Raw genomic sequence first — 119,563 nt, forward strand, 5'->3', positions numbered from 1 at the left:
ACCCTCTGAGTCCATACTGTTATTGTCTTATGTATAGATAAAGAAACTGAAACATGGGGAGTTTAAGTAACATACCCAAGATAACCCAGCTAGGAAGTTGCTAGGATTCTTTTTTAAATTTACATCCAAGTTAGTTGGCATATAGTGCAATGATTTCAGGAGTAGTTTCCAGGGATTCATCCCCTATGTATAACACCCAGTGCTCATCCCAACAAGTGCCTTGCTTAATGCCCCTGGCCCAGTTAGCCCATCCCCCCACCAACAACCCTTCCAGCAACCCTCAGTTTGTTCCCCATATTTAGGGAGCTAGGATTCTAACCCAGGCTGCCCGAGTCTGTGTTCAACATATCACAGTGCTTCCAACAGGCAAATGTCTCCTGAAGACTAGAAAGGAAATTGTAAAAATCAAGGCAAGGAAATACAGCATTCTGGTGAGAATTCTCTTGTCTCCTACTGGCCACAGTCATCCTTGAGCTGATCACTCTGAGGTCATAGGTGAAACGAAGGTCAGGAGACATGAGTGGAAGTCCCTTATAATGGTTTTGCTGCTCTCAGGACTGGGCAGGTGAGTGGGGCGGGGAGGGCGTGTTTTGTGCAGTTTTACAAACCAGCAAGAATAAGCTGGCCGGGATCCTGAGTCTTCTCTATTGCTCTTCTCTTTAATTTCTACCCCCGCTCTTCCCAGACGCAGCAAAGCTTCCCTGAAGTTACAAAAAACAGACTGGAATGTGTGTATATTTCTCCCCAAATCTGAGATACTTTTAAAGAAATATTCCATTGTAGAGACGCTTGGGTGGCTCAGTCAGTTAAGTGTCTGACTTTGGCTCAGGTCATGATCTCACAGTTCGTGAGTTCGAACCCCACGTCGGGCTTTGTGCTGACACCTCGGAGCCTGGAGCCTGCTTCGGATTCTGTATCTCCCTCTCTCTGTGCTCCTCCCCTGTTCGCACTCTGTCTCTCTCTCCCTCAAAAATAACCAAACACTAGGGGGGCCTGGGTGGCTCAGTCGGTTAGGTGTCTGACTTCAGCTCAGGTCACGATCTCACAGTCTGTGAGTTCGAGCCCCGCGTCGGGCTCTGTGCTGACAGCTCAGAGCCTGAAGCCTGCTTCCGATTCTGTGTCTCCCTCTCTCTCTGCCCTTCCCCTGTTCATGCTCTGTCTCTCTCTGTCTCAAAAATAAATAAAAACATTAAAAAAAATTTTTTTAAAAATAACCAAACACTAAAACAATTTTAAGAAATATTTCATTGTACTCGATACAACAAAGGTAATATAGAAAAGAGTAAGGTTCTGTGAGGCTGATTAGTTTTATTTCTTAGACTTTCATGAACATTAGCATGAGAGGCTTTAAGCAAGTTCAGTGGGGAAAATGATGCCAGGCCTGGTTCGGGCTCTTCCTCTGCCTTCACCTACACCACTGACCTTGTCAGAAGAACTGAGTCTCTCACTTCCTCTCAATCTCATCACACCCAGTTGTTATCTCTAAGAGATGAGTGGCTTCATCATAAAGTACACACATTTTTTTAAATAGATATTGCCAAATTACTGTGCAAAGATTGCCACCCACACAGGAGACTGGTCATTTCCTCAACTATGTCAACATTTTGAATGATAAAACTTCAAAATGTTGCCAATTTCTTGAGGAAAAGTCTATGTCTTCGTTGGTGTACTTTCAATCTCCTTGATTTCTAGTGAGAGGGAGAATCTTTTCCTAAGTTTATTGGCCATTCAAGTTTCCTTGGCTATGTATCTCTTATAAAAGTATGGAAAGCAAATTATGAAAATACTAATCATAAGAAAGGTGGAGTGTCTATATCAATATCAGGAAAAAAAAACAGACTTGAAAGCAAGGAGAATTACCAGAGATAAAGAAGGACATTTCAGGGGCACATGTACCCCAATGTTTATAGCAGCACTTTCAACAATAGCCAAATTATGGAAATAGCCCAAATGTCCATCGATGGATGAATGGATAAAGAAGATGTGGTTTATATATACAATGGAGTACTACTCAGTGATGAAAAAGAACGAAATCTTGCCATTTCCAACAATGTGGATGGAACCGGAGGGTATTATGCTAAATGAAATAAGTCAGTCAGAGAAAGATATCGTATGATTTCACTCATATGTGGACATTGAGAAACTTAATAGAAGAGCATGGGGGAAGGGAAAGAAAAAAACATATACAGTTACAAAGAGGGAGGCAAACCATAAGAGACTCTTAAATACAGAGGACAAACTGAGGGTTGCTGGAGGGGAGGTGGGTGGGGGGTGGGCTAAATGGGTGATGGGCATTGAGGAGGACACTTGTTGGGATGAGCACTGGGTGTTATATGTAAGTGATGAATCATGGGAATCTACTCCTGAAGCCAAGAGCACACCGTATACACTGTATGTTAGCTAACTTGACAATAAATTATGTATTTAAAACAAGGATACATCATAATGAGAAAAGGGTCGATTCATCAAGAAGATATAAATATAGATGTTGTGGAGGAATTCCTTCCTCATCCCCATTCACGGTGAAACCCTCTTCCATGATGTGTAACCCAAACCAAGCGCTAGGGGACGCTAGTGTTTCAAAATCAGGTGGATCATTCCCAAGATTTTCCAGAGGCATATTTCACATAACTTAGGGGTCTAACGAGGCCTTTATTTCTTTCCTCAAGCTTCAAACCTGGGCATTGCCCACTGGCCGTCTGCAGCATCCCAGGAGCTTCTGAACCTAACTGGGACCTAGGAATGAAAACAAAATTTTTTAAAAAAGGAGAAAAGCAGAGTTTTGCTCCAAAGCACAAAAGTAAAACCACAAAGTTGAAATCAACAAGTGTTTAAAGAAATGACTGTCAAGTGAAATGTTACATCAATTTCACTAATTGTTGGCTTCGGAATTTATAGAAGTGACAATACAGCCCCCCCCCCCCCCACACACACACACAAACCTGTACACAAATATTCACAGCAGCTATCATTTGTAATAGTGAAAAACTGGAAATGACTCAAATATCCTTCAACACATGAATGCTTGAACAAACACCGGGAAACCATACAATAGTATTCAACCCTCTGTATTAGTTATCTCGGGCTAACTGAACAAAGTACCACCGACTGGGTGGTTTAAACAACAAAAATGTATTTTCTCACAGCTCCAGAGGCCAGAGGTGTCTGTCTTCTTATGTCTTCACATAATCTTTTCTCTGTGTCTATCTTTGTGTCCAACTGTCCTCTTCTTATAAGGACATCAGTCATAGGGGATTAAGGCCCACCCTCAGAGGTCATTTTAAACTTACTAATCTCTGTAAAGACCTTATCTCCAAATGAAGTCATATTCTAAGGTACTGAGGATTAGTACACCAACATCCGAATTTGGAGTGGGGAGCACAATTCAGCCCATGACATGCCCAGTAATAAAAAAAAAAAAAAAAGGAATAAAATGTCATGATACATACAACAACTTGGTCAGATTTCCAGGGCATTACACTGAGTGCAAAAAGCCAATCACAAAAGGTTACACATTGTGTGATTCCATTTCTATGACACCCTCAAAATGACAATTTTATCCACACCTGTGATTAAATTGCATACAACTATATAGATACATTGTACTAATGTGAATTCCTTGGTTTTGATTTTGTACTACATACTTATATACAATGTAACTGCCGGGTGAAACTGAGTGGAAGGTTTGCAGAATTCTATGTACTATTTTTGAAACTTCTCGTGCATCTATAACTATTTCAAGATAAGTTTAAAAAAAAAAAAACTTTGGTAATAAAGACTCATTCTTGGGTTAAAAAAATCCAGTGGAAGTCATTTATATTTTTGCTTTTTAACTTAATGGGAAAGTCCACTAATGCTCAAAGTATCCAGCTAAAGGTTAAATAAGCAATATACTCATGGTAACAAAATGATTTCAAGCGAGAAATACCCTTTTTCTTCAAGAGATCATTTCCTCCTCTTCTTTTTTCTTAAAGTTTATTTATTTATTTTGAGAGACAGAGAGAGGGGAGAAAGAATCCCAAATAGGCTCTATGCTGTCAGCACAGAGCCCGATGTGGGGCTCAATCTCACAAACTGTGAGATCATGACCTGAGCTGAGATCAAGAGTCAGACGCTTAACCAACTGAGGCACTCAGGCACCCCTCCTCTTTTTCACAGAGAAAAATACACATATTTTCACAGATAAATATATTTTTAATGTATATTGTTCTTAATTTGTCTTATAGAAGGATTGCATACTTGGTAAAGTGCACGAATGGCTTGAGTTACCCAGATTTCCCTAAACCACCCTCCATGTAACAGACAAGTAACTTAAAGAACGTTCCTTGAAAATAATCTTCAGAAAAAAAATTAATTTTAACAACGCAAGCACAGTACCTATGAAAGTGACTGAGACTAGGACCCTTCACTGGGTAAAATGTGAGAAGAAAATACCGTAATCAGTGACATTGGCAGATTGCATTTTCCAAGGATGACCATACTAATATCTGCCGTCCCACATACTGTTCTTACAATGTGATGTTGATACTCTTCCATCAAAAAGTGGGGCGTAAATATCCTCCCCTTAAATCTGGGGGGGGGGGACACTGTGACTATGTCAAAGTGGCCCCAATGTGACTTCCAAAGCTGAATCATTAAAGATCATACAGTTTCCACCTGGTCCTGTTGGGATGCTCACTCTTGGAACCCAGCTGCATGTTGCAAGGAAGCCAAGGTGTAACATGGAGGCACCACCCAGAGGTGTTGCAAGCCAGTCCCAGCCGAAGTCCAGCCGACATCCAGAATACACTGTGTTCAATGATTCCCACCCTCAGCCTTCCAATGGAAGAGGTCAACTGGCCTTGCCAAGCCCGTCTCAAATTAAAATCCATAAGCAAACAAACACAGTTTTACTTCTTCCTTTCCAATTGGATGCCCTTTATTTTTTTTTCTTGCCTAATTGCTTTGGCTAGGACTTCTAGTACTATATTGAATAGGAAAGGTGAGAGTGGGCATCCTTGTCTTGTTCTTGATCTTAGAGAAAAAGATTTCAACCTTTCACTGTTGAGTATGATGTTAGCTATAGGCTTGTCATATGTGGCCTTTATTATGTTGAGGTTCATTCCTTCTATATCCAATTTGTTGAAAGTTTTTATCACAAAAGGATGTTGAGTATCATCAGATGCTTCTTCTGCATCTAATGATATGATCATATGATTTTTACCTTTCATTCTGTTAGTGTTCCATATCACATTTACTTACTGTATATGTTGAACCTTCCTTACATTTCCGAGATAAATCCCATTTGATCATGATGTGTGATTCTTTTTTTAAAATTTTTTTTAACATTTATTTATTTTTTGAGAGACAGAGAGAGATAGAGTATGAGTAGGGGAGGTGCAGAGAGAGGGAGACACAGAATTGGAAGCAGGCTCCAGGCTCTGAGCTGTCAGCACAGAGCCCGACACAGGGCTCAAACTCACAAACCATGAGATCATGACCTGGGCTGAAGTTGGTCGCCTGACTGAGCCACTCAGGCGCGCCATGATGTATGATTCTTTTAATGTGCTATTGAATTTGGTTTGCTGATATTTTGTTGAGGAATTTTGCATTCATGTTCCTCAGAGATATTGTCTTGTATTTCAAAAAGATATCTGGATGTTGAAGTTCACTGCAGCATTTTTCACAATAGCTGAGATACAGAAACAACCTAAGTGTCCATCATCAGATAAATGGATAAAGGAATGTGATATACAGATGGAGATTTATCGATATAAATAAGAGGGAAATAATGCCGTTCGTGACAACATAGACGAACCTGGAGGACATTATGCTAAGTGAAATAAGCCAGGCAGAGAAAGACAAATACTGTATAATTTCACTTATCTGCCGCATCTGGGAGGGGGAAAAAAATCAAACTTATAGAAACAGAGCAGAATGGTGGTTGCCAGGATTGGAAGGGAGAGAAATGGGGAGGTGTTGGTCAAAAGGTACAAACTTTATAAGTTATAAGATGAACAAGTTCTGAGGATCTAATGCACAGCGTGGCTACTATAGTTAATCCTTCTGTATCATACACTTGAAATTTGCTAAGAGAGTGGGTCTTAAGTGTTCTCATCACACAAAGAACTTTGGTAACTGCAAGAGATTATTGATGTGTTAACTCGATTGTGGTCATCATTTCACCATGTATACACATACCAAATCATCACATTGTGTGCCCTAAATATATACTGAATTATAATTCAATAAACCTGGGGGGGGGGAGAGATTCAATCTAAAAACAAATGAAAACAAAACAAAGATATTCATAAGCAAAATAAATGTTCTTATTGATGTTGTTTAAATCCACTAACTTTGGGGGTTATGTGTTGTAAAGCAATTGATAAATGCAATAGCAGGAATAGAAGTCAGCCTCCTGGCAAAAAATGTGAAAGTATCAAGAAGACTGTCTTATATACACATGTGTAAGCATTAATATTAACCATTATATGTGCCTGGACGTGTAAGCTAAGAATAATATGAAGCTGCTGTAATTATAAATCTACTTAAATAGGGTTCATTTTCTTCTTGCTTTTTGTAAGTTAGCATTTACAGGATGTGGTTCATAAAATACTGTATATTCTATCTGTAGCAGATGTATCTATTTATAAATAAGCATGAATATATGTTTACATGCTTTTTTTCCTATAAAAAGCTGTGTGAAAAAAAAGAAGTGTGGAGGTCCTGCTTAAGGATGGGAGCCATGGTAGGATTTTGAGCAGGAGAAGAGCACCTTGGGTTTGTCACAGGACGCAAGGGTGCCAGGGAAGTTCTGCCACTTCCAGAGCCCTGGAAGAAAGTTCTCTCCAAGAAAAATGTCTCAGAGATCAGGGCCTCTACAGAAGTGGAGGAAAAGGAAAAGGAAAGAAATGATGAGAGTTACTCACTTTCCCCAAGAGGCCACATCTAGTGGTGGTTCTATACACGGCAGACGATTATTTGGCTTCTGGATCCCTAACAAGGCACTCAGGGGCTCACCCCCAAGGCAATGGGCTATGAGCACTGAAACTCCTTCCTGGGGGACCACAGACCTACCTCCCCATCACTCAAAGCCCCAGACCCCATTCTCCACGCAACCCAACTCACCACTTACCAGATACCTTCAGATCCAGAAGACAGAAGTGTATGGACCACCGTGGGCTTAGTGCCTGACATCATAGCTCACGTGCCAGGTGAGTGGGAAGAGAGGTAGAACAGGTGGGAGCAGAAAGAAAGAGCAGGAGTTCTGGAGATAGCCAGACCCGCTGTGTGACCTTGGACAGGTGACTTTGCCTCTCTGAGTCTTGACTAGTTAGTCTTCATATTGTACGAATGGGACTAGAAAGTCTTCATGTGTGTAAGCCGTGCTAACTCCTGGGCTGGGATGTTTTATACGAACGGGCTTTGGAAGCAAATAGACCTGAGTCATCTGACCTCCTTGCACCTCAAAGTCTTCTAGGGAATGGGAGTAATAGTTGCTACCTTGGAGAATCAGATACACAGAATCACTCACATAGTGAACCCTCAGTACAGGTGACCTCTTGGTAGGAAAAGCTATTGCAGGGTTGCTGGCAGGGAGGCATGTGAGGTTGCAAACAGGAGAAACTTAGCACGTCTGACTCCATATTCCTCCTATTTTCCTTGCTGCTATGATCCGTAGCTTAGAAACTTCTGATGAGCCCTGCGGGGAGACATGTTAATCATCAAAGGAATTTTGCTTACAGCTGAGATTTGCAAAAACTGCTTTTTTTAACCTGAAACCTACCTCACTTGAGATGAGAAAGGATGTACAGAAATGACTGCGCTAAGTTCAAGATTTTCAGGAACGATGTGAGCAGATTTCTGTATGTAAGGATCAGCTGACCAAGAACCAAGAAGTTTCACGACCTTCCTGGGATGTCGGTCACTTTTTGACTCCAACTTCCTCCTGTTTCCCCCTTTTGCTAACACAAAAGAAGCTCAAATTTCATGCCCAGGGAGATGGCTCTTTGGGACAGAGCCAGCCATCCTTGGCTCCCTACCCCAAACAAAGTCACTTTCCTATCCCAACATCATGCCTCTTGATTTATGGGCTTGTCGTGCAAGGAGTTTGGACTTAGTTACAAGGTTACTTTGGGGATTGTCCAGGGGACAAGAGAGAAAGGGGAGATAATAGAGCGACCAGTGAGGGCATAGAATGGTTGTCCAGGAGAGAGATGAGAGGCAGGGGGCTGGAAAGGAGAGTAGGGGACAGGAAGGAGGGATATTTTAGGAGGTAAGAGAAGCAGGGAGTGGTGACCTATTGGCCATGGAGGTGAGGCAGCACAGATAGGGGTGACAACACCCAGGCTCTGGTTTGGGGGTTCAAGGAATATCAGGGAGGCTGGGAAGTCCTGGAGGATGTCCACCAGTGGATGCCCAGGAGGGCGACATCAGCCCGAGCATTGTGGTCAGAACCCAGATACGGGCCAGTGGGCCCAGTCTACTTGTTGCTGTTCCCACTTTTTTCTTTGAGAATGGAAGACAGGAACCAAGAACTTCATCAAATGTGTGTGAGAGAGACAGACAGTCAGACAGAGACAGAGAGACACAGACACAGAGGCATAGAGAGAGAGAGAGATAGAGAGAGACAGAGAGAAACAGAGGCACAGAGAGAGACAGGGAAAGGAACAGAGACAGACAGACACAGAGACTTAGACCGAAACAGAAATACAGAAAGAGACACAGAGACAGTGAGAGACAGAGACAGAGAGAAACAGAGACATACACACGCACAGAGAGAAACAAAAAAAGAAGCCTTTGGATTTCAGGCATTCAAAAAAATGTTCAATATCTTTCTTGTGGCCGGTTTCACAGGCCAAATGTATGCCATTCATCGCTCGTAAGGCACACGTCAAAAAAATAGTAACAAAAATCAAAAGGAAAAAAATTTAAAGTATAGTTTACAATAAACAAACATTAACCCTCCTCACAGGGGGGTGTCACAGATGCAACTGAGACCTCGTGAGTCCCTTCCCCTGTCCCATCGTTTCCCTCCTCCAAGGTAACCACTGTTCTAAATACGGCCTTTGTCATGCCCCTAGGGGTTTTACAATCTTTATATAAATACGGTCACTCTACACATCCTTCTGAAGCTTGCTGTGTTTTGCTTAGAACCATGTTTTTAAGATTTATATCAGTCAGCACACGTGGCTCTGGTTCATTTGCTTCCGGGGTGACAGTATTCTACCATGGGAATACACCCTCATGGATTTCTCCATCTTTCTGCTGAGGGTCATCTAGCTATTTTGTAATCTTCCACCATTATGAGCAGTGTTGCCAATGGTTTGCTTTCCAAATTTTTTCTTGTGGCTAAAATACACATGATGTAAAATTTACCATCTTAAGCATTTTTAAGTGTCCAGTTCAGTGGCACTAAGTACTTTCACACCACTGCGCGGCCCTCCCCACCATCTGTCTCTGGAACACTTTTCGTCTTGTAAAACTGCAGCTCTGTCCCCGTGAAACACTGACTCCCCATCCCCTCCCCCAGCCCCTGGCTTCCCCCATCTACTTCCTGCCTCTGTGACTGTGACTCCTCTAGGGAGCTCACAGAAGTGGAATCGACCTGTATTTGTCCTTTTGTGACTGGCTTACTTCACTCAGCATGATGTCCTCAAGTTTCATCCATGTTGTAGCCTGGGTCAGAACATCCTTCCTTTTTAGGGCTGTGTAGTACTCCATTACATGGATATACCACATTTTGCTAATGTATATTCCTTTGTTTTTAACGTTTGTATTTATTTTTGAGAGACAGAACATGAGTGGGGGTGGAGCAGAGAGAGAGGGAGACACAGAATCCAAAACAGGCTCCAGGCTCTGAGCTGTCAGCACAGAGCCCGATGCAGGGCTCAAACTCACAAACCTCGAGATCATGACCTGAACCCAAGTCGGATGCTTAACGGACTGAGCCACCCAGGTGCCCCATGCTGACGTACATTCCTGATCACAACCTCTCATGTGCTCACATGGAAACATATACCCCACGCTTCCCACAGGACACATCTCTATGTCCTATATCTCGGTAGGGTATAAAGCTAAGAATTACTAATCATAGAATAGTGCATTCTCAGCCTTTCCAGATACAGTCACGTTATTCTCCAAAGTGATCTTGTCCATTTGCTCTCCCTCCAGCAGTGGATAAGGGTTTCCTTGTCCCAAAGCCTCAGAAAACCTTGTTGTTGTTGCCAGACTTTTTCATCCACCTTGGGTAATGAGTGTGACACAGCATCTCGTAGTGGCTTCCCGCCCCCATTACTGATGAGGTTGATCATCCTTGTGTTTTTTCATGTGGCGTCTGGGTTCCCCTGTCTGTGATATTGTTTCTTTATGTCTCTGCTGTGGGTAAGGGTGGGATCTTACACTGGTCATCTGAGTGTCTGGTCATAGGTTTAGGAGTACCCCCAAATGAGATGCTCAATAAGGGTTTGATGAATGAATGAGGAAGTGGAGGCTGTTACAGACCCACCGGGAAGGGGAGAGAGACAGGCGGCAAGCAGAGGGGCTCGTGGGGACCAGAGAGGGTTTCTTCAAAGTCTGGACCAGAGAGGGTTTCTTCCTCCTCAAACGAAGGAGTTCTGCCACCGCGGCTGCCAGAGCCTCAGCCACCTGCTGATGCTACCAGGAGAGCTTCCGGCATTATGACAGCCACCTGTCTCCCTCTGATCTGACTTTCCTCTAACCTTCTGGGCCTTCATGAGACACTCCTAGTGGCAGAAACTCATTGGAAGCAAGCTGGAAAGTGAGAAGCACTGACTCAGAGAAACAGAGAGGAAAATATGAGCACTGAACCAGAATATGTCCCTCCTCACACCCTGGGAAACACTGCATCCTCTCTGGCCCCCGTACGTAGCAGCCCCTCACACCCTCTGCCCACAGAAGCACTTGCCCAAGCAGCCTTTGCTGGCTCTTCCTCAGGACACTCCTTCCCTTGGTCTCCCCAGAAACATCCGCACATGAGATCTCCAGGTGCCCATAGAAGGAGAAAGAAATAGCATTGCGTGCTTCCTGAAACCATGAACCAGGGAGGATGCAACATGTCTGTGGTTCCTGCCAAACTATAACCTTGAATCTAATCATGATCAAATGTCCGATAAACCCACACTGAGAGACATTCCACATTAAAATCCACCAGAGGGTGCCTGGGTGACTCAGTCGGTTTCACTCAGGCTGTGATCTCACAGTTGGTGGGACACAGCCTGGTTGATGGGCTCAAGCCACGTGTTGGGCTCTGCCCTGACAGCGTAGAACCTGCTTGGGATTCTCTCCTCTCTTGGCCTCTCTCGCTCAGTGTAAATAAATAAACTTAAACAAAAATCCACCTGTTTTCTTCAAATATGTCAATGTCGAAACTTTGAGAACCTTTGAACCAGGGTGGCAGGCATATCAGAATTCATTGTAATCAGGGAGCCTGGGTGGCTCAGTTGGTTAAGCGTTCGACTTCAGCTCAGGTCATGATCTCGCGGTTTGTGAGTTCAAGCCCCGCGTCGGGCTCTGTGCTGACAGCTCGGAGCCTGGACCTGCTTTGGGTTGTGTGTCTCCCTCTCTCTCCACCCCTGCCCTGCTCATACTCTGTCTCTCTGTCAAAAATAAAGAAACATTTAAAAAATTAAAAATAAATAAAGAATTCATTATAAAACTCTTTCAATGTTTTTATCCTGTAGGAAAATTTATAATAAAAAATCAAGTATAGTTTTACATGTTTGATGTTATGAAAGAGCAAGAAAAGCTGAGAGGCTGGTCTTTATGAAAGGAGTCAAAAGAACCATAATAACTAGAAATGGATGCTTGATCCTGGACTGGATCTACATGCACCTGATCCTGCTTGTACCTTCTGGATCTTGGATCACAGAAGAAAACCACTATAGATTGTAGCCATGTGGGGACAATTGGAGACATTGGAATCCAGACTAGCTATTAGATAATAAAATGTGTCCGTGATGAATTTCTTGAATTTCATAAATTTTCTATGGTCACATAAGAGAATACCCTTCTTCTTAGGAAATTCACATAAAGTAGGGGTAGAGGGGCATTATGTCTGCAAGTGGTTCAGAAAAACCCTCAAGTGGTTCAGAAAAAAAAAAATGTATATATACAGAGTTGGAACTATAACACAAATGTGGGGGAAAAAAAGGTTAACAATTGGTCAAAGTAGGAGAAGGACTTGGAAGAATTCTTTGTAATATTCTCGCAATTATTTCATCAATTTGAATTTATTTTAATTTTATGTTATTTGTATTTTATATATTTAAAATTAGTATTATAAATCATTATATATTTAAAATTAGTATTATAAATCATTATAATTTTAAAAGCATGCATGTACACACCCATCAGAAGTTATCAAATTGCACACTCTAAATGTGGAGCCTAGGTGGCTCAGTTGGTTAAGCTTCCCACTTTGGTTCAGGTCAGCCCCCCATCAGGCTCTGCGCTGACAGCTCAAAGCCTAGAGCCTGCTTCGGATTCTGTGTCTCCCTCTCTCTCTCTGCCCCTCCCCTGTCATGCTCTGTCTCTCTCTTTCAAAAATAAATAAACATTAAAAGTAATAATAATAAATACATAAATATGTGCCGTTTTCTGTGTAGCCATGATACCTCAATCTAGTTTGGAAATAAAAAAAAATAAGTAAAAGAATAGAGAGGGAACTTCCTTTGCAAAGACAGAGAGGCGTAATAGGAATCTTGTGCTGTGGAGACACTTCCTTCTAGTTGCAATTTGGGTTTCACCGGGCGGGGACAACAATGACAGCGGGTGGGGCGAGCTGGGTTGCAGGTTGACTTTTCACAGCCCCAGGCCGACCAAGACCCTACATCTTTGCAGGGTGCGTTTCCCAGTATGGGCGCTGGGGGGCGCCAGTATGCCGACCCGCCAGGATATTTTTCTGGGAGTCTGAAAATGTTCAAACCTGGAAGAAAAAACTAAAAACTACACTCTCTGACGTTTGAAAACATAAAAGCAAGGCTGCACAATCAAAATCAATAAACGCTTGGAGGAAATGTCTCCTTCCACTAGCATGATGTCAACACCTTTCATTGTGAACGGTAGCATTCCCCCAAAAAGTGGTTACATTTGGAAAGTTACCTGTGGGTTAGATGTTCTCTGTTTGCAAGAATCCCTGTAGAATCACAGCAAGCAGGTGGTGCAGTAATTTTCATGGCCCCTAAATAATTTCAAAAGCAAAACTATAACAATCTTTTCTACTTTTTATTTAAGTTCATTTATTAATTTTGAGAGAGAGAGAGAGCACAAGACGGGGAGAGAGAATCCCAAGCAGGCTCCGTGCTGCCAACACAGGGCCAGAGGTGAGGCTCGAACCCACAAACCGCAAGATCAAGACCTGAGCCCAAATCAAGAGTCAGACACTTAACTGAGTCACCCAGGCACCCCTACGATTTTTTTTTAACAGAGGAAGAAATGCATTTACTGCGAGTGGCTTGCTAAGATGTGTGTTATGAGGCAGGACAGGATCTTTGAGAGTGCAGGTGCCCCGGGGATGTCCTGCCTCCTGCCTTCACACCTGCTGTTCCTTTGGCCTGAATCACTCTTCCCTCTCTACTTCGGCCAACTCCACTCCCTTTCATTCTTCCCATCTCAGTTCAAGGCCACCTCCTCAGGGAAGCCTTCTCTGACCCCAACTGAGGCCCCCATTACCTTTGCTCTTAGCATCACATGGTTTATAGCCCCTGTCACTTTGTAACCATATATTTATTATTTGTGCAAATATCGGGTTTCTGCCTGCCTTCTCCATTCAAATGTGAACTGGACGAGGGACAAAGATGCTGTCTTTCCTCCCTTGGCCCAGGGTTTGGCACATACAGGTGCTCAATAACAATCGAATGAATGAATGAGTGAGTGAAGGAAGGCCGTCAGGAAGGTCCAAACAGGGGCATGAGAATGATAAAGCTGTTCCTGTAGGCTCTTCCCACCCAACTCAAAATTCATATGATTTCATTGCAAAACTCTGAATATTAGCTGTCAAAATCTTCTTCAAACTCGTGCTTAGGGACACCTGGGTGATTCAGTTGGTTAAGGGTCTGCCTCTTGATTTCAGCTCAGGTCTTGATCTCATGGTTCTGGAATCCAACCCCATGTTGGACTCTGCTCTGACAGCATGGAGCCTGCTTGGGATTCTCTCTCTCTCTCTCTCTCTCTCTCTGTCTCTCTCTCAATAAATAAACTTAAAAAAAATAAACCCATGCTTATTATTTCAACAACAGGCCACTCTTCTGCTGGCTCTCTTTGCTCAGTCTTGTGCTGAATACTGTTGGTGTGGCAGAGAAAGCTCAGTTCCAGACTTTGCCCTTGAGAAGTTCCAGTCTGGAGACACAGACCACGCCCCCCCCCCCCCCAACCAGCACAAATGTTTAGGGATGGGTCAGAGTGAGGGTACTGGGGGTTGATCAACAGTGAAGGGAAAATGTCCTAGAAATGAGGCTTGAACTTGGCATGGAGAACATAGTATAAAGAATCATTAGTCTGTAGAGATGGTGGCTTTCCCACATGTGCAAAGGCCCTGGGGCTTGAGAAAGCATGATTTTAGGATAGAGTGGAGATAGGAACTGGCTGTATAGGAGACTGGCAAGGTCCACTGGAGCTAGGTTGTAAGGAATCCTATTCCCAAGCAGGTGAGGGACAACATCCCACCACAAGAGAATAGATCAGCGTCCGCTGTTGTCAACCTGGGGCAGGCAAGATGCTCCAGTGAGAAACAGACAGGGCTGGCAGGAACAATGGAGTGGGGTGTGTGCACTGCACTAACCTCATGGGGGCGCCATTCACACAGACAGCAATGAGAATGGTTCACACACCCACACCCACACACACACACACCCTCCACACTGGGGAGTTCTGCTGTATAGTGGCCCTGCATGTAAGGAGAAAACAGAATAACTTTCAAGTACATTCATTTTCTCTTCCAAAAACTTTTCAAATAACAGTAATCAGAGAGGTGCTTGGGTGGCTCAGTTGGTTGGGTGTCCAACTTCGGCTCAGGTCATGATCTTGTGGTCCGTGAGTTCAAGCCCCGCATCGGGCTCTGTGCTGACAGCTCAGAGCCTGGAGCCTGCTTCGGATTCTGTGCCTCCCTCTCTCTCTGCCCCTCCCCCGTTCATGCTCTGTCTCTCTCTCTTTCAAAAATAAATAAACATTTAAAAATTAAAATTACAGTAATTAGAGAAAGGACAGAAGACTTGCACACACGAACACTTCACCAAAGAGGATGTACAGATGACAAAGACATGAAGAGACGTTCAACAGCACTAGCCATCAGGGAAATGCAAATTAAAGCCAAGAATGACATCAGAACACAACTATCAGAATGGCTAAAATAAAAACTCTGACAATACCAAGTGCCAACAACCAGGACTTTCACACATTTCTGCTGGGAATGCAAAATAGAATGGCCATTCTGGAAAAGGATTTGACCGTTTCTTATAAAGTTAAATTTACACTTACCACATCATCCAACAATCTCACTCCTGGGTAAAAACCCTTGAGACATGAAGACTTCTGTACACGAATATTCATAGCAATTTTATTTGCAAAAACCCAAAGCTGGAAACAGCCTAACTGTCCAGTGGTCCATCCATGCAATGGAATACTAATCAGCAGTGAAAAGGAGCAGACTATTGATACAAGTGACAAACTGGATGGTTCTCAACCTGGATGCTGAGTAGGTCACATACTGCCTGATATTATTTACAACTTTCTTGAAATGTTAGGATTATGGGGGTTATAGTGACCAGATAATGATTGCCAAGGGTTAGGGAAGGGGGGAGTATATTGACTGCAAAGGGGAGGCATGGGGGAGTTTCTTTGGGGTGATGAAATGGTTCTGTGCCCTGACTGTGGTGGTGATGGCATAACTCCATGCAACTGACAAAATTTCATAAAGCGTTTCAAACCAATTGAGGGCATATAAAAAGTGATGCATTCCAAAAAAAGGTATTTAGTTCATAGTATTGTGCCACTGTCAATGTCCTGGTTTTTATAATTGTACCATAATTATATACTATTAAATATACAGAATATAAATCTATAATTATATATACATATATGTTATACAATATATAATTATAACTTTAATACGCTTTTCATATATAATTATATAATTATAAGAATGTTTCTGTTGGGGAAAGCTGAGTGAAAGATACACGGAATCACTTCATCTATGTTTGTGACTTTTATGTGAGTCTAAAATTATTTCCAAATAAAAAGGGCTTAAAAAGTAACAGGGAAGTGTACTTTGCTAACATTTTCTATTTCACTAGATTGACTCTAGCTCTCAGCCTATTTTAAGGGGCATTAATGCGATTTCTGTGTGCCAGGATGAATTGATTTACGGGTTGTATTAACCATTTTTATATTAACTCATCGTCAAAAATGAACCCCTGTCATGAAAGACAGCATATTGGGACAATGTCAACCAGAAAATGCTGGTGGCATCATTTCTACCCTTAAAATAAACTCTGTGTCAGCCCCATTGTGACAGGGAAAGGCAGTGGCAAAGAAATTAGTTGTGATTGGAAAGGGTCTAATATTTTTCAGTTGTCAAAAAGCCCTTGTGATAAGGGTTTCTATCCACAACCTTAGCCATGAACTTGGTCCCAGGGTACCTTGAAGCATTAACCATTGTCAGGGTTAATCAGGGTGATCGGAAGTGACCAAGAGTTTATGTCATCCTCAGAGCTTCTCTTTTTTTTTTTTTTTTAAAGTTTTTTAATGTTTGTTTGTTTTTGAGAGAGAGAGAGAGAGAGAGAGAGAGATAGAGCATGAGCAGGGGAGGGGCAGAGAGAGAGGGAGACACAGAATCCGAAGCAGGCTCCAGGCTCTGAGCTGTTAGCACAGAGCCCGACGCACGACTCGAACTCACGAGCTGTGAGATCATGACCTGAGCCGAAGTTGGACGCTTAACCAACCGAGCCACCCGGGTGACCCTCTTTTTAACTTCAATTTGGGAGGAGTGTTTTATAATGCTCACAATAGTACTTTGTTTTTCAATAAATATACATGTAGCAGGGGTATGTGCCCAAATAGATTTTACCAGTAGCTATGCAAGCTCCGAAGTATTTGGAACATGAAAAGATGCACAACTGGATCATTCATGGAAGGAAATGCAAGTCAAAACCACAGCGAGGTAACACTTCACACCCCTTAGCAGCTATAGTAAAAAAAGACGGACAATAACAAGTGTTGGTGAGGATGTGGAGGAGATGGAACTCGTATACGTTGCTGGGGGGAACATAAAGTGGGAGAGCCACTGTGGAAAACAGTTTGGCAGAGTTCCCCAAAAAAGCTGAACACAGAATTGCCACATGACTCAACAATTTTGCACGTAGGGATGTACCCAAAAGAACTGAATGCAGAGACCCGAAGAGATATCAGTACATAGGTGTTCACAGTGGCCCTATGCACAATAGCCAAAAGGCGGAAATAACCCAATGTCCATGGTGAATGGATAAACAAAATGTGGCTCATTCATACGATGGAATATTACTCGGCCGTGAAAAGGAATGAGGCACTGACATACACTACAATGTGGATGAGCCTAGAAGCTGTCGTGCTGAGTGAAAGAAGCCAGACACGAAAGCCCACATGCATCATTCCATTTATATAAAACGAGCAAATCCATAGGGATGGAAAGCGATTGGTGCTTGCCAGGGTCTGGGGGAGAGGGACGGTCAGTGAGTACAGAAGGGGGACAGCGTGTCCTTCTGGGGAGATAGAAATGTTCTGGAACTAGATAGAGGTGGTGGTCCCACAACATTGGGAATATGCTACATGCCATTGAAGTGGTCACTTCTGAATGGCTAATTCTGTCATGTGAATTTCACCTTAATTAAGAAATAAATGTCAGTAGGCTGTTGCTTCCAGCAAAGGGGAGCCACGGACATAGCCCAGAGGTGAGGCAGCTCCAGGCAGAGCTGAGGGGGTGGGCGGGGGGAGTCTGCTGGGCTCAGGCCCCACAGGGAAGGTCCCCCGAAGAGGCCCAGAGCCCCTGCCACCTGCAGCTCAGGAGTAGAGGGAAAGGCCCAGGGCAAGCTGCAGTCGCCCTCCTCCCCAAAGAGACAGGCCAGTAGGACAGAGTGTGGAGCGGACAATTAGCACGTGCCCCAACAAGACACTCGAGAACTCGGGGACTGGGCTCGAGGAATGGGATGGAGGGATAAATCTGACTCTGTCAGGTCCTTGAGCAACCTCTTGTGAGTCCAATGACTTGCCTCTACATCACGTGTGGCCCACAATGCTCTCCCAGCAAAAGCTGGCTCACCTTTGGAGACACATCTCTGTGGCTAGAGGTGACACCTTCCGTAGGTGAGTGGGGAGAAAGGGAGTCAGACAGGGTAAACCACAGGCAGGGGACTGTGGAGTCTCCAGCCAGGCTTGCTGTGTGCCTCAGGGGAGTGACTTTGCCTCTCTGGGCTTCAGTTATTTGTCTGTATAATGAAAACAAAATAAAATAGGAAGTGTCCTGTGCTAAGAGGTCCTCACCGGAGAGCTTGAGGAGGTTTGGAGCAAAAGAAACTGCAAGGTGGGTGGTTGATTGTCCTTTCCAGGCTTGCTGATCCTAGAAATGGAGGTAAGAGTGCCCATCTTAGAGGGCAAAGTAAGACGAAGCATGTTGAACTCCTTGCCGTGGCATGCACAGGAGGCATGTAAGAAAGGTTAACTGTTAGCAGCAGGGCAATGGGGAGCCAGTGCAGGGTTCTAAGCAAGGGAGAGGCATGTTATTTCACTGTGGTGGTGGCCGTTATGGAGGCTCATCCAGAAGAGGAAATCTGGAACCAAAGAGTCCAGAGAAGGAGCAGGGTTGAAGTTGAAGAATGACAAGACAGGAACCCAGTAGGGTACTGGGAGGAGAAGAAGAAGAGAGGAAGCTCAGGTAGAACCTTCAGGATGCAGTGAGTGGGGCGGAAGGAGACCAGGCTACCACCCGCATCTCTGACCCAGGTGCCGTGGGGGGTCAGTGAGGGCAGCGCTAAGCCTGGGCACAGAGGTAGAATAGGATTGGGGGTAGACGCTGAGCTGGGCTTGACACAGGGCCTGTGGGAGCCAGGGCAAGTTCAGCAAAGGTGGGGCACCCAAGATATGTGTCTGGAGCCTTGGGATGGGAGCTCAAGGGACGCAGTGACCTTGACCTGAGAGTGAGGTGGAATCTATCATTTACTTACCCACCCATCTCTCCTGGTGAGTTCCTTCAAGGTATGTGGGGACCAGTGTGTGTGTGTGTGTGTGTGTGTGTGTGTGTGTGTGTGTGTGTGATATTGCATAGATCATGCTTCAGGCTGAAACATAGTTTGTATTCATCCTTCAAATGAAGAAGTAAAACATCCATGTACATCCCCCCCCCACCATTCCCATATTCCCATACTGCCCACGTCGCTGCCCTCCCTACCCCTCTCTCTGACACACCCAACATCTACAGCTAGTGTCGATCACTCCCATACACATTTTGCACCTTCACTACAAGGGACATATCCATGAACAATCCACAGAATCATTTTGCGTGTTTTTGAACTTTACTTAAGCAACATTCTTCTTTATTTTATTTTATTTTATTTTATTTTTATTTTATTTTATTTTATTTTATTTTATTTCATTTCATTTCATTTCATTTCATTTTAAGTTAACTTATTTATTTTGAGAGAGGCAGAGACAGTGCAAGTGGGGGAGGGGCAGAGAGCAAGGGAGAGAGAGAATCCCAAGCAGGCTCTGAGCTGTCAGCACAGAGCCCAATGTGGGGCTTGAACCCACAAACTGTGAGATCATGACCTGAGCCGAAACCAAGAGTTGGATGCTCAAATGATCGAGCCACCCAGGTGCCCCTTTTCTTTATTTTTTTAAATTTTATTTAAATCCAAGGAAGTTAACATATAGTGTACCACCAGTTTCAGAAGTAGGATTTCATGATTCATCACTTACGTATAACACCCAGTGCTCATCCCAACAAGTGTCCTCCTCAATGCCCATCACCCATTTAGCCCACCCCCCACCCACCTCCCCTCCAGCAACCCTCAGTTTGTCCTCAATATTTAAGAGTCTCGTATGGTTTGCCTCCCTCTCTGTTTTCATCTTATTTTTCCTTCACTTCCTCTATGTTCATCTGTTTTGTTTCTTTAATTCCACATATGAGTGAAATCATACAACCTTCTTCTTTTTTAAAATGTTTATTTATTTATTTTGAAAGAGAGCACAAGAGTGTGAGTTGGGGAGAGGCAGGGAGAGAGGGAGAGAGAGAGAGAATCCCAAGCAGGCTCCGAGGTATCAGTGCAGGGCTTGGGGCTCAATCCCATGAACCGAGAGATCATGACCTGAGCCCAGATCAAGAGTCGGATGCTTAACCTATTGAGCCACCCAGGCACCCCATATACCACATTTTCTTGACCATCCACTGACAGATTCTTGGGTTGTTTTCCATATCTTGGCTATTGTGAATAATGCAGCAATGAACTTGGGATTGCAGATAGCTCTCAGCTATTCTGTTTTCATTTTCTTTTTAATTTTTTGAGGAACCTCCATATAGTTTTCCATAGTGGTTGCACCAGGATTCGGAATTGTACTCTACATATTACGGGGAGGGGGAATGGAATGCTACACAAAGGACAAGATTTAGTTTACTTCTGTAAAAGCTCCTCCTGCCTGCTTAACGAAGATGTTATTTTAGGGGCCAGAAGTGGAAAACAGAGCCATGTGGATATCTGGGGGAAAAGAATGTTTAAGCAGAGGGAACAGAAAGTGCAAAGGCCCTGAGGCAGAAGCATGTCTGGCTTGTTCCAGGAACATCAGTGATACCAGAAATGAGTGCAGTGGAGAGTAGGAGGTGAGATCATAAATGAGAAGGGAAAGATGGAAGGAGGTACGGTTCAAGGTGATTGTCATTAGGTCACTTGTAGCTTCAAAAAGTCAAGATTTCCTCTTAACATCAATACCAATGTTCAAGGTGCTGAGTCCTTTCTCACCTTTTTTTTTTTTTAATTTTTTTAACGTTTATTTATTTTTGAGACAGAGAGAGACAGAGCATGAACGGGGGAGGGTCAGAGAGAGGGAGACACAGAATCGGAAACAGGCTCCAGGCTCCGAGCTGTCAGCACAGAGCCCGACGCGGGGCTCGAACTCACAGACCGCGAGATCGTGACCTGAGCCGAAGTCGGCCGCTCAACCGACTGAGCCACCCAGGCGCCCCCTTTCTCACCTTCTACTGAACAAACAATTCAAATTGAAAGCCAAGTCCTAGCTCTTGTAATCCTGTCTGAGATTTTTATTATTCAATACCTCTTCACGTGATTAAGCTCTAGCAATGGTTTAATTGTCCTATTTATTTGAAGAGCTTGATTGCATTAACATTTGTTCCACAGAGCTGCGCGGATATACTTTGATCAACTCTTAGGATTCCATAAATGGATTTGTTTTTACTCGTGTCATCAAACAACAAATTCATTTTCATAAAATCTAGTCATGGACCTCCAAATAGTCTCCCATTCCCCGCACCTGGGGATTGATGTTTATTTTGTTGGTTTTCAGATAGCATCGCACATTTCTTCATTCTTGTAATATCTTTCACTTCTGTCTCGGTGGGGTTTTTTTTCAATTATTTTTATGTGTTCAGTTCTTTTTATACATCAAATTACCATCAGCTTTAATAACCCAACCAAACCTTTTTTTGTAAAACCAGAGTATTGATGTCCCTCTTAGAAATGTATTTATTAAAGCCAAATCTTAAACACTAAACACAAACCGAAAAACACACACCTTTCTTTTCTTTTTTTAATTTTTTTTTAACGTTTATTTATTTTTGAGACAGAGAGAGACAGAGCATGAACGGGGGAGGGCCAGAGAGAGGGAAACACAGAATCTGAAACAGGCTCCAGGCTCTGAGCTGTCAGCACAGAGCCCGACGCCGGGCTCAAACTCACGGACCGCGAGATCATGACCTGAGCCGAAGTCGGCCGCTTAAGCGGTTGACTGAGCCACCCAGGCGCCCCACACCTTTATTTTCTAAAGGCTGACTCCTTTCCCACAATTTTATTGAGAAAAGGATTTACAAGACCTGACCTGATTTCCAGTCTGTTCTTTGCAGCTTTGGCTCCTCTCAGATTGTCCATTTGCGTCCAAATACGCCTCCAATTTTCACTATTTCCGTCTCCAGTTCTTCAGATACATTGGTTTATTCTCTGCATTTCCTGGATGCGTGGTGGCATATGTAAAGTTTTAAGAGAAATATTTAAAGTATTCCATTTTAGTTATATCTTTTTTGACTCATTCAGCAACAACTAAACAGAAAGACTTGAATGATACCAAATTAAAACATCCAGAATGTTTTGCACACTTTGCCCAAAACTCTGGACTTACATTATATCTCTACAAACTCCCAGAAAGTCTTCACATACATATTTTCCGTGGAGATGACATTTCTAAAATACCACCAAACTGTCACAAGCATCATGTGACCACCTTTTCAGATCCAATAAATTTGACTCTATTTTTTACTTATGTCAGATTTAGTTCAAATGTTGTTCTGAAATAAATCACACAGCCTCGTGCAATCAACCACAAACCTAAAACTGCTTTCAAGGTCTTGAATTTCGCTTTTAAAATAAATTACAGAAACAATTCTAGTGACACTGATCATGGTTGAGGTTTTAGTTACTTGAGGTAATTTTTCACAAAGCTGTTTTTTCTTTTCAGTAAATGGGTTTCGCCACGCACAGATCCACAAGTCTGAATGGTACTGTCATGCCCATATGGGTATTATAGTTTTTGAGGTTTTATTAATTATTTTGTTTCTTAAAAGTCTCAGTTACTTTTAACCATACATCGGAGTATTTTAAAAAGTCATATTGGGGCGCCTGGGTGGCTCAGTCGGCTAAGCGTCCAACTTCAGCTCAGGTCACGATCTCGCAGTTCGTGGGTTCGAGCCCCGCGTCGGGCTCTGTGCGGACAGCTCAGAGCCTGGAGCCTGTTTCAGATTCTGTGGCTCCCTCTCTCTCTGACCCTCCCCCGTTCATGCTCTATCTCTCTCTGTCTCAAAAATAAAGAAACGTTAAAAAAAAAATTTAAAAAGTCATATTACTTTTGGGGCACCAGGGTGGCTCAGTCAGTTAAGCGTCCGACTTTGGCTCAGGTCATGATCTCATGGTTCATGAGTTCATCGGGCTCTGTGCTGACAGCTCAAAGCCCAGAGCCTGCTTCCAATTCTGTGTCTCCCTCTCTCTCTCTCTGCCCCTCTCCTATTTGCACTCTGTCTCTCCCTCTCAAAAATGAATAAACATTAAAAAAATTTTTTTACGGGATGCCTGGGTGGCTCAGTCGGTTGGGCGTCTGATTTCAGCTCAGGTCATGATCTCACGGTTCGTGAGTTCAAGCCCCACATCGGGCTCTGTGCTGACAGCTCAGAGCTTGGAGCCTGCTTCGGATTCTGTGTCTCCCTTTCTCTGCTCCTCCCTCACTCACGTTCTGTCTCTGTTTCTCCAAAATGAATAAACTTGAGTGAACAGCTTGTGAGCAGTATTTGGATATAATACCTCTTTCACCTGTTACTTCCTATAAACTGTCTATATTTTTATGGCTAAATAATTATTTGCCAAAAATATAAATTAGTTGTCATGTTTTACAGTGAGTCTTACATCGAAGCAAAACTGTTTCAGGATGCTCTGACTTCTGCTATCATCAGATGTTGCAGGGGTACAGTTCACAGTGAATAGCATTCCTCCTCTCCTCTCCCACAAATTCAGAGTACTGTTCATATTTACTAGGAACATGAAAAAGCTTATTGAAACCTTGTTGCCTTTTCATCCTGAATCCCTTTTTAAAAATTTTCTTAAATGCGTATTTATTCTTGAGAGAGAGAGGCAGAGCACGAGTGGGGGGCAGGCAGAGAGAGAGGGAGACGCGGAATCCCAAGAAGGCTCCAGGCTCTGAGTTGTCAGCACAGAGCCTGACGAGGGGCTTGAACCCATGAACTGTGAGTCCCTGACCTGAGCCAATGCCGGATGCTTAACCTACTGAGCCACCCAGGCGGCCCCTGGATCTTTTCTTTTTAATGTTTTATTGTAAACTTGATTTGATCATTATCCAAGCATCGCACACTTAATCACTTACGCAAAAGTGACAATGCACAAATGGTAAACGCCGAAGTAAATCTTACCTAAGACCAAAGCCCACCTCGGATTTGAGGATACTGACACACTGGTACCTCTCCTACAGTGCAGAGCATTTCGTGAGCACATGACCATGCCGCTCGCAGTGACAATAGCCAAACTGGCAAAAGGTTTGGCAAATATTTCTCAGATGTTGCCAATGTATCAGAGCTCATTGCAACCTTCAACAGCAATGAATTGAAGTATTGAGCTTATGTTATGATTTGTATTGTTGATTAATTTTACTATTCTTTGGAAGGACTATAAGCGTATGCTCTAGCCTGTGCCAAACATTTCCGGATTTTATCAATGGACACTTGTGCCGGCACATGCTGGCTGTCTTGGAGGGGCGGTGGGGGGTCATGGCTCCTCTTGACGTGTAAGAACAGGCAATGTTTTTGAAAAGTATGGCAGTCCAGGGAAGCAGGGAAAGGGAGCAGTAGCTGGAGAGCTATTTGGGACAAAGAAGGGATTCTCTCAAAGATGGAAGAAATTCTGGAATCCTTGAGTCTTCCTTTGGATTCTCCCCACAGCAGGTTCTGAGTCAAGGACTTGAGTGCAAATAGTTTCGTTAGGAGGTAGTCCCAGGAGAGCCAATGAACGTTTGGGAAAGGGAGGCATGGATGAGTAGATTCCCACTTCGGGGCAGCTGAAGGGTGATGTTCCTAGGGATCCCAGAGAAAGCACACCTCAGCACTGCATCGCTCAGGAGTGATGCAGCCAGGGGAGCCGCCCAAAAAGCCCTGTCCTTTGCGGGCTATAAGTCACTCCAGGGAATGTTAATGCCCACATCCCCATATGTGCAGGCTGAGCTCGTGACTGTACCCAGATGAAGCCCTGGGGCATAGAGGTATAGGGGGTGAAGGTGAGAAATGGGCCCGGTGCTTGGCAGCAGTCCACCCATCTGCAGGTGGATGATGGGGAATGAACGGTGTATTCACTGATGGAAATCATGCAGCAAAGAAGGTGGGTGGGCGGGGGTCCTGTTGCGGGAGAGCATGGGAAGAATGGATGAACGCCTGGAACTAGCCAGAGGGCATGAGATCCAGGGCTCGGTGCAAGGGCTGGCCCAGTCAGGACCCTGGACAACTCCTGGGTTTCCTTTCTGATTGCTCCAAGATGGCGGTGGAAGGGGCAACTCTCACCGGGGTCTCTCAGTTCCTGATCCTGGGCCTCTCAGGGAACCGCAAGCAACAGCAGCTGCTCCTCATACTCTTCCTGAGCATGTCCTGGTCATGGGACTGGGGAACCTGCTCATAGTCCTGGCCATCGCCACCGACTCCCAACTCCACACGCCCACGTATTTCTTCCTGGCTAAGCTGGCCTTTGTGGACATTTGCTTCACCTCCACCACCATTCCCAAGATGCTGGCCAACCTCGCGTCAGGACACAAAGGGATCCCTTAACGCAGGCTGCCTGACCCAGATCTTCTTCTTCATCTGGTTTGCTGGCATCGATAGCTCCCTTCTGATGGTCATGGCCTATGGCTGCTATGCGGCCATCTGTCACCCTCTGCACTACGCCGTGTCTGTGACGCCACACCTCTGTAGCCTCCTGGTGGCTGCATCCTGGACTGCAGCCTTCGGGAACGCCCTGACCCACACAGTATTACTGACTCGCCTCTTGTTCTGCACCCACAACCGGGTTCCCCATCTCTTTTGTGACCTCAGCCCTCTGCTGAAGCTGGCCTGCTCTGACACCTTTCTCAATAATGCAATGTTGTACACCAGGGGCACCCTACCCATCATCACCCCCTTTGTGGGTATCTTGGTCTCCTACACATGCATCTTTGCCTCCGTGCTGAGGATCCCATCCACGAGAGGCAAGCAGAAGGCTTTCTCCACCTGTGGCTCTCACCTCTCTGTGGTGTCCCTGTCCTACGGGACACTCTTCGGGGTTTATTTCAGCCCTACATCCTCCCACACGGCCCAGAAGGACACGGCGGCTGCAGTGATGTACGTGGTGGTCACTCCCATGCTGAACCCCTTCATGTACAGCCTACACAACAGTGACAGGACGGGCGCCTTGGGGGCCCTCATTGGTAGGAAGCCAGTGTTTATTCAGTGACCGTAACATTGGGATGTTTCAGTGTCCAAATCCGGGGCCCATCTGTACTAAATGGCCCTGTATAGTTCCAATCTTAGATATTTCTTTCACTTCACTCTTGGTTCTGTTTATTACATCATCCTTCCAACAGCTATTTATTGGACATCTATTACATTGCAGACACTCTTTGAAGGGCTGAGGGTCCAGCAGGGAACAAACAAAACCCCTGACCATGTGGTGCTCACACTGCAGTCTGAAGAACACATCACAGCTAAAAGAGAGTGCTCTCTGGGGCATCTGGGTGGCTCAGTCCATTGAGTGTCCGACTCTTGATTTCGGTTCAGGTCATGATCCCAGGGTCGTGGAATCGAGCCTCGCATCCAGCTCTGCGTTGACTGTAGAGTCTGCTTAAATTCTCTCTCTGTCTCTCTCTCTCTCTCTCTTTCTCTCTCTCTGTCTCTCAGGGTGCCTGGGTGGCTCAGTTGGTTAAGCATCTGACTTCGGCTTTAGTCATGACTGCACAGTTCATGAGTTTGAGCCCCACATCAGGCTCTCTACTGTCAGCACAGAGCCTGCTTCAGATCTTCTGTCTCTCTCTCCCTCTGCCCCTCTCCCCTGAGCTCACTCTCTCTCTCTCTCTCAAATAAAAATTTTCAAAAAAGGAAGTGCCTAAAAAAAGGAAGTGCTCTGCTGATGAGAGAGACCAGAACACAAGCCCCACTTTGGTTAAGATTCAGGTTAAGCAACTATAATAAAAAGACCTGATTGCAAAGGCTCAAGAGTTATAAGATTTTGCAGACTGCACTCTTTGTTTCTTTAACAACGTAGTTCCTTCAAAAAGCTTAGAGTAGACATCTGGTCTTGTTGTTTCCAGTGAGTTCCATTGCTAGGCACCAGATCCGATGGGCTTTTCTAGCCAGAGCTCTTGTGTTTATTTAATTTGCAATATTTGCTTCCTTGAACTACCTACACCTTTGTCACTCCCTGTTAATGGTCACCCGAAACAATAGCCTTAGGTGGGAGGCAAGATCCTTATGTACACGGTTTTGAAGGAACAGGAAGCTGTTGGCTCTTCTAACCTTGTGATGTTTCTGACTTTGAAACGTGGCCAATTCTCCTCCAAGATCATCTCTTTCTTGTGATTCCTTGCTGCAAGCGGCAAGCAGCAGCCAACTCACAGTGACATTCTAGCTCTTTCCAATCCTGCAAACACAGGCTCAGGAGACATATGATCTACCTGTCAGGTTGTCACCCATGGCGGTATTTCTGGACGAGGTTCTTTGGCATAACAAGGGTTACCAGCTTTCCCAGCCTGCAAAATTTGTGTCCTTAACCACCGGACCAGGCAGCTCATTCAACTGGTTCTTCATTTGTGGGATGGCAACATCTCACTTCTGGTACCAGTTTCTATATTGGTCAGGATGAACAGCGTATGGGCTGTATTAGTTTCCTGGGGATTCTGTAAAAACAAACAAACAAATAAAAAGACCAAAACCAACCAACCAAACAACCACAAATGAGGTGGCTTACACAGAAATTTGTTCTCCCACCGTTCTGGAGGCCTAAAGTCCAAAATCAAGGTGTTGGCCGATTGGCTCCTGCTGAGGCTGTGAGGGAAAATCTGTCCCGAGCCTCTCTTCTAGCTGGGGAGAAGCTGGTGCTTTGCTGGCCATCTTTGGTGTCCCCTAACTTGTAGATCATGTCTTCGTCATTACATGGCATCCTCCTGGTGTGCATGGCTGTCTCCAAACACCCCCTTTTTATAAAGGCACCAGTTCTCTTGGAGTAGGAACCCACCCTACTCCAGAATGACATCATCTTAACTATTATATCTGCAACAATCCTATTTTTTTTTTAAATTTTTTTTTCAACGTTTTTTATTTATTTTTGGGACAGAGAAAGACAGAGCATGAACGGGGGAGGGGCAGAGAGAGAGGGAGACACAGAATCGGAAACAGGCTCCAGGCTCCGAGCCATCAGCCCAGAGCCTGACGCGGGGCTCGAACTCACGGACCGCGAGATCGTGACCTGGCTGAAGTCGGACGCTTAACCGACTGCGCCACCCAGGCGCCCCTGAAACAATCCTATTTTTAAGATACGAATTTGGGGAGGAGACATGAGGCAACCCATAACATTTTTTTAATGTTTATTTATTTTGAGAGAGAGAGAGAGAGGCAGAGAGAGAGAGGGAGAGAGAGAATCTCAGGCAGGCTCCACGCTGTCAGTGCAGAGCCCAGCTCGGGGCTTGATCTCACGAACCATGAGATCGTGACCTGAGCTGAGATCAACTGAGATCAAGGAGATACCCTTCTGAGGAACTCTGCAGCTGTCATAGATTTTGATTCCTCTGATGCAAATTAGTGCCAAAAGGCACAGGCGGGGGCCCTTGATTTCGAAGGAACTCTCTAGAACTCTTAGTAGGCTATTTGCTTTGAGTCAGTAACCACGCCCAAAGTTCTTTCCCAGACAGAATGTTTGCATTCCTTGATGTGCTCACGTCTCTCTAGCACATTAACGGTGGCTACTTGAGGTCATTTGAAAACAAAGGTCTTGGCAGACCTGTGTGCTGGTCTCAGCCCACTGTTGGTGATGCTCTGGCTAGGAATGCCTAAGGCACTCACCTGAGCCTGTGCTATTTGTGAGGGTGGCCACAGACATTTCCCCCTCGAAAGGAGTCAGTGTTGTGGTGGAACAGCCCTCATGGTTCTTGCTACAATTACAAGGTACACCTTAGCAACAACTATTGAGGAACTTTGAAACAAATAAGACTCTTCTGCATATTTCTGGAGGGTACACAGCACACCTGGGGGCCACGCAGCAAGGTTATAGGGAGACAGAGAACATAGACTTCAGGCTCTGTGTTTACTAGGGTCCATGGATGAGGTGCCTTGGGTTTGGGGGGCTCACTCTCTATTGGCTAATTTAGAATTTTTTTTTTTTACATTTATTTATCTTTGAGAGACAGAGACAGAGTGCGAGTGGGGGAGGGGCAGAGCGAGAGGGAGACACAGAATCCGAAGCAGGCTCCAGGCTCTGGGCTGTCAGCATGGAGCCCGATGTGGGGCTCAAATCCGTGAACCGTGAGATCATGACCTGAGCTGAAGTTGGACGCTTAACCCACTGAGTCACCCAGGTGCCCCTGTATTGGCTAATTTAAAGCATAAGAGCAAGAATTAGGGAGTTGGAAGGGGAAAGTGGGGTCACTCAAGCGGTCCATTATTTAGATTATCCAGAGGTTTCTAAAAGGGGAACTTCATGCTGAGGGTTCCCTAATTCCTTATCTGGTGGGTCCATTAGTAACTGTGTCACGTTTATTCAAGATGGGTGACTTATTTGGTCATGAAAAAGAAGGAAATTCTACCCCAGGGCAGCCTGGGTGGCTCAGTTGGTTAAGCGTCTGACTCTTGATTTTGGCTCAGGTCATAATCCCAGGGTTGTGGGATCGAGCCCCGCGTCAGGCTCTGCGCTGAGTGTGGAGCCTGCTTGAGATTCTCTCTCCCCCTCTACCTCTCCCCACCTCTTAAAAAAAAAAAAAAGGAAAACCTGCTGTTTGCACCAAGATGGATGACTCCAGGGCATTGTGCTAATTGCAATAAGTCAGAGAAAGACAAATACTGTTTGGTCTCACTTATATGAGGAACCTAAAACAAAACAAACAAAAAAAAAAAAAAAGAAAAAAAATTCCTAGATCCAGAGAACTGATGGATGCTTGCCAGAGGCTGAAGGGTGAGTGATAGGGAAAATGGGTACAAGTGGTCAAAAGGTACACACTTCCAGTTATAAAATAAATAAGTCATCGAGTGCAATGTCCAGCCTGGTGACTGTGGTTAATGATACTCTACCATATATGAAAGTTGCTAAGGGAGTGGATCTTAAAATTTCTCTTCACAAGAAGAAAGGAGAGTATAACCATGTGTGGTGATGACATTAACGAGAGGTACCGTGGTCTTTCACAATATATACAAATATCGAATCATTAGGTTGTACACCTGAAACTAAAAACAAACAAGTAAGCAAACAAACAAAACAATCTGAGTCAGGACAAGAGTCAGCGAACTATAGCCTATGGGCCAAATCTGGCCCACCACCTGTTTGGGTAAATAAAATTGGATGGAAACACATTTTTGAAAAAAATGGACATCTTGGGGTACTTGGGTAGCTCAGTCGGTTGAGCATCCAACTCTTGATTTCAGCTCATGATCGCAGGGTCGTGGGATCGAGCCCCGAGTCTGGCTCTGCACTGAGCATGGAGCCTGCTTAAGATTTTCTCTCTCTCTCTCTCTGTCTTTCTCTCTCCCCCCTATCCCTCTCCCTCTCTCCCCTGCTCATGCTCTCACTCACTCTCTCTCTCAATCTCAAAAATAAGATAAAATCAAATAAAATGGACATTTTTTGAAATGGATGCCTCTTACCCTGCAGAAGGCAATGCCCTGCTTAACCACGGGTTCCAAAATCAGGATCATGGGGTTTCTCCAACCCTTTGAGGACTCTCATCTGTGGACTTTTCTATCTCTATGCACCAACTCTTGTCCCTTGAGTCCACATCTTTCTTGTAATACTTTGCAAAACTCAGCAAGGAGCAGCCAATTCACAATGATATTCTTGCTCCTTCTTTTTTAAATTTTTTTAATGTTTATTTATTTTTGAGAGAGACAGAGACAGAATGCGAGTGGGTTAGGGGCAGAGGGGGAGGGAGACACAGAATCCGAAGCAGGCTCCAGGCTCCGAGCTATCAGCACAGAGCCCGATGCGGGGCTTGAACTCACGGACTGCGAGATCATGACCCGAGCCGAAGTCGGATGCTTAACCGACTGAGCCACCCAGGTGACCCTGTTCTTGCTCCTTCTAATCCCTCCATCTAGAGATGCAGGCTTCGTAACCACCTGAACGATCTTCCAGGTTCTCAACGATTATAGTTTCACCTTGGCTGTGACCTGAAGAGGATGCCCAGCTCTAGCCTGGGGTACCATGTCCTCACAACCCAGCCTCTAAGCTAATGCCACCTACTGCCATGGCAGCACCCCACTTCCAGGACCGGCTACTCTATTTGTTAGGACAAAAGTCTAAAGCTCCAGCAAAAAGGGAGAATCCCAAAATGCAGTATTTCAACCAAGACAGAAGATGATTTTTCTGAGTCCCGGGTCGGCAGGAAGCTCTCTTCATGCAGCCGTTTTAGGTACCAATTTCCATCAATCCCTAAGACACTGGGGTTGTTTGCAAGCTGGGTCATAGGCATGTCCAAATTCCAGCTTGCAAACAAGGGGCCAAAGAGCATGAGGGAGGGAGGTCTTCTGTCCTCAGGCTTTAGCCCAGAGGGCACACACATAACTTACATTCCCATCTCAGCAGTGAGGACTTAGCCACCAATGTGGCTTAACCACAAGGCAGACTGGAAAAGATACTGCAACTACAAGGTCACAATTCCATGTTATAGAGGAGGGGAGAATGGAAGCCAGCTTTTTCCTTCCCACGTAGCCTTGGGCCAGCCTGAGTTTTCTCTTATGTAAGATAAAGGTATTAACCCGTAAAGCACAGGGATGTGAGCAGGGTGACACAAGATAAGGTGTGGCATCCATGACGGGCAAGATCCTCGTTTTGGGGTCTACTTTTAGGGAAACCCAAAGTAAGACATGCACAGGAAGGTAGAGGTGATATAGGAATGACTGAAGTTTGTAAATGCTGAGACATTGCATCTAAAACACTCAGTGCCTGGCACATAGTAAGTGTTCAACAAATGCTATTGTTACTTCTAAAAAATGTGGTAAGGGGCACCTGGGTGGCTCAGTGGGTTGAGCGTCTGACTCTTGATTTCAGCTCAGGTCATGATCCCAGTGTCGTGGGATTGAACTCCAAGTTGGGCTCCACCCTGAGCGTGGAGCCTGCTTGAGATTCTCCCTCTGCCCCTTCTCCCCTGCTCATGTTTTCTCTCTCTTTCTCAAAAAAAAAAAAAAAAAAAAAAAAAAAAAAAAAAAAAATAATTAATTAATTAAATTTAAAAAATTAAAATTAAAAAATAAAAACAAATAAAAAATAAATAAAAGACCACTCACCTGTGGTCTTTATATATGCAACACCTGTTTCTACCACCCCACCTCTCAGTCGTCCTTTAGACCTCACTTCAATGCCACCTCCTTGGGGAAGGCCTCCCTGACTTCCAGCCAAGGCTAATTAAGTCCCCATGTTGCATATTCCATGGTAAAATACACATAACACATAACATGAAATTTTCCATCTTCACCGTTTTTCAGTGTTCACTTCAGTGGCATTAAGTACATTCTCGTGGTTGTGCAACCGTCACCACCGTCCATCCCCACAACTCTTATCATCTTGAAAAACCGGAACTCTGTCCCCATTGAAACACTAACTCGCCATCCCCCTCCCCCAGCCCCTGGCACCCACCATCCTACTTCCTGTCTCTATGAATTTGACTCCTCTAGGGACCTCCTATAGGTGGCATCAGACAGTATTTATGCCTTCGTGACTTGCTTCTTTCACTCCGCATGACATAGTCAAGGTTCAACAATGTTACAGTGTGTGTCAGAATTTCCTTTCTTTGGAAGGTTGAGTAATCCATTGTATAGATATGACACATTTATCTTTATCCATTCATCCATCAGTGGATACACGGGGTGCTTCCAGCTGTAGGCTATTGTGACTAATGCTGCTATGAACATGGGTGCACAATGTTGTTACTTTTTATCATTAATCCATTCTTTCAAAGTCTCAGGAATTCTGATATGCCAGTGTTCAAACTGAGGGCATTTCAGGAATCATTTCCATATAAATGTGGGAGTAGAAAGATGGTGATCCTTCCTAGAAGGAGTGATTCTCAAGAACAATTTAGCTTGCCCCCCCCCCCCCACTCCCAGGGGACAGTTGGCAATGTATGGAAACATTTTGGGGTTGTCATGACTGGGGGTGGGGTGCTCATGGCATCTAATGGGTAGAGGCCAGGGATGCTGCTCCACAGTATCCACTGCACAGGACGGCCTTGAACCATCACAGAACCATCTGGCCTGAAACATCAGTAGCACCAAAGGTGAGAGATAAACCTTAAAAGGATTGCATGCTTTAACTCTTCACCACTCCATTCTGCACCAGCTCAGAAAGGCAACAGCAGAGGTGAGAGGATAAAATCCAGGATCCCATGAGAGACACCCTGGTGACACGTGGCATCAGAGAGAGCAAATAAGTATCAAGAACTATGAAGGGTCTGGGTTGTCACCCTCCCTGCAAGCTGACAATTTAACCTGATACAGTTTTGGATGCTGGCAGAAGACACCAGACTCCAGGGTCAGAGACAAAAGACTTTATTACTTGCAGTGCAGGTGGCATGAACTTCCTGTTTGTGCCAGTTCTTCCCAAGTCCCACAGGGACCATTCAGGTGATCCCAGGTAGGTAATGGACACAAAATGTCTTTGAACCACAGCCGGGGAGCTCTATGCTGAGAAATCCCAGACTTTTCTAGTAGATTACACACAAACCTGCTCCACCTTTATCTCAGAAGGAGGCATTATCGTTATCATAGGGACAGCAAAAAAACCTGCTCTCTGCTCTGCAGGAAGAAACTATCTTCCATGGCTGTTTGCTATACAAACATCCTTGAAAAGACAACCAAAAAAACCTTGCCCATGCCACTGTTTGCAAGTTGTACAGAAATGCCAAACACTCACAAAGATTGTTTCCCAATAGTGGTGGCACTGACACCCAATGGGTGGTGGCTACAGTTTGTAAGGGTAATTGGGGCTGAAGGTCAAGCACAAAAGTCTGCTCAGGGTATAGTGTAGTGGTTCAATGAGTAGACTCTAGAGTCAGACCACCTGGGTTCAAATCCTTATTCTGTTACTTTTTAGCTGTGTCACCTTGAGCAAGTCACTTGACTTCTCTGTGCTCCAGTTTATCCTGCTATATGATGGAAATAGTAATAGCCTCTATCTCAAAGGGTTAGGTGAAAATTAATATATGAGCTTATGTATGCAAGGCACTTAGAAGAGCATGAGCTGATTGAGAGCCATGTCAGTGTTAACTATAATTATCATTAATTATCATGATGGTGCCACAGAGCTCGTGGTCATGCCTGCTTTTCGGTATTTGTGGCCAAGCTCTGTAACCCACACAGTTCCCCTGGAGTCTGTCTCCGAGATTTCTAGGAGGACACAGGGCCCTTTGCTTCCTCCACCCGACACTGGCTTAGTAAACAGGGCAGTGGGGCTGGAGCGGTGGTGGTCTCGGGTCCCAGGGTATCAGACAGACTCAGGTTCAAATCCTGGCTTTGGCACATGCCAGCTGGGTGACCTTGGTGAGCATTTCCCTTGTGGGCGTGCGGGGGTGGGGGGCTCCAAGTTCTTACTGAACAAGGGTCTGGGTGAAGGGTCAGCGAAACTCCCCTCACACAAATACTACACACGCAGCATGTGACCCACCAAGAAGATAATCTGGATCATCCTTAGCCAATGCCACTTTGATGACCATTGTTGTCATGTTATTCAATCAGCAAGACTTCACAGGATGCCAGAGGAGAAGATCTTTGCTCTTGTCCACCAACAGTAAGTTCACTCTGGCTCCCTTGGTCTCTCTGGTGCCTCCAACTCCAGGAGACACATCGAGGCCCCCCCCCCCCCATACTCTCCTCTGTCATCTGACCCTAGCGTCCTCATTTCCCACCTACCACACTCTTTCTGCCCATCTCTCCACAGTCAAGGCATGCTCACCTCCTCTAGGACTCTCTCACCTGTAGTCTTCATATATGCAACACCTGTTTCTAGTCCCCCCCCCACCCCCACCCCACCCTCGGTCCTCTTTCAGACCGACTTCAATTGTCACCTCCTCCGGGAAGGCTTCCCTGACTTCCACCCAAGACCGATCATGTCCCCACGTTGCATATTAACATTAAGTGTTAAAATTAACATTTCACCGACATGCTCAGTGCCTACCCAGGTGCCCTCAGCTCCCACTGCTCCCCCTGGCACAAAGGGTTTCCTTCTTCCAGCACCTGAATGGGGTGGTAGATTGGGGAAGGTAAGGGTGCCCCACGCAAGGGCAGGCCAGAAGTGCTGGCCAATCAACACCCCCCGTATACACAAGCATCCTTCAACCAAGGAGGATGGGGATTGGTGCATAAATACCCCAGCCTACCACGCCCTCAGCCCCTACAACTCCGAGGAGCGTGTTCTCTGCTGCGCCCCCAGAGGCCCCCAGTGGGACTGCGCCTCAGTTGTCCAGAGAGGTAACTGGCTTCATCCAGGCAGGCTTTTACCGGCCTCCTTCCCTTCTCTGCCCCACCTCCCCACCTGCTACCCATGTCTCTTCGGGTTGCCTCCCAAATAAATCACTTGCCCTTGAATTCTTGTCTCAGGGTCTCCTTCTCGGGGAGCCCAACCTAAGACAGCAGTTTAGCCTACTATGAAGAATTCCCTAACTGTAGTTACGGTCACCTCTCTCCCTGGGCTGAGTCGTGTCCACCACCATGTCTTCAAGGCCCACACAGTGCCTGCCATGTAGTAGATGCTCAATAAATGACCCCAAGTGTCATGGCTGTGAGGTGGCCAGGGTGGCGATGGGTCCCTCTGTGCTCACCACCATCCTCAGAAACCAGTGTTGGGAGGCGGGGGTTCATACCTCCGGAGGGATAAATGGTAGTTTCCACCGCCTCATGCCCCACAGCCTGGACAGCTGGGCCAGGGCCCCCAGGAACGCTGGCCGACACTTCCAGCCCTGGTCAGCACTCCTCGGGCATCCCTGGGGCAGGTACACAGACAGGGCACAAGTCCCAAGGCTACAGGGCAGGGGGCAGAGCAGAGCTTTAATGCCTTTCCTAGCCTCCTTCTCCTCTCCCCAGCATCAGATTCCACTCTGGGAGCTCCCTGAACAAGAGGACATTCCAGTGACAAGGGTCTACCCTACAAGGCCACCGAGCTAGCTAGCCAGCTAACCCGCAGCTCCTGGGGGAGGGATCCCTTTCCTGAGCTGGTGGTGTCAGGCCTGGAATTAGCCTCACCACCTGTGGAGAGGCTGGTCCCAGGGACTCCCAGGAGGCAGGGGTGGGGCAGGGGGAGGGAGTGGAGGGAGCTGACCTCTGATGACTTAGTCTGAGACCATCAGAGGACAGGAGAAGGGGCCCAGAGAGACATGGTGGGGGTCTCAGGACCTCTCTCCAGCTCTGTTCTAGAGGGAGCTGGGTCAGGTTTCTGCTCTGCCATTTACAAGCAGGGTGACCCTCGGGAGGCGACTTGGAGCCTCAGCTTCCTCCTCTGTAAATGGAAATAAATACAGTTTTCCACCTCTTAAGGTTCGGGGAGGCTGAAATGAGGTGCTCTGAGTGCAGTGCTCAGCATGGCTCCTGGCACCAGACTCCACTCTTTTGATCACTGACATTCGTAGAGAGGCAATTATGATGATTTGCTTAGATCATAAGAGGAAGGGGGGTCTGCATAACCAGGATGTGGGAAGGGGTGAGATAAGGGAGAGTGATGGGGAATGGAGTTGAGGAGGGATCTGGGCGGAGTCCTCTTGATTCCTGAACATGGGAAGAAGCCAGTGGCTTCTCCCCAGTGTCCTTGGGGCATGAGAAAGCTTCCAGAATGTTCAGTTTGCTACCGTTTGGGCCCCCATGCTGATGGGGGGTGGGGGATGGGAGTTCTCCACATGACAAAGAAAAGGAAGCTGGCTTGGGGTGGGGGGTGGTAGAGGGAAGCAATGACTCTATATCTGAGCCTGACACCCATGCTCCCCAGTGGTGTTGGCCACTGCCCAGTCTCCCTTTATCCCATCCTACTGTGGTCTTGGGCAGGAAACACAGAAGCCTCACTCCTTCTACTTCATCCCACACAGAAGCTTTGATGCTGGGCTGGAGGCCCCGGGGCTCTCTGTCTAGGAGTCCAGGAGGGCTTTCTGGAGGAGGAGCCATCTGATCTGGACTTTAAAGGATGAATACAAGCTTTCTAGTCCTAGAAGAATGTGTGTGTGTGCGTGTGTGTGTGTGTGTGTGTGTGTGTGTGTGTGTGTGTGGAGGGGGGTATAAGTGTGTGGGAGGGAGTGTGTGAATGTATAGGGGGTTAGTTGTTCACTTTAATTAACAAGGATTTTCTGATCTTCTGGAGGCCGGGTACTCAGGAGGCCACAGATGATGCTTTGGAGCAGCTCACAGTTCCAACCTGATGATCAAATAATAACAATAATAATAATAGCCCCCATATTCTGTGCTTATGCTGCTGGGGCTCAGCGTGGGCAAGGCCCTCTGTGTTCATCATGTGAATGAATGAATGAATGAATGAATACACCTTTCTGAAGGCAGGAAATCTTACCCCAGGTTGCTGGAGGACAGAAGGGACAAGCATGGCAGGGGGTTGGGGGATGCCCACACATGCCAAGGCCTGAAGGTGGGGAAATGGCAGCCCTCCCGGGAAGCAGTGTTGGGGACAGCTGGGGAGCAGAGGGCAGGAGTCTTGAGTGACAAGCTGAGAAGCTAAGGCCACCTCCTTTCCAGTGGTGCTGAGCGGAGCAGGGAGGGCATCAGGGCCTGGTCTGGGCCTGCCTTGGCTTCCAAGAATTCCCAAGAGATGACCCAGGTCATTCTTGCCCTGGTGATGCCGGCCCACAGGGGCAGAGGAGCTGACAGAGAGAGACACAAGAGGAGGGAGAGATAGAAAGAAGGGCAGAGAAACCCTAAAGAGAGAGAGAGAGAGAGAGAGAGAGAGAGACAAAGAGATCCAGAGGGAGTCTGAGAGAACAAGACCAAAAGAGATGGGGAGACAGACACAGAGATAGAGAGAGACACTCATTGGAAAAGAGACAGAGGGAGAAGATGACGTGTCAGAGACTCACCAGAAAGCGGGGGTGACCCAGGGAGCCCCTGGGGCAGAGCGGGAAGTGGGTTGGAGTCCTGACCCCATACCTGGAGGCTGGACCAGAGGGGAGGAGAAGGGAGGATGGGCACCGCCCCACCCCACCTGGCCCCTACCCTGCACCCACGCACAAGCCTTCTTCTATGCTCCCCAAGCACAGATGGGGAAGGTGAGGCCGGCCCGGCAGGCCAGGCCGCCAGGATCCTCCTGAGCCAATGCTGTGCCCGCACACCCACAAGGGACCTGTGTCAGCAGGTTAAAAACGGAAACGGGTCGGGCTCTTTCTTTTTTTTTTTTTTTTCCTTTGAGAAAATCCTAGGCCCAAATAAGGCGAGGGCTGCGGGGAGGCTGGTGAGCTGGCCAAGTCCTCCTGAGCAAGCGAGTGGCGGCCGGCCCGGCGCCCTGGGCTTGGGCCTCCTCCAGGACTCGCCCGGCAGCGGCAGCGGGGCGGTGCGCCCGGAGCCTATAAGGGCCTCGCCCCCGCCGGGCCGCTCAGTCCTGACCCGCAGCGTAGCCCCCACCCCGCAGAGTCCTCTGTGCCCGCACCCGCCACCCAGCCATGGAGGCCATCAAGAAGAAGATGCAGATGCTTAAGCTGGACAAGGAGAACGCCATCGACCGCGCCGAGCAGGCCGAGTCGGACAAGAAAGCCGCCGAGGAGAAGTGCAAGCAGGTGAGGCCCCAAACGCTGGGCCGCGTCCGGCCGCCCACTGCCGTCTCTGGGCTGCTCCCAGCCTGGAGGCCAGGTGCTGGGCCGGGGTGGGGGGTGGGGGGGACTCTCAGAAGCCTTGGTCGCGGAGTCAGGAGGGGGACAGGGGGCGATGCTCTGGCTGGGAACGAGGGGGACCACTGTCTTTCCAGGGTCCCTGAGCTGGGAGAGAGAGGTGGCCCCAGCAGGGCCAGTGTGAGCAAAGTGAGAGAGAGAGACAGACGGAGACAGAGACAGGGAGACAGAGAGAGGGCGAGCGTGAGCACGAGCGCAGGGAAGGGGTCTTTGCGCCAGACGCGTGTGCAAGCTGGTGTGCGTAAGTGTGTTGGGACGAGGGTGTGAGTGTGGAAGTGTGCGCTAGGAGGGGGTGTGGCCGACACCGTACGTGAGGGTGTGTTTGTGAGTGTGCCAGCGTGTTGGTGGTGGTGTCACCGCGGGCTCGTGTGTGCGGGCGAGAGGCCGTGCGCTTGTGCCAAAGTTGACATGACAGCAATGGAATGTGTGTGTGTCGGGGAGAGCGTGTGTGTGTTCAGGTGACTGTATTTGTGTTGGCGTGTGTGTGCATGTTGGGGTGATTGTTTCTATCGGTGTGTGTATGTGCGTGTGTCAGGGTGTGGAGCTGTGCGTGAGTGTGGGTGACCCTGGCCCCGTGTCAGCGCATACCCAGGTATGTGTGGACCGTGGGTCCACACTGGTGACCGCCCAGGAAGGGTGGCCGAGTGTGGGTGCATCGTGGGGCCAGCTGTGTCCAGCTGCTGGGGGAAGCGGGTGAGAGTCCGGGGACTGGGCTAGTTGGAGACTTGAGGGTGAACCTGAGAATCTCCATGTATCTCTGTGTATCTCAGGTGCCCCTGACGTTGCTGCTGTGAACCCAGAAGGGAAAGGTGGGGCGACAGTGACAGGCAGTGGCCTTGGACTCAGAGCTCCGGAGATGAGCTTTCCAGGAGGCTCTGGCAGTAGGGGTGCATCAGGGAGCTAATGTGGCCAGTGGGCAGGGGTCTGGGCTGGGCAGTCCCAAGGCCAGGGCTTGAGCAGAAGTCATTTGTCTGGGTCTGGGCGGCCAGATCAGCCAGAGGGAGGAGGGAAGGGGGTGCTGCTCCCTCCATAGCACCCTGCCCCCCACAGGGCTCATCCACTGCCCCAGGGTCAACCGTCCAGCCCTCAGGGACATCAGGGTCTCAGATAAGTCCCGGGAGCCACCCAGGACAGTGACACTACACTCCTAGCCCTGCCCAGCCCATATGCCAGGCCAGCTTGGCAGGGAAAAGGGCAGGCTGTGAGCTCAGGCTGGCCCTGTTTCACAGCTCGGTCACGGGGCGCCCTGGAGCGAAGGCCTTCTGTGCCTCAGTGGCCCCACGTTTGAGACAGGAAAGTGACCGTGGTGCTTCCCTCATGACCATGGGAGGATGAGATGACTGCAGGTGGAGCCCTTGTCCCGGTGCCCCGCACAGAGTAAGCACTCAATAAATGCAGGATTATTTCCTGCTCCACCCTACTTCCCCTTTGGGCCTCCCCATCCCCCAGTCTCCCCGGGCTTCCCTAAGAGCCTGTGACACATTGGGAGAGGCCAGCCCCGCCCCAGCGCTCCCTGCCACACTCCCTTCCTCCCTCCTGGTTCCCCTCCCTGGCAGATACAGCCGCCCCTCTTGTGCTGGCCCTGAGCTGCCTGCTTCCATCCATCATTTAGCCCTTGCCATGAGATGCTTAGCTGGGGATTCAGAGAAAAGCGAGTTTATGGCTCTAATTTTCACTAAGGTGTGGGTGACTGATACAGCATAATCTCCCCAGGCAGACACAAATTCAAAAGGAAAGGCTTCTCAGAGCCTTCTGCCAGCTGTATGGCCCCAAAGCAGGGACAGGTTCTCTCACCTTCAGCTGGATTTTTATTCTGTTCTTGTTTCTCCACGAAGTCACCCACTGGGGTGGGCTCGTGCTTGAATCCAGGCTGGATCTTCTTCTAACTTTGACTCAGGACACATTGCTGCCCCTCTCTGCACCCTCAGTGTTCTTATCTGTGAAATGGGGCACAGGCTACCTTCTGATGGCCAGGCATGGAACCCAAGATTCCAGAGGCCCAAAGCAGAAGCCACATTCCCATGGGGCGGATGGCCTGTCCTGCCTGGGAACAGAGGCAGGAAGCAATGAGGGACTCAACTTACCTGGAGAGCCTTATGCTTCAGGAGGCCAAAGAGCGTGGGCCGTGGGGCCTGCCTGACCCTTGGGGACCCTGCAGCAAAATCCCAATTCTAGGCCCTGTTTGTCCAGTGTGGGAACAGGACCAGGAGGCCCAGCCCCCCCTGCTTCCTGCCCGATCCCCTCCCAGGGCAGTGACATCCGCCACAACTGGCCTTTGACCCCACATCCTGCCTCAGCCCTGCCCTAAGGCCACATTTACACAGACTAAGGTGTGCAGTCTATGACCTTCCCAGCTGTTTTACAGGCAGGGAAACTGAGGCCCAGAGAAGGAAGTGACTTGTCAGAGACCTCCCAGAGCCAGGCCAAGGCCACACCCCGCGCCCCCCCCCCCCCCCCCCGACCCCAGCAAGGTGCATACACTAATACACACTCTGTGCTTAGAAACCGGACAGACGGAAAGAAACCCGGTTTGTCAGTCTTATTTATTTTTCATACCTGGCTCCAACCGCTGAAGGGTTTGGGGTTGTGTCATTGATTCATTCCGCGCACTTCCCCTGGGGTTCCGTGGGGAGCCCTGGGCCCCCTGCCATGCTGAGTGATACTGGGGCTCAGAGGGACCTCAGCCCGAGGCAACTCCAGGGGAGCCCAGGCTGGGAGAGACAGAGCCAGACATGGAGGGACGCTCCCTGCCTCAACAGTCAAGCGTGGGCCAGAGGGAGGGACAGGGGCTGGGAGGGTCCAAGGTGGGTGGTAAGGCTCTGCCCAGGGCAGCAGGGCAGGCTGCTCGGGGGAGGGGGCATCGGTGCTGGATGTGGAAGGTAGGCAGGAAGAGGGTGCACTGGGCAGGGGGCATGGGTAGCCTCCAAGTCAAGCGAAGCAGCTGTGGAATCAGTCAGCCCCTATCTGTACGGCCCGGGGACAAGTCCCTTCCTCATTCTGGGACTCAGTTTACCCTTCTGTGACATGGAGCTTTAGTGAAACAGTACTTGTTGTGTGCCTGGCACATTCTATGAGAGAACGCATGAGGGAGGGGCAGAAAGAAAGGGAGAGAGAGAACCTCAAGCAGGCTCCGCACTGTCAGCACAGAGCCCAACGTGGGGTTCGAGCTCTTGAACTGTGAGATCATGACCTGAGCCAAAATCAAGAGTCCGACGTTTAACCGACTGAGCCACCCAGGCGCCTCAGTGTGCCTGGCACATTCTAAATGCCTCATAGCGCCCTGCCCACATTACCCCAGTCCCCGCCCCTTGTTGTCCAAATGTTGCCGGAAAATGTTGTCAAACACTCAACCATCTCAGCACCTGGATGAACCCAATGCTGCAGAACTTGTTCTCACTCTTTCATGTTAAGAGAGCGCTCCGGTGGGCACATAGGTGGCACCTACAAAATACTGCACCCCACAGCTCCTTCCAGAAGGAAGTCAGGTGGACGCTGGGTCACGCTGACCTGTCTTTAAGGAAATTGGCTCATTTTCTCAGTCAAGGCAAAAGTTTCACAGCAGCTACTGGGGCACTCAGAGAGCACCACATCAAGGCTTCCATTTTACAGATGAGGAAACTGAGGTCAGAAAAGGGGACAGCGTATCATAGAGCTGGGATTTGGAGCCAGGCTTTTGGGCTTATTGCCTGAAGGTCCTTCCTTCCACTCCCCTCCCCACTCCCTAGCTCAGCAGCAGGACACTCAGTGGCCCTGAAGACGGGACAGGGGGCCTTTTAAGAATCTGCACAGGTGCCCCCCCCACCCAGGCAGTTCAGTCAGTTGATATCCGCTCAGGTCATGATCTCATGGTTTGTGAAACGGAGCACAGAGCCTGCTTGACATTCTCTCTCTCTGTCCCTCCCCCACTTGCGCGCACGCTATCTCTCTCTCAAAATAAATAAATGAACATTAAAAAAATAAAAATTTGCACGGGCACACACACACGCACACACGCACACACACACAAAGCATCTGGCACATTTTAGACATCACCTCGGGGGTGAGTGTGTAACCCAGATCAGATTCAGAGCTTGACCTAGAAGTCACATCAGCTTTTCTAACATACCTTCTTCGGGAAGTTAGAGAAAAGAAGGAAGTCAGAAAGGGATGCAGGAAAGCAGGCCTGGCCTAAGGGTCTGTTCAGAAGGGGATTCAAATCCTGTGCTGTGTGTTCTGGAGAAAGTCATTCTACCTCTCCGGGCTTCCTGCTGGGAAAAGGAAGCAGGAGGATGAAGTGAGGGCCTCCCGCCCACCCTGGGAGCATGGGCAGGACCGGGGACATAAGTCAGATCAAAGCACCGGCCACCCCAGACCAGAGTTAGGGGTAGGGGAGGGAGGTACAGGCTGGAGGTGATGGAGAAAGCTGACTCTTAACTGGTGTGGTGGAGGGCGATGGAGAGGGAGAGGTGAGGGGGTCTGTGGTTTGTATCTCACAGACCCGAACTTTTCACACTGGGAGTGCCCAGAGAGCAGCAAGTCTCCAAGGTAAACAAATAGAACTGAAAATTGGGGGGAAGTAGGGGACATTTTAATTAAAATGAACGTAAGCCAGATGTGCAATAATTTTAAAGGTTTAACTTCTGCCTTCGAAGAAAATGGTCTTTGTGGGGGCATCTCTCTTCTGGCCAGGACCCCCAAGTACAGGAGTGGAGCGAGTCTGAGCCCTTCAATCTTTCAGAGTATTTTGTGAGACAGTCTGAGAACCACTCTCTTGGGCAATGGGGAGCCACAGCAGTTCTCGGCAGGGGGAGGGCAAACATAAACTTTCTAAAATTTTTTCTGGCTGCCAGTGTAGGAGGCAGAACTGGGGGGGGGGGGGGGGACACAGTCCAGGCCCAGAGTATGAGAGTCCTATTTCTGCCTAACCGGGGATCACCAGCAGGCCGCACCCCTGAAACTGGGATGCAAACCTGAACCTGTGTTCCTGGGAAATGGTTTCAGGCCTTGTTTCCCAAAAGCTGTGATTGATTCCGAGAGAGCATCTGGGACCACCCCCCCCCGCCCCGCCCCAAAAGATAAGCACAGCTGGTCCCAGGAGGTGGGAAGAATGTGAAAAATCCTATTAACAGGTAGCATTAGAGTGGTGCCTAGTGTTGTTATCTCTGTTTTGCAGATGAGGCAACTGAGGCTCAGAGGGAGAGAGAGGGCTCCTGTGAATGGAGGGTGGGGGGCGCCCCTGCGCCTCGGGCACGTGGCGCCCAGGCTGACGCGTCCCCCCATCTGTCCCCAGGTGGAAGAGGAGCTGACGCACCTCCAGAAGAAGCTGAAGGGGACGGAGGATGAGTTGGACAAATACTCCGAGAACCTGAAGGACGCACAGGAGAAGCTGGAGCTGACGGAGAAGAAAGCCTCCGACGTACGTGCGCAGTAATGGGGACGCCCGCAGCTGGGCCGGGCAGGAGCCCCGGGGCCGGACGGGCTGGCGGGCGGGCAGCGCCAGGAGGAAGAGGAGGAGGAGGAGGAGGAGGAGGAGGAGGAGGAGGAGGAGGAGGAGGAGGAAGAGGAGAAGGCGGTGCCTCCCGGCGCTTTCTCCAAATAAGTCCCGAAAAGGGGCACTTTCCAGCAGCTGTGGCCAGCGGTGCCGACGTCAGGCCCTCCCCCAGCGGTGCTGACGTCGGCGGCCGGGCCGGGTGACCTCATCGCCCCGACGGCGGCAGGGCCGGGGGCGGGGAGAGGCGGGGGCGGCCCCGGCGCAGGCAAAGGCTCGGGGGGCCGGGGCGCGGCTGGTGCAGCTTTCGCCGGAGCCGGAGCCGAGCCGAGCGCCCGCCGCTGCCCGCCGCCCGCTGCGTGCGCCTCCGCGCCTCCGCGCCATGGCCGGCCTCAACTCCCTGGAGGCGGTGAAACGCAAGATCCAGGCCCTGCAGCAGCAGGCGGACGAGGCGGAGGACCGCGCGCAGGGCCTGCAGCGGGAGCTGGACGGCGAGCGCGAGCGGCGCGAGAAAGTGAGAGCCCGCGCCCCGCGGCCCAGCGCGCGCTCCTTTCTCCCCTTCTCCCCGCGCCGCCCGCTTCCCGCGCTCCCCGGTCCTCCCCCCCTCCCCCACACCAGCCCGCCTTCGCGCCCTCCGGCCTGGCCGCTCCGGGATCGCGGACCCGCACCCCCCCCCCCCTCCCCGGGCGGCCTGCTGAGACCCCCTTCCTCCGCGGTCGTCCGGCCCGGGCCTGGGCCTGGGGCGGGGGAGGGGGCGCCGCCTCCTGATCGGGCGTGGCTGGCCCGGCGAGTAATAGGGGGATGGGGCCGGGGAGGATGCGCGATCCGGGAGTGGGGAGGGGATGTAGGGGGGGGGGGGGCGCCGCGCTGCCATCTGACTCCGGGCTGGCGCCGGGGTCCCGGGTAGGGGGTGGGGTGGGGGGACCGGACCCGCTCCTGGACCCAGGAGCGGGAAGTGAGAGTGGAAACATTGAGCTTCCATTGTCTGGGGTTGGACTGGCCGACACGGACTCGGGGGAGGGGGGGTGAGGTCGCACTTTCTCCCTTCTTACGCGGCTTCCCGGCTCCAGCTGAACTTTCCCAGCTGTTCCCAGGGGCGCGGCGACGACGTGTCGGCTCCCGGCGGGGGGCGGAAGTTCAGCCCAGAGCCGCCGGCCTTTCCGTCCCCAGCTGGCCCCTGCGGGAACGGCCGCCGAGCGACGGCCGCGGGACCCCGCCTTCCCAAAGGATCCTAGGAATGTTAGCTCGGGGCCCTGGACCCGAGACGGTTTTGTGTGCCTTCGCTCCACGCTGCGGGGCCGGAGACAGATAATGGGGCAGAACGAGGAGGCGCCCTCTTCGCCCTCTCAGCTTCCTCTGACCGCCCCTCGGGGCAGGACAGATGGTGGCAACTCCTGGGGCTGGGGAGAGATCTGGATTCTAACGCCGTCAAGTACTTAACCGCTAGGAACGCGTCTCCCCATCTGTAAAGCAGCGGGGACAGTACCGACCCCCTAGGAGAGCTGGGAGGGTCCCAGGAGTACAACCTCCCTGCAGAGCATCCGGCGCCGACTAGGTGCTCAGTTCCTGGGCTTATTTTCCCCCTCCCTGTAACCTCAGAAGAGCCCACAGTCTGATGGAGGTGAGGGGTACAAACAGGGCTGGTTAGCCTACCCGAGGGGTTCAGTGTTCTGTTGTGGGAGCATCACAGGGAAGCCGCCGCTCGGTGGGGTAGGCTTCAAAATGGAAGTTGAGCATTATTCTAGAATAAGGCTTTGCTGGGAAGAGGGACTTAGGTGTGCAAAAAAGTTGGAGAGGGCCCAGGGCCCCTGAAAGCTGGAGTGTTGAGAGGAAGGGTGAGGACCCCAGAAGTGGAAAAGGTGTCATGTGTATTGTCAAGGCTGGAGGCGAGCCCCAGGCGGCTTCAGTGTTGGCCTGAGTGGAGGTGTTTAATCCTGTAAGTTGCTCTGGCGTGAAGAGGCCTCAGAAACCTGGTGCAAGCCTCAAACAGTAGCTGGTTTGGCCTCTTTCACACAAGGAACCGGCATAACCCTCCCTCTGATCTCATCCCAAGTCATCTCGCTGGAGGACGATTACTTCTGCTTAAAAATGGCCCTCAGCCTCGAGCCAAGACATAGGAGGAGGACAGTCCAGTTGGGAGGAAAGATGTTTTTGGAAAGTTGTGGACTTCGTAAAAAGTTTGCTTTTCAGAGCATGCGCCTCTTGGTCAGGATGGGGAAGTCTGAAGAAAAGTTCCTGGGCAAAGGAACTGAGCCCAGAGAAGGGAAGAAAAACCCAAAAACACACAACAAAAAACCTTTCTCGGTCTCTTGTGGAGAAAACCAAGAGCCGGCGTGTGGCAGACTTCTGGGTCTCCTCCCGACAGCTGGTTTCGTTTAGATTTTTGTGTGATTAACCGACATCTTCCTGTTCCTTTGCCACATGTATCTAGCAAGCCTCTTTTACCTTATAAGGGAAATCCTTTGTAGAGTGTAGAAGCTTTGATTGCAGGAAGGGGTGGAGCCCAAAATGACTAGCAGTGACTAGCAGTTTTTCAAAAATACATATATATGTATGGATGGATATCCTCCTATGTATCAGCGTTCTTTCCATTCCAGGCGGTTGAAAGTGTGCCAAAAGCATGGTTATCAGGACTCAGAATTCCCCACGTAAAGAAAGCCTCGCTTTTATTTTTTTGAAGACAATTCATGAGTCAAGCACCTTTGTTTGATGTTAAAAAGCAATTCCTTGATTGCTGGCGGGGATGGGGTTTCTTTTGGGGGGCGGGTGATGAGAATGTTCTGGAATTAGGTAGTGGTGCTGATGATGAGGTTTTGCTAATGTGCTAAAACACTGTTGGGGGGAAAAAAATCAATTCCTGCCCTGTTGCTGAAGGAGTTAAAGAATCATGTCATCAGAAAGAATAAAAGGCACCCACTCATTGGAAGGGGTGGGTGAGTTTCTTAAAATAGTTCATCGGTGGTTTTAACAGAGGAAGTTGTGATCAGAGACGACACCTGTGGGAGTTTTCTCTCCATCTGCTGCTAAGACTCTGGAGCTGAGAAAAGTTTCCTGATTCTCTGTGTTTTTCAGCATCTCTGGCCTCATTCTTTTACTCCATTTTTTTGCTGTATAAATTCAGGGGGCAGTGGGGGGGGGGGGGCCTGGGTGGCTCAGTCGGTTGAGCGTCCAACTTCAGCTCAGTTCCTGATCTCGCAGTTCGTGGGTTCGAGCCCCGCGTCAGGCTCTGTGCTGACAGCTCTCAGCCTGGAGCCCGCTTCGGATTCTGTCTCCCTCTCACTCTCTGCCCCTCCCCTGCTCGGGCTCTGTCTCTCTTTCAAAAATAAACAAACATTAAAAAAATTAATAATAAAACCAAATCTAGCACAAACTGGTAGAAAAATATTTTTAAAAAATTCAGAGGGAAGGCAGTGGTTTCCTGCTAATTTTTATGGCTTTCCCCATTCAGAGATTATTTGTCTTGATATGAAGAAGCCAGTGTAGCTTAACACGTCTTCCCTCAGTTGAGTCAAATCTCACCAACTCTTTAGTATTTCTTCCTGAGGGTGGCTGGCCTCGAAGCCCCAGAGGACTCGGGTTTAACAAGGGAAGATCTTGCGGGGGGCTGGGGTTCGTGAGACCATTTCTCACCAGTTCTGTGACATTGAACAGAATCACTTCACCTAACTGAACCTCTCAGTTTCCCCACCGTAAAATGCTGGAGGGTTTTTTTTTTTAAGTTATTTACTTTTGAGAGAGACAGTGAGCGAGAGTAAGGAAAGGGCAGAGAGAGAGGGAGAGAGAGAATCCCAAAGCTCTCACTGACAGCGCGGAGCCCAACGTGGGGCTGGAACCCACGAACCGTGTGATCGTGACCTGAGCAGAGATCAAGAGTCGGACACTTAACCGGCTGAGCCACCCAGGTGGCCCTATAACACTAGAGGATTAAGTGAGGTGAAATCATGGCGGTAAGAGCTGTCCTTTTGTGGGACTTCCCACTTGCCGGGTACAGTCACTGCCACACCCTTCAGTTATGGGTCTTCATGGTGCCGGGACCAGGATGGGGGTGGTTCAGAGCAGTGAAGCAACCTGCCCGATGCCACATGGCTACGCATCGGCAGAACGGGATTCTGACCTAGCACTTTCTGAGCCTGGAGTTTCTGCTTTTATGTATGCCACCATTTTCCCTTCCTTGTAGGTGAAAATACCTTGAAAAGCCAGTATCCCTGTTCAGACATCCCTCTCGTGCCTGTAACCAACTTTTCTTTCCTTCCTTCCTTAACATCTGTCTGTCCCGTCATCTCTGGACCAGACCTCATTCAAGGTGGTGTTTGGACCCTGCTGCCCTCCTCCCTCACATTGTGTGGCCAACATTTAACTGAAGCTTCCATGTGCTTGCATTTATCTTGCTGTGGAGGTGACTGGGAGCGGAGCTTTTTATTTTACTTATTTATGTATTATTTTTAAAGTTTATTTATTTGGAGAGAAAGAGCACGCATGGAAGGGGCAGAGAGGGGGAGAGAGAGCGCCCCAAGCCGGCTTCAGTGAACCAGCAGGGAGCCAGACGTGGGGCTCTAACTCACGAACCGGGAGATCATGACCTGAGCCGAAGTCGGCTACTTACTGGACTGAGCCATCCAGGTGCCCCCCCCCCCCCCGCCACCCCCCATTGCTTTTTATGTGACAGGGTGGAGCCAGGGCACCGGTGGCCTTACTGTCTAGGCATCCCAGAGAGGCCAGCACCGTCTTCTCACCTCCTGTGGTGTATACTCTTCTCTTCTGTGTTGACTTGGCTGCCCGACCCATCCTGGGATGCACACCTTTGTCACAGAGTGGTGGAAATTTCCGAACATTTTCAGGGAAGATCATACAGAAATCTCCAGATGGGAGCGTGAATCCCTTAACCACCTGCACTCCCGGGTGGGCTTTGTCAGAGGAGGCGTGGTAACTGAGGGACGAGTGCCGCGTGCACTGGGGACTCCTGGTGCCGTCTGGCCTTTTCCTTCTTAACCCGGCTGCACCTCTCATCTCCCCAGGCCGAAGGAGATGTGGCCGCTCTCAATCGACGCATCCAGCTTGTTGAGGAGGAGCTGGACAGGGCTCAGGAGCGACTGGCCACAGCCCTGCAGAAGCTGGAGGAGGCAGAAAAGGCCGCAGATGAGAGCGAGAGGTGAGGATGCTTCCAGCCTGGCGGCTTCGGCATTGGCTTCTCGGAAGCGGGGACTGTGCCGCGGGGCTGACCTCCCAGAGCCGGGGTGAGACCGAATGCGGGTGGTGTGGATGCGCGTGCACACACACAGACCATGCACGGCAGCGCCTTGTCAACTGCCACGCCGCGTAGGGGCGTTTGTCGTCCTGGTGGTTGTGAAGGAAACTCCCGCTAGAGGAAATTTAAAAAATGGGTAGATGTAAGACTTGCAAGTAGGACTGTCACCGGAGACCGGTGCGCAGAGTGCCGCTTCGTGTGTCCTCTGAAAGCCACCGTGCATCTCATCTCGCTGGTCACCTCCAGATATCAAGTTCCGGGGGGGATGGGAGGGGGGGGATGGGCCACCCTCGAAATGGGCCGCGTGCATGGATGCTGGTTAACCGTGCCACCAGGCAGCCTTCAGGCTGCTGGGCAGTGACAACTGTACGTCAGGGACGCATGCAAACCACCTCTGTGGCATGCATTCGGGGCTCTGGCGGGATGCTCTTTCCTCCGGAGCAGGATAACTCTGCACGCCTCGGCGCGGGCTCTGGAGGACTGAGGGCAGATTGTGTAATTCACAGAAGCAGCCGTCTCTGCGCGGTGGAAAATGGGTCCCTTGTGCGGTGATGGTGTGGGCCGGGCCAGTGGTCATTCTGTATCTGCCACACGATCGCAGCAGGGTTCTCGTTTGGCCGGTCCACGGTGGTTTCCTGGTATAAACCCCTCCAGAGGATTCGTTTCGGATGGTGCTGTTGTGGCCCATACACCGGAGATTAGAAACTACTTGGGGAGTCTTGGAAATTGACTCTGCCGGTTGCCCAGACGGGAACTTTGGGCACGCTCGCGGAGGCTGAGCTGCGGCCGCCAGGAAGGGTGAAGGGCCCGGCCACAAGTTGCTCGGGGCTGTGCCTGGGGCCTGGGTTAGCCGCTGCCCGCGTTCACAGTCAGACCAGCCTGGCCAGATGTCTCCCTTCCAGGAGTTGACCAAACCCACTTACTTGTGTCATGTCACCAGAGGCCTTTGGTGACCCCCTCGTTGGAGAAGGCTAGTTTTGATAGAATTCTGTACTTGGGAGCTGGAGGGTCTAGATTCCAGTCCTTCCACAGCCACGTACTAATCGTTGGGCAAGCCACTTTGATCTCTCCAGAGCTGCAAAGGTTTTCCAAGTCTGCCCGTCCACGGAGGTTAAGGCTCTGTACAGATGGGAAGGGTGTTTTGAGGAATGGGAGCGACAGCCCGAATGGAAGTATTTATTAAACAGCAAGATATGTACGGTCCTCCACTCTGGGCAGGCATGACGCACATCAATACGTCGTCCTGGGTTGGCCTCTTTCGGGGTATCTGAGCTGCCCTAGTGCACTCCGAGCAGTGCGGGCCAGAGTGAGCTCGTTTCCTGGTAAGCCAGCTGCCTTGCACATTTCCAGCTGTCCCCGGGACACTGTCCTTTCCAAATTGGACGCATCCACTTCAGATCGGGCCGTCCTCACCCCTCACCTTGTTGGTACCTGCGTCTTACCTGGTCTTCCCGTTCCTCTTTCTGGCTTCCATTCACTCCTGCTTTTGAAACGCTCCTGGGGTTTCCCTGTGTTCTCTTTTGGAAAGCCTCCCAGGACGCATACACACCTCCTCCCCCAGTGCAGCAGAACTCGTCATTCCCACAGCTGCCCTGGCCCAGACCCCTCATCCCATCGTGGTAACCGTTGGCGTGTCCGCGCTTGTTACTAGTCGGTGAGGGGCCGTAGAGGATGGGAGCTGAGGATCTGGAGCCAGATCACCAGGGTTTGAGTCCCGGCTCTGCCACTTACTAGCTACGCAGCCTTGAGCAGGTTACTTGGCCTCCCTGTGGCTCCGTTTCTTCCTCTGCAAAGTGGGGGATGAGGTTCCTGCCTCGTGGGGCAGTTGTGAAGGTGAAGGCCAAGGTGAAGTGAAGAACACCTCTGCAATCTTCTGTGCGGAGCACAGGTTCTTGGTGGGCATCAGAGAGGTGCTTGGATGAGCAGGTGTCTGGAGGTATACGAGGGTGGTAATCTGGTGGGGGGGGGGGGCGGCGGTAATGACAAAGTTGCTCCTTGCAGAGGAATGAAGGTGATAGAAAACCGGGCCATGAAAGATGAGGAAAAGATGGAAATTCAGGAGATGCAGCTCAAAGAGGCCAAGCACATTGCCGAGGAGGCCGACCGCAAGTACGAGGAGGTGAGCGGGGCAGCCCCGGGGCCACCTGAAGGAAACGCCTGGTTGGGGCAGCTGTCCTTCTGCGTCCACGTCTGTTCTTCCAGAGATGGCCACTCGGCTAGGAGACGATCTTCCGCAATGCTAGAAAGTCCCGGGGAACTCTGTGGCACTTGTCTGACTTGGTAGGGAGACCCACTGGTCAGATCACGTTTTGTCCCGCAGCCGGCTGCTTTGGCACAGTTTGGCTGACATTGGGAATCCTGTGGGTCTGGGGACCTTGAAAGTTCTGTTGCTCTCCTGCTGGCCTCCGTGGTCTGCTTCCCTTCCTGTCTGCCTCCCTCCGGGGCCAGAGTCTTCACAGATGGTCTGGGGAGGGGCCTCACCGTCTGCAAGCGGGGAGGGGGGCATCCTCCTAGACGCGGTTGTTGGGGTCCCAGTTGGTCCTTTCTGTCTGCAGGTGGCTCGTAAATTGGTCATCCTGGAGGGCGAGCTGGAGAGGGCGGAGGAGCGCGCAGAGGTGTCCGAACTGTGAGTGGCAGAGCGGGACTGAGAGGGACGGAGCGGGAGGGAGTTGGTTGCACTGGGAATTGACTCCGACTTGGTAAGGCCAGTGCTCAAGCCAAGTGGAGGGACATCTGGGACTCAGAGCTCAGCCCCTGCTCCTCGTCCCCATGGCTGACAGGGTGTCTGTTCTTAACTGCCCTGGGAAGCGCTTGTCTACGTGTTGACTCTTCCCACAAAGGTATTGGGAAATAGGAGTGAGACAGGCAGGAGCAGAGAGGCCGGGAAGTCCTATTTTCCCAGAGAGGATGATCTCAGGAAGCTGTGCCTTCTTAAGAGAACATTTGCCTCCGAAAGGCAGGCTTCCCTGTCGTGTTTCACTGCCTTGTTCCTGATGTCATTGTTTGGCTGGGACACATTCCTGGGGGAGGAAAGGTGAGAAGCTTGACCACAGTCACGCAAGCTCTGGGGGAACAAGAATGTCTCCCCTTGGTCTTCGGTGAGGAATCCAGCTCCATGGAGCATCCCGCCGCGCTGAGAGAGGGGAATCCGGCGGATCCGTTCTCGAGCCTGCCTCCCGGAGGGTCGGGTGCAAACCGATTGCTCTCTCCTCCCGTGCTCCATGGCATTGTTGCACCTTCTGGAGTCAGCCTCATAATTCACAGATTTCACAAGTCCCAGTTGCCTCACCCCTGGCGAGAGCCCAGGAGTGCTTTACAAACCTTCCAAATACTCCTCGGCCTGCTGTGCCCTTGCCAGCCACGACAGGGTTTTGATAAGTGCACAGCACTCCGGCTCAGAAAAAGCCATTAACATTTTTCCCCCGCATTCCTTCTGGGGGCCCTGGGCAGCGGGGATTCCTCCTTTTTGAAAACCTTGAGGGGAATTGCCTGCTATGAGGGTGGATAGGGCGCCAGATTCCTTTGTCTCTCTGCACAGAAAATGTGGTGACCTGGAAGAAGAACTCAAGAACGTCACGAACAATCTGAAATCACTCGAGGCTGCCTCTGAGAAGGTTGGTGGCCGGCTTGAGTTGGTGATTTGTTGGACTTTCTTTTCTTCCCCCCAAGGAACACGGGAGCATGCCCAGGGTCTCAGGGATCTGACCTGTGTTTGCTAACAGTAGCTTTGCTGCCCAGCCACAAGGTTTTTCCCTCCATAAAAAGAGATGTCCAGGGGCGCCTGGGTGGCGCAGTCGGTTAAGCGTCCGACTTCAGCCAGGTCACGATCTCGCGGTCCGTGAGTTCGAGCCCCGCGTCAGGCTCTGGGCTGATGGCTCGGAGCCTGGAGCCTGTTTCCGATTCTGTGTCTCCCTCTCTCTCTGCCCCTCCCCCGTTCATGCTCTGTCTCTCTCTGTCCCAAAAATAAATAAAAAACGTTGAAAAAAAAAAAATTAAAAAAAAAAAAAGAGATGTCCAGTGGCTAGACTCCTTCTTCGGTGGGGTCTTGGTGCCACCTTCGCCCCCACCTTCTACAAGGGTGGAGATGGAATATGAGATTGGTCCCTGGTCAGGCACTTCCTAGGGAGAGCTGAGCATAATTGTATAAATACAGAGCCTCACTCTCAAATGATTCCCCTGGATCCCCCAGAAATACACTCTAACAGGTCAAGCAGCAGATATGAGAGGTGGAATTGGGCTTTTTAGGCTGAAATAGTATCCAAAGCAGTCATTACCGGAGAGAACCGCATCAGGAATGAACACACCCCTTCGTGGCCTGACTTGTGAATTCCCCATCTTTATTTCTTCCTCACCCTACCCCCCGCCCCCCCGCGCCCCAGGGCCCTCCAGTTGCACTGAACATCTAGGTTAGGGGTTTCTTGGCTGTATAGCCCCGCCTACTTCTTTTCCTATCGTGTGGTTCATCGTGTTGGTCATAATTACTCAATTAACGATATGCCTTCCTTGCCAGACTGAAAGTTTTAAGGACAGGGAGCGTATCTGTCTTGTTTAGCGCCGTGTCATTAGTACTAACATGGATACTAAGATATTTGATGAGCAAATGTAGCTTATGTGTGGGTGCCAAACGCTGTCCTGGGCCATGGGGATAGATGTAACAGCGATGATATGGCTTCTGCTCCTCAAGGGCTCAGAGTCTCGTTGAGTTGAAGAGACTGGCCCTGTAATACAGTGCTTGAAGACTCCCAACAGAGGGACCTTGGAAAGTTGGGAAATGTGTTACAAGCAGGTGACGTGTCAAAGGGCTATAAAGCATGATGATTGCCAGGAGCTCAGATTCCAGAGTCAGGTTCCAGTCATGGCTTGGTCACTTCCTAGCCGTGTGACCCTAGACAAACTCCTTAACCTCTCTATGACTCCTTACTCATCTGTAAAATGGGATTGGGGATATCTGGCAACGGAGCAAGCAGCTATAAAGGTTAGCTAGTGCTGATCTCAGTTGAACCTGGCGAAACAAAACTAATTTCTGACATGTAGTGACGGGGAAAGGAGCATTCCGTGCTGGGGCAGGGGGCGATCTCAGGCCTGAGGCTGGGAGACTGGAGAGTGCGCAGGTTCCATCCCAGAGGGCTCCCCTACGGATGCGCTCCTCAGTTTTGTGCCCATCTCTTCTGCCCGGAAAGGTGCTGCTGTGTCCACTCGGCCTCCCAGGCGTGTTCGTGGCGCTTCAAGCACACGCTTTTCTCTGAGGAGCAGAGAACCTACATTCTTTTCTTTTTTTTTTCTGTTTCCTTTCTTTCTTTCTTTTTTGGTCCCCCCCTTTTTTAAAGTACTGCTTTGGTTTCTCCCGCAGTATTCTGAAAAGGAGGATAAATACGAAGAAGAAATTAAACTTTTGTCCGACAAACTGAAAGAGGTGAGCGTGACCGTACCCGGCTAGTTCAAGTTTCTCTTGGGGCTGGTCGCGAAGCCGTCTTAGGGACTCCTTTCTTTTCCTCCAGGCTGAGACCCGTGCTGAATTTGCAGAGAGAACGGTTGCAAAACTGGAAAAGACCATTGATGACCTGGAAGGTATGACACTGCCATGTCATTGCATTTTTTCGGCCTCCCCCTGCAGGACAATCTCCTGGCAAGTGGGAGGAGTCTGTGGAGGGGCTGAGCTGGGCTTTGTTCCTCTTAGGAAAGTGAAGTGCAGGGTGAGGGCACAGCAGGAGGTCAGAAGCACGGGACAGGACTGTGCAAGTCAAATTCAGACTTGGGTCGCCACTTGTCAAGAACTAAAAGATCTCATGCTTAATTAGCTCCACATGTGAATACGGAGGCCCAAATATGGCTGATTTTAAAAGTCTTCAGAATTTCCTTCAATTTGCTCATTCCTGAGAGACGCCTTGCATTTTTAAAATGCCTTACATTTTTACAGAAGCTCTCTCCCAGAGCGCTCAAGAGTTTATCACAGTATGAGAAAATGGAAGCATAGAGAATGTAGAGACTGAATAAAGACTCCAGTCTGCAAGTCTGGTGCCCACATATCCCAGAATTTCTTGAAGAGTTCCAACTTAAAAAAAAAAAAAAAAAAAAAAAAATTCTGTCCCGCATTCTTCATAAAATAACCAGGAAATTCCAGAATATTGGGATTCAAACATCTCCTAAAACCATCTCTCCCACCCAGAAAGGGTACAGAACTTATTCCCCAGACCGTGTGTCCAGTGTTTGGTTTGGGAGGTGAGGTTTCCATATAAGGGAAAATCCCCCCGTTCCAAAGTATATATAACCTTTGGACTGGGTGACATCACTGAAAGTCAGAAATAACCTGGGGCGGGAGGTTGGGGGTAGACGCTGTGTCCATTTCTAGTCTCCATTCTTTCAAAGGTTCGTTACAGCTAATCCCCTGCAGGGCCCCAAACCACTTGGAAACCTCTCCGTTGATCTTTTGTTTTCTCATGTGTTTGACATAGGACACAGCTTTCTTTCAGTTCATGCTTTCTTTTCTCACTTTTGTTTCCTTCCTGTCATTGTTCATCTGTGGCACTCCACTCCGACCCTCACGTTCTGTCCCCTGTACCTCTTCTTCCGAACTGTCTCCCTGGGGACCTCCGCCCTCTAGATGAGCTATATGCTCAGAAGCTCAAGTACAAAGCTATCAGCGAGGAACTGGACCATGCTCTCAACGACATGACCTCTCTCTAAGAGGGAGCTGGGGTGCCGCCCTCTGTCCTAGCAATACTGAAGTTTGCCTTCTCACTGTGGTGCCTACAGTCCCGTGGGCTTCTCGAAGCTCCAGTGGTCTGCCTCCTGGTTTGGTCTTTCAAGCCTTCCTCTGCTGTGTCTGTGACTGTGTGACTGTGTGACTGAAATAAAGACAGGCCTCCTCATGCCCAGGCCCTCTCATTTTCATGTTCTTCCCTTGCCGCTTTTGAGCCGTAGCTGTGATGCCCTGGACCGTGGCTACAACAGAAAGTGGGTGGTTGCAATGAAGAGCTCATTTCAAAAAGAAAGTTATGCCCACATGATTCTTTTCCGACGATACGAAAACAAACGCCAATTTGGCATGAGCTCTCAAATATGTTGCTAGCGAACTATATCTGCGTGCCGATAAGCAGTTTTTCCTTAAATAGAAATTGTTTTTGAATGGAGACTCATCCGACCTCTTAAGCAGCTTAATAGAGTCAGCAGAATGTGCAAAAACTGGCAGGCTCGTGTCTACAAAGAGGCTACTCTTGAGCGGGTTTTGATCTACGGATTCAAAAAGCGGCAATGGCATTTTGTGGTCTCCTTATTCTGCCTTTTCACGCGTGTTCTCTCTGTTACTCTCTTGAGAATGGTGTCTAGGGTCCCCTATATCTTCATTATTCACGGGACATGTATCCAGCCCTCCCAGTCCTGGGAGGAAGTTCACCAGGGAACCTCACCTCTATACCCCGCCCTTAGAAGACAACTATACAAGGAATTAAAGAGCATCCCATTAGCAGGGAAAGGGAGTGGAGGCTGCTGGAAAGCCAGACAAAGAGAAAGGATGCATTCCTGAGTTCCAAACAAGGTTGCCTGAGATGCTAACATCTCCTCATACTTGATTTAACAAGAACCAGGAACCTTGCCTTGGTTTGGTGAGCACTCATAAAGTTAGCCTGTGGGTATATTAAAAAAACAAAAAAATTAGCCTGTGGGTACTAAGAGGTCACACTGAAAGTGACCAAAAGCTCATACATTTTTCCATAAGAATGCACATTTCAAATATTTTTATCCACTTCTCTGTACCCACCCCCAAATTATCCCAGAAACACTGACATGTTAGTGTCAAGTCTTGTAGACTGCCCCTTGAACCTGGGAGTGGCAGGAAAATCTCCAGTTAGATCGATTTTTTTTGTCACTGTAGCTTATTCCTCAGCCTGTAATTTCTTATTCAGGTGGGTTCTTTGTATTCACCCCTCCAAAGTCCATCTCCCTTAAACGACCCACACCCTTCTACTCCCAGCCTCTTCCTGGTGTCCTATCATCCCCCCTGAATTTTTGCATAAACCACTCCCCTCAGACACGGCCATACTTACGCCCCTGGGAAAATTAGCCTATGAAGGGGTGTGGGTGTTTTGTGTTTTCTCTCTGTGTATATTTGTTCCTGGGACTTTTCCAGACCTAGGTATCCTCCGCCCTTTGAAATAACTGCAGCCCTGCTTATCCAGTCGTTCAGCTTAACTAAGCAACTAGGTGGAGCCTCATGTAGAGAGATTAGGGCTACAGAAATCTACGACTACCTGTTATGTTATCTCACACCTACCACAGAGTAGATGCCAGGGAATCTAAGCGGTGAGTTGAGGTCAGCATCTGTAGTGGGGAGACCTGGGTTTGAATCCCAGCCCTGCCATTTCAGCCGTGGGACCCTGAACGAGCTGCTTCACTTTACTGCAAAAAAAAGCGATGTCTTGGTTGGTAAACATTAGGAGAGACAATGGAGACATTGGCTCACGCCGAACCGGCGCCGTCCGTCCAGATTAGTCGGGCCCAGGTCACTCTTCCTTTCTGACACAATCCGCCCAGATCGTAGCAACTTGAGGTTCTAAGGGCCTCATCGGATGAAAGGCCCAGCGGTTGTAGTTGAAAGGTTGCCACCTTCGCAGCCTTTTTTTTTTTTCCCTTTCTGAAAATGTCCAAGCTGATCCTATCACATTTTTAGGAGGCATTTTGCTTTCCTCCAGTATTTTAATGATTCTTGGCCTAGTCCTCTTATCAGCCATCACTCATTGCAAACCGGTTCTGTCCTGAGCTCTGTCACGCATAGCTCTAAATGGCATCTCGCTGTTTTAGTTTTTAAATTTTTTATTTTATCAGCTCGGTCATTTAATAATTCACCCGTAATCTGACTTAGATTTTAGTCATGCTGCATTTCTCTGGGGTTTGACTACATTGCTGTGGACACACGGACACAAAAACACAATTATGCCTGGAATTTAAATGGCCATTCCCAGAAGCTCCAAAGGAGAAAACGGGTTTCAGGATTATAGTTTCCTACCAAAGGCCACCAAACTGGCACTAGGGGAGAAATGTCCTGTTTCCCAGATCTGATGTTTGTGTAGCACTTCAGAAGTTCTGTAGGGTGTCTCATTTATTATCTCCTTATGATAATTCCCACACCACACATTGTTGTTATCCTTGACAGACGGGGAAACGGAGATGTAGCAAGATTAAATGCCTTATTTCAGAGGGACGGCTGGGGCTTACATCCAGGTGTTCTAACTCTAGACTGCCAGATTTACCAAGTTAAAACACAGGACACCCAGTTAAATGTGAATTTCAGATAGGCAATGAATAGTTTTTTGGCCTAAGTATATTTCATGCAACATTTGGGATAGACCTGTACTATAAAATTATTTGTTGTGTACCTGAAGTTCAAATTTAGTTGAAGACTCTGTGTTTTATCTCAAAACCGTATCTGACTCCCGTATTTGATACTCAAACCCTGTTATTAGACGGTGTTCTGCTATAATTAAATGTGGAGTACTTTCTCCGCTATGACTTTCACTCTGACGGTGTGGGGTTTTAGAAGCTTTTTTTTTTTTCTCTCTTAACAAAATTTTAGATGCTTATTAATTTATTTTTCCCCCCACTCTTAATCCTCACCAGAAAAACTTGCCCAGGCCAAAGAAGAGAATGTGGGCTTACATCAGACACTGGATCAGACACTAAACGAACTTAACTGTATATAACCAAAACAGAAGAGTCTTGTTCCAACAGAAACTCCAGAGCTCTGTGTCTTTCTCTTCTCTTGTAAGAAGTTTCTTTTGCTATTGAAATCTTCGCTTTGCTGGAAATGTCAAGCAAATTATGAGTACGTGACCAAATATTTTGTATCAGAGAAGCTTTGAGCACCCCGTTAAATCTCATTCCTTCCTTTTTTCAAATGGCACCAGCTTTTTCAGCTCTATTTTTATCTTTAAGTTGCATTTATTCATAAGGTAGGCAGGGTATTTCATACTGAGCATACGCCTATAGAGACTGAGGGCGTTTGGTTCCTGGGAGAATAGACAAACTTATACTTTCAAAAACCAACTCCAGTGTCTAGTCACAGGTAAACTTAAAAGGCCGCAGAATGCATAACCTTCTGGGCCACTGTTGGTCACACGACAGGTAGCCAGGGACCATCCCATTAAAATGGGTAGGGATTTTCCATCCAGAGCATAAAAAAAGGGAGGAGGGGGAAGAGGGCTTGCCTTGTGGGAAGTCATAAACCATAGATCAACCTTATCATCCTGGCTCTTTCCCACACACCACCATGCAGAACAAACATCCTCTGGGCAGGTAGTATGAGAATGCTTGGGAAATCATCGTGATAAGTACCCAGATATTTTCTGGATAGATCCTATGTTCCTCTACAGGTTTCTTTCATTCTGAGGTTCTCTGAGGAGCAGATCTCTTATTCCAATAATGACCCATGCTTGTCTGCTCTGATCTGAGACCATCTGCTTAGCAGGAATGAATGTGGCAGAATTCAGTCTCATTCAGAGAAGTCCTATCAAAAAGACTGCGAGCCATCAATAATTGAGCAATGCTGACAACTACTGGGCAGAAGGGTCCTCTCTGACAGCAAAGTACAGATAAAGCAATGGGCCTCGCTTCCTCTCCTGTATACTTCCAGGAATAGCAAACTGAAGATTTACTTATGTAGGACTTTAATTCCTTCTTCAGGACCAAGTTAATGAAAGACCAAGAAACTCCTGATTAAACTGGATATGGAGCATTTTGTAGGCACAGCTGCATTTTGGCTTTGTTGTCTTTCTGCTTTCTGGGGTAACATCTCAGAGCTGAAACATTCCACATTCCCCAGCAGTGTGGGGGCCAACTCAAGTTTACAATTCTGACAAAATCACCCTGCTTCTAGCTTATCCAGATTCTCTGCCCCTCACTCCTATTTATTAAGCATCACACTACCCAGAAGGTACACTAGCAAATTGTGCAATTAAATAAAACGCACACCTTTCATTTAGATTCTTGCAACTGTATCATATGTAATAGTATCACTTTTTCTACATTTTGGTCAAATAAATTTTTACATAAACTATCATTTGTGTGAACTTTAGAATGTGTTTGGGGGTGGGGGGACACATAAGGTATTCTGGTTCAGCGAACGTTAGTAGGATGGAAAGATTACTGTGCCAAGATGATTAACAAAGGTTATTTGCTTTATACCGTGACTTCATGATAGGAGGATTATTACCTCTATATTCAGGTGAGAGCACTTGGCCTCAGTAATTCAAAAGCTCCTGTCCTTTGTTATACACCCAGTCCCGCCTAAGCCAGGCTGTGAAGAATAACTAGGATTTTAATAGATGAGACAGGAGCAGGGAAAATGGTCCCTGTTGCTTGAGTCAGGAAGGCACAAGGCCTGCCTGCGTAAGGCTTCTGTGTGTTGCGTATATAAGGGAAGGAAGGAGGAAAGTTGGAAGGTAAACTGGTCCATAGTGATGAGAGCCCCAAATTAATTTGGTCAGGAGTGGAGAGCCGCTGAAGACTAATCAACAAAGAAACACATTAGGAAAATCTACTTAGTCATTTTCAGGAAGGACTAGAATGGGGGGGCAGACTAGAGGCGGGGTGGCCAGTTAGGAAGTGGTTCCTGTTAATCCCAGATAGTGCTTGCCTGGGAATGAAAAGGAAGTGATCTGGAGGAAGATAACTTGAGACAGCTGACTGGCTGGCAGGTAACTCGAAGAGAGTGTCAAAGGTGACTGCAGTTTCATTACCAGAATTGCTTTGATATTGGTCTCACGATCTGATGGGATAAGGAGTCAAAGAGAATTGAAAGCCAAACATTCGTGTGTGTAGACAATTTTTTGCTCACCAAGTGCAATTAAAAACATTTCCTTCATATTCAACATTTGGCGGACGCTGTGAGCTTGTTTCGATGGCAGAAACGGAATGTCAATGAATAAAGTATCCTCCCCTTCTCTAGGTGCCCTACCATCACTAGATTGAAGTTCCTTCTCTCCCTCCTGCCCACTCCCTGGGGCTGCAGTCTAAAATGCAGATACTGTTATAGTCCATCTGGAGTCTCGCATTCAACAGAAGTATTCAGTGTTTGTTAAATTGATCTCAGGTCTCAGGGAGCTTCCCGATCCCATGAAGTGTATGCGGAACCTAGGGCATACCTAGGTATAACCTAGGTTAAGGCCAGATGGCAATGACTTGATCCCAACCGACCACCAACGGGTAGTGGGTAAGTGTTTTAGAACAAACATACCACAGAGTGAAATCTGGATTCGAGAATAATCCAGGAGACCAGTGCAGAGAAGAGCAAGATTCAACAACTACTAGAACCCGGGCTTCGGTTTCACTCGGAAGGTGATTCAGGCCACGCCAGTCTGAGTAGAAGTTGACACGTTCGGTTGTGGACCTGTCAAAGTACCTTTGCCAAATCCACAAAGCAGCTGGACACAGAAGGATGGCCGGGCTATGTGGATTCCTCCAAGAATCACCTGTGCGGAGATCTCAGCAGCCACAGTATTGAAGGAGATCACCCAGAGGGCGGAACAGACCTAGAACCGCGAGGAACTCCTAAGGGGCATGTGGAAACCCCAAAGACTGCCATGGGATCTGAGCAGCAGCATTCAGGGAAGGAAGGCGTCGCGCCGAAGAAACCAGCCAGTAGAACGGTCCAAGTCCCAGGAAGGTGGTCGGTAGCGCCCAACGTTACAGACGCCAAAGCCGACGTGGCCGGCGGCTCTGCTTGAAGCTCTCCCCTGCCCCCCGCCGCCCCCCAGCAGCCAGATCAGCGGGGCTGGCCCTAGAGGGAGGCAGGAAGGGCGGCCAGGGCCGGCTTGGGCAGGAACCTTATGTGAGTCTAGACGCCTTCCCAACGCCCACCTCTGACAAGCAGGACACCACCCGGATCTCAGGCCTCCGAGGCTGGCGTGTCCCAGCTCAAAGCCACCTTCCCACTCTGGAGCCCGGGAGGGTCCCTTAAGCTCTGGCCTCGGTTTGCTCAGCATAAAAAGGCAGAATCAGACTACTGACCCCAGTGGGTTAGGGTGGGGATTAAGGACTTTCGGTGTAGTTTTCGTACGTGCCGACAACAGGCAGGCAAAGGACAACGATGTGACTGTTCCTAGCATCCTCACGACCCTAGCTCCCCTGGCGGCTGAGGCTTGGCGGGGGTTCGGGGGGGGGGGGTGGGAACTGCAGGCAGGCAGTGGTCTGGACAGTCCCTAATTAGGTCCAAAGGCGCGTCGCGAGGAGTTCCCGCGGGTACGGCTGGTGGCAGTGAAGCCGCTCAGGCGGCGGAGTAGTCCCCCCGGCCGGCGCCGAGACCCCGGAAGACGTCCCGAAGAGGCCTCGCTTCGACGATGACGAGCGTCCCCACTCTCCTTTCCTCTTCGGTTCCCCCTGGATGGACGCAGCGCCCTCCAGACGACACCGCCACCCGCGCACTCCCTTCCCGCGCTCTTCCCGGAGCCTACGGAGGCTGCGCGGGCCGTGAGGGCGGGAACCGGAGAACCCGCCGCGCGTGCGCCCTCTGCCGGCACCCAACGGTCTCCCGGGCCGCATGCGCACGCGCCCCACTGCGGGCGCGCGGAGCCGTTGGCGACGTTCCCCGCCCTCCCACTCCCACCCGGGGGCGTGGCTGCCCCCAAGTCGGGGGCGGGCAGAAGGCGGGGACACGCGATGCCCCGCCCCCCCCCGGTCTTCATTTGAAGCCCCTGGATTCTTCACCGCTGACCAATTGCAGCCCGCCCTGTCCCTAGCGCCGACCAATGACCGGCGCGCTCGGGCCGCTTCCGGCACCGCGCCTTGCTCTCCCCTTCCCCACGTCTCCCCGCGACGGGAGGGGCGCGGGGGAGGGTGTCGGCCTGGGTGACGCGCCGCGGGCCGGGAGCCAATAGGGGGCGGGCTCGGCGCTGATGGACGGAACCAGCGGCCAGTGGCGAGGCGCTGGCCGCACTTCCCGTCGGGGAGAGAGTGTAATATGGCGAAGACCTACGATTACCTGTTCAAGCTGCTGCTGATCGGGGACTCGGGGGTGGGGAAGACCTGTGTCCTGTTCCGCTTCTCCGAGGACGCGTTCAACTCAACTTTCATCTCCACCATAGGTAGCGGGGCCGGGGAGCGGCCGGGGACGCCGGAGGCCCGGGCCGGGCGCGCCCCTGAAGGGCTGGGGCTGAGGGAGCGGCTGGGCCGGACGGATCCAGGGATTAGAGAGGGTCGAGGGGACCGGAGGGGAAAAGAGCAACCGCTTCCACCTCTTTTCGGGGGTTCCCGGGCTATGGGGAAGGGGATAGGAACCGAGGGCCCATTTTACAGATGGGGAGACTGAGGCCCCAACTCTCAGCTTGCTCGTCAGGAAGTACAGGTCTTGGGCTGGGGTTTTGGCGCCGGTCATCTCGTGCTGTCCACACAGCAGCCCTCGAAGCTGTTCTTTTGGGGTCGCCGTCTTACAGAAGTGAAACAGGCTTGGGGAGTTGGCCGTAGGAAGAGGCCTTTGACATCTGACCTTATTAAGCATGTACTGTGCGCTAGCCCCTTTATGTGCATTATTACACCCTCCAGTCCTTTGTGTTAGGTGCTGTTATGAGCCTCACTGAGGAATTTGAGGCTCGGGGAGGCATGCGACTCACCCAAGGTCACACAGTCTGCAGGTGGCAAGGATGGAATTTGAATCCTTGTGGGTCTAACGCCCAAAATCAAGACTGGACCACCGGGTGGGAGCACTCATCCCCAGGGCAAGCACGGCTGATCCATCCCAGAGCCAGCCCTCTCCTGCTCTTTCCTCTGTAATGTTCAGGGGTTAAGCCCCTCTCCCTGACCCTGTTTCCCCCATGGGTGAATTTCTTCTAGAAGGAATGGCAAGAAAGAGTCTGGAGCCTTTCTCTGCCCGACCTTCCATCCCACTAGAAGGTGATAGCAATGATGACTGACAGCTGCCTGCCCTGGGACCTGTCATCCCCAAGGAGATGCCAGATAAAAACCTGAGTGAGAAACCAAAATCAGCCGCTGCCACAGACGGTGCTGACTTCCCTATCTTGAGGCCCGGGACACCAGTTGTCACTTTGCAGAACAGCCTTTCCCGCAAAGCCAGCCCACGTTGTGGTTGAACAGAATTGGCTTGTTGCTTCTCAGTTCTGATATCCACAAAAGTGGAGCTGACTTGTCCCCATGTCACAAAAACAGCCATTGCCCGTGTGAAAACGTTTGACCTGGAGGTAACACCAATCAAATGGAGTGGCCTGTGAGCTGTGCAGCCTTGTTCCAGAATAGTCAGCAAGCCCAGGAGTTGATTCTGAATGGGGAAAGCCTAGGAACCAGGCTTTGCTTTACCCCCTGTGTAACTCGAGCCCAATAACCTTATCTCCCTGAACCCCACCATGAGCCGCTCATTCCATTCCTGCCCCTCTCCAGGAGCTGCACTTGACAATTGAGAGAATTGGACTGGAAATGGTCATTCCAGCTTTCCAGCCGCTGGGCGACCCTGAACAAGCACTTAGACTCTGAGCCCTGTTTCTTCAGTTTAGGAGTGATGCTCTCTGCCTTGACCAGTGCCCTGGATGGTTGAGGATCGTAAATGTACAACGAGTAAGAGGTTGTTATCGTGGCCGGAGGCGGCCTGGAGGAAGCAGAATTTCTGGCTCCTGCAGTGACAGCATCTCATCCCTGGACCCAGATGTTTCTGATTCCTCCCCCTCCACCACTCCAGGGTCCAACTTTGGGATAGCGTTTGCATCTCCATGAATCGGGAAGTGATGTTACGTCCTGGCAGGCTGTGGCTTGCTCTCACCCAGACCTCAGTGTCCCAGCGTCGGAAACTTCCTGTTCAGCACAAGCACTAGTGAGATCAATTTGGAGATTGGATCTTTCTGTTGGTTTCTCATTCTTGTCCAGGAAACCCAGTCTAGCTCTTTAGGGCTCCGAGGAGGCCGGCCTCCACTTCCAGACAAAGACATGGCTTGGGCAAGGTCGTCTAGGGAGGTACAGGTGGCACTTAAACCCAGAATCCTTCCCTCCCACCTCAGTATTCTGATTACATTTGTAGTTTTCCAGTAGGCCTCTGTCTTCTGAGCAAATTTAATTCATCCTGACCTTGAAGTGATGGCCTCATAATTCTTAGCCTTGTAAAGTTTAACACTTCCTAATTAAATCTGGTGTGTTAATGAAACCCAGGAAGAGGTTAGGACAGAGTGATGCTGTGGGGCTTTGCCGATTAAACAGGGCATCTTGATTTCACGTGTCCCTGTGGACCTGGGACGGGAGGTAGGGGCTGTTTTAGGAAGGAACAACACTGGGCCGCTTAGTCCTGGAATGCAACTGAATGTGTAAAGGTGATTCTCTGCTGGCACTGAGTACACCTCTGGCTTGTCTTTATGGATCAGGGATTAAGTGGCTGTTCATTTCCTGCCCAGCTTTCGTTTTGCCAGAGCCCGTTCTCAAAAGCTGCATCGATCACTGGCGGTGTGAACTTGGCCCGGCGGCCAAGTTCGGAATTGGTTCTTCACAGCCTGGCTCAGCTCCCACGGCTTCCTCGGGGCCCCATTCACTCATACCTTCAGGGAGACACATGGCAGATGTGAACGTGCTTCGTAAACCACACGGCACCCTGTGGCTTTTATTTCTTTCGCCCTGCCATCTTTCCCCAACGCCTGCTGTGTGCCAGCACGGCTGCAGGGGCTGAAGAAATGACTGGGGTGAATCAGAGGGAAACCAATGTAACAAGGCCTGTAGTCTAGGTGTGTGTGTGGGACTGGGTGATCAGTTTCTAGTAGATACATAGCTGGCCTCTGCCATGCTGAGTTACCGGAGACACAGCCATGAGTAAGACGTCTGAGTCCCTGCTCTCCTGGAGCTTCTGTCCTCGTGGGCACATTTCAGATGCAGACTGATATTCCCTGTGGTCCCCTGGACAGCTCCTGAGGTGGGCAGCGATGGAATTAACATCCCGTCATCAGTTCTGAGGGCTCAAGCCAGGGTCCCGCCTCCGGGCTTCGAGGGCAAAGATGTAGAACAAACTCGCGGAGGTAAAGGCAGGGTCGGGCTGTTTTCCATGGGCAACTTTCACCCCAAGATCCGTGGAGCAAATGCACTGTCAAGGGTGTGCACCCGAAGAAGGAAAAGAAGCGAGGGGAGAGAGAGTGAGGATGGTCAGGAAGGCTCACCTGGGGAGGTGACTTGAACAGAGGCCTGAGTGAAGGGCCGGGGGAGCCAGGAAGTCATGGAAGGAAGCGACGTTCCAAGAGAGGGAAGAGCGAGCACGAGAGCCCTGAGTCCAGACTGCGCGCGGGATATTTAGGAAACAGTCGTGGGAGCTGTTTGCCGCGTGGTGGCCAGGCGAGGCAGGACCTTGGCGCACACGCTCAACTGTTCTCACTTCATCCTGGGGCCGAGGGGGTGGCGGAAGCTTCTGGAAGGTGTTTTTGGTTGTCGCGGCGTGTGTCAGGCCTGCATTCCTTTTCACGGCCGGGTGGTAGTACGGATGGGCCACGTTCTGTTTATCTGCCCATCCGTTGGTGGACACGCTGGCAGGTCTGGAACAGAGGTTAGCTTCGTGACATGGTTGAATGTGGTCAGGAAAGCTGGGGAGGGGACTGAGGGGGTAGGAGGCTGAGAGGTCACCCTGGTCTTGGGGAAAGGGGACTACAGCCGACGAGTGGGAGAGGAGGGCAGGGTCAGGAAGGCTTCTTGGAAGGCGACCTTCCAGCAGGTCTGGTGGAGGCTCAGTGGTTGAGCGTCCGACTCTTGCTTTTGGCTCAGGTCACGAACTCATGGTTCGTGGGATCGAGCCCCACGTTGGGCTCTGTGCCGACAGCGTGGAGCCTGCTTGGGATTCTTTCCCTCTCTCTCTCTGCCCCTCCCCCACGTACGCGCACATGCACGCTCTCTCTCTCTCGCAAGCAAATAAACTTGAAAAAATGAAAGGAGAAAGTTTGTTAGGGCGACAGGTGGGCGGCATAGGGACCACCCACAGAGAAGGAACGGCATGTGCGAAGGCTGGAGGTCCGTGAGAGCAGTATTGGGGGGCATCCTGGGGCTCCATGCCCTGTGTGTTTGGGAGGGCCTGGTGCTAGGTGGTGGGAGGCGTGGGGCTCTGGCCCTCGAAAGATTCCGTGGAGGCCGACTCTGAGAGGCTGCCTGGTGGGCAGAGGGGAGAGAACAAGGCTTTGTCGCCTGAAGGACCTGGGTTTGCCCGCCAGCCTGTGCCACCTGGGGCTTCACTCTTGGCAGCTCGGTCTGCCCTCTGAGCCTCAGCTTCCCCTTCCAGGAGAGGAGAACGTTCTCTCCAGGCGCCTCCAGACTTGTTGTGGGAGCTTCCGAGATCCCAGGTGCCCCAGTACCAGGCAGGTGCTCCGTAACAGGTTGGCAGCAGCTGCCTCAGATGCAGCTTGGGCAGTGGGCTGACCGTGATGTGCCTTTTCTTTCCTTTTCTTTCAGGAATTGACTTTAAAATTAGGACCATAGAGCTCGATGGCAAGAGAATTAAGCTACAGATATGGTAAGAGGCGTTGGCGTCCTCCGCCCCTTCACCCAGGGAGTGCTTTGAGCCAGAAGCCTTGGTGCCTCTCTCTTTCCCCCTCCCTGTGACCATGGCCTCCACCTCTTTGTGCCTAGCCATACGCGTCAGGCTTTCTTCCGAAACCCAGGGACTGTGCTCTGCTGGTTACTGGGGCCTGGAGTCTGTCAGCACCTTCTGGGGACATAGCTGCCAGTCCGGGTTAGCTCAGCGTTTCGATGTGGGCACCACTGGGCCTGGGCTTCCGAGTGGCCTGCTTCCATTGGACTTGGAGCGTGCCCTCTGTGCCTGGGCGGTGGTGAAGGCTTTGGGACAACGCCATGCCCCAGCCCAGTGTTTCCTTTTGACCCTATCAGCTCGCTGAAGAAGGCCAGACATCATTTCCTCTTTTCTCCCCCACCCCCGGGGAAGCCCAAGCCTTACTTCTTTAGCACACAGACCTGAAATCCCAGAACTAAAAATAAGCTGAGGCCAGGCCCAGCGGCAAGACCCGTTTTCTATTCCGCTTACCTGGGGCTGACTTCTTCTGATACATGAAATCGGAGAGGTTGTGAGTCCCTGTCGCTGGCGCTGCCTGGGGTCTGTAGCCCCTCGGAAGTGCCAGGAAGGCTGAGCTCAGATGGTCAGATGGAAGGGGAGTCCCCGCCCTGCAGCCACATCACCCACGGGGAAGTACGGGCCTTGAGCGAAATGAAAGAGAAGTCACATGTGAGAGGGTGGCGAAATCTCCCTGCCCTAGCGAGCACCTGTGGTGGGAGGGAGTGCTGTGAGGGGGGCCACGAAGCCACCTTCCCCGCAGCCCGTCTCCCCCCCCTGGGTCTCAGAGCGTGAGCATCGCTCTGCCTGCCCAGGGCGCCCCCTCGGCTCCCGTGGTGTTTGCCTCTGGTCTGACTCCAGAGTGGAAATCTGGATGAGGCCTGACGCCTCGTCAGCTGGTAATCTGCCCGTCTCTGGTCTCTGGTCTCTGGTCCCTGGTCTCTGGCTGCGTCATAAGTTACAAGCCCTAGAAGCATCTCCATCTTTACCACGTGGCTCTCCAGCAGCCTTAGTGCCCGGAGTCCAAGGTGACACGGCGGCAGCTGGCAGAAGTTTCACTTTCCTCTTCTCCTCTCTTCCTACTTCTGCTCTCAGCAGCCTCGATGGGGTCAGTGACTCTCTTAACGCTTCTCTAGACTGAGGCCATGGCAGAGGATAGAAATGACTGTTCCTAACCACTAACGTCACCTGCCGTTGGTGTCAGAAAGCCAGCCGAGCCCCAGATTGAGGGGCCTCCGTGCAGCCCAGCCATGCAGAGCCCTCGCAGGGTCACGAAAGGAACCCCGAATCCAGAGACAAAAGACATGGGGCTTGCCCTGGCCCCGCCACCAATCAGTCAGGCCATCTTTACACCGAGCACTGAATGCCCCCTGTGCCAGGAGCTGGGCTGGGCACGATGTGTCTCACCCAGGTGTCGCCCTCCACCAACGAGGGAAGACTTGCTCCCTGGCTTCTGCCAAGACAGCAAGCAAGCATGAAGGTACACCCCTCCAGCCATGTGACCGGCCCCTTCCATGCCTGCATGGCCCTGGATTTTCACAGCTGACATCCGATCTCGGCTCTTCTGTGAGCCGGAAACTCTGGGAAGAATCCCCAGGAAACAGAGGTGCAGCAGAGGGGTCATTGGAGGGAATGACTTTACGCCCTATGGGGCAGGTCTTTGACACCCCTGAGTCACTGTTTCCTCCTCTGTAAGAGTAGAGGACAAAGGTGCTGTCCCACAGTCGGACAGTGAATTAAGAAACAACCCGCGTCCATCCCGGGTGAGTACCCGTTGTTCCCACGGTGATGACGATTGGTGTTTGCTGTCACCACTCTCCCTTCTTCTCCTCTAGGGACACAGCTGGTCAGGAACGGTTTCGGACGATCACAACGGCCTACTACAGGGGCGCAATGGTAGGGACTGGTTTTTGTTTCTTTTCTTAAAGTCCACGCGAACATCACTCTCGTGAATGCCCAAACCCGGATGCTTCTGGGGAGTCCGTGCTCGGGCTCCTCCGGGGTCCTCGGTCCCGGGTTAGTTTTAGGAAAAGGCTATGTGCCCTGCCCCCACCCCGACATACATCCTCTTCTGCTTCAGGGACAATGCAGGGTTTAAGGACGGTTAATTCTTTGGGAATGAGGGAAGACAGAGGAAGCCGGTTCTTCCAGGTGAGGTCAGTGAAATTGGAGATAGCATGCCCCGACACTTAGGAGCGCTCACGTGGCCTGTGTCAGTCTCTGTGGAATTTGCTACTGAAAACTTGAACATCATCCAGGAGTTGACTTGCTCTGGGCAGTTGGCCGTTGTACGGTCCCCCGGGCCAGAGGCAGGGTGCTATCACAGGAAGACTCGTTCCTTATCCCTCAGGTGCTTTTACGGAGCACCTTCTCTAGGCCAGGCCTGAGCTAGATGCGGAGGAGGACCCGGAATAGGCCGGGTTCCTGCCCTCCGAGTGGGTCGAGCACATGTGAGATGTGCACACAGCGGAGCGCTCAGGGTCTGGGGGGAGCGGGAGGCAGAGCCCTGGCCCCTGGCTCAGCACCCTGGGTCACCCTCTGAGCTGCATCTCCTTACTTGGAAAGTGGAACAGAGAACAGGACTCCGTTTCGGGCAGCCGCGAGGGCGGATGGCCGTCTCCCCGTTTCTGGCGCCCGGTGCACACCCCGTCATGTGACCGCATACATGCCTGTTTCCTCTGCAAGACCACAAGCTCTGTGAGGGCAGGGCCACGTCTCAGTCACTGCCGTATGCCCCGTGCCTGGGACCACGCTGGGTATGTGGTGGGTATTCGGGAAATACCGGTGGACGGCAGAAATGAACGGAGGCATTAAGTATTTAGAGTATCCCACATAGCTTTTGAAACATAACAGAAACTCAATCGTGTGCATTGCAACCTTAGCACTCCTCATTAAAATTTATTTACTAATTTTCTTCCCACCTGGCTGTGCTCTGGTGGGGCAGGGGCCTCGGGGAACCGGGGTCCTGGGGGAGCTTCTGCTGTGTGGCCTCAGGTAGGCCCCCTCCCCATCTGGGCTGAAATAGCCCCCCCGCACCGCCCCCATTCTCTGAGGCCTTTCGTGTGCCAGCTGCTGGGCCCAGGTCTTGGCCATTAACAGCGGAGCACGGGTGCCACGGTTGTCCACGTTTCACTGACAGGGGACCTAAGGCCTAGCACGGTTCCATGTCCTGCTTCAGTTCACGCAGAGGGGAAATGACTGGGCCAGTGCCGATTGGCTGTCTCCAGTGCCCACATCCTCAGCCAGCCCTTGATGACGCTGCCCTGAGCCAGGGTGTTTGTGGCTTGCAGTCCTAGATTGGATATATATAGCCTTAGAGAACCCATATATAAAGCCAGCGACCACATGTGGCTCTTTGAGCGTAAATTGACGCAAGTAAGAAATCCGGCCCCTTGGTCGCACCTTTTAGGCACTGCAGAGCCACGTGTGGCCAGGGGTGACCTTACCGGATAGCTCAGAGAACATTGCCCCCATCGCAGCCATCGCCCTCTCCCTGCATGGTACTAGACTCTTGGGTCCCAAATTTGGGGACATTGGGTGTCCGTTGTCCCGTTGGGAGCTTACAAGCTGATAGGGGCAGCCGTGCCCAGGGGGGGCTGGGAACCCGGTCGCTTGGGGCCCCGAGGAGAGTTTCCACGGAGGACCTGGAATAGGGTGATCCCGCGTTTTCTCGGCGCTTCTCGCTCCTGATAGCTCCACCCACCACCCCCACCCCTCGGGTGGTGAATATTTGGCACCTTGGAATCTGGAGCGTGGGGTGTCAGCTTGCTGGTGGTGGCCAGAGCCCTGGGCCACCCGAGGGGCCAGTCCCTGGATAAAAGGGAGGAAAGTTCTCATGACCTCGTGGCGTTTCTTGCCCCCTGACGGCCAGAGGCCTCCGCGGTGCTTGACCTAGGGAGTCTGCGCACCGGGATCTCGTACTCCAGCTGGCCTTGGCTGGGGAGTGGCCGACAGCACGGCCCCTCTACAAGCTCCTGGTTATCCTGCAGGTGGTCTCCGTTCAGTCTCCCCAAGAGACCCCTGAGAGGGGGCCCCCAGATGGCCTTCCGGAGGGGTCCTGGCCGGGGCCTCAGTTGTGGCAGGCTGCGAGGCCCCTGCGTGTCTCCTTGGGTTCACGGCAGGGCTTCGGAATTGCAGGGGCTCTCCTTTCCCGTCCCTGAGGTCTTACCACACGTCCTCGCCGCTCTCCACCCAGTGCCCGCAGCCCACGTTCTCACTCTGCAGACTCGGGCAGCCTCAGGGACGTCTTGGCCGGCACCAGCGGTCTCGGATGCAGGGCCGGGCCGTCAGGAGGGGGTGGCCTCAGCACATGGAGTAAGCCAGGCCGGCCCAGGACAGCTGGGGCCCTGTGCCTGGAAGGTGCCCCTCGGCGTTACTTGGTCCTGATGAGGGCCCAGGGAGGTTCCTAATGGGAGCTGGTGTGACCAACTTGTTCAGGGTCAGTCTTTCCTGGGCTTGAACCTTTAAGGGCGCTTTTGTGGGCCTCAGTTTGCTCTGTATCAAACAGGGACACGTGTCCTTCGCAGTGGCGGCAAGGTCACGGGCCCAGGTGGAGGTGGGTTCACTCTGCAGCTCTTTAGGGACTCCTGCGCTGTCTCCCACCTGCTCACACGTGGGTAACGGACCCTCAGGGGCCTCAGTGCCGCCCAGCCCCACGCTCCAAGCTGGCCCCGTGGGTGGACTCATTGGAACACACAAGAGTGTCAGGATCAGGCCATCCAGGGTTCAGACCCCGGTTACGCCCTTTACTCTCTCATGGGAAGGGAGGCGGCCACCCCACACCTCCCTGGCCACCCCACACCTCTGGGTCCTCGTCTGCAGAGTGGGGACAGCCGGACCCACCTGTGAGGGCTGTGAGGCTTCAACGGGACCCTACCATAGAACGCGGTGCGCAGTAGGTGCTCGGAGGGGACTCAGGCAGGGCGGGCTGAGTGAAGGGGAGCACTGTGGGCCCTGGGGCCTTGGAGCATGGGGCTGGGAGGCAGGTGGGACGCCGAGAGCTGCCAGGCCATGGGCACACGTGCCCTGCTGGTGCTGGGGAGCCCGCGAGGCTCGTCTGCAAGCACGAGTGTGGTGGGGTCTGGTCTGCAGGGTGAAGGGTCACCTTGGTGGCGGGGTGGGCAGGACTAGAGCCTGGGCGACCAGGGAGGAGCCGGTCCTGGAGTCCAGCAGAAGGAAGGGCCCCAGGGGTGGAGTGGAGGGAGTTGGCAGGAGGGGCGTTTTGCTGGGGTCTCGGCCACCCCACCTTGCTGGGGCCTCCCCCTCAGCTCGCAGCTTGTCCATAGCACACGTTTGTCTCCCTTCCCGCCCAGGGCATCATGCTGGTCTATGACATCACCAACGAGAAATCCTTTGACAACATCCGGAACTGGATTCGGAATATTGAGGAGGTAAGGCTTGCGCCCCTCACGTGCAGAGGAACTTCATGCATGTCCCCACCTCGGTCGCCACCCCAGAGCTCCTCGGATAAGAGATGAGCTCACTGAGGCACAGAGACCCCTAGAAGTCACTTGCCAAGAGCTCCATGGCCAGGGATGTACCCGGAATGGGGACCGGGACCCAGGTGGCTGACCCTGGAGACCACACATGGGCCTCGCGTCATCATGGGGTGGCCCTGAGAGCCCATTAATTTCCCCACCGGGGCTGTCAGGTTTGGGCAATGTCTCAGCCGTGAGAGAAGAGATACCTGAGCTCTTGATCACTGTGAGCATTTGGTGCTTTCTAGAAACGGGAGGTTCCGGGATAGGCATGACTCTTGCATTTAGCAGACAGGCATTTCAGATTGTACTCTGAGTTTCAGCAGAGCGGGGTGTGAGCTGGTTTGAGCCACCCGAGTTCAAGCCAGCAGCTCTTCGACTGCAGCTGGCTGGGAAAGCAGACCTTGAACCCAGGAGGGAAAAGAAGGCAGTTAGCCCCGCCTCCCCGTCCCAAAGCTGGCGTCCCCGCCTTCTGGCTTCCCAGACAGGCTCACCCCAAAGCCTTCTTGGACGACAGCACTTGTGTCTCTCGGTGACTCACCAGGTGGGGCTTCGGGTCTGAGGTGCAGCGAGAGGACTTCACCCATCCATAAAGCCGCAGCCAAAGGTCACGCCACGGCTGACATCCGTGAGCAGTGGCACCAGGCCGCCATCCTGACAGGCCCACTGTCAGACCTGATGGTCTGCTGGCCGGAGGCCGTGCCCGGGCTGAGGACAAGGAACCACTCCCATTGGTCCTTGTGGAAACTCAGTGTTTCTGGCCAGTGGGCGAGAGGGTCTTGCAGTTAACAGGAAGTTCGGGAGCAGAGCAGTGTTTCACGAGACCTGATCTGAGCTATACGATGAGGTCCCTTTCCATACCCTCGTCCTTCGGGAAGCGTGGAACCTTCCACTGGAGCCCAAGAAAGGGTTGGAGGAGGAGCCCTTTACAAGCATGAGGCAGCTGTGGGGGGCGCCAGGGGATGGGGACACCCCGGGGCTGGCTGCAGTGGGGGGCCATTGCCACCCCAGGCGCTGCCTACTTCCAGAGTCCAAACAGGGCAAACTGGAGTGGGGCGGAAGGTCCTGGGAGAGCAGCTGGGGCCTCCAGCGGAAGAGGCAGGGAGGGAGGGAGGCGAGCGGGGGTAAATATCCCAGCCTCGCTTGCCTCCGTAGGCCAGACCCTGCCAGGAGCCCAGGGATGGCCTCAGGGCCTGGGTGACACAGCCCGTAGGGAAGCTGTGTCCTCAGCAGCCAGAGAGCATGTCCTCGGTCAGAGTAGTAGCCAGAACCTGGACTCTGCTCTTGTATTGGCTGTGTGACGTGGGACAGGCCACTCAGCCTCTCTGATCTTCAGCTCGTCCCCTGTACAAGGGTGTGTCAGCAGTCTTGGCCCACCACGCGGATTTCGGGGGACAGACTGTGTGTTGGCCTCTGACCTCTCACCACCCGTCTGCCCTCCCCTTCAGCATGCTTCTGCAGATGTCGAAAAGATGATACTCGGGAACAAGTGTGACGTGAACGACAAGAGACAAGTGTCCAAGGAACGGGGAGAGAAGGTGGGCATGGCCACCGGCGTGGGCCTGGCACCTCGTGGCACAGGGACCTCAGGGTTTTAGGGTTCTCTGCATGGAGGCCTGTTCTGCCCCAGAGGGTCTCCGATTGCTCACTCGCCGAGTGGGCTTTGGGGGAGACTCTCTCACAGTCTCTACAAGCACACGATAACCGGCCAGCCTGGCTTGTACAAGACTGAGGGGGTCTGGGACTCAGGACAAAGGGAGAGTGGAAGGCACTCCCTCCGCTGGGCTTCCGTCTAAAGACTGCACACGCAGCGGCTTCTGGGATGTGCTCTGTGTGCTCCCTCACGGCATCCGGTTGGAACCTGTGGGACCCACAGGAAGCAGAGGAGAGAGCAGTGGTTTGAGCCATGCCCACTCCACCCTCCTGCCAGGGATGTTCACCACCTGCTCTCCACTGGGGACTTGAGGGAGCAGCCCAGGTGTCAGATCCATGGCCTGAGACCCCCCCCAACTCCCGCCTCTGCACTGCTCCTGGCTCAGGGTTTGTGGGGTTCAGGGGTACCTAGTGGCTAACATGCACGTGTGTATCTCCCTTCCACACAGCTCGCCCTGGACTATGGAATCAAGTTCATGGAGACCAGTGCGAAGGCCAATATCAACGTGGAGAACGTGAGTCCTGGGCCCTCTGGGCTGAGGGACAGGCTGCACCCTCTGGGGAGGCTCTACCAGGGGGACCGACCTCAGGCCCTGGGCTGCCTAAGGTCGGTCCCTCATTCGGCTGGCCACGCGGCACTTTCTAGGCGGTGTGCCAGGCCCCTTGAGGGAGTTGCCATGTTCTGACATCAGCAGGTGCAGGCCCTGGCTGGGCACCTAGGCTGTTACCTCAGTGGTTCTTGGGCAGCCCTGGGGAGCAGGCGCCGTTTTACCAATGGAGAAACGGCCTCAGAGAGTCCCAGCTGACAGGTGCCCAGGCCCAGCTCCACGTGTGTGCCCTCGGCCCTGCCACCCTCACAGACAGGCCCCGGTCAGCAAGCCCAGATGACTGAGCTTTGGCCGGGGCCACCCGCTCTTCTCCGTGGAGCTGATCTGCCGACCTCCATCCCACTGCCCCAGTGATCTTTCCAGAATTCACCTTCCATGTTGCTCCCAGCCTCAGCCCAACACTCCTGGCACAGAAGGCCCTCCCTCACCAGCCCCAGGCGGTGTGTGCCACCCACAGCTTGGGCCTTGCCCGCAACTTTCCATCCCAGGCCCCCCGTGCCACACCCTCCTTGCACCCCCTTTCCCCTCAGGGCCCAGCCCGAGTGGCCGCTCGCAGGGAGACCTTCACTGTCCCCCAGGCCCTTAGGCCCACCACTTTGGTCTTCCCTAGCACCGAAACCAGCCTTCACAACAGAATATTCCACGTCATGTGGGCGTTCGTTGAGACTCTGCCTCCCTACCAAGAGGGGCCAGCTCGAGCCTCGTCAAGCATGGGGAGGCAAGCCTTGACCTGGCACTGGCCCTCCCAGGCCTCCCTGCTGGCAGAGACCCCACGCGAAGTGTGTTTGGCTAAGAACGGCTTGTTTTTCTCTCTGCCCGGCCCTGACCTGACCGTCAGAGTTGGGGGCAAAAGTGGACAGAGCACAGGAGTCGACGGTGGAAAACTGGGCCCTCCTCCTGGATCCTTCTGGCTCTGTCAGTTAGGCACTGGGTGCCTTCAGACAAGTCACTCGACCCCTCTGAACCTCAGTTTCCTCTGTGTCCAGTCAAGGGTGACCCCATGTCCCAGGTCATTGGCTCAGGGGAGGTGGCGGTCCAGCTTGGCAGGAGTGGCCCAGTGGTGGCAGGAGATGGGGCTGGACAGGTGAGACCCCACCTGGGAAGCCACCCTGACGCTGCTCCCCTGCCCACCCCACTGTCCCGCCACTTCTACACGGGAGTGGCCCAGCACCCGCAGGCCCCTACCCGCTTCCTGCTCCCGCGGCCCTGACAACATCCTTATTCCACAGGCATTTTTCACTCTCGCCAGAGACATCAAAGCAAAAATGGACAAAAAACTGGTGAGTGTATGTGCTTTCTGAATCCTTGCATGGGTCCCTGTTGGAGCCAGCCATCCTTGGCCTCAGTGCTGTGACGCCTCCCCGGGCAGATCCTGCTCTTCGGGGCCCGGCTAGACCCAGTCGAGCATCTCTGGGAAAGGGGCAGGAGTTAGCAGGAGTGGTTTGGGCATCCACAGCAGGACACCCTGCTCTGCCCCATCCGCTGCTCTGGGGCCCGGAGCTGCTCTGTGACAGGTGCTCCCTACTAAGTTCATGGGCCAGCAGGGGACATGCGGCCCTTGCCGTCCTACCTGGGAGATGGCACGTGTGAGGAGAGAGAGCCTCCTGCAGAAAAGCCCCAGGCAGGCCCAGAGCCACAGTCCGCCACCCCCCCAGTCCATGACAAGACACCCCCTGCCCTCCCCCTCCCCACCCCCACCCCCCCCCCCCGCAGGGCTGACAGCCACCAGCTTTCCGTCTTGATGAGTCCACCCCAAGTTCTGCTGGCTGACAGTTCTGTGACCTTCAGTGGGTGCCAGGGCCCTGGGGCCTCTGAGAGGTCCCACCTGGATCCCTCCGTATCCGCCCTTTTGTCTGTTTTCTGGCCTTTTTGTTTCATGGTCCCCACTCTCTACAACTACCACTTTCTTTGGTCACATCTACACACTCGAGTTTACGTTGGGCGTGTTCAGCCCCTAAACACTGCTGGGAGTCTTGGCCCCGAGCCCTCCATTCCAGTGGCCCCCGTTTCCCGGCCAGGTGACACCCCTCGCTGTCTGATTCCAGGGCGTGAAGTGAGCTATTCGTTGGCTTGCGTTACGCCTGGTCACACGCGAGTGCGCACGTGACACAAAATGCCACTCAGGTAGGTCACGTCTGACTGAAAACATGGCTCCGGAATTCTAAGATGCTGCGAATTCAGTCACAAGGGATGGGATCCATTTAGTGGCAGCCCTTTAGCCAAAACAGGACCGTGTCCACGCAAGCAGACGTACGGCCCGACGACGGCGTGCAGTGTTCCTGTAATTTTGTTTCTCTTCAGCCAGAGTTTGATTCTAGAGGCTCCTTCTGACACTAGCCCCCCAGCGGTGACACTAAGCATCACACTCACTTTTTCCGTAGCCTGTGCTTTCGGCATCGGCCTGTCGACTGCCCCTAGAATGTGCCGTGTCCTTCCAAGGCCCAGACTGTGAAACACGGGTGTGCAGCCACAGTCCGTGCGACCTCTCTTTTTCTGAGCTGAACTGTAAATCACAGTTAAACGCCTTCTCGTTCCCTGTCACCTTTGTTCACATGCAGAGTTGCAGCCTCCACGGCTTCCTATCTGTCTTTTTAATCGAAATGCCACTGACGTTGAACGTTGCGTAAATTTGAGGCTTACAGTACGTTGGTTTTAACACGTTGGGAGCCGATACCTCTATTATCTCACATACTCGTGTACTTACCGTTTCTCTTTTGCGTTGAGAACAATTCAGATCTGGTCTCTTAAGCAACTTTGACTGTGATCGCTGTGCCGTGCATCAGATCTCCAGAACTGTCTATGTGCTAGTTGCAAGTTCGTATCTGTGTTACTCAGACGGCCAGTTCTGCCCACCCCTGCCTCCCCTCCTAGAGCATCAGGGGAAGCCAGGCCCCGCCAGCACCCTCCTCCCGGACCGCTGGTGCTCTCCCGCTCCGCTCAACCCAGCACTCCTCACCGCTGAGCACACACTGCGTCCCCACAACCCGCCCGGGCCGCTGCCACCCTCTCCACCTTGTCACCCTGCCGCTTCCCTGCCATCCACTCCAGGCCTTTTTTTGTTCCTCACATGCCCCACATTCCTTTAGACTTTCCCCTCCACCGGGGAAAGTGGCGGTCCGGCTTGGCAGGAGTGGCCCAGTGGGCGCCCCCCTCGCGCATCCGGGAATGCGTTCCCGGAACAAGCTTAGTAGCGTCAACGACACACGAGCATGACGGTTCTGGAGGTCACAAGTCTGAAACGGGTCTCACTGGACTGAGACCAAGGTGTCAGCAGGGGTGCCCTCCCCACAGGGAGGACCCGCTGCCTTGCCTTGTCCAGCTTCTAGAAGCCACCACATTCCTTGCCTTGTGAACCCTTCCTCCGTCTTCCGAGCCAGCCACCCAGCACCTCCCTGACCCTGCTTCCTGCTTCCTTCGTCTCGCTCTTCCTCGACCACGGCTGGAAAGTTTCTCTGCTTTTAAGGAGTCGCAGGGTTAGATGGGGCCCACCTGGGTGATCCAGGCCCCTCTCCCCACCCCTCCTCAATCGCGTCTGCAAAGTCTCTGCCACCACGTCACGTACCGTCTGTGCAGGTTCCAGGGACGAGGGCGTGGACATCTTGGGGGGCAGTTACTCCGCTGACCGCGGCCCCTGGACCATCCCTGGCCTCGCTTCCGAGAGGTCTGCGCTCCGACATCGCCATCGAAACGCTTCTCCACCCTTCGCCTGTTTTGTCTCATTACTCGCTGCTGTGGAAAGCGCCGCTCAGTTGTTTAGCTGTGCGATTTGTCTGCCCCCAGCGGGACCTTTTGTCCTGTCCACCCCTGCCTGCCCAGCGCCCACAAAAGTGCCTAGCACCACATAAGTGTTCGATAGTTGCCTGAATAAAACTTCAGGTTTTACCTAAGAGCACAAAGGCGAGAAGAGACTAGTCAAAAGGAGACCAAACCTCGCCAACAGTAGAATGGGAGAAAGCAGGGTCTGAGTTCCCAGGGTAGGCAGGGGCCAGCTCGCAGAGGCTTCAAGTGACGGATTTAGGCCACTCCTCAGAAACCTGGGGGAGGTGGATGGGTGTCAGTATGGACTGAGCAGACGAGATCAGAGATTAGGGCTTATGCCACCAGCTGCGGGGCAGAAGGTGGACAAGGGGAGAGGTGGGTCCAAGCCTTGGCACACGGTTACGGGGAGTCCTGTGTGAGTGGCGTTGCGACCTTGAGCCCAGCCTCCCCTCGATCCCAGGAGGCAGTCTTTCCACTGCCCCTGGGCTGCCTCGCCGGGAGGGGCTGAGCACAGATGGATAGATGGATAGAGGGACGGAAGTAGGGAAAGGAGAATGAGATGGGTCAACAAACGGTGGGAAAGTTGTCGAGGAGATGAATGGAACGGGGGATGGGCAGGCGACTGAAAGACTGACAATGAGTGGTTGGAAGGGGGAGGAACGTAGCAGATCTGGGGTTTGTAAAAAGCGAGTTGGAAGGGACAGTTGGATGAATGGATGGTTGGAAGGTGGCAGAAGGTTTGACAAATGGGAGGGGACGGGTGGGTGGATGGACCATCCGGATCCTGGCAGACGGGTGGGTGGTTGGTTCATTGGTCGGTGGGCCGGTTGGTTAAGAGACATAGTGCTGATCCCCAGCCATGACCTTGCAAAACCCTTTGCAATTTCAGGAAGGCAACAGTCCCCAAGGGAGCAGCCAGGGAGTCAAAATCACCCCAGACCAGCAGAAGAGAAGCAGCTTTTTCCGATGTGTTCTTCTGTGAGGAGCACTGCCTTACTCTGAGCCTCGCTCAGCTGAGCTGACTGTGCCTGTCCTGAGCGAGCCCCTCGCTCGGCCGGGGGCCCTCCCCCCCCAACACTCCCTGCCGTGCCGCGGCCACCGGGCCCATGGCCACCAGACACAGTTGAGAAATTGTTGATTTTAGTAACTGTCTGATCTTTTTTCAACTTTGGAGATGGAATAAGTTAAGAATTTGCTATTTTTCTGGTCTGCGGAACGGGCCCTCTCACCACGTGACCAGAGAGGAAGCTGGAGCGGAGCTGTGGCCGCCAACATCAGCCGGCACGGTGGGCCTCTGTCTCCAGGCCTCCCTGCAGCACAACCGAAGCCCCACCGGAAAGCCCGTCCACGTCCCCACCACGGAAGCCAGGCCCCGGAGCCCAGCGACGGTTCCAGGAGTGCTGGGCCCCCACGCCCTGAGCGAGGCAACGCATGCCGGGCCCACAAAGCGTCCAGCCAGCACATCTGACGCCTACCTTCTCCTCTTCTGTCAGTTTTGGACAAGTGACGAAAACCATTCTCTTTCCCCCCTCCTTTCTCTTCTTAACTGTCAAGCCAGACCAAAGGGAAGCACAAATTACGGAAATCCTGAGGAAAGAAGCGTGGGGGGAGCCCTTCCTGTTTCACAGCCAGGTGCCGGTCTGCAGTCCAGCCTCGGCCGGCTCCGTGGGCCTCTCTCGGCATTCCCCGCCTGAGCACCGAGGGGACGCCACGCGTGACCCTGAGAACGCAACCAACCACACACGGTCCACCTGTGATTGGGGCATCTGTCTGCCTCTGGGCCCCCGGGCAGCCCCCCCGCCCCCTGCCCCCCGCGTCCTCTTCCCTCCTGCTGTCTCCAAACTGGACGTTCTTTCTAGCTGAGATTTTTTATTTTTCCAGATCTGTAGTGCCATGAAGTGATTCCGTCTTTGATTTCCAGCGGCAGACCCAGGTGCTTGGGAGCCCGTGCGCACCTCTGGCCGGACGTGGCCAAGAGCGTGAGGCCGCGCTCGGCGCTGGCCGAGGCCCAAGGCGACAGGCTGGCCGCATAGCAGTCGGAGTTGGTTTTTAGCTGCCGTCACCAGGTTCTGTTGTGACAGTTCTGCCCTCCTGTAGAGACTGTGCAATTGGACCAGGTAGCCAGGTCGGAGCGGCGTCACCAGGGAGCCTTTATTTTTTCTTATCCTTCCCCCCCACTCCCCGCCACCCCCCCCCCCCCCGCCCCGCCCCAAGCTGCTGTCAGTCCAAGCCATTGGCGTTGTAGTTTCTTCTTTTTGGAATTAAAACCAACATACCAGCAATAGTCTGCTCTCCCCTGAAATTTCTTAACATGCTCTGTTTACATTGATAAATGCACTTAAGGAAAACAAACAAATTAAAGCTCGTTTTAAAGTTAACGGATTTTTTTTTTTTACAGCTTATCTTAGTTCTTTCCTTAGTTTTAATTTCATCAGTAAAATCATAGATTGGACTAGATCAGCGTTAACGGATTTTTATGTCCACACGTTCCCTGCAGGTACGCAGCTGTGGCCAGGTGTTGGGTCCGGGGTCCTCAGGATGCCCGTTAATTTGAAAGACAGGCCTGGGGGCGCCTGGGTGGCTCATCCGGCAAACCGCCCGACCCTTTATTTCGGCTCAGGTCGTCATCTCGCGGTTTGTGTGGTCAAGCCCCAGATCAGGCTCTGCACTGATGGCACGGAGCCTGCTTGGGATTCTCACGCTCCCTCTCTCTCTCTGGATGGCGCATCTCAGCCTGGGATAGACACCTGTCACTGAGGGATCGGCTGCTGTCAGCATCGTGCTCATCATCGTTATTATTAGCATCGCTATTTGTTTTGCTCCCCGAGAGCAGAACCCACTTCTGTTTTTCGCATCTCGTCTCTTAACGGGGCACAAGTCACGTAAATAGCTCACGGCTCTGAGCTGTATTTGCCCCATGATGCTCCATGTCTGCACCTGTTGCCCCCCCGCCGAGTCAGGCTGGGGTCCCGGAACCTCCGTCCTGCCTTAGACCCGGCCTTTGGCTGAGAGAGGAGCTTTGATGCAGTGGCAGACAGGGAGAGATGACTCCTCGACTTTTTTCTTTTTTTTTTTTTTAATAACGGCTTTATTGAGATCTAATCCACCCACCGAACCGTCCACCCACCGAAGTGCAATTCAGCGGCTTTCAGCGTATTCACAGCGATGTGCCACCCTCCCTGCGGTCCATTTTAACACATTCTCCTCACTCGGTCCCCATGAGCTGTCACTCCCCAGACCCCCTCCTCCAGCCTTCTAGCAACCATTAGTCTTTCTGTCTCTGGATTGGCCTGTTCTGGACACTCCATATAAACGGGATCGTACGCGACGTGGCCTTTTGTGTCTGGCTTCTTTCACTCAGCATAGTTTTCTAGATCCATCATGTAGCACATGTGAAGACTGCTTGGCACGGCCGAATAACAATCCGTGGAGAGGATGGTCCACGGTGTTTTAATCTAGTCCTCCGTTGATGGACATCCGGTTATGTCCGCTCTTTGGACACCTCAACTGTTGTCTGTTCCGCGGGCGTGCCCAGTTTCCTCCTGCCACGGGGCCTTTGCCCTTGCTGTTCCCACTTGTGCAAGCCCGGCCTGCATGTGGACTTGCGCAACAACCGTCTCCCCGTGGACTGTGGGCTCCGGCAGGGCAGGGACAGTGCCTGTCTTGTCTTCTCCATCCTTAGCATCTAGCACGGTGCCCACAGTTGGGGCTCAGCCAATGTTTGTGGAGAGAATGAATTAACAGATAGAATGAAAGCATTGTGGGACGAACAGAACGGTTGAAAACACAGAAAGCTCAGCATTGGCAGAGCCTGGCTGTCCCACCCCCGCATGTCCCCAGGGCTGAGAAGGCACTGTGGTCCCTACCCAGAGAGCCACCCCACATGGGCCCATGGAAGTCCTACTCACCAGCTGGGGCCTCGAGTGAAAAGCCCAGAATGTGGCACAAGAGAGGAAGGGGCCTTGGAGTCCCAGCCCCATATCTCGTGGCTGGCTGGTCCTTTCCTGGAAGTCGCTCTAGGGGCCACCTGCCCGTTCACGGTTTTGAGGACTGTGGTCACCAAGGGCTGGGGGTTGATTCTGTTGTGACATGCTCAGGGGAGGCCTTTAGTGTGTGTAAGACCACACGCCCCGAGCAGGTCAGGGTAATCAGAATGGAGCCTTCTGTGGTGGGGCCTCAGCTGGCCCCGTTTCTGGAGACTGAACTTCGTGCAAATGAGACCCCCATGGCCAGGCTTTTTAAAGTGACAGCGCCTCTAGGACAGGCGCGTGCCCCCCCACCCCCACCTCCACCCCTGGGGCACGAGGTGGGGAGGCCACTGACCCTGGACCAGGGCGATGGGCCTGAGGAGAGGCCCCCAGCTCAGCCCCTTTCTGCCTGAAAGAGGAGAAGGAAGTGGTTTTGCCCATGTGCCGGGGAAGGAGCTGTAGCACACATCCGGGGCTGCCTGACCCGTTCAGCGCTATTTCCTCCACGCAGGGCCCACATTGTGTGTAGGGCTCCCCAGACCGTTGCGGTGTTTTAAAATCAGAAGGGAAAAAAAATGAATACGATAATAGTGAGCGTATGATAACGAACCCAGGCTGGACTCTCTGGGTCTCAGTGCCAACACGGTCATAAAACACCAGTTTAGAGACGGTGCTTTGTTTCATTACAGAGGACGGCACAATGTGGCCCCAGCCTGTCCAGGCCTGACGCTGCCTCAGAGCCTCCTCCTAGAGCCCTCTCTTTTTGCACCCCCCAATCAAGTGAACTCCTCTCTGTCCCTAAGTGCCGCTTCCTCCCGATCACCGAAGCCCCCTCTGAGGTTCTTGCAACTCCCGTTCCCCCTTCCAGCAGGCTGTCTGCTCTGAGACATTAGCAATTAATTTCTTATTCTTCATTGCTCGCTAGATTCTGGAAGCCAGGAGGGTGGGGCTTGCACCTCTTGGGATCACCTCTCTGTCCCCCGAGGATCTGGCACACAGTAGGTACTCAATAAAGGCTGGTCACGGTCTTCACAGAGCAGGGGCCTCCCTCCACCTGCAGCTCAGCAGTTCTGTGGACTGCAGACAGCACTTGCGACCAGGTTTGTCCTGGTCCCGCCCCTGGGGCTCACCTGCTTAAGGAAACAGGAACAGCCTGGGGGCAGCAGCCCCACCCCCGCTGACGTGCAGACCCTGAACCGAAACCGAGGTTCCTGCAGGCTCCCTGCACAGCGAGAGTGAGAGCCTCGGCTGCCCAGGGGTCTCCCAGGTACGTGCCGGGTGGGGATCCCTCAGCCGGCCACGTGCCCACTTCTGTGCCTGCCCCCTGCCGGGCGAGCCCGGGACCCCAAGAGCCTCAGCCCCATCCCAGACCTCTAGAAGACAGAGCATGGGGCCCAGGTGGGGCCAGAAGGAGGGACAGGGCTGGCAGAGACCAGAAAAGCGGGAGGAATTTTCAGTTTCCTTTGAACAATGGAGCTGGAAAAAGGGCTTTCCTGGCAGGGGAACAGCATGGGTGAAGGCGTGGAGGGGAAGAGAGCTTGGTCAGTTTTGAGTAGAGCGAGGATGTCCTTAGGGCTGTAATACGGGGGCAAGGAGATAGGGGAGCCCCAATGCCAGGGTCAGGAGCTTGAAACTTAGTGCAGATTCATTCAGCCCTAGACAGTTATTCCTCAGCAAACACCCTGCCCCCTCACTGTCCCTGCCCAGCGCCAGGTAGTGCTGGGGACCCAGAAAAATCTGAAAGAAGCTAGCCCTGGGCCCCGTCCCTAGAGGCCCTTAATATGGGGGAGACAGAGCCAGACACAATGCTTTGTGTAAGTCTCAGCCTTGGGGGCGCTCACCTAGGCCTCCTGAGCTAACCACACATATCTCCCCTTGCCAAACCAATTACAGCTGGATGGACCCCTGTGGTTATGACCACAAGCTGCACATCAGCAAGAACCCTCTGGAAACTCTGAAGAAAGAAAATCTATTGCTTGCCAGCCCCGGAGCATACAAGATAAGCAGGTGAGTAGCCAGTAGACAGAAAGCCAGCACACATGTGCCTGGAGCTCTGCTTGTATTGGGGGCGAGGGAGGGGCCAAGGGTTTCTGGGGCTCACCCCCTATTGGTGAATTTAAAACATAAGAGAATTTAAAGCGTGGGAAGAGAGAGAAAGAAAGAAAGAAAGAAAGAAAGAAAGAAAGAAAGAAAGAAAGAAAGAAAAGAAGGGAAAATAAAAAGCAACCCAATGACCAGTTACCTAAATCAACCAGGATCTTTAAAATAAAGGAGCCTGGTGGTGGGGACGTGGTGGTGGAAGGGGAGACAGGGAGCATCCTGGCTCTTTATCTAGTTCTGTGGCTGGCAATGTGTTTATCCCAGATAGACTTCATTGAGTTAAAGCCGATGACTTAGCAGTCAAAGCTTAAGTCAGGCACTCGCGTTAGAGAAAGAAAAGCCAACTGTCAAGGCTTCCACTGAACACAGACACTTGAGCTCCAGGAGGCAAAGCTTAGGTAGGAGCAGAGGAGAAAGTGGGAGACAGAGAAGGGTGCCAGGGCTTTAACTAAGAGAAGAGACAGGAAAGCTGCCTGGAGGAGGGGATATTTTTGCTGGGTCTTAAAGGATATGTAGGAGTTCTCCCGGGTAGAAAAAAGAACAAACCTATGTACATAACCCCATGCTAGCCATTACTGGATTCATGAATATTTATTATATACATCCAGTGCTTAGTTCTATACCACCTGTACTTTCCCAGCTAAATATCATGTCCCCAAGCTACAGATGAAAATAAAGGCACAGAGGTGTTAAGTGACTTACCCAAGGTCACACAGCAGCTAAGTTGGGGAGCTGGGGCTTGAGCCCAGGCTATCTGGCTCTGATTCCAGGTTCTTAATTGCTTTGTCACCCTGCTTTATTAAATGCTTTCTTCTTCTGTTTTTTTTTTTTCAATGTTTATTTATTTTTGACAGAGAGAAGCAGAGCACAGCAGGGGAGGGGCAAAGAGAGAGGGAGACAAAGAACCCAAAGCAGGCTCCAGGCTCTGAGCCATCAGCACAGAGCCTGATGCGGGGCTCCAATCCACGAACCATGAGGCGAAGTCCAGACACTTAACCGACTGAGCCACCCAGGCACCCCTATTAAATGTTTTCTTAATAGTTCTCTTTAATTTTACTTGTCCCAGAATTCTTTGGGCCTCCCCTTGGAGGGCAGTCTCAGCATCTGTCTTCAGGTGGAAGAAAGTCAATATTGACAGAGTTAGTCAATATGCCCCCACCCTCTGGAAATAGTAACAACGACCTTCTGAAATATTAAAACATTAGATAGGGCCAGGGTGGAGGGGTGGGCCAAGTTAGGGACACGGTTAAGGCTGAGCATAAAGGGTCATGAGCAGACCATCCAGGAGGGCTTGACCCCATTACTGGTTTTGCATTGATTTGATACTCTTTTGTAAATCGGTACTATTATTTTTCTCCTTGTCATTGGCTCACAAAGTCTGGTGTTACCTTGAGCTTAAAACTGTTAAGAACTCGGGGCGCCTGAGTGGCTCAGTCAGTTGAGCATCCAACTTCAGCTCGGGTCATGATCTCACAGTCTGTGGGTTCGAGCCCCATGTCGGGCTCTGTGCTGACAGCTCGGAGCCTGGAGCCTGCTTCGGATTCTGTGTCTCCCTCTCTGTCTGCCCCTCCCCTGCTCATGCTCTGTCTCTCTCTGTCTCTGTCAAAAATAAATAAACTTAAAAAAAAAATTTTTAAAAGGAAGAAAGAAAGAAACACAAGCCCCTTGCCCTGGCCAGCTAGAGGACTTGTCAAAGGAGGAGGCACCAAGAACTGTAATAGAGCAAAGTATGGGGGGTGGACCAGGCGTGACTCTCTCTTCTCTCTCCTGCTGCCAGGTAACTGCTCCCCAGGAAGCCATGAACGAAGCCGGAAAGCTGCCCCCGCCATTGCCCCCACGACTGGACTGGTTCGTGCAGACGCAGGTGGGCCAGCTGACCCAAGGAGGGGTCCCTGCATGGTTCCATGGTGCCATCTCGAGAGAGTGAGGACACATCCGTACCTTCTACCCTGCCCTTCACCCTCTTTCCTTGCCTGGGTGGGTTTTCTGCAGGATTCTGGGCTCAGCTCTGCTCCGGGTGTTAAGAGAGTAAAAAAAGAGCCCTCAGGCCCTTGACGCTTGAACCCTGCCTCTTCTGTGGACTCACTGGGTGACCAGGGCAAGTTACTTCCCATCTCTGGACCTCAGCTTTCTCTCCACAAGTGCCCACCACCCCAGCACTGCCAGGCACTCCTCCCCCAAGGCCAGGCATCACCAAGCAACGCTGGCAGGATGCAGCCTCAGAATCCTTCTTCACACAGGGCCCCCAAACAGCTGCTCTCTCTCAATGCATCAGGGACATGAGCAGCATGTCCACACCGGACAGAGTTCTGGACTTTCCACACTGGGCTGCCTTCTGAGGCCATGAACAAACTCACCTCATTAGTCACCCACTTGGTTCCAAATGAACGGAGAAAAGACTGCGTATGGCCTCCCTTGGCGTGTGGGAAATTGAGAGAACATTGTGAAAGCCACCGAGAGGACGAAGCAGGCATTGTCTCTGAGGTCTGGGGTGTGCCAGGAGGGATACAATGTGAGCCACATGTTGTAATTTTAAAGCTTTTAGTAGCTAGAGCAAAAGAAGTAAAAAGAAACAGGTGGCATTCGTTTTGATCCTATCTTTTATTCCACCCAGTATCATTTCAATAGGAGTACTCAGAACTCATTGATAATTTAGTAAGCACTCCTTTATTTTGTACTAGGTGCTCAAAATCTGGTGTCGTAGGCTGAGCGGACATCTTGATTCGGACCAGCCACATTTCAAGTGCTCAGTAGCTACCCGTAGTCAGGATTAGCTCGGGTTCATAGGCTCCCCAGCTTGTCCCGTAGAAGGCCACCTTCCTGTCTGTGATCCCCAGATAATAGGAGTAATAATCATAGCATTTGGTGAGCAGTTCTCACGCTCGTGTTGCACGCATTTGATCTGCTCTCCCGTCAGTCCTGGGAGTGAGGGTTTTACTTTCCCCTTGAGGGAGCTGAAGGTCCGAAAGGGACTGATGTCAGGTGCCACACGGCTGATGAGCAGCAGAGCTGGGGTCTGAATTCCAACGCGTCGGAGAACAGGCATTGTCACCTACGACACTTTGATCCACCCAAAGATGCCTTCGTGGGGGTATTTTAGGCATTGGGAAGGCAGGCAAGGGCTGTGGGGGATGGGAGCAAGTCTGTCCTGGGGTCAAGGTCATCAGAGGCCTTCCGCCACAGCTGGGAACACCCCTGCCCCTGAACGTCCCAAGGTCTGAAACAGCTGAGAAGAAAACACGATTTTAGGTTTGTTCAGTACCGGGATGACAGGTGCACCAGGAGTCTGGCCGGTACGCGGGACAGCTGGGTCACAGTCGTCTCCCTCCCGTGTGTGTTCTTCCAGGGATGCCGAGAGTTTGCTGGAGTCACAGCCGCTGGGATCTTTTCTCATCAGGGTCAGTCACAGCCACGTGGGCTACACGCTGTCCTACAAGTAAGGCCTGGGCAAGGGACGAGGGAGGGGGCAGGAGGGCTCCCGGGCTTCCTCGGAGAGGGAAGCTTCATGCCACGACGTCTCAGAGAGCAACTGGTGAAAAATTCTGGCCAGCTCTGGCTGCAGTGAGCAGCTGCAGGTCTGGCTGTAACCAGCATACGGGGGCTTGGTGGTAACTGAGCCTGTGTGTCTGAAAACAGGGGCTGCTGGGAGCCCAAGAGTGGCTACTGCCCTCGCCTAACCAGCCCCCCACCCCCACCCCCATCTACCTGGCAACTGTCTGACTCCACCCAGAGGGACGTGTTAGGGAAACTCAGGGCAGTCCAGCTCCTTAAGGCCTCAAAAGCTGATATGGCATCTCAGAAGATTCAGCCGCACAGACTACTTTTCAAAAGGATTCTAGGCCAGAGGAATAAAAAATCCAATGGCCCCACAACAGAGTGGCCCACAGGGAGAAAAGCTTAGGGCCCGAGTCACACAGTCAAAGGCTTGGCTGTGTGACCTAGGACGAGTTACTCAACCTATCTGTGCCTCCCTCGAAGTCCTCATCTCTAATATAGGAATGCTAAAATCAATTCAGAGTCTCAATGCGAAAATTAAATATGATATAGTAAGCACATAGTGGGCCGTTAATAAGTGCATCCATTCATTAACAGAGCATTTATCAAGCACCTGCTGTGTGCCAGGCATACAGCCTTAGCCTGGGGCCTGATTCAAATTTTCATTATCATTTCTGTTGATCATGTGACCCTAGCCAGGCACCAAGCTAAGCTTTTGTCTGCAGTAGCTTATTCCGCTTTTCTAAGAACCCCTGAGGTTAGCCTTGGTAGCCCCAGGTTATAGATGGGGAAACTGAGGCATGGTGTGGTTAGTCACTTACCGAGTGTCACATGGCTAAAAAGCACAGAAGGCTAATGGGAGCCTGAACCGTTGGTGCTGGCGGCTCGAGGGCTGGGAGACGGGGACGGAATGAGGAGGAACGGAATTTTCCAGCCCCAGCAGTGTCTCCGCAGGGCCCAAAGCTGCTGCCGCCACTTCATGGTGAAGCTGTTGGACGATGGGAGCTTCATGATCCCTGGGGAGGAGAGGGTCCATGCCTCGCTGCACGCCCTGGTCACCTTCCACCAGCAGCGGCCTATGCGGCCACACGGGGACCTGCTGACACAGCCCTGTGGGCAGGTGAGGGTTGCGACCCCCGTGGGTCATAGCCGCCCCCCGCCCCCTGCTGGGGCCAAGCCCCCCAGATTCATTCCCACTCATCCCATCCAGCCTCTTGTGTTTCTGTCACTCTCGTGGTCCCTGTCCTCCCACGGCCCCACCCCTCCTGCCTTGTACCCTGCCCGCACCCCACCCCCCGCAGCTCCCCAAGCTAATTTTTCCAAGGGCTCATGTGCGGGTGGTGAGGGGTATAACCTTGGCCGATCTATAGGAAAAGAGTATTTCCCTATAAGGCTTATGGTGGGGGTAGAGGGGTGTAGCCCTCAAAAGCCAGCGTGGGAGGGGCATGCTTCCTGACCAGGGCCGTGGGCAAGGCAGCTCCTGAGCCCACCACCCCCAGTTTGTCCGGGACCACCGCGTCCCCCTCCTTGGGGCGGAGCTGCAAGTCCCCTCTGCCCCGCAGAAGGATCCAGCGAACGTGGATTATAAGGATCTCTTCCTTTACTCCAATGCGTTGACTGAGGAAGTCCCCACCCCCACCCATGGCCCCAGCAAACATCAGAACCCTTCCTCCTGTTCCACGGTTGCACCTGAGGAGGTATGTGACGGAAAGCTGGCATCTCCCACGCGGGAGGGGCAGGAGCAGCGGTGGCCAACAGCTACCAGAGGAGACTTTCTAGGGCGACAATTAGATCCTATAGCTCCAACTAAAGAAGCTTCCGGTGATTTTGCAGGACCCTGCAACTAAAATCCCGGCCCAGTTCCAGCCCCTCTGCTATCCCTGCTGCTGTTCAGACACATCAAGCTAACCTCGGGGCCTTCGCATGTGCTGGTCCCACCCCAAGACCTTTGCACATGTTGGGTGGCACCCACCCCAGGGCCTTTGCACATGCTGTGTGCGCTCTGCCCCCAGATTTCCTATGCCCAGCTTCTTTCTTCAATTCCTCAAGTGTCTCCCTCCCCAGCTCCAGGCTGAAAGTAATCCTCTCTGCATTTGCCATCCCATCACCCTGTTTACGCACTGCGGAGCGCTCCTCACGATATACAATGTCTTGTTTATTTGTTGGCTTTCATGTTTCCTGTCTGCCTTCCCTATCAGACTGTGAGCTCTGAGAGACCTGGGAATCTGGCTGGCTGGCTTGTCCACCCTGTCTCGTGCATATGCCTAAGTGCTCCACTAATGAATCTGTGGAGTAGGTGAATGAAGAAATGAACAAATCCCATCTCCTCAGGGCTGATTGGACCTTCAGGAGCCCCTAACCCCCCACACAGCAGGGAAGTTCCAGCAGCAGTGGAAATCAAACAGGCCAGTGCGATGAACATCAGCGGGTGTGGGGCTAAAGCGTGAAGGGAGCAGTCAGGGAAGACCTCCCAGAGGAGATGGCATAGGGCTGGGACATGCAGGATAAGGAGGAGTCAGCCACACACAGAGATGCAGGGAGGGTGTTTCAGGCAGGGAAGAGAGCACATGCAAAGGTCCTGAGGCTCTGTATGTTTGGAAAACAAAAGAACAACAAAAGCCAGTGTGCGGATGGAGCGCGGTGAGTGCAGAGGAGGTCACCGGGAAGTAAGGGGCCAGGATCAGGAGGAGACAATCACGCAGGACCTCGGGGCCAGGGTGAGGACATGGGGTTCTTCTATTCCAGGTGTGCAGGGGGACCCGCCATGGGAGAGCCTGTGGCTGCCAGCTGCAGAAGGGGGTGCCTGGGGGCAACGGTAGAGGTGGCAGGAAGGAGGCAGGGACTGTCCAGGTGGGAGGGACCGGAAAAAGATCTCTAGGGGTGGAACAAGAAGATATTTGGGACATTTTGGAAGGGAGCTTGCCGATGGCTTGGAGGGGGAGGGAGAGGAGAAGCTGGACGTTGTCGTGGTTTGAGTCCCTGGGCCCTCCATTGTTTGGGAGGTGATCCCAGGACGTACCACGGGGGGAGCCAATGGAGGGCGTCTTAGCGAACAGGTTCCCCTGTAGGCAACCAGGGCTCAGTCTCCCAGGGAAGTCTGGGACCCTGCGTGGAACTGCGCACTTCAGTTATCCCACCCTAGGGGTGAGGAGCTGGGGCATTGATCCCCCAGCTTCCAGTAGCCACTGGTCAAGCGCTGTTCCTGGGAGAGTTGAATTCTCTGGCACTTGTGGCCTGCCGGTGTGGCCAAGGAACGACCCCAAGCAGAGTCCCCACTGCTGGCATTTGGGAGCGGAGCTGGGGGCGCCTGCGTGCCCAGGGCAGAGGGATACGGATGCGGCGCTGTCGGCCATCTGCCACAAACGTCACCTGGTTTTGGCCTGAACAGCCGGGTAGATCAGGGGTCAGCAAACTAGGGCCCGAGGACCACATCTGGCCAGTTTCCGTATGGCCCTGCGTCCCGGTGCCCACGAGCTGAGCGTGGCTTTCACGTTTTCGAAGAGTGTTGAAACAATGAAAACCCAAAGTAATATCTCGTGCGATATTATTTCGTGAAAGTCGGACGAAAGCCAAATTTCCACGTCCATACGGTTTTCCTGGAGCGCGGGCACACGTTCTGGTCGATGTGCTATCCCTGGCCGCTTTGCTCCGCGACAGCAGAGCTGGGGAATGAGACAGAGGCCGTATGACCAATGAACCTGAAAACGTTTGTCCTCTGGCCCCTTATGACAAAAGTTTGCCAATCCCTGGAGGGGGGGATAGTGAAGCTGGTTATGGGGATGGGAGGGATGGGGCGTGGGGTCAGGCTTGGGGTTCACCTGGGGTCCTTCTCAGCCCCAAGATGCCTGAGTGGGACCCGTGTCCCAACCTCCAGGGCAGATTCAGAGGTTTGGCGGGCGGGATGGCCCCAGGTCTCACCTGCGCTTGGTTTCAGACCTCAGGAAGGCCCATCCTGCTCCATCGGCCAAAGGGAAGGAGGCCATCGGCAAAGACAAGCAGAGACCCCAAGGAGGAGGCCACTTCCTCCTGCCCCCCGAGAGCCCCCCTTGAGGAGGCCTGCCAGAAACTCTGGAGAAACTTCAGGATGCTTCCCGAGATGGGCAAGAGGGTCCAGCAGCAGCTGAAACCCCACTCGGCACCTGTGAACTTGTCTTCGCTCTGGAATGCTGGGCCACCGGCACTGGCGCACAGCTCAAGGGCCAGGCCAGGTGACACACACTGGGAAGACGACGTCTCCACAGCCCGCTTTGCGGCCACGTCCCTCACAAGTCCCGCACAGTCCCAGGATCTGAGAGACGGAGGTGACCCCTCCGGGAAGGCCTCAAGATTGGCCAGCGGGAGCAAGGTGACCCCGAGGGTCAGGAGTTGGCACCGAGTGGTAATGAGGGCCCTGTCCTCAAAAGCATCCAAACCGGAGACAGAAGGGTTGGCAGAAGCCCAGAGGGACTGGCTCCCTGAAGAGTACCTCACGCCGCCACCCTTTGCCCCTGGGTACTGTTAGAGCTTTGCCCTGGCTCTGGGACCCTTGCTGTAGGGGCTGCTCACACCGGACCCCTGGTTGTCCGCCCACCAGCCCGCAGGAACCTGAAAAATGTAATAAAGACATTGCTTGGGTCCAGCCCTGCCGTTGCCAGTGGGGTGACCTGGTTACTCGAATAGTAATTATCAGTTACAGCCGGGGGCACAGTAGGTGCCAAGTTCATGATTTCTTTTACACCCCTAAGCAGACCCAGCAGGTAGGCTCAAGCTGCACACTTTAAAGAGGAGACTAAGGGTCCGAGAGGAGGACAGGCGTGGCCAAGGTCACCCAGCTTCAGGGTGTCAGCGCCTGGATTGGAAACCTGGTCAGGTGGCGCCCCTTCCCCACGTCCCCTGCGCGTGGCTCAATTCCAAGTACGTCCTCGCCCGTAAATGGAGCTGCTCACTCCTTCCTCCTGGGGTTCCCTGCCGATGCAGGAGGTGAGACTTGCAGAGGGCTCGGCCCACAGTGCACACCCCGACATCGACATCAGCTCCGGGGGAAGCTTACGAGCCTCTTTCCTTTAAAGGAGGAGAGGAAGCCCGGGGTTGTGGCTGCTGGCGAGGAAGTCCCAGGTCACAGGGCTGTGTGACCTCTGGCAAGTCACTAGACCTCTCTGGGCCTGCGGGCTCATCTGGAAAATGGGGAGAGGCGCAAGCAGTCCCTCGTTCTCAGGATGAACCAGCAGGATGCACAAGAAAGCTGAGACTTCGGCTCATGCAAGGTGCTTAGTAGGTGGAGGTTGGAGAGTGGGAGTGGGGTCTGGAAACGATGCACGTGGAAGGTCCCTGGGGGCGAGTCTCGATTGCAGGAATGAGCACTCTTTGGACTGACTGGGGCTATCGATGGGGCCCCAGGGCGACCACAAGTGGAGTGAGTGTGGGGCTTCTCAAATCTGCAAAGCGTAGGTGTCTGGGATCTGGGCACAGGTGGGCCTGGGTTCAAGGCTGCCTTTGCAGACAACTTGAGGTGTGGCCTTGGGCAGATCACTCTGTTCCCTGAATGAAGGGTGACTGCTTCTCGGTCAGCCCCGCTGGGATGTCATAGGCAGCCAGTGCAATGGCAGAGAGACAGGTGCCTCGTAAACTGTAAAGTACGGTGCCAGCCTCAGTGAATGACGTTGCTGCCGCCCCACCCACCCCCGCCCGAGGCCTCCTCTGGCAGTTCTAATCGGCAAGGAGTTAAAGCTTTGGTCCCCTTGAGAAACTGCAGGACCGGGAGGGGAGAGGGGACTTGAGAGGTTGGGGGAAGGGGTCCACGTTGGGCGGCCCTGGGGTGAGATCGCGTGGACCTGACCTCCACATCTGGTCCCTGTCCACCGAGACTCACGACTACCCGGCGCTTCCGGCCCTCACAGCGGACAGAGAGCTAGAAGTCGGCCCCTTTCCTGTGTAAATGGGGAGATCGAGGCCCACAGAGGGCGTAGCCACACCTGGGGGCACACAATGAGGGCAGAGGTGAGATCTCAGGCTTCCTGTCTCCCATCCGGCAGGTTTAAGGTGCAAAATACATCCTCCAAGCAGATGTGACTCAGTGCCGTGTGTTTATTCCCAGAACCCGGGGAGGCCAGATTCCACAGTGGAGTGACGGGTCACGCCGGCCTCCTCTGACCCGGCTTCTCCACGGTGCCCTCAGATGCGGATGTGGAAGGTGCTGGGTGCAAAGAGATACAGGGTCAGTGTCATCAGGCGAAGGGTTACCCTCCCTCATCGTTCCCCCAGACTCTCCCGCCGGAAGTCCCTGAGATAGGCAAGGAGCCATGGAAGGGGGAGACGGATCCTCTCAAAAACCCCAGGCCGCGCCCCCCCACCCCCACCCCCAGCTCCCACAGGGGCTGAAAGCATATCTCTTTGGATCAGTTTACATCCCGGCTCCGCCCCAGACTTGCTATGGGACTCTGAGTGAGTGGCTGTGCCTTCCTGGGCTTCAGTTTACCCCTCCGTAAAATGGGGATAATAGCCATCCCTCCCGCACGGGGCTGTAATGAGGGCTAAGGGGGCGAATGCACAGGGAGCTGTCACACAGGGGTACCGTCCGTGGTAGGGCTCATTCAGTTGCCATTATCCGCGTCTCCGCTAAGACACCAACCGCGCTTCTCCAGGTAGAGGAAGGGGGCCCTCTGCGCACGTAAGGACACCGCCCATGATAACAGCCGCAACAGCAACCACAGCACACATTGAGCACCTGCTGTGTTCCAGGCACGGCTCTAAAATCTTTCCGTGCGCTGACCCAGGGGTCAGCCAACTTCTTCTGTCAAGAGCCACATAGGTGATATTTCCAGCTCTGCGCAACGGCTCAGCTGGGTCTCGTAGTTAGAAAGCGGCCGGAGACGGTACGTACACATTCAGGCGTGGCTGTGCGCCAATAAGACCCTTGATGGACACGGAAGTTTGAACCTCATATCCGTGTCATGTGTCATGCAGTGTTACTATTCCTTAATCTTTCCCCCGCCATTGAAAACATGTAAAAGCCATTCTTAGCTCACGGGAGGTACAAAAACAGGTGGCTGGCCGTCGCCTGTATTCACTCGCTATCAGCCCTCCGGTGGGGGCTGTGATTCCGCCCAGGACTGCCAAGCACAGTTGTACCCTCTGCCCACTGCAAAATGTTCAGAAAAGTGAGGGTTGAAGACCGGCCATGTTCCATTCACCCAAAGAGCTGCGTCCGCCCACGGGGCGTGCCCAAGGGGTCCCCGATTATCCCCATTTTAAAGATGCAGGGACTGAGGCCAGGGAGGCTGGGAATGCTCTCTAAGATGACAGATGAGCGAATGGAGGAACTTTCACCAACGGGGTCTGGGCACTAGTTCTGTAAGAGCCCCTCTCAGACGTGGAAATCGCCAGGAAGGTCACCTGAGGAAGTCGGGTGCCCGCAGGATCATGTTCTGGAAGTCTTCCAGGGAGAGCCGCCCATCGTGATCCCCATCGGCCTCGCCCAGCACCTTCTCACACACCAGGCTCACCTCCTCGGCGCTCAGCTCCCCCCGCGTCAGCTTGGTCACCGTCTGCTCCAGGTCCCACGCGCAGATGTAGCCGTCGTCGTTGAAGTCTGTGCCGCAGGATGGACAGGGATGTAGGGTGGGGGCTCATCTGGCGGCAGGCCTCTTGTCCCCATGTTACAGAGGAGGAAACTGAGGCAGCGGAGGGAACCCAGGACCCTGGGGCAATAGCTGGAGTCTTGCTTTAGAATATTGGGCAGGGACCTGCTGGGAGGCCATTCATTCACTCAACAAGTATCGAGGAAGTGCCTCTTATGTTCTAGGCACTGTGATAAATTTCCCTCCAACCAACAAGCTTTTATTGAGCACCTACTATGTGCCAGGCGTGCGAGACAGACGGGGAAGAAAACAGTTACGGCTGCGGCCCTTGGGTCTCATCAGAGAGAAGTCAGTAAGAAATGAACAACAGATTACAGGGGCGCCTGGTGGCTCCCTCAGTTAAGCGGTCGATTCTTGATCTTGGCTCAGGTCCCGATCTCACAGTTCGTGAGACTGAGCCCCACAGCGGGCTCTGCGCTGACAGTGCAGAGTCGGCTTGGGACTCTCTCTCCCCCTCACTCTTTGCCCCTCTCCCACTGTCTCTCTCCCTCTCTCTCTCTCTCTCTCCAAATAAATAAATACAATTTAAAAAAAGAGAAATGAACAGATTATAAACAAGAAGTTAAGAAGCACTGCTTCATGCTGAGAGAGAAATAGGATGTGGGGCAGAGGCTGCTTTTGACCTAGACTTCAAGGTAAGAAAGAGTCAAGGGAAAGGTGTTCCAGGCAGAGGGAACAGCAGAGGCAAAGGCCCAGAGGGAGACCGAGTTTGGTGTGTTGGAGGAAAAGTGAGGCCAGCGTGGCTGGAAAGGAGTAAGGGCGTGAGGTCAGCAGGTACCAAGGTGGGGCAGGACGGGGCCATGCACGGCCTCGAAGCCCTGTGGTGGCAGGCACAGCCCCCGGCTGGAGCCCTGGTCTGTTCCCACTCCCCACCTCCACGCTCCGCCACCCCCGGGCCCTGCACGCACCATAAATTTTGAAAGCATAGTAGGCTTTGAGGTCACGGGGAGCCATTTCACTCATCACGGAAAACATGTCCAGGAAGTTGTCCAAGGTCATGTGGCCGTCCCCATCGTCAGAGAACACCTGGGCAATCCTCTGGCGGAATGGGTTGTCCTGGGGACAGGAAGCAGGGTGGCCATCCCTGACCAGGGTCTCAGGGCCCCAGGTGGAATCGCTCTCAGCACCCACCTTCCTGAAACCTTCAAGGACCTCCCCACCAAGACTTCCTCCCTCTCACGGACCCAGGAGAGGACTTCAAGTAACTCTTCTCTCTGCCCCTGAGGTCTGGGTGGCCTTGACCACCCTTCCGGCTCCAGACACAGCCACATGACCCAAGTGAGGCCAATCAGAGATCACCATCCACTAGGAGAGCCTGATTGGCTCTGGAGTAGGCAGGGTGACCCAAGCTGGCCAATCAGAGGCTGCCCTGGGATGTTTTCTGAAAGACGGGGATGGAGGTCCCTGCCTTCTGTTGGTTGCAGAGCTGACGGGAGGAAATCTGCGACCACTGGGACTTCCCTCACTATCTCAAGTGGGTAAGCTGCCTGAGACTGAAAGCTCTTCCTGGGAGGCACTGAGAGATGGAAGGAGATTCCTGAGCATGTCGAGACCCTGGTTCCAGCCATACCTGGTGCCAGCTCTACCCCTGGAGTTTTTGCTCACGTGATCCAATAGATTTTGTCCTTTTTTCTTAAATTTTTTTTAAACGTTTATTTATTTTTGAGACAGAGAGAGACAGAGCATGAACAGGGGAGGGTCAGAGAGAGAGAGGGAGACACAGAATCCGAAACAGGCTCCAGGCTCTGAGCTGTCAGCACAGAGCCCAACACAGGGCTTGAACTCACGAACCACGAGATCATGACCTGAGCTGAAGTCGGACGTTTAACCGACTGAGCCACCCAGGCGCCCCGTCCTTTTTTTTTTTTTTTTAAGTTCATTCATTTATTTTTGAGAGAGAGAGTACAGTGGGGGAGAGGCAAAGAAAGAGAAGGAGAGAGAGCATCCCAAGCAGGCTCCACACTGCCGGTGCAAAGCCCAGCGTGGGGCTCGAACTCACAGACTGTGAAATTGTGACCTGAGCAGAAGTCCCGACCCCTAACTGACAGAGCCACCCAGGCGCCCCAAGATTTTGTCTTTCTTGAATGAGGTTTCTGTCCCTTATGATAAGATCCTCTCTATTCAGTCACTCACCCCACGAGTCCCCTTCAGCACCACAAACTATGTGACAAACATCCAGCTGAGAAGAACCTACGTTTTTAATGGCTCCTGCTATGCAAAGCAGGACGGACATCCCCTGAATCCCCGCCACGCTGTAGGCCCCGTGCCACACCCTTTACCTGCCTCATCTCATTTCATCGTTCCGACAACCCAGGTTCTGAATCCTGTCTCTCTCACATCCTAGCTGTGTGACGCTGACCAAGTGTCTTAACCTCTCTGAACCTCAGTTTCTTCATCTGCAAAATGCATCCACTTCGTAGGAGTGCCGCAGGGGACCTGTTATTTTTCCCCCGCCTGCCCCCTGGCCTCGGTGTACCTTCAGCTCAGGCATGCTGCCGATAAGCTCGTAGGGCACCTTCACATCAGGACAGCTGGTATAGTCGAGGGGGACAAGCTGGGGAGCCAGGTCCTGGTAGCGATAGAAAAGCCTGGTGTGGGGAGGGAAACATCGGAAAGGGCTGGGAGAGGGGCTGGGGAGGACGTGTCCCTTTTGTCTCACTCGTGCACCTGCCCACTACCCACTGGAGGACCCTGGGTCCCCAAGAGTCATCCGCTCTGAGCCCAGTCCTCAAGCACACAGAGCCGAACACAGGCACTTCTCCCCGCTGGGGACAGGGCCACAGTGGAGAGAGGGCCCCAGAGCTAGGGGAGACTGGAGTGGGGACGCTGACACTGGGCTTTGAAGAACGCGTAAGGGCTCATTCCTAGGCAGAGGGGGATGGCAAGAGGGACAGCGCATCAGGCATTCAGAGAACCTGAGCGAGACTATGAATCTCTGGGTATCATCACATTGTCGGCAAGACTCTGCCTCTAAAGACCCCCGTCCTCACATTTTGCTTCTCTCCCTCCATAACGGGAGGGTCTCCTAAACGGGGCAGAGCCGAGACAAAAGGCCAATATTCAGGGTTTTGTTTTTGTTTTTTTTTTTTAATGCGTGAAAGGCATTTTGCAAAACAGCAAATGCCACCGCACTGCCTGGATTGTGAGGCCAGCTGTCCACTCCAATGTCCTCACCTGCTGACGCCCTGTCTCCACTGGGGGCGCCACGAGCAGCAGCCTTGTGGAGACCATCCTTGATGAGCCAGAGGCCCCCCAAGCTGCTAGGGTTTGTTTCCGGGGGGAGACGGGAGCCCCTGGGTCATACGATGGCTAGGAACTCAAGGAGGGGGTATCTGGAGCGTCCGTTCCCTGTCTGGGTCCCCTCAGGAACAGCCCGGTTTCTGTATGGCCTCGAGCATTCCGCTTTCCCCTCTGAGCCCCAGTTATTCTGCTGACAAACAAGAAGCTTAGGGCAGGCGAGACGCCAGCCCTCACAGCCCTTGCAGCTCTGCCCGTCTTGCAGAGCTGGAGTGGGCCGCCCCCGTGCGAGCCTCAGTTTCCCCATGGGTAATCTGATCGTGATGGCCAGGGTGACCCTGCGAGCTGTCCTCGCCCAGACAATGGGGCTCACTGGTGAAAGGTGTGCCCATCAATAATGGATATCTGGTGCCCACACAATTGGGGCCTTGGCCCCGATCACTCTGTATCTGAACCCCGGCCGGCTAGGGTTTCACCGCTCCGAGTTCATGGGTTGGGGCCTCTGGACAATGGCTCCATGGGCTGAGCGGTCATGTGGGGTACCCGCCAACCCCTCTCATTCACGCCAGGGAAATGCAGCAGCCTCAGGCCACCCCCCCACACACACACCCTTACATTGATTTACCTTCACAGCCCAGAGCCGACTCTGGACTCTGCCCCCAGGTTCCCAACCTCCAGTGCCAGGCTCTTCACCCTGGCCTCAGCGGGATCTTTCTAACACGCCTTCTGACATCTTTCTAGCATCTTTCTGACATGCTGATTCGTACCAGCCCCTGCCCCCCACTCCTGCTCACATACCCTCCGTGGCTCCCCATCACCCTCGGGAAAAGCCCAAGCTAACCAGCCTAGCGGCCGTGACAGTATGACAAGATGTGGCTTCTCAGCCTCCCCATCCCCGCCTCCACCCACGGACCACGGCTGCAATCCCTCCCTTCACGCTTTAACCACCATAAAGCACCCCATCCCGCCCAATTGCAAATATCACCCAGCAACAGATAGAAAGTTATTTCCAGGTCTTCCTCCCTTTCCCCCAGACTGACCTCATGATTTCCTTTCTTGTGAAGAAGGTGCAGTCCTGCGTAGAGAGATATTGGCTTGGCCCAGAGCCTGCCTCACGGGCCCCCTTCCTGTCCCTCCCACTGCACCCCCTCTCTGCATGCCGATCTGTACCAGGAACCCTTGCCGACCGCACACCCAAGACAGATGATGCTGTCCCCATTCCTCAGGCCAAGAAATCAAGGCTGCCAAACCTGCCGAGGGCCCAGCGCATCACCCCTACCTGATATGCTTCCAGCTGCTCATGAGTGAAGACTGTCTGCTTGTTGCCCATGGTGAAGGCCGCTGTCAGGGCTCTGGAACAAGCTCCCAAAGCCCCTGGTCTCCTCGGGGCCACACGGGTTGCCAGGCTGCTGCACATCAGCGTCTGGGCAAATCTCCCTGCCCTGGCTGTCACCTGCCCACCCGCCCCGTCACCCCCAGCCTGGGGGAGATCAAGTTACAACCCAGCTCTCTGGGCAACAGCCTGAGTATGTCCATGGCCACCAGGACGAGAAGGACTGTGTAGGAGGTCACAGAGCAGCAGAGCACGTCTGCCCCCACTGGGTGAGGCTGGGGGCATGGGACGCCTTCCAGAGACAGGCAGCCTGATGGAAAGACTGCAGGCACACCCCAGCTCAAATACTAGCTCTCCACCCACTAGTTGTGTGGCCTTGGACAAGTCACCTGACCTCTCTAAGCCTCGTTTGTAAGAGGGGAGATGTATCAGTACCTAACTCATAGAGTCATTCTGAAGATCTAATATCATTAATGCAATCAAAACAATTTCTTTTGACCGTTGGTTAGAAGCCAGTTTTAGGCACTGGGAGCATAATTGGGTGACCAAGCTAAATGAGGTCCCAAGATGTGCTTGGAGATGATGATGATGGTGATGATGATGATGATGATGATGATGTTATGGCTCAAGAAAAGTGATCCAAGGTGTAAGTTTGAGAAACAATTGGTTAAATAATACCAAAGAGACTTCTTTCTTTGCCGGACTTGTCAGAGCCCTTAGTATGCTAATAATCACCATGCATCCTCAATGGGTAAATACAAAGTAGCAGCTGCCAACCGTATTAGGACCCAGAATCCTCTTGGGCAGAACACCTGGGCGTCAAAAGCCCTTCGCCTGGTGCTCCATGCTCTTCTTTCTCTGGGTCTCGCCTGTCTCTCCACTTTCTTCTCCTGCTCAGCCTTTTCTAGCTCCACAGCCCAGCCTCCCTGAACTGCTCTTGGATCTCCTCCCTCCAACCCCACCCCCCCACACTCTCCCTGGCCTGGACCATCACAGTTCTTCCTAGCGTCATCAACTCTCTTCGGTCCCAGTGTGTGAAGCCACCTGGTAGAATGGGACTATGATAAGGCTTTAAAGACCCCCTGAGGATGATTTTTTTTTAAAAAACCTGACAATATCAAGTGTTGACGAGGGTGTGGAACAACTGGAAGTCATTAATTGCTGGTGGTGATGCAAAATGGTACAGCCGCTCCAGAAAATGGAGAGCTTTCTTAGACATTAAACATGCCCTTACCCCATGATTCAGAAATCCCACTCCTGAGTAGTTACCCAAGGGAGATGAAAATCTACGGGCACACAAAAACCTGTTCATGCCCACAGCATGGAGAAAATACTTGCAAATCATATATCTGATAAGGGACTAGTCACCACAATATATAAAGAACTCTAACAAGTCTACAATAAAAGGACAAATAGCCCAGATCAAAAAATGGGCAAAGATGGTTGGGGATGGGGGTAGTAATAGATGGAACACAGAGGATTTTTACAGCAGTGAATCAACTCTGTATGATACTGTAATGGTGGATGTATGTCATTATACATTTGTCCACAACCATAGAATATACAACACCAAGATTGAAGCCTCGTGTACACTTTGAATGATATGATGTGTCACTGTAAGTTCATTGCTTGTAACGAGTGGACCACTCTGGTGGGGGATGTTCACAGTGGGGAGGCTGTTAATGTGCAGGGGCCAGGAGTATATGGGAAATGCCTGTACCTTCTGCTCCATTTCATGGTGAACCTAAAACTGCTCTAAAAATAAAGTCTATTAAAACAAAACAAAACAGGTAAAGGATTTGGGCAGACATCTCTCCAAAGAAGATATACAAATGGCAAAGAAGATATAGAGTAAGCATGCGAAAAGATGCTGAACATCACTGGTCATTAGGGAAATGCAAATTAAAACCACAGTGAGATACTACTCACACGCACTAGGATGCCTGTAACGAAAAAGACAGACAATAGCACATGTTGACCAGGATGTGGGGCTACGGGAACCCTCACACACTGCTGGTGGGAATGTGAAATGATGCGGCTGCTTTGGGAAACAGTTCAGCGATTCTTTAAGAAGTTAAACACAGAGTTACCATGTGACCCAGCAATTTTCATTCTGAGGTGGAGGGAAGTGAAGCTATATGTCCACATAAAAACTTGTGTGTGAACGTTCATCACAGCATTGTTCATAACAGCCCCCAAATGGAAACAACCCAAATGTGCGTGAGCGGATGAATGGATAAAGAAATTGTGGTTCCTTCATACAGTGGAATATTACTCAGCCATAAAAAGGAACGAAGCACTGGCACATGCTACTATGTGGATGAGCCTTGAAAACATCGTGCTAAGTGAAAGAAGCCAGACACAAAAAGGTCACTGTCATGTGTGACTCCACATGTATGAAACATTCGGACCAGGCAAATCCATGGAGACAGAGAGCAGATTAGTGGTTGCCAGGGACCAGGGGAGGGCGATGGGGAGTGACAGCTCAAGGTGGGGGGAGTTTCCTCCCGGGGTGATAAAAATGTTCTAGAATTAGATAGTGGTGATGGTTGCACAGCACTGTGACTGTAATAAATGCCACTGAATTGCCTACTTAGAAGGGTGGTTTTTATGGTATGTGAATTATATCTGTTTCTAAAAATATTTGTATATGAAGAGTGATGGCAACTCTGTTCGTAATTACCCAAAACTGGAAACAACACAAATATTCTTCACCTGGGAAATGGATAAAAAAAAACAAAACCTGGGGCCCATCCATACAATAGACTCAGCCATAAAAAGGAATGAACTGTCGATATACACAAAATGAATGGACCTCAAATGCATCATGCTAGCTGAAAGATGCCAGATTCAAGAGGCTATCTGCTGGGTGATTCCATTTATATGACGTACTCAAAAGGACACAACTATAGGAACAAAACAGATCAATGGTTGCCAGGGGCTGCAGATGGGGGAACAAGTGAATCTTAGGGGTGATGAAATAGTTCTAGTATCTTGATTGTAGTGTTGGTTACATGACTGTATTCGTTTGTCAAAACTCATAGAACCGTACACCAAAAAGGGTGAGATTTTTGCATGTAAATACATTTTTTTAAATGAGGACAATGACAACACTAATTAGTAAAGACCTTGCTCCCCATGCCTCATGGTTGAAGTCCAGATTCCTATGCCTGACCCCATCAGACACTCTGTGATTTGGTTATATGGCCCCTCCATCAACAATTAGTTGTTGAGCACCTACTATGTTTCGGGTGCTGTCCTAGGTCCTGATAATACATCGGTGAACAAAAGCCGTGCTCTCACAGAGCTCACGTTCCAGTGGGCAAGCTACCAAATAAATATATGATTAGTTAGGAGTGCTAAGTTCCAGGAAGAAAAATAAAACAGGGCAGGGATAGAGAGATGAGGTTGGGCCAAAAAGATTGGGAAGGGAAAGCACCCCTGGTGACGTGATATTTGAGTAGTGACCCAAGGGAAGTGAGGGGATAGTGAGTGGGAAGAGAGTCACTGGCGGTGGGAAGAGCGAGTGCAAAGGCCCTGAGGCTGGAGTAAGTTTGACACAGTTGGAGGAGAGCGAGAAGGCTGGTGTTGTGCAGGAGCTCAGCAAGCATTAATTACAACTAACAGGCTGCCTCTCTGACACCCAGCTCCAATGATGGGATTTTTTTTTTCTTTTTTGCATTTCCAAGAAGTCATTTCTCATGGTATAAGTAAATTAATTCTATCTTTGTATGGATAAATTCCATCTTCATCACGATAAATAAGATGCAACAATCCCCCCCTTGCCATATGGGATGTAGAACTCAGAATCATAACGCCAGTACTGAGTTTCAATAACCAGATCAAAATGGCAATGAGATATCACTGCCAGGATGGCTATTATCAAAAAAGAGCAAAAGGTAATAAATGTTAGTGAAGAGGTAGAGAAATGTCAACCCCGCGCACCATGGGTGTGGGAATGCAAAATGGTGCCTCCACCATAGAAAACAGTATGGAGGTGTCTCAAAAACGTAAACCTAGGGGCACCTGGGTGGCTCAGTTTGTTAGAGCATCTGGCTCTTGATTTCAGCTCAAGTCATGATCTCACACTCATGAGTTCATACTGGACATGGAGCCTGCTTAGGATTCTCTCTCTCTCCCTCTGCCCCTCTCCCCAACTTGCGGATGTGCTCGCTCGCTCGCTCTCTCCCTCAAACAAAACATAGGGGTGCCTGGGTGGCTTAGTCAGTTGAGCATCTGACTCTTGATTTCAGCTCAGCTCGTGATCTCACAGTTCGTGAGATCGAGCCCCACATCAGGCTCTACACTGACGTCAAGGAGCCTGCTTGGGATTCTGTTTCCCTCTCTCTCTACCCCTCCTCCACTTGTGGTTCCGAAATAAATAAATCAATAAATGTTAAAAGTAGAACCATCGTATGATCCAGCATATGTCCAAAAGAATTCAAATCCGGATCTCAAAGAGACAACACTCCCATGCTCATTGCAGCATTATTCACAATAGCCAAGATATGGAAACAATCTAAATGTCCGTTGATGGATGAAAAGAGAAAGAAAATGTGGTGTGCACGTACAATGGAATATTATTCAGCCTTATAAAGAAGGAAACTCTGCAGTATGTAACAACTTGGATGGCCTCTGAGTGCATTTGCTCAGTGAACTAAGCCAATCACAGAAAGACAAATCACAGAAAGATTTATGGGTTGTTTCCTGTTTGGGGCTGCTATGAGTAAAACCTATTCCACTTATGTGAGGAGAACGTATAATGGTGGTTTACAGCAGCTGAGGGGAAGGTTAAGTGTCAGTTGGTTAAGTGTCCGACTCTTTATCTCAGCTCAGGTCTTGATCTCAGGACCATGACCCCTCCTTGGGTTCCGTGCTGGATGTGAAACCTACTTAAAAGAAAATTGTAAAAAATCTCATGTTAAGCGCTCTTACTACAATCAAATAAAGTAAAAACAAAAACGTAACTACCATATGACCCAGCACTGGCACTCTTGGGCAATCGCAGAGAAATGACGTTCACACAAAAACCTGTAACGGACGTTTTACTCATAGTAGCCCCAAACAGGAAACAGCCCATAAATCTTTCAACAGGCGAACGGTTAACCAAACTGGTCCATCCATTCCATGGAACACTACTTAGCAATGAAAGGGGTACATGTGACAACTCAGAGGAATCTCTGGGGAGTTATGCTCAGTGGTTGGGGAAAAAGCCAATCGTAAAATGTTACATACTGGCTGGTTCCATTTCCATAGCATTCTTAAAATGACTAAATTATAGAAATGAGAACAGGTTGCTGGTTGCCAGGGTGCAGGGATGGGGTGGAGGGAGGTGGGTGTGGCCATACGCAAGTGCATCAGGACCGATCTTCTTGATGATGGACTGCTCGTATCTGGCCTGTAGCAGCCCTAGGGTTTTATAAGATGTCACCATCGAGGGAAACTGGAAAAGGGTACACGGGATCGCTCTGTATTATTTCCCTGTTGTTGTTGTTGTTGTTGTTGTTGTTGTTGTTGTTGTTGTTGTTTTTAACTTTTGTTGTGGTAAAATACACATAGCATAACATTGACCATTTGGACCATTTTTAAGCGCACGACTCAGTGGTATGAAATACATTCACATTGTTATGCAGCCGTCACTACCCTCTGTCTCCACAACACTTTTCGTGTTGTAGAACTGAAAGCCTGTCCCCGTTAAACAAGTCCCCATTCTCCCCTCCCCCCAGTCCCTGGAACCCACCAACTTACTTCCTGTTTCTGAGAATTTGCCTGTTCTAGAAACCTCATGTAAATGGAATCATACACTATGTGTCCTTTTGTGTCTGGCTTCTTTCACTCGGCGTGAGGTCTTCAGGGTTCATCCATTGTAGCAGGTGTCGGATTTTCTTTCCTTTTTAAGACTAACTAATATCCCATTGTGTGGATAGATCACATTTTGTTTATTCATTCATCCGGTCGATGGACACTTGGGGTCTTTCCACCTGTTGGCTGTTTGTGGAGAATGCTGCTATGAACATGGATATATACTTGCAATAATGTTCTTTTTTCTGTGTCAGGATCCTACGTTACACGTCGTCATGATATCTTCCTTAGGCTCCTGATCTTCAGTCCGTTTTGTTTTATCTGGTTTTACGTTTTTGGTCTTTTTTTTTTTTTTCTTAATGGCATTGATAGTCCTAAAGAGTACCAGTCAGGTACTTTGTAGAATGCCCTTCATTTTGATTTGTCTGGCATTTTCTCGTGAATGGACTGGATTTATGGGTTCAGGAAAGACCTCAGAGGTGAGGTGATGCCCTCATCACCTCTTCATCACATCAGACCTGGAGTTACTTGATAGCTACAAGACATTATCGACAATGTTGACCTTGATCCTTTGGGGCAAGGCGGTGTTTGCCATGTTTTTCCTTCCTCGATAACTGTTTTCCCTTTCCATAATCTGTTCTTTGGAAACAAAGAGTCTTTTAAAGAAATGCTCCTTCCCAGGGTCCTTGATGGCACATAGGGGGATGTTGGGTGATAAAGCACAGACATTACCAACGTAGAGTTGATTTTTCCAGTGATTTCAGTGAGTTATACTCTGTGCATGAACATGTTTGGAAAATCTTAACTGATTTATTGTATTTCCGGTGTATATATACACAGGAGTAGCATAAAATAAAAATCTCTATGTATTTAAATCTCAAGACTCTTTATTTTTTTTAATGTGTATTTATTTTTGAGAGAGAGAGAGAATGGGAGAGGGACAGAGACAGAGGGAGACACAGAATCCGAAGCAGCCTCCAGGCTCCAAGCTGTCAGCACAGAGCCTGATGCGGGGCTCGAGCCCACGAGCCGCGAGATTATGACCTGAGCTGAAGTAGGACACTTAACTGACTGAGCCACCCAGGTACCCCTCAAGACTCTTTAAATGGATACAAAATAAGAGTTTTTTTTAAGTGAGCAAAAGCACCGTATCATAGTTTATTTGGAACAATTACCCCTTAGAACATAAATTATCAATGGGGGCAATATCTCTCCTAAGGTGGTAAAAATTGGTTCCGGGGGAGGGGTGGGGAAGGGATGAAAGAACCTTAGATATTTCGATGGCTCCTGGCCCTCCAAAGCTCAATCCTCCCCGACAAAAACGTATTCACTGGCATTTAACTTCTCTCATTAAATTAAATTAAATTAAACTAAACTTTCTTTAGGGGATGATAATGAAAAAAAAAAAAAAGGTTGAGAAGTGCTGTCGTCGAAGTTTATAAAATAGTGACACATCTTACCGTGGATGACCTCATGCTATGGTGACAAAAGCAAGGATGGAGCACCCAGCATAGGTTGGATTACAGTTTGTGCCTCAGTTTCCCAACCTGTAAAATCAGGATGGTTTGTGTAACAGGGTGGCCGTGGAAGCAAATGAGATGATCCGTGTAAATCCACGTAAAGTATTAGCTGTGGTTATCAGCCCCTGCCGCCGCCGCGCAGCAGCAGCCCCAGTTTATAAAAGAGGAAAGCGAAAGTTAAAGAGATCAAGCCACTTCCTGCAGGGCACACAGCCTTGGAAGTGCCAGAGAGGAACTTCAAAGCTCCTAGGTTGCCTGGGGCACAACAGACCACCCCAGCGGAGTCTGTCCTATTCTTCCCTGGGGAGCTCATCCGGTCAAGGATGGCCCCACCAGCAAGCTTACCCCGTCTGGACGCCCTCATCCAATTCCTGAACACCGAAGATGCCTACAGCTGGAGAATTGGGCAGTCGCTTGCTGCCCCCTGCAGGCAGAACTGGAAATGGCAGGCACCGTGCCCTCCTTTGGCCTGATGGGGGCGGAGGCGAGGGGGTGGGGAACGCTTGCTTCTCCCTCCTCCATGCTCCCTCAAAAGTCCTTGGCACAAGTTGGGCGGTAGCAGTCTAAATGAAAATGCACAAATCTACATAATCTTGAACCCAGTGACTCCACTGCTACGGATTCAGGCCACTTGCAAAAGTGAGCTAAGATTTGTGGGCACGTTAGATGGGCTTTGATTAGGGAGGGGCGTCACTCACCCACAGGTCACCCAGCCTTTGACGAAGGTGAGTGGAGGTGACTGGGGCCTTGCAAAGAGCTTCAAGACATTTTGCTAGATGACAAACTGAAGACAGAAATAAAAAGACATCGTGCAGATGCACAGATGTGGGCATACACACTTTTGTGCTGAAAAATATAAAAATGAAATTGTTAATCATTTTGGAAAGAGGTGGGAAGAGAAGTTTCTACTTTTTTGCTTTCTTTCTTCTTTTAACTTTTTCTGTATTGTGTGGTTTTCTCACATGGGACATGGGCATGCATATATATGTTTAATGTCAGCAGAGGATTATGGGACATTTGGAGTTTCTTCTCTGTTCCCCTCGGTGTTTAACTCCACATACAAAAGCAGTCACAACAGTTTGATTGGGGGGGGGGGGGGGTCAGCGATAAAGCGACTTCAGAATAAAATCCTATTTTATTTTTAACATTCCAGATAATAAGAGACTGGAAATAGAGAAATCAAAATAATAACAGACATTATTTCTGGATGGGAGTGATTACTGTCTTCTCTGGGCTTCTCAGTACTTTTCCAATTACATATTCTGCAAATAACGTTTGCATAGCTTTTGCAATCAAATACAAATAAATAGATGCACAACATTGTGAATGCATTTAATGCCAGTGAGTTGCACAACTTGAAGCGGTTACAATGTGGGCTGAGATGATGACCTGAGCTGAAGTCAGATGCTTCCCTGAGCCACCCAGGCGCCCCTTGTTTTGTTTTTTAAAGGTGTGTAGGTCGCAGCTAAAGCAGATGAGAGACTGTTCTTTCCAAATCAAGTTCTGGACCTTTTATACCCCCCAAAAGGAAGAATCTCAAACACATTATGCTCCTTGAAAGGACCCTAGCTCATGGGGCGCCTGGGTGGCTGAGTCGGTTGGGTGTCCAACTTCAGCTCAGGTCATGAGTTCATAGTTCAGGTCATGGGTTCGAGTCCTGCACTGGGCTCTCCGCTGACAACCTGGAGCCTGCTTCAGATTTTGATTCTCCCTCTCTTTCTTCCCCTCACTCGCTAGGATTCTGTGTCTCAAAAATAAATGTCAAAAATTTTTTTTAATTAAAAAAAGAAAGAACTCTAGCTCAAAAGAATGTATACAGTAGAATTCCATGTACATAAAGCTTTTACAAAATATAAATCTAATCTATAGTGAGAGAAAACCGACTTGGAGTTGCCTGGGGAGAATGATGGGGGGGGGGGATTAACTGGGAAGGAGAAGAAAGGACTTTGTAGGAATGGAGTGTTCTAGATCTTGATTGTGGAGGTGATTACATAGGTGTGTAAATGTGATGATATTCATCAAAGAGCACAATTAAAATGAGTGCATTTTACTGATTATAAATGATACCTCAATAGAATACATTTTATTTGTTTTTATTTATTTATTTATTTTTAAAGTAGGCTCCACGCCTAAAGTGGGGCTTGAAGTCACCACCCTAGGATTAAGAGTTGCATACTAGGGGCGCCTGGGTGGCTCAGTCAGTGAAGCATCTGACTCTTGATTTTCGCTCAGGTCACCATCTGGGGGTTGGTGGGATCAAACCTCGCTATCAGCACAGAGCCTGCTTGGGATTCTCTTTCTCTCTCTCTCCTCTGTGTCCCTCCCCCAATCATGTTCACACGTGCACTCTCTCTCAAAATAAATAAATAAACTTAAAAAAAAAAAAAAAAGTCGCATGCTCCACCGACTGAGCCAGGAGCCCCAATGGACTACATTTAATTTTTTGTTTTTTCAAATGCCATTGACACGTATTTCACAGAATGATACCATCGCCCCAAAACTTAAAAACTTGTAAGTACTGATTAGGTTTACAAAACTAGGTTATCTATTAAACTTTCAAAATACAGCAATAAAAGGGAACAGAACCCCAAGTGCACGCAAAACAATCAAGAGACCAGTGTATTTTACGAAACGGGGTTCCGTCAAACCGGCTTCGCAGATCAAGGAGGCCCCAGGCCGGAAAAACCGGAATTGGGCTTGAAAGCCGGAAGTGTGGCAGAAGACCGGATGCAAAGGATGAGGTCGCTCCAGACCCTCCCGGCCCCACCCACAACTGAAAAGTGTGGCCCAGCTCTAGACGCCGAGAGCGCACGCGCACCTCCTAGCTCAGCCAATCAAGACGAAGTGAGGCGGGCGTTCGGGAGGAAATAGCGTTCTCAAACAGGAAATGTGGCAGTTTACCTACGGAATCGCAGACGGTGTCATGGCGGCTTACGAGCAGGTTCAAAAGGGGCCCCTGAAACTGAAAGGCGTCGCAGAGCTCGGCGTCACCAAGCGGTGAGTGTCCAAGAGTACCGCGAAAGGTTGTCTTCTGTCCCCTTAACCGTCTTCTAGAGTTTCAGAGCTCTTGCCCCGGGATCCGCCCTTACCTCCTCTCCCCCGCGCTTCTCCCCTCCCAGGAAAAAGAAAAAGAAGGACAAAGACAAAGCGAAACTCCTGGAAGCAATGGGAACGAGCAAAAAGAACGAGGAGGAGAAGCGGCGTGGCCTGGACAAGCGAACCCCGGCCCAGGCAGCCTTCGAGAAGATGCAAGAGAAGCGGGTAAGGCGGATGGGGAAGCTGGGGATGCCCCGCGCAGCGGGTCTGGGCCTCCCGAGGTGGATGCAGAGACAGGGCCTGACGACTCGAAATTGGGGTCAGCCCGGGACGCTCGAAGGGGTGGCGAGCGGTCAGAGAGGCGTTAATTCCGGGAAGAAGATGCTACGTGGAGGAGGAGGAGTCCGCGCTGGGGGAGCTCCGGGGACGGGAAGCACCTCTGGCCAGAGTGGGTGGCAGAGGAGAAAGCTAGAGCTGGCGTTGAAAGGAGGCCAGAGCTGGGGACCGAATTTGGATTCCAGCGCAGCCTTTCATTTGTCTAGTGACACTGGGCTAATAACTCATTTTCTCTCTGCCTCAGTTCACTTATCTGGAGGGGTCAGGGTAGTGCTGTCGCCTAAAAGGTGTGGGAACTTTAAATGAAGTCATGCAGGTAAAGCGTTTGGCACTTGGTTTGTCCCAAGTCAGTGTTCAGCTGACGTTAGCTGTTGATATTAAATGGTCATGCCTCCTGCTCTAAATTTCCAGGAAGTCTGTTACTTTGATGACTTTGTTTGGCAGGTTATTTTTTTTTTTAATTCTTTTATATATATTTTAAAAGTTTATTTATTTTGAGGGGCGCCTGGTGACTCAGTCGGTTAAGCGTCCGACTTCAGCTCAGGTCATGATCTCGCTGTTTGTGAGTTCCAGCCCCACGTCGGGCTCTGTGTTGACAGCTCAGAGCCTGGAGCCTGCTTCCGGTTCTGTGTCTCCCCTTCTCTCTCTCTCGGCCCCTCTCCTGCTCGTGCTCTGTCTCGCTCTGTTTCTCAGTAATAAATGAACATTAAAAAAAAAAAGTTTATTTATTTTGAGAGAGAGAGAAGGGGGAGGAGCAGAGAAAGGGCGAGAGAGGGAAAATTCCAAGCAGCCTCTGCACTGTCAGCACAGAGCCCGATGCGAGGCCCAAACTCAAGAATTGTGAGATTGTGACTTGAGCTGAAACTAAGAGCCAGAAGCTTAACCCACTGAGCCACTTAGGCACTGCAGTAAATCACTTAGCTTAATATTAAACACAGTAAATTTGGACGGTAGGGGGTAGGAGATGTTAGCAGAGGATAGATAAGCTCAGCCTGGTATCTGGGGGAAGGGAATAATCAGTCTAGGTTGGTGATTCTCAATGGGGTGCCATTTTGTATCCCACCTCCACCCTTAAGACATTTGGCAATGTTCGAAGACCTTTTCGTTTGATAAAACTTGCTATGTTGGCAGGGGTGGGGGTAGTGCTACTGGCATCTAGTGGGATGAGGCCAGGGATGCTGGTCAGTGTCCTACAGTGACCAAGATAGAACCCCCTGCAACAAAAAAAGTGATGTGGCCCCAAATATCAAGTGTCCATGCTGAGAAACCCTAACCCTGGTCTGGGGTGTTTGGTCCAGTAACATCAGGAAGAGTGAACTCATTACTCTCAGGCCTAATTGAGTCATTAAAAAAAAAAAAAATGGTGAGACACACTGGCTTTGGCAAGACCAACCTGGGTTCCATTGTGTCTCTACCGCTTCTCGGTGGTGGTGTAGCTCTGGGCAGGTCGGTTAACCTCCCACACCTCATTTTCTTCATCTGTAAAGTGGGGCTGAAGTCCTTACCTAACGGGTTTGTGGTGAGGGTTTAACAAGCGAATGCACTTAATTTCCTTCCCTGAGGTTATAGTCACAGGTTAGGCTGGGGTGTTACTCCTCTTGGGAGGGGGGTAACCATCAGGCTATATATATACATATATATACATATATACATTTACATATATATACATACATATATATATATACATATATATACATATATATACATACACATACATACATATATACATATATATATATATATCCATCAGGCTGTGTATATATATATATATATATATATATATATATATATATGCACGCCCCAGAGTTGGACAGTAGTACTGGAAGCCATAGAAGTTATAAGGTTTGGGATGGATTTTGGAGTGAGAACAGCAGGATTAGTTGATGGACTGGGTGTGGGCTGGGAAAGAATGAGGGGTGACCACGATTTTTGGTAGGAGTTGCTGGGTAAGTGAAAGTGCTATTTACCGCAGTAAGAAGGACAGCAGGCTCTAAAGCAGCTTTCTTTCTTCCTTTTTTTTTTTTTTTTTTTTTTTTTTTAATTTTTTTTAATGTTTGTTTATTTCTGAGAGAGACAGAGACAGAATGCAAGTGGGTCAGGGGCAGAGAGAGAGGGAGACACAGAATCCGAAGCAGGCTCCAGGCTCCGAGCTGTCAGCACAGAGTCCGACGCGGGGCTTGAATTCGCAAGCGGTGAGATCATGACCTGAGCCGAAGTCCGACGCTCAACCGACTGAGCCACCCAGGCGCCCCTAAAGCAGCTTTCTAAAGCGGGGCAACCAGACCTTGGTTTTAGAGAGGTTATGTTTGAGGGCCTGTTAGAAATTCAAATGGAGAATTCTCGTGGACAGTGTGATACCTGAATCTGCAGTTTGGAGGAGAGGTCTGGGCCTCCCCTGAACGTTCTGGAATTGCTGTGAGGAGACCCTCTGACTGGATGAGATCCTCCGAGGAGAGACAGTGACAGAGAAGAGGTCTAGAATCTGAAGTTGTAAAGGATCCCTCACGAGGAGGAAAACCAGGAGAGGGTGTCCTTAGGAGCTCAGTGGAGAAAGTGTCTTAAGGAGAAAGTGATCAACAGTGTCATTTGCTGCCAAGAGGTCTTGTAGGGTGACTACCAAGAGCCCGGAGTCGGTGGCATTTGGAATGTGGAGGAAGAGAGGCTGACGAGAGGGGATCCAAGGGAGGGTAGGGAAAGGCAGAGGTGGAGACAAGATGCAGAAATAACTCTTGGAAGATCTAGCAAGAGGACCAGAGAAACAAGCACACAGCTGGAAGGTGGTGGAAGGTCAAGGGGACGTTTTTGGTGCTGGTGTTGAAAACCGGAAGTGCTGCTGTGGATCTGGTTTGAACCAGGGGAGAGAAGGGAGAAGGTGTGGGCGGAGGCAGGTGGAGGGGGGAAACGCGGAATCCCTTGTGGGCGAGTGTCCCTTGAAGCACAGCGGGCATGAAGGCTGGACAGCTCTTGGAAGTCCCAGCCTGAAGGAGGGGTAGGGCTTGGCATCTCCAGCCCCATCACCCATTGTGCATGCTGCTCCCCCTTTTCTCTGGGAAGTGGGGGTGGTGACAGCCCACAAGGCACCCTGTGAACTTGGTGCATGGAGTGGGGAGAGGGAAGGCGGAGCCCCACCGAGCGCCTGGCACTGATGTCACCTGCCCACGTCAGCGCGGCCTCTCGTGAGGAGGCACAGCCCTCACGTGGGCTCACACGGTAAGAAGAGGCAGGGAAGGAAAGGGAGGGGCAGCCAGGTGGTGGGTGACGGGGATCATCTCCTGTGGGCTGACTCGGCTCGGCTGGGGCTGGAGGCCCAGCGGGACCGGAACAGCCAAGATAGCTAGCCTCACCATCACGTGTCTGGCGCCTCCTTGCTCCTCCCTCCGCGCGTGTCGTCTCATCTTCCGGGTCCTTTCTTTCCAGTAAGGTCATCAGACTTCCTGTGTGGTGGTGGTTGACTTCCAAGAACGCAAAGCAAAGGCGGCCGACTCTTACAGCTTTGGCCCAGCACTGGCACTGCGTTCTGTTAAGTAAACTGAGTCACAGGGCCAGCCCAGAGTCATGGTGACGGAGAACTGCACTAGGGCACCACGATCAGGCAGCACGGTTCACAGGGGGACTACCAGAGTCGGCCACAGTCACCCGGTCAGTACGTGTAGAGCCAGGTGCGGCCCCGGGTGTGTCTGGCTGTGCATCCCATGCTCTAGACTCTTCCTAGGTAGCATCGGGGATTAGGAAGGGGGGGTGGGGCACGATACGTATTCTGCAGTCATGATTGTCAAGGTGCTCTGGATCTTGTAGCCCCCCCGGCACTGTGTCACCAGCATCTGTTCCCTTGAGCTCCTGTTACGTGTTGGGCTCTTTATCTTCCCCATTTTTCTTTTTTTAAGTTTATTTTTTTTTTTATTTTTGAGAGAGAGGGTGTGCACGCGCAAGCAGGGGAGGGGCAGAGAGAGAGAGGGAGAGAGAATCTCAAGCCGGCTTCGAGTGACAGCTCGGAACCCCACACGAGGCTCCCTCTCATGAGCTGTGAGATCATGACCTGAGCCAGAATCGAGAGTCGGACGCTCAACCGACTGAGCCCCCCAGGTGCCCCTACGCTTCTCATTTTTCATCCTTCTTCAAACCCCATCCAAGACTTTCTTTTCCTGCCAAATGGGAATGCCTGCCAGTGACTGCCCCTGCCCAGGGCTGCAGGAAGCACACCTACAGCTCCCAGCGGAGTCAACTCGAGTCAGTGCTAGTACATTGCTTGACACTGACCGAAGGGCAGCTGACCTGGGTTCCTGGTGGGATATGTTGTGGCCGGGCATCCCTGTTGGGCCAGCCTGAGGAGAGGTGAGGGAGGGGCGAGATGCACGCCCGAGACCTCCAGCCATTCCAGAGCCAAGCTGGCGGGGGCTTCTGTCTTCCGCCCCACGCAGGCCTGGGCTGTGTCAAGTGTGTGAACTCAACCTCCGTGTCTCTCCTTTCTCCAGCAAATGGAAAGGATCCTGAAGAAAGCATCCAAAACCCACAAGCAGAGAGTGGAGGTAAGTCACGTGCCCAGGGGGAAAGACCCCAGGCTCTGTGGGGTCCCGGCTGGGCCCAGAGGTTAGGAGCCTGGCAGAGGGAGCCATTGGAGTGTTGGGCGGGGGGGGGGGGGGGGTTGCCCAACAGAAGCGACGCCTCCCCAGGTCATGTAAGGATGAGCCCAGGGTTCAGGGCTGGGTGGCTTTGAGGGGAGGGGCTCAGCAAGGAGAGGCAGGATGTGGAAAAGCGGGAGTGGGCAGTGTCCCGCAACCCTGGTGCCCTGCCCGAGACTCTGCTGATGTGGGTTTTCTCCTCGGCTTTCCCAGGATTTCAACAGACACCTGGACACCCTCACGGAGCACTATGACATTCCCAAAGTCAGCTGGACCAAGTAGCCTCCCCACCCAGGGTATGGAGTGGCACCAAGGGGAAATGGAAGGTGGAATCGGGGCTCTGTTTGGTGCCTTTGGTGTTTTCTAAGAACATTCTTTTACACACACCCTTGCGTCTTCTGCTGAGACAAGTGCTTTCCAAAGCAGTATGTCCTCTTTCTGGAACTCGATTAAAGTAAGACTGTCCTTTTACTCTATCTTGGTTTCTCAGTAGAAGATCAAATTTTTTTAGTTCGGACTAGAGATTTTTAAAAGTTTATCCAGAGATTGAGGCTATTTCCGTGTGTCACAGAAAAGGGTCTTTGCCCCCAAACTGCATCTAACTCTGACAGTCAGCCAGCCATCTTTTCTTGGATGAAACGGACTCCAGGGGATCAGGAGGTAATGCTAACACAGCCGGCAGCTTACAGACCCCGTGGGGCCCTACGTGAGCTCTCCTTCTGAGCTTCCTCCTGCTTGGGGCTTGCACTGTTTCTTCCAGAGCCTAGGGAAGCCATTTGTACTTTCTTGGCCTTCAGATGCCTCCTCAGCCCCCTGGTGTGTAAGACCACACAGCCTGGAAATAGAACCACTGCCAAAGGCAAGGATGAAATGTATGCTTTGTCCCCGTCTGAGCTCCTGGCGGACTTACAGCCTCTGCCCCTAGTGCCCCCATTCCAGATGAGTTTAGAGGGTGTGGCCCTGGCAGACATCACTAATCAAACACAGCATTCTTTGTAATGGAACCCGGACACTGCCTGCCTCACTGCCCTCAACCTTAGGCTCTAAGCAGCCCCTGTGTTTATTCAGAGTGGCACATAACTTGTAGCCTGCTTGGCATTTCTGGCCTAAGGACATCTCAGGGGTGGCAGGACCTGGGCAGAGCCCTGGCACAGACAGTACAATACAGTCAAAGGGGAGGACCCAGGTCCTGGTGCTGGAGAGCCGTGATCTCTTTTGAGGACCGACGTGTTCCTACCTGATGAGGATCAAACTGCATATACTATTGGGAGGAAGTCTCTGTTGACATAGGTAGTGAAAGAATAACAAAATCGTGTTGGGTTTGGGGCTGTCACCTGGTGAAGAGAATAAAGCAAAAAATAGTTATTAAATAGAAGTCTGAGTGTCTTAATTATAAGCGGTTTGACTATCACTAGAAATGCTGCTTTTGGGATTTATTGCACATAAAGAATGTGCATGCTGCAAAATGACCATTCACCCTCGCTTTGGAAAAAAGTAGATGACCTGTTTTTTCACCTGTGGTATACAGCCCCCCCCCCCCCCCCCAAGAGGTAATATACTCTCTCGTTAGCAGTGGCTCTTTTGGGTAGGTTCACCCATTGCCTCGCGGAAAGGCACTTTGAGGCCTTTTCCATCCCTGAGCCAGCAGTTGGGGTTTGTGAGCATGATGTGCTGTGAAAAGCACGTAGAATATAGATATTCCACCTCCCTGCCTGCCCAGTCTAAAGCTGAATGACCTCAAACGGCAGGATTTCTCTTCTGTGGATTGACTGCTCGTTTGGACAGTTCTGTGCCATGTGGTGTGGTTCACTTGTGTAGCTACGTTGACTTGCCTGGGGCCAGAAAGTCCAAGGTGGCATCTCATCCTCCAGAACCTTTCTCTGTGTTGTTTATTCCTTTGGCCAACACAAGTCACATTGCCAAACCCAATCTGGGAGAGAACTCTGGGCATGGACACCAGGAGATGTGGTTTATTGGGGGCCATCACTGTTAGTCTAGCACAGTTTCTCAAGCTCTTCTGGATGTTAGGCTCTCCCGGAGCATTAAGAACCACTGATGCTGGCTGGGGTGGTTCAGTCACAGAATTTTCAGAGCTCCTCAGACGATCCTAATGGGCAGGAAAGTCTGAGAAACCCTGACCTACCACAATGGGTATGATCTTTTTTGAGATGGTGCAGAGGTCAAATCTGGCTTACACATTAAATGTAAATACCAAGGGTGAAATTCAGATATGACCTGAATTCCCCCACGTATGGAAAAAGGAGGTTACGCGTAACTTAGGTGTAGGGTGTGTTTACCATGATGGTACTCTTCGTACCTGAGAGTTTGTTTTTTCAGAAGGCTTTTGTCCAGTCTGTTCCTCCCAGTCCCCCACAGTACTGATTTTAAACATCTAAACAAAATGCCTAGAGCAAGCCTGAAAGGAAATGCTCCATGGTAAGAGGGGTCACCTCTCCTGGGTGATTTTTCTTTTTGTCTTTCTTTTTGGGTGCAGTATGAGGCTAGGGTGTTTTACAAGACAATTGTCAAAAACCCTCTCCTGGCCATTTTGTGCAAGAATGCTTCCAGCCCAGGATTTACTTAGTAGTCATTAAATATTCCAGTTTTCTCCTCTGGATTTTCTTGCACTTCATCCTAAGAGGATATATTGGCAAAAGGCATCTTTCAAAACCCCAAAGGAGATAGGAGGGAAGATTAAAAATCAGGCAGGCAGCCTGAGTAAATGGTTTTGATACTGCAGGGTTGGGATTCCCAGAGCAAGTGATGGATGGTTCCGTAGGACAAAATGCAGGCATTTTGCCACAGCCTGAGTGTTCATAAAAGTGATGAGATACTCAATTGATTAATCAGGGGTCACAGTTTGCATCACCCACTGCGGTCACTAACTACAGAAATGAAATATGTGCTTTTCGCCTAGGTTCGGTGGGGCGTGGTTTTCAGATCATTCCA

The 119,563-nt window shown here is 51.3% G+C and overlaps 5 protein-coding genes, 1 long non-coding RNA gene and 1 pseudogene across 14 annotated transcripts; 5 read left to right on the top strand and 2 right to left on the bottom strand.

Annotated features, from left to right (window-relative positions):
• Positions 1 to 25,274: 25,274 nt before the first annotated feature.
• Positions 25,275 to 26,222, top strand: LOC109247954 (olfactory receptor 1361-like; annotated as a pseudogene).
• A 9,756-nt stretch (positions 26,223 to 35,978) lies between these two features.
• Positions 35,979 to 41,035, bottom strand: LOC109247532 (uncharacterized). Of its 2 annotated transcripts, XR_008420590.1 has the most exons (3): positions 40,914 to 41,035; positions 40,624 to 40,766; positions 35,979 to 37,355 (listed from the first exon to the last, which is right to left on the bottom strand). It is a non-coding gene; the product is annotated as an uncharacterized LOC109247532 (long non-coding RNA). The 2 variants fall into 2 exon arrangements; XR_002071771.2 differs by lacking the exon at positions 40,624 to 40,766.
• TPM4 (tropomyosin 4) lies at positions 38,486 to 60,588 on the top strand. Of its 4 annotated transcripts, none has more exons than XM_019416164.2 (9): positions 38,486 to 38,718; positions 44,099 to 44,224; positions 49,312 to 49,445; positions 51,543 to 51,660; positions 52,097 to 52,167; positions 53,080 to 53,155; positions 54,892 to 54,954; positions 55,040 to 55,109; positions 56,143 to 56,412. In XM_019416164.2, exons 1-9 carry the CDS (start codon positions 38,605 to 38,607, stop codon positions 56,223 to 56,225), a joined length of 855 nt encoding a protein of 284 aa, XP_019271709.1. In that variant the 5' UTR covers positions 38,486 to 38,604; the 3' UTR covers positions 56,226 to 56,412. The 4 variants fall into 4 exon arrangements, with proteins under 4 accessions (XP_019271709.1, XP_019271708.1, XP_053754172.1 ...); XM_019416163.2 differs by lacking the exon at positions 56,143 to 56,412 and adding an exon at positions 59,154 to 60,588 and having other exon boundaries at positions 38,509 to 38,718; XM_053898197.1 differs by lacking the exons at positions 38,486 to 38,718; positions 44,099 to 44,224 and adding an exon at positions 44,483 to 44,810.
• A 2,861-nt stretch (positions 60,589 to 63,449) lies between these two features.
• RAB8A (RAB8A, member RAS oncogene family) lies at positions 63,450 to 81,930 on the top strand. Its single transcript, XM_019416166.2, has 8 exons — positions 63,450 to 63,613; positions 67,941 to 68,001; positions 69,891 to 69,951; positions 73,368 to 73,445; positions 74,981 to 75,070; positions 75,635 to 75,700; positions 77,023 to 77,073; positions 80,442 to 81,930. Exons 1-8 carry the CDS (start codon positions 63,490 to 63,492, stop codon positions 80,532 to 80,534), a joined length of 624 nt encoding a protein of 207 aa, XP_019271711.1. The 5' UTR covers positions 63,450 to 63,489; the 3' UTR covers positions 80,535 to 81,930.
• A 2,010-nt stretch (positions 81,931 to 83,940) lies between these two features.
• HSH2D (hematopoietic SH2 domain containing) lies at positions 83,941 to 93,748 on the top strand. Of its 4 annotated transcripts, none has more exons than XM_053898198.1 (7): positions 83,941 to 84,787; positions 85,414 to 85,527; positions 87,398 to 87,543; positions 88,967 to 89,056; positions 90,070 to 90,241; positions 90,738 to 90,812; positions 93,050 to 93,748. In XM_053898198.1, the coding sequence occupies exons 3-7, from the start codon at positions 87,419 to 87,421 to the stop codon at positions 93,614 to 93,616; spliced, it is 1,029 nt and encodes a 342-aa protein (XP_053754173.1). In that variant the 5' UTR covers positions 83,941 to 84,787; positions 85,414 to 85,527; positions 87,398 to 87,418; the 3' UTR covers positions 93,617 to 93,748. The 4 variants fall into 4 exon arrangements, with proteins under 4 accessions (XP_053754173.1, XP_019271712.2, XP_053754174.1 ...); XM_019416167.2 differs by having other exon boundaries at positions 84,096 to 84,787; positions 90,070 to 90,235; positions 90,678 to 90,812; XM_053898199.1 differs by lacking the exons at positions 83,941 to 84,787; positions 85,414 to 85,527 and having other exon boundaries at positions 87,407 to 87,543; positions 90,059 to 90,235; positions 90,678 to 90,812.
• Positions 93,749 to 95,160: 1,412 nt separating this feature from the next.
• Positions 95,161 to 100,824, bottom strand: CIB3 (calcium and integrin binding family member 3). 2 transcript variants are annotated; one of them, XM_019416173.2, is made up of 5 exons: positions 100,767 to 100,824; positions 99,208 to 99,319; positions 97,640 to 97,787; positions 96,597 to 96,682; positions 95,161 to 95,287 (listed from the first exon to the last, which is right to left on the bottom strand). In XM_019416173.2, exons 1-5 carry the CDS (start codon positions 100,781 to 100,783, stop codon positions 95,165 to 95,167), a joined length of 486 nt encoding a protein of 161 aa, XP_019271718.2. In that variant the 5' UTR covers positions 100,784 to 100,824; the 3' UTR covers positions 95,161 to 95,164. The 2 variants fall into 2 exon arrangements, with proteins under 2 accessions (XP_019271718.2, XP_019271717.1); XM_019416172.2 differs by having other exon boundaries at positions 96,487 to 96,682.
• Positions 100,825 to 111,493: 10,669 nt separating this feature from the next.
• On the top strand, positions 111,494 to 117,090 carry FAM32A (family with sequence similarity 32 member A). Its single transcript, XM_019416177.2, has 4 exons — positions 111,494 to 111,620; positions 111,743 to 111,884; positions 116,468 to 116,521; positions 116,828 to 117,090. The coding sequence occupies exons 1-4, from the start codon at positions 111,511 to 111,513 to the stop codon at positions 116,894 to 116,896; spliced, it is 375 nt and encodes a 124-aa protein (XP_019271722.1). The 5' UTR covers positions 111,494 to 111,510; the 3' UTR covers positions 116,897 to 117,090.
• The last annotated feature ends 2,473 nt before the right edge of the window (positions 117,091 to 119,563 follow it).

This window comes from Panthera pardus, unplaced genomic scaffold, assembly GCF_024362965.1.
Source record: "Panthera pardus isolate Hobbes unplaced genomic scaffold, ASM2436296v1 HiC_scaffold_8, whole genome shotgun sequence".
NCBI lineage: Eukaryota > Metazoa > Chordata > Mammalia > Carnivora > Felidae > Panthera > Panthera pardus.

Excerpts from the sequence above, each read along its gene's own strand:
- RAB8A (XM_019416166.2), top strand. The coding sequence starts at position 63,490 with ATGGCGAAGACCTACGATTACCTGTTCAAGCTGCTGCTGATCGGGGAC. Across the intron at positions 69,952-73,367 it reads CCTACTACAGGGGCGCAATG|GGCATCATGCTGGTCTATGA; the intron begins GTAGGGACTGGT and ends CTTCCCGCCCAG. Across the intron at positions 77,074-80,441 it reads CAAAAATGGACAAAAAACTG|GAAGGCAACAGTCCCCAAGG; the intron begins GTGAGTGTATGT and ends TTGCAATTTCAG.
- FAM32A (XM_019416177.2), top strand. The coding sequence starts at position 111,511 with ATGTGGCAGTTTACCTACGGAATCGCAGACGGTGTCATGGCGGCTTAC. Across the intron at positions 111,621-111,742 it reads GAGCTCGGCGTCACCAAGCG|GAAAAAGAAAAAGAAGGACA; the intron begins GTGAGTGTCCAA and ends CTCCCCTCCCAG. Across the intron at positions 111,885-116,467 it reads AGAAGATGCAAGAGAAGCGG|CAAATGGAAAGGATCCTGAA; the intron begins GTAAGGCGGATG and ends TCCTTTCTCCAG.
- CIB3 (XM_019416172.2), bottom strand. Across the intron at positions 96,683-97,639 it reads CTATGCTTTCAAAATTTATG|ACTTCAACGACGACGGCTAC; the intron begins GTGCGTGCAGGG and ends CCTGCGGCACAG. Across the intron at positions 95,288-96,486 it reads CGGGCACCCGACTTCCTCAG|CACCTTCCACATCCGCATCT; the intron begins GTGACCTTCCTG and ends CTTTGCACCCAG.
- TPM4 (XM_019416164.2), top strand. The coding sequence starts at position 38,605 with ATGGAGGCCATCAAGAAGAAGATGCAGATGCTTAAGCTGGACAAGGAG. Across the intron at positions 44,225-49,311 it reads CGGAGAAGAAAGCCTCCGAC|GCCGAAGGAGATGTGGCCGC; the intron begins GTACGTGCGCAG and ends TCATCTCCCCAG. Across the intron at positions 54,955-55,039 it reads TGTCCGACAAACTGAAAGAG|GCTGAGACCCGTGCTGAATT; the intron begins GTGAGCGTGACC and ends CTTTTCCTCCAG.
- HSH2D (XM_019416167.2), top strand. The coding sequence starts at position 87,419 with ATGAACGAAGCCGGAAAGCTGCCCCCGCCATTGCCCCCACGACTGGAC. Across the intron at positions 89,057-90,069 it reads GGCTACACGCTGTCCTACAA|GGCCCAAAGCTGCTGCCGCC; the intron begins GTAAGGCCTGGG and ends GTGTCTCCGCAG. Across the intron at positions 90,813-93,049 it reads CCACGGTTGCACCTGAGGAG|ACCTCAGGAAGGCCCATCCT; the intron begins GTATGTGACGGA and ends GCTTGGTTTCAG.